This window comes from Athene noctua, chromosome 2 (genome assembly GCF_965140245.1).
Source record: "Athene noctua chromosome 2, bAthNoc1.hap1.1, whole genome shotgun sequence".
Classification (NCBI taxonomy): Eukaryota; Metazoa; Chordata; class Aves; order Strigiformes; family Strigidae; genus Athene; species Athene noctua.
The window spans coordinates 106,821,663-106,965,841 of NC_134038.1; the positions used below are offsets into that span (position 1 = coordinate 106,821,663).

The following is a 144,179-nucleotide window of genomic DNA, read 5'->3' on the forward strand; positions in this document are numbered from 1 at the left end:
CTTTCTCACTGGGGCTGTGACTGGCCCTCCTGCCCATGAAATGCCCCTTGTCTCCCAGCCTACATCCCTCATGATCATCTGGCCCTGGCTGACCCCTGACACATCTCCGACCTCATCTGAAAAGATACATGTCCACTTCCCCATCAAAAGACAAGGCTCCAAATATCTACACTTTGGCTAAAAAATGAGGGAGATGAGCAATTGGAAGATGTAGCCTTTGTGGAGGATTCATAGATCCATGAAGGCCAGACAGACCTATGGTAGTTGAAGCTGAGGAAAAAGATGGGGAAAAATATCACAAATAGGTCATCTACTGTTGAAGCCTCTGTTTCAGTAGGGTGAATGTACCTGATCTTTTGCGAATGAACCTGATAATAGAACTCTTGTGGTTTGCTTTGATTATAAAATAAATGAAGCCTTGAAATATATCAGAGGTTATAAAGACCAACATTTTTCTACTTTTGCCAACTGGCATTGTCTTTAAGGACAACAGAATTTCTATTCTTGTTTAGACCCCTTAGAAATAATATGTAGGCCCCAAAAGACCTCTGGATCAAAGCTCAGAGCCACACATTAGTTGTAATGGAGAGTATGTTGCATTTGTATTGGTAGTATTAGACCACAGTCATCCTTGATACTCATACAGTGTGTTAAACACCTTCCTCATGTAAGTCCACTGACTGATAGTGAAGAAAGAGTGTGCATGGCCCACTAATGGCAAAGACTTCATGCCTGGTTGGTCCAGGACTGACTTCTCCCAGCAGAATTCAGGGATGACTTCCCATGAGGAAGGAAGCTAACCCTTTTAGCCCAAACACCCCTCCATCCTGCTGCTTCAGGAAGAAGTTACCCTGTAACTTCACAGACAAAAAGTTGTCTTTGGTGCAATTTTATATCAGAACAGACTGATACAAAATGATAATACATTTATTGTGTCATCTAGAGCAGTATACATGTTAAAAACAATTTCTCAAAACACAAAAAAGTTTAGAAAGCAGCAATTGATCTGTTTCCACCTCATAACAAAGCTGAATGATGTCAGATCCCATTACCAGTTAAACCAATTTTGACCAAAAAAGGTCAGTATTAGACCCAACAGGCCAGTTAGTTTGCACCTTGACACAGTCAAAAGCCAAAATACAGCTTTCCATCCAATAACTTGTTACTTCTCTTCTCAGAGCTATAGCATGTTACATTGCCACTAAATTGACAAGAAGGGAAAGAGAATGAACACACCAAATATTTGTTTTTACAGATTACACTGGTACACAAAGGCCTCTTGAGACCTCTCTGAAAGCACAAAGTCCATTGGAAAAGGCATATCCAGAAGCCTAAGTCATTTCAGACACTGAAGAGTGTCATATCACACAATGTCATATCACACAGTAATTCTTTGCATGTATGAATTCCCCAAAAGAAAGCCAATGGGAAATTGCAAATTTTAGTCATAAGAAGGTGAAAAACCATGAGGTTCAAAACATTGTTCAAGCTCTGCTGGTGTGTTTTCATACACAAAATACAATGTGTACAGATGTACACACCGCTTAACATCAGAGCATCATTAACTAGTACTGCATACTCTGCATCTTCCTAATGTTACTCTTACATGCAATTCTGAACTGGTTGCATGTGCCTGACTGCTGAAAGCACAAAGTGAAATCCAAACTTTTTTTCAGTGCATGTACACTATATATCATGTTTGTTTCTGGACGTAGAAGTGCTGGGGCTATAGACACAATCTGACAGAGAGAACATGACTTCTTGAAAACTACTCTCGGTGAGAGCTACTAAGTCTTTAATCAGGCATATGCCTCCCACAAATCTGGTTGGGTCAGCTAGACTTCCTGGTGGAAAGAAACAGATACTAGCGAAGTGTGAATCATCTCGCCCTTGATTAGGCATCAAAAATATGGTTGATGCTTGGACTCTAAAATTGCTTATTTCTCTCTTGTGACTACAAAGGCAAAGTGGAGAAACTAGATCAAAGGAAGATATCTTCATTATTGATCAGTAAAGGCAAGTGATGTGGATATCTTCTTAGCTGCCTGCTTCTTGACATGGGATCTTTTCCAGGACTTCATCTATGAGCCAGAATGCCTAATGCTGAAAGTGCCACATGTTGAAAGGGTCACAAATTTAATATAGCCCTTGATATTTAACTCTCTAAGAAAAAAAATCAGTTAAAACCAAATCTTTGGTTATAACTTTGCATTATGTACATTTCTACATTTTAGACTTAGTAGTCCAAAAGACAATGCTATCTGAGTTTGGAGCTGAATCCCACCCAGATTGTTTATCCGTTTCCTAGATAGTCACACAGATCTCATAGATGTGACACAGGAACTATAGGAGATACTAATCTTGTCTGGCAGCTGGAGGTCAAGCAGGATTCCACATGGTGTCCCATATATCCTGCTCTATCTATTCTTACTACCTTGTCTTGCTTCCCTCTAGACCTTCCATGCTATAATAACTCTGCTGTGATCATATTCATTGCTCTGCAGTGTCATGTAGTTTTGAGCATTATACACTTCTCTGGAAGCCTTGCCCACAGGAAAAAATCTCAGAATAGAAAAGAAAGTCTTAATATAATGAAATCACATAATCAAATGAAGGAAGGAAAGCTTATATTTGTTAACTTTATAGGTATATCCACTGAATATGGAAACTATGAGGATTAGCTTTGGTGTTTGGATCATGTGCTTTGTCATGTAAGAAGGCTTCGTAAGACTTCATAGCAGCTGTGAAATCACAGCTTGCATGTTTCTGTTGTGTTGAGCACATAGAGGGGTAAGTACAGTAGCTTCATCAGGGTGCAGCACCTATTCTACCTGTATCTTCTCAAACCAATCACTCACTGTGAAAAGGCTACAAAGGGGCCTGGTTACACTGATCTCCCATCCTGGCCCTTCTGTAATATTGGGATATAGACACTCCTTGTGATTATAGCTGGCTAACAGGAGTCATGTTTTCCTCATCATCTCCTCTCTATCATTATTTGAGAAAGTGGATGTTGGATGGGAGGCATTGAGAGGTTCATCAAAGACTAGATGGCACTATGTACAAAAAGCTGAAAAAACAGTCATGTAGGTTGTCCTGGGAAAATACCTTATAGCTGTTTGTAGCTGTACTTTACTTTTTTTTTTTTTTTTTTTATCTGTGGGAACCTTCATATAATTACAGGTAAGACAAAAAACTTTCAGGAGCATTGCAAACATATATTGCTATATACAATGACTGAACTTATTTTCTTTAAGCATCTTCCATGGACACTTCAGAAATAGTCTGTCGATTCTGAAGTCTCCACAGACCACAGGTTGAAAACCCCTGCCATAAGCAATTTTTTCTGAAACACTATTGAAAAACGTTTTCAAATAGCAAGGCAAATAAAGCCAATTAAATGAATGGCTTCTACATTTATTGCCACTGTTTACTAAAGTCACTCTGAACATATGTTTTTTGCTACACCTTCTGAAATTTTTGTACCTAAGTTCTGTCAGGGCTGGGCTGGAAAGATAATGTGAAGTTAGGTACATGAATGGTTCACAGGCCACATTTAGCAGTGTTTTAGTAGCAGCGTCAGACACACTATCACTAAAACTTCACAATCTGACACAACCACTATATTTTGCCCTTTTGAATGTTGATTTCCTGCAGTATGTTGACTGAATGAGTGTACTATCCCTTTGATTGGAAACAACAGTGATACAGCTTCTCTTGCAAGATTATAACTGAAACCAGAAAAGGAGAAGATTGGGATAATTATGCCCTTAGATCTGACTGAATGAAAGCTTCTCAAACCCCAAATCTCATTTTACACACTTTCAAGAGTCTTTCTCTTAGTTTTTATTGTTACTTTTTTTTTTTTTTTTCCCCCAGGGTGCTTGTCATGCTGCTTCCAGTTAATTGTCCTGCTGTTCTCAATGGATTTGCATATGTCTGTATTTGCTTCTTTGCATTGTTTTGCTGTCCAAATCGAGATTAGAGCTGAAACAAATGCAGCTTAATAGCATGATTATCTTTCAGCTGCATGATCAAAGATAAACCGTAGACTTTATCTGAAATAAAGTTTGTATTTCAGGAAGGGAGAAAGAAACTGGAAGGAAGATTAGTATGACAAGGACCATAAGTAAGCTAGGAGCTATTTTAATCTGGAATTCAGAAAAAAGTTTCTAACTGCCAGAAAAGTGAAGTTTTACAATAACTTTCCAGTAGGAAGAGAAGGTGAGACAAAGAAATGCTTTCTGATTTTTAAAAGGGGAGTTAATCACTTTAGGAGTGGGAGTAATATGCAATGAAAATAATGGTGATTACAGAGTTTCCTTCAGATTAAGTGTCCTTATGGCATTGTGCTGCTCTGGAAAACCTGAGGATCAGAGACCAACAGATCTAAGTCTGCTAAACTCTGTTTTGTTCTCGATCATTTTCACTTTGCATATTTTTAGTTACTGATTTATTTTATCCATGGGATTTATGAAAAAAACCCCCAGTACTAAAAGGGTGGCCACAAAGAGGATGGAAGCTGTCTTTTCACAAGGACCCACATGGAGAAGACAAGGGGAACAGTTACAAGTTGCACAAGGAAAGGTTTCATCTCAAAATAAGAAAGACATTTTTTACAGTGGGAACAATCATTCACTGGAACAACCTCCCCAGGGATGTGGTAGAGTCACCATCACTGGAGATTTTCAAAATGCAATTGGACAGGGTGACAGATATTGTCATATAGGTTCCCTTTCTCATGAAAGATTGGATCAGATGATGGTTTGAGGTCCCTCCCAACCTGGGCAGTTGATTTTACAGTTCTGTGATTCTATGAACTGCTCTGCATTCCCTTCTGGAACATATCTCACACTTGCCATTGACGATGGAGAAAGTCTAGAGAGAGTCATCTTTGCAAAAGTAATCTGAAGTTATCAGCACAGCCAGTTCCTGCCACTTCTGGTTGTTATTTAGCCTTGTAGTTGCAAGACACAGTTCTTCAGCTGCAATGATGGACAGCTGCTGAAAAGAAGTAGCTAGACACCAAATAGTGTGTGAATTTTAGCTCCAAATTGCACCTTTTCTGCATTTCACTCTGGATTCACCTGCCTTCATCTCTCTCCCTTCTCCAACCACCCCATTTTAACACCTGGTTTTCAAATGCAAATACTTAAACAAGGCAGAGGAACTTGAGTATTTTTCCTCTATGAAATAAAAACTCCCACAAGTAAACATTTAAGTTTCATTACCTGGGCTCTGAGTTCCAGATATACTAAATGTAGGTGAAGGTAAAAGGGGGTGAGGTCACCATGCAGCAATGAAATAAGCCTTGTCCTTTGAAATATGTGTTGTAGTTTTCATTTTAGGATGTAAATTGTCCTGTAGTACCAGCACTCCACATCAAAAAGTCAATAATCAAACAGTGGTTAGATACAGTAAATAGTCACAGAAGCTGCAGCACAGAAACTTTTTATACATTTACAAAAACAAACCAACAAATTTTGAACAAGAAATACATTATGGACATGGTAGAAAAAATGGCTCAAGGAGCACTGCACACTTGTTTTAATTATGTATTGTTTTTAATAACATAGCTCCAAAATATATTTCACAGTGAAAATTCAAACAAAGCACTGTTACACTCAATTGATATTTACACACACTTAGAAGCAAACCACCTGTTGGTTCCTCCCATCCTGAAACAAACAGTAATGACAGCCACTGCGAATGGTGGCCATGCATGTCCAGCATATTCAGCTTACATTCAACATAAAGATTTCTTGAGAGCTAATTTGTGCAATGGCATCAGAGTCTGGTTTAGATAACTATATACACCTGAAGTATGATCTTTCCAGTAACACTGAGAAAGTTCGAGTGACAAAGGAAAGCCACATTTACAAGTGCATCAACGTCACCAATAAAAAAATCATAATAGAAGGGGGTTGCTTGTATAATATATTGTATATTAAATATGTTGAGAGATACCATTTCTTCTAGTAAATTCAGTGCTGGTGAAAGGTGCTGAAGACTTCAATTTGTCCACTGAACAAGAAACACAGGGACTGCAACAGCAGAATTTTCCCTCCACTGCCCTTTAGCTTGTCTTGCTCCTGAGTGTTGGCTCTAGGAATTTAAGGGACAAATCCAAATTTTCGTGACTATTCAGTCCTTGGTCTCTCTGTTGAGACCACCAAAAAATAATAGTAATTGTAATGTGTCGAGGCCAAATTCCAAGGCAAAATGAAGTGGCTTTTTTCTAATGATAACAGTAGTTTTCTTTACTGATTTTAATTTAACTGAGGACCTAGTCTCCAGTGTGTGTGACTGGAGGGTGGTTTTGGTGATGTGAACATTTGCCCACGAGGCACTGGACTGAGATCCACCAATTCAAATTGCAGAGCACTGCAGGGCAGCCAGGAAAACAACAGAATCCAGAAGTGAGCTCAAAGTAATTAAGCCTCAATAACGATAACAAAAAAAAAAAAAAAAAAAGAAAAAGAAGATCCAAACACCTTCTTGCTCTGGACTAAAACATGACAAAAAGTCTCCAGCTAGAGGCAGTTATTCAACACCTTTTTTCAAAAGTTCTAGTTTATTAATACTTGAAAATTGGCTATCAGTGATTCATGCAAAACATACACTTTGATTTTTTTTTAAAGTAATGCACTTGTAGTATTGTCAATATAATACCTTGTGAAAACCCATACTACAGAAAATACAAAACTAAATGCTATCTGTTCATCTAACATTTGATAGTTTAATATTAAAAAAATATCTAAGTATGCATTTACCTGATAGATCTGACTTTCCCCACCTCCCATGTCTTTCTTGACGGCAAAGTTCCTTGGGAAACTTTCTAGAATAGGTTTTAACAGCATCTAATGAGAGAAGAATCTCCAATCTATCAGTTAAAAATACTTCAGTGACTTTTGCAGACAGTCTGCTAGAGGGGCACAAATTCTGCTCTTGGAGCAGCAAACCAGTGCTGAAGACTTGAAAAAAAAAGGTGTCTGGATCATTTAACTCCCACTTAAGATATTGGAATATAATATAAGTGATTTAAACCTTTTTGCTGGTCTTCTGTGCCAGGGTAGATTTCACCTGAAAGGGGTGTTAAGCAACTCATAAGAGCATGATCCTGTACAAATATGAAGTCAACATTTTTGTCTGTTTCAAATTATTTTTACATTCATACTGCTACAACTGAGACCAGATTATGTCCCATAAAGCACTATATAAGTGTCAAGTATTATAATTAATATTTCTTTCACAACTTTGAGACTTTTTTTTTTCTCCTTTAAAAATAAGGAAACTAGAATTATTTTTAAAAACCTATGCTTAAAATGACATTAAAATATTTTTTAACCTAAACTAACAAAAACCAGTGAAATTAAAAGCTCATACTCGACTGACACTAAAATTCTGAGTCTTTCACATTTTTTTAGTTTGTGATCATATTAAATAACACCAAGGAATGAGCCTGAATTTTGAATTTCCTTTTTTAACCTAAACTAACAAAACTCAGTGAAATTAAATGCTTATACTCAACTGACAATAATCTTCTGAGTCTTTCACTTTTTTTTAGTTCGTGATCTTGCTAACTAACACCAAAGAATAAGCCTGAATTTTAAATTTCCTGGTTAGTATTAGTTTCAGTTCAAAACTTCACATTTAAAATGTCATCTTAATTTTTGTTTTTTAATATATGCATACACTTACACTCATATATATATATAAATTATATATATATATATATATATATATATAAATATTTCCATTAAATCCAAAGTGAAGTGAGCACTAGGACGGTCCTCAAAGCCTTTATGCACTGTATAAAGACTTCTAAGAATTGACATCATCAACATTTGATTGAAGTAGATACATACCAGTCGTGGCTTTAATTACAAGGCAAAGGTTGAAAGAACATTTTAGTTCCTCTCAAAGAAAAGCAGTAAGACCATTGCTGGTTAAACAAACAGAATATCCAAAGAGAGAGAAAACTGCCAGGTGTGGGAATTCATCAAAAGTTTTTATCTTTTCCTTCCATACCATCTTATTGTTCAATTTAGTTACTCACCAAATGCAAATAACTTTTACCTTCCAAGATAATCATGCCAGATCCTTCTTGTGCCTCTTGCTCTGGCAGGGAAGAGTCAACACACAGAAGTTAACCAAGCTGCAAAAACACCACGCTCTGTTTGACAGCACTACTCAAAACCATGCCACATTTGGGACACAAATGCAGAGGGTTCAAGGTTATCTGGAGGGAAAGGTCATCCTGGAACTAACTTTTGTTCTTAGGGTGTGAGGGAAGGGACAGTTATTTTTATTATTCAAAGAATTCAAACAGTCAATCTACCAATCAATCTGTCAATGCCAAAAATATAAATATATCTCAACTGCATGGCCCTTTTAGAAAATTCACAGTTTAGCTAGAACATAAAGCATTCTCAGAAGTGTCCCTGGGAATGGAAAAAGACAGCTGATCCCATCTCTCTTGCCTGGCATCCCCGCACTGATTGATGATAGTTATGCAGCTTCACATTGGCACAGCAGTTTCTTTAAGTCCACTGGGAACACCTGACTAAATCCAGCCGTGAACGCTTCCTGGAGTTCTTCCTGAATTGGTTGGTTTGATTAACCTTAGCGTATTAGCTCCATCTTAAGACTCAAAAGAGAAATACTGCAGAAATTCACATGCTAAAAGACAGGGACAGGTTAAAATATGTTTGACTAGGAAAAATAAAAGGGAAATCCAAACCAAAAAGGAAACCAATCTGAAAAATAACAATGGTCATCTCCATTCACAGATTAGTATCAGTCTGGCAACCAAGGATCACAACTGCACAGCAATGACTTGTTACTTTTGACTGACAACAGATTACTTGCAGATGCTCTGAAATGTAAATCACTGAGTGAGTGGGCTTGGCCTGTTGTTTGTCTTTTAAACATTTTTCCATTAATGGTCTTGAGTACAGCTGGGTATTTACAATGATTGTTAAAAAGATATATATACAAATTTCCTTTGCTTTTTCATCTCTACAAAAAAGGAAAGGAAAGGAAAGGAAAGGAAAGGAAAGGAAAGGAAAGGAAAGGAAAGGAAAGGAAAGGAAAGGAAAGGAAAGGAAAGGAAAGGAAAGGAAAGGAAAGGAAAGGAAAGGAAAGGAAAGGAAAGGAAAGGAAAGGAAAGGAAAGGAAAGGAAAGGAAAGGAAAGGAAAGGAAAGGAAAGGAAAGGAAAGGAAAGGAAAGGAAAGGAAAGGAAAGGAAAGGACCTACACCACCACCAAAACTATGATTTTATTTTTTTTCTTTTTAAAGGGATGTTTTTTGGTTTGCTTGTTGATTGATTTGTTTTCCTTAGCTGCTCATGTCGCTAGGTTCTCCGCATTTATGCTGGACATCCGAATCTGAGAGCTGCTCTTGCTCAGAATGGAGAGTTGTGTCCCCCCGTTCACTCCGCTGCTCGCTAGAGAAGGATGACGATGTTTGAAATCCACAGCAAAATACCGGTTGACTTTCCAGCTCCTCCATTTTCTCTTTATTTCTGATTGCACCTTTAGGGAGAAACTTCAAAAGGTCATTTTTTATGTACTTAGCTGCTTGAGGACATGCTGATAAATTATCAAGATTAGAAAAAAACCCGATAATTTGACAGAACTATTTTTAAGACTATTATTAAATTCCTTGTTTCAGCAAAATCTGAAGTGACTTCTCCATGACAGAAAGAGGTCCAAGCATGCAGTGGGAACAACAGCTCAGGTTCTGACTTTGGGTTCAGATAATTTGGGTTCAGCCCAGAGGTGCATAGAAGACCTCTTCAAGACCAACTCCAACATGGTTCTCAGCTGGTTTCTTGGAAAAAATATCTTGTTTACATCAATGGCCAGTACCAAATACATAACAAGGAACCAAAGAAACCAGCAATCAAAAGGTACTAGACAGTAATGAAATAACCTGTCCACACAGGCAACTTCTCTCTCACCCACCATTAATGGATGCATGTTTATTGAAAACTTTGCCTCCTGCTTTCAGATCACCTCTAAGCAGACAACAGCTTTTGGTTTAACATACATCTGTGATACCCTCTTTTCCCCTAGATGTTTTCATGGACACTCACAGTAAATCACAAAGAGTAAAACAATCCATGGTCAGAAGTTCAATTGGAAAGTAAGTAAATAGTTCTATAGCTTTTCTGCTTTTCATTCATCACCACTTTCCTGGCAATCTTGCTAGGTGTGCATGTGTGTACATAAATACATAAAATAGTAAGGATTTAATATAAGGAATATCACACTAACTCAGACCAATTTTTACTTGGTCTATTACTCATTACTGACAGTAACTTGTAGGAGATTTCTGAATGAAATAATGTAAGAACAAGGAAATATGTAGATACATTTTCCCAATATATTTTTCCAATCTTCAATGAGCTGCTGTGTCAGAGATGTTCTTCTTAAAAGTTACTGCTAGATTTTCCTAGACGAATCTAGAAAATTCTAGACAAATTCCTTTCCATTTGTCAAAATGGATCAGCATATGCCCAAATGCCAAAGAAGTTATTCAACTGTATGAACATGAACTTCGGGGAGGAAAAATCCAACTGAAAATTTTACATTCTTCTTCTAGTACCTCTACATTTCTATTTTTTGTTAAAGTATAGATAGATAGAATATGGAGATATATTTAATCTGTAAAAGGAAAACAGTGTTTGTATCTGTAATGGTGTAATATATCAAAGGTGAACCCTTTCTCACTCTAAGTAATTTAGTGAAGGCACAAGACATTCTCTAATGTCTTGAGGTAAAATGTTTTTAATTAATCTGGTTGTGTTAGTTTGGTTAGAAACGACCACTCCACTCCCCCAAGGGGTTACAGGAAATCTGACACACTGTGCATGTTAACTTGGAGGGTGTTTATTTCCAGATTAGTTTTTGACAAGACTTTATGGCTATTCTACTAGCATTTATGGAAGATAATAGATGAAACAACAGTTGTAGGTGGGAGAGGCATCTTGTAATGCCAGCTGGAGTAATATGAATGCAGCCACTAATTCCAGCAAGGTATGGTCCAGAAATCACCTTCTGAGCTACTTGGGATGGATCTATGAATACTGTTTTAGCAGATTTGTGGGCCCTTTAACAGTCACCTGGACTAAGCCCATGAGCAACAATGATCTTGTTAAGGTTATCTGAGGAGTCACTTGGATCAAGGAGTTAGAGACCTTTTGTACAAGAGACCAGCTATTGCACACTATATGTGAAAAGGCATAGAAAACCTACTGCACTAAAACTGGTAGAAATAAATAGTCTCAGCCTCCTTGAAAAGAAAAAAAGAAGGTGATATTAGGAGAAGTCTTCTGTTTGACTGCATAATAGATATCTATCAGTGGAGGAAAGAATGGATGGACTGTAGGTAAGGCTTCCTCCTCTTAAGGCAGGCTTGAGGAGGGAGCCTTTTTCCATTAATTCAGAAAACAGTTATCTCAGGTATTCAGTCTGATTAACAAAGACAAGAGAATTTCAATTTGCAGATCAGAACGGGTGAAGTGGGAAAAACCCCAAATGTGGGAAACTGACACTAGCAGCCACAGCAGCAGTTGCCATGTGCTAAGAGGAGTGTGAGGGTTGCAAGCTACCTGGTGGGTATTTGAGGGGGTTTCTGGGCATCCAACACCCTTGGGCTGGGTGTGTGGAGGGACCCACTGGAAGGTGGCAGGTCTCACAAGAGGAGTAGGAAACAGTTGGTTGGTGCCAGCTGTCCCCATGGCAGGTCAAACCGTGGGAAGCTGCATTTAACTGGCTCCTGGGGAGCACCAACAACCAGGAGTGCAAACAGGGTTTGGGGTCTTTCGGGAGTGGCATCAGCAACAGGACATGACACCTGTTAGGAACAGCATCAGCAGTTTGTGTGGCAGTTCATGCAGGAAGGGCTGTGCACTCTGCCAGTTGTTGGGCTGCTGCCTGTTCTGCTCATCTGCAGGCCTAGGCTGTAGTCCCAATGGTCACCCAAGATAGCTGATGGCTCTGCAAGCCCACCAAGAAGCTTGAGGTCTCCAGAGAATTAGAAGGGTTTATCAGGCAGCGCTTTGAGGTTGTCTGAACCATGGTGGTAGAGATCAGGCAAGAGCTACTCTCTGCAGCAGACAGGAATCAGCTACCTGGCCAGGCTAGCCTGGGAAGAGTGGAGGCAGCCATCCAGACAGAGTGGATGGAAAGACTGTAACCCGTGCTCCTGGGTGGCTGCACCCACTCAAGGTGGGCTATGGTGGAATTATTCAGGCAGCAGGTGGAGGAGCTGCAGGAGGAAGTTAGCAGGCTGCCCTATATGAGAGACAGTAAACAAGAAATAGATAATTATCTGAGACTTTGCAAGAAGAGATATTAGGGCCCTGTGGCACTGATCTCCAAGGACTACCAAAAAAGATCTTCAATGATGAACAGACAGCACCTTGGAGAAGGGTGCACCATGGCCTCTGGTGACCCATGGGAGAAGGTTATCACTTCACTCTCCTTCTTATGTACCAACCAGCAATAGATATTAAGCCTTGTCAGTGGTTGAAACCAATGAGCAATATACACAGGGAGAAACTGCACCAGCAGCACATACTAAAAGCTGCAAGAGGGAGCAGCAAGTGCTGAGAGGCACTGGGACAGCCAGCTGCCTGCTTGATATACAGTCAAGTGAACTTTGCTGCTTGTCAGAAGTCAAGATCAGGATGTTACAGAGAGATTGAAAAAACTAGTTAAAATCACAGACTACTATCCTGTACTTCTTTTCCACGTGGGCACCAATGACACAGCAAAACAAAGACTGGGCAAGATTAAGCAGAACTTCAGGGTCCTGGAGGTGCAAGCAAAAGGGACAGATGCCTAAGTGATCTTCTCTGTCTTTCCAGTCAGAGACAGGGGTGCAGGCAGAAGTTGATGCATTGTGCAGATCTATACCTGGCTTCATGGTTGGTGTAATTGCCTGGGTTTTGTTTTCTACAATCACAGGAAATTCTTCAATGAATACAGCCTACTGGGGAGAGATGGGATACACCTACCTAGAAGAGGCAGGAGAATATTCATTAGCATATTGGCTGACTTAGTGAATTGTCCTTTAAACTAATGAATTTGGGGGGCAGTGTCCAAAGTTATAACATCTGCATATTCATAAGCCGCACGTTGGATGAGTTCACCTACCAAAGTAGTGAGGAATTCTCCCCCAACCCTCTCCAAAGGCAAGAATCCTAAGTACAGTCATCTCAAGTTTGTGTATACCCATGGGTGTAGTCTGGGCAGCAAACAGGAGAAACTGGAGCTCCATGCCCAGTCAGAGAGTTATGATATTATAGAAAACACAGAAACTTGGTGGGAAAACTCACATGACTGTAAGACCACAATGGATGGCTACAAACTCTTTTGGGAAGATAGGAAGAGAAGAGGTGTAGTTGCACTTCATATAAAACAGAAATTTGAGTGTATTGAAGTGAGTAATGGAGACCACAACAGATCTATTGAATACCTTGGGATCAAGTTTAGATGAATTGTCATCAAGAAAGATCCTTTGTTAGGTATCTGTTACTGATCTCTCAGTCAGGATGATGAGGCTAACCCCTTACTTCAGGTGCTTAAAGAAGTTTCAGGCCAACAGAACCTGGTTCTCATGGGTGACTTAAATTACCCAGACATCTGTTGGTAAAACAACACAGTGGTATACAAGTCCTCCACCAGGTTCCTGGAGTGTACTGAGGATTGTTTCTGCTACAGATGCTGGACATGCCAACTAGGAACAGCTCATTGCTATTCACTTGGAAGGAGACTGTAGTGAGGTGGGTGTCAGTCTGTTCTCACAAGTAGCAGGTGATAGAACAAGAGGAAATGGCCTCAAGTTTTGCTTGGGGAGGTTTAGATTGGATATTAGGAAAAAAATCTTCACTGAAAGGGTTGTCAAGCATTGGAACAGGCTGTCCAGGGAAGTGGTTGAGTGACCATCCCTGGAAGTGTTTCAAAGAGGTGTTGACATTGTTCTTAGGGACATGGTTTAGCAGTGGACTTGGCAGTGTTCTGTTAACAGTTGGAATTGATGATCTTTAAGGTCTTTATGATTCTATGATTGCTAGATTTACTGCTCACAAACCAAGAAGACTTGCTTGACAACATAACTTATCAATGGTAGTTTTGGATACAGTGATCATAACATTGTGGAGTTTAAGATCCTTCTGAGTACACTGAAAATGAGTAGCAGGACAAAGACTCTGGATTTTAGAAGAGGCAATTTCAATAAGCTCAGAGCCCAACTGTGAAAGATTCCATGGGAAGTCTCCATGAAGGGTAAAGAAGCTTGTGAGTGCTGGGAAGAAGGCTCAAGAAGAACCTCCTGGAAGCACAAGAACAGTCCATCCTCTACAAAGGGAAAGGAAGAAGGCAGAACAAAAGACCAGGTACGAGCTCCTGCTTAAAAGCCAAAAAAGAAGTATACTAGCTATGAAAAGGCAGCCAAATACCCATCAAGGACTACAAGAACCTTGCTAGGGCATGCAGAGATGCAGTCAGGAAGACTAAGGCTCAGCTAGAAATGAAAATGGCCAAAAAAGTCAAGAAGCAGAAAAGGTTCTTCAGATATGTGAACAGTAAGCAGAAACACAAGTAAATTGCTAAACAGAACAGGGAAACTAGTCACTAATAATGCTGACAAAGGCAGAGGTTCTCAATACCTTCTTTGACTCTGTCTTTACTGGTTAAGCTGTACCCCAAGTCAAAGAACCAAGTAGCTACAACACACGTGCCCATCCAACAGTAGTGGAGGAAGGGCTGGTCTGTGGCACCTTGTAGCAGCTCAACCTAAATAAGTTTATGGGCCCAGATGAAATTCACCCCAAGGTGTTAAAAGAAGTGGTTGACATTGTTTCGTGGCCACTGTCTACAATAGTTGAAAAGTCATTGAGATCAGGGGATATCCCTGAAGACTGCAAGAGGGCAAATATCATAGCAACCAACAAGCAGGGCCCAAAAGAGGATCCCTTCCCTTCCCTTCCCTTCCCTTCCCTTCCCTTCCCTTCCCTTCCCTTCCCTTCCCTTCCCTTCCCTTCCCTTCCCTTCCCTTCCCTTCCCTTCCCTTCCCTTCCCTTCCCTTCCCTTCCCTTCCCTTCCCTTCCCTGCCCTGCCCTCCCTCCCCTCCCCTCCCCTCCCCTCCTCTCCTCTCCTCTCCTCTCCTCTCCTCTCCTCTCCTCTCCTCTCCTCTCCTCTCCTCTCCTCTCCTCTCCTCTCCTTTTCCTTTTCCTTTTCCTTTTCCTTTTCCTTTTCCTTTTCCTTTTCCTTTTCCTTTTCCTTTTCCTTTTCCTTTTCCTTTTCCTTTTCCCTTTTCTTCTCTCTTTTCCTCTCTCTTTTCCTTTCTCTTTTCCTCTTTTTCTCTTTTTCTCTTTTCCTTTTCTTCTTTTCTGCTTCGCCTCACCTCACCTTGCCTCTCCCTCCCAGGAAACTACAGGCCTAATAATCTTACTTCAGTCACTGGGAAAATAATGGAATGAGACCCTCTAGAAACTATCACAAACCAAATGAAGCAGTTGATTGGGAAAAGCCAGCAAGAATTTATCAAAGACAAGTCATACCAGACTAATATGATCATATTCTACAACAAAATAATGTTTTCTGTTAACATGATGAAAGCAGTGGATGTTGTTTACTTGGACTCCAGCAAGGCATTTGACACTGTTTCACACAGCTGGCAAGCTTGCAAGCTGGCAAGATAAAGTTTGGGTGGATGGTCTGCTAGATGGTGGGAAATTGGCTAAGAGGCCACACTCAGGGGGTGGTGAACAATGTTTTTCACTCAGGTTGGCAGCCTGTCACTAGTGGAGTCCTCCAGGTACTGAAACAGGACCTCACACTTTTCAACATTTTCATAAATGATCTGGATGATGGGATTGAAAGCACCCTCACCAAACTGACTGATGACACCAATCTGGTTGGTGAGGTGAACATATCAGAAGGGAAAGCCATTTACAGAGATAATTGAACAGGATGGAAGAGTAGGCTAGCAAGAATGGTATGAAGTTTAACAGAGACAAGTGCAAAGTTCTGCACTTGGGATGACATAACTAAAGAAACCAGTACAGTCCCTACCTCTGTTAGGGATCATTAATCTGAGCCATCAGCTCTGGCAAGGCCAATGTTTTGATTTAATAAAGACATTAGACATCTTCTTTCTTTTGCTGAGTCATTGTGAGATTTAGCCTAAGGTATTAGGGAATATGGTAGATGATGAGTTACCGTGAAGGTTTAGAATAGCAGTTACTACCACAAGGAAATGGGATGGAGATGACGGGTGGGGGAGGTTAAATATTAAAAGTCTTACCTCCCCATTCAAGAAACAATAGAGAACAGCAACAACAAAACCCTAGGTAAATGGGAGAGAAAAAAAAAAAGTAATTTGTACCCTTCAGCAAATGCTATAAAATAGCTGGAGTTAGAACAAACAAACAAATCCAAAATCCTAGTATACAAAACTTATACATAAATGAATAAGCACACAGTTTGAGAACTGTGCATGCAAAGTAGTTATAATGAACAGAGATTTCTTTTTAACAAAAGCAGAATTCACAGTATAATCACCTGGAAAGATCCCAGTCCCAATTCAAACACTAGTCTCTCCCGCTTACTGACATTTTCAGGAGAAAAAGCAAACACCGTGTAGTGAATTCCAAACAAGGGGATAAGCAGTAGTGTAGAGCGAGCCAGTCTCCTGTTATAATAGAGTGAAAAAACTTTAATGCAGCCTTGTAATAAACAACTTGTGCTTTAATTAAAGTAGAAAACACAGAAAATATTTTGTTGCCTGCCTTTTGGGAAATACATACACTGGATAATTATACAAACAAATATACAACATTCCCATTTGTTCCCAAACAGTGATTTCACACACACTGTAGTTTGCTCCCACTTTTTCACATTGCTACAATAATAGCACATTAATAATGCTTAATACTCTGTTCTGTTACTTTAATTTGCATTATTATAAGCAGGGATTTTTTTCTACTGTGCCAAACATGAGAAGGGTAATCTTGCTAATGGATTCATACTGCAACCATAACACAATAATAAACCTTTCACCCAATTGCTTAATCCCAGTGGAGTGTTTGAAATCACTTCTTTTTTTGGGGGGGTGGGGTGGGGTGGGGGAGTGAATTTATTTCTTGATAGCAAAAAATTCCAAATCAGCAATACAAATAAAGCCAAAACCACCCTCTGTGTTCTTATACTCCTGACTATTCCTCAAGGTCTTGATTTTGGTCTCATTTGTACTGTTGGAAACCTAAGTGTAATTCTATTGTGTAACTAATTTCCATTGCATCAAAATAAAGAGGTTTTAGAGGAAAATCAAACTCAATACTTATAAACAAAAGGAATGGAAATGAATCTGTGTACCTGTAAGCACTCAACTGAGTAGGGATGAAATTCCCCAAGAGTAGGGGTCCAGCCAAGATTTATGAATGCTTTGGTTAGTGTCATTTGCTGATTGAGCAGCAAAAAAGACCCAAGAGAAAGCAAATGTTGATACGAAAATAAGCCAAGTGCTTTCTTATAAACAAGTGGGCTAAAGTATTCTCCATGACACTCTTAAAGGGGAAGAAATATGATTGATTTCCTTCAAATAATTTAAGTAGGTAGACAGAGGACAAAGGAAGCTAAAAAGTCATAAAGATCTTTGGAAGAGATATATATTTTTAAAAATTCAGGTGTTCACTCTGCTTATATCTATATGGCAGATTGTAGACATGTTTGAATACATGCTCAACAATATGCCAAAAATGTGTTTGTCTTACTGAAAGTGAAGACTTTAATACATCTCCAAGAACTCTGTGAAGATATGCTGTTATATCTAATACTGAACTGGAAATGGGACATCAATTCACTTTCGGTGTCCCTCAGTCATACTTTTTGCACTAATAGTGATAAATACATCACAACCTTTGTTTTAGAGATTTTACTAAATACACATGACTCATTAGTCCGATGCACACCAAATCTCAAGTCTTGGTGAAAGACCCCACAAACTAGAGAACACTGTTCTTGTGAATTATCCAAGTAGACATTAACCAAAAGTTTTTTAGTAAGAGAGGAACTACCTTGGAACAGGTTGATAAAGAACATACAGAGTCTCCAACTTTAGTGATCTCTAGAAAAAGTAAGCTATACAGGAGTGACACAGTGTAATGGACTAAAAGACTTTTCAGGGTCCCTTCTAGTCCCTTTTCTCTATGCGTATGTAATCAGTTTAATGAAAAGGAACATAAACATTGTGGAAAAGGTTATAAAATACTATCTCCATAAACAAAGAAGGTTGTAAAGAACTTGTCTTAAACTATCCACGGAATTAAAAAAAAACCACTAACAAATTAAGGTAGCAAACTGGACAAAGAAGTATCATCTCTCAAAATCCATTACCCTTTACACTCTGAATTAATGACATCTACAACAAAGAAATAAATGTTATTTTGATTTAAAAGTCAGAATAGAATTGTCTATTAGTATGTTGTATCGCACCACAGTCATAGGAGATTAATTTTTAGAAAGGTGTTGAGGAAGACTTTTTCTATTGTCAGTTTTCTGGCATTATTTATATCTGCTTAATCATACAATTAGTTTGTAGTATCTTGAAATATAATGTCATCAACAACTTATTTGAGGTGCTGTCTTCAATATTGTCATAAAAGTCAGGAAGAAAACACATGAAATGTAAGAAATAATATTCTGATGTTTGTAGATTGCTAAGATCTATAAAGAGGAAAAGAAGATTTTAACAATAAAAAAACTTAAGAGATACTAATGACTGCATGGATGATGATGAATTGTGTTTTTTCAAGAACATTAGGAGGAAAGAAGACTTAAAGCAGCACCTGTGAGACATGTAAGTTTATGTGCAATGGTGGAATGAAGATGTTCAAGGATGCAGCAAAATTCTCTTTTCTTCCCACACTCTTTAAGAGAAGCAAGAAACTTGGGGGATGTATTAAAAAGTTTTGAGTACAATAATCACTCAGCCTTAAACTGTCTGTTTAGAAGAGATATGTTCTCCAAAAGGCCTAGCAAATGCCTTGTTTACATTCCAGCAGGTAGAGAAATGCCTTAAGGTTACTTTAAACAAAAAGTAAATGGTATTTAAATTTTTGTTGAGGATGACATTCTACTTTCCAGCTGTTATTTTCCTTAAAATCAGGTTAAACATAAGATTTTCACCAATATGATTAGAAATGTGGCCTTTCTATAAAGTGTTACTACAAAAAGACACAGATAATGGTGTCCTCTATTTTTCCTCACTCCTCTATTGAATTATGGAAAGACATATTTATAGTAAAAGGAACAGAACGTAGAAAGTTGTTTAACTTTTACCAGTATAGGAAGGAACCATGTCTTTATTTTTCCATTGCACATCCACACTTATCAAGGATACTGCTGAAGTGTCTATGGATATTACATAGGACTTAACTGGGCATGAACTGGAAATGAAAATACACACTACATTGCATTACTGAGTAGAATTTCCAGTGGTTTGTACTGAATATTCCAGTGTGTTCCTATTCTGAATTTTAAAACAAGTTTCTAGAAGACAAATTAGTGCTGTGAGCTAAACAAACACAGTAATTATACATTAGGTGAAAAAAAAAAATAAAAATTGAGCAACTGTGCGATAGGGAACAAGGACCAATGGGTTCTAAATGGTCTAAATAGGTTCTTCCAGCTTTTGTGAATGGGATGTAACAAAGAAATACCTCTGTATTCAGAACCTGCAGATGCAACTGTAAGAACTGCTGAGCTGGGTATGTGATGATGTCATTTGGAATGAATGAAAGAGGCCATCAGAAAATATGGGTCTTCTACATCAGGGGACCTGAAGGTCCAGAAGCAATTGTGTAAGGACACTTTGGGTTGTTATTCTTTTTTCTGTTTCTAAGAGAGAGGTGAAAACTGCAGTTCAGGGCTTACTCTTCCATCAATTCCAGTATTGCTACCACACTGGAGTTGTGTCTTGTGTCATTTTTTCTGGGGCTGTAGCTGCTTCTGTTGGCCTAATTGCAGTCATGTAGCTCAAAAAACCCATTGTAACTTACATAAGATTTGACAGATGATACTGTGTGCTATTAAGCTAAGGGTAAAATACAGTATAACTTTTACTCTGGCAAAGAGTTTTTTGTCATGGTCTTAGAGATTTTCACCACCCAACTTTTCTGAGACAATATTGACTGTCAAAAGAAGCAAAAGATCTTCAAAGCATAGCCTTTCAAGAAAGAAGATGTAGCTGTTTTGTTATTTAGGCCTGTCACTTCAAAGTAAGGGAATTGTTCAGTTTAAATACTGAGTCTTAAGTGGAAACAATTTGATCAAATATAAACTTCTACAGTGAAGACATCAAGGTCTGTGGTAGTCATGTAGAACTACATTCATTTCACCAAGGTTTGGACATACATATTTTAGATATCTATACTGAAATTATTAACATTATGTCTCTAAAGTTGATGCAGAGAAAAATGTACTTTTAAGGCTTAGTTCTTGCCTGCTATAGATGCCCCTTTAAGAAGAGGTGATTCCTGTTATAAATCCCACAGGTATGTATTGAATGCATCTATTGATGTATATATTGACTAGCTTAAACTTATGAGATATCTGCAATGATGACATCTATTTTTAGTTAAATTAATTCCACACCTACATCGCCTTTATTGTCAGTGAAGAGTAACAGGCACTTACATGAAAGGACGAATCATCTGTCCCTGAGAAAGGCCTTATCACATCCTAAATCTCTCCATTGACTACAAAGGGAATCTGGACTGGGTTTGTCATATAAATTTCTGCTCTGTAGAGTTTAGATTAGAGGAATCCCATCTCTTTGGTCATAACTCACTGATGAATATGTACAAAAAATAATCATGACAATATTTCAAATAGAAGGATAAGGAGCAAATCATGAAGATACAGGATGTCGTTAGTAATGAAATGATTAATATAGCTCATGTTTAATAAGGCAAAGTATCTATTTTATTACAAAGCTGCTAAACATGTGACTTTCAGAACATCAGTAATCTCCCTGACAGATAAATGGCTTTTCCAAAAGCTTAATTAGGTCTGTAGGATCACTTTCAAAGACCTGAGGTACACCTAAATGCAGTAATTGATTACAGCTTTTTAATTTTCCCATATATAAATCACATCTTCAGACTAAGGGCTTGAAAAGCAGTGGAAGCTTACTGAGACTTTAATATTTTAACACACAAAAAAGGTTTAATTATGTTTATTGGACATGTACAGAGTTTTTCTGGGCTCCTGTTTAGGCTGAACTCTTCTTGTCATTGACTAGGTAGAGGACTTCACCTTAGAGAGTGGTTAGTCTGCCATCTTTCTGAAACAATGCACTTAATGTAAAATTTGTTTCTCTGCAAAGGCTCCATGTGAAGTTTGTGCTGTATTAAGTAGTGAACTTGATATTTCAAACTATCTCCTAAATGTATGTTCTGGTTTTCCCTAACTGTTCTTAGACTTCAAGCTTCTCTCGTTGTAGAATATTGACTTGCTGACTGTTCTTCTATTCTCTATTTCTTCTAACTGCTTTGGCACAATGTCAGTCTGTTGACTGAATCTGTTGAGAATCTTCATTGGTCTATTTCTTAAATACCTTGAGGACATGTAAAATCACATAGAAAATTGATTTTCATGTTTTAAGTGCTTTTTTTCTAACTAAAACCCACAACAAAATAGCAGCTATAAGTTACAAGACAACTTATTCTCCTTAATGGTGTCAAAGATAACTGTTATGGATTCTTCAGCAAAATGCTAGACTGTTGGATCTGTGTGGCAGGACATGCCTTACTCTCCATAGACAAATCTTTGACAATGACTTCTGACTAGACACATAATATTTTGATATTAGGTTAGTCTTAGGAATTCCTCACCTCTGATTGTATACTAACACAAATTCAGTCAGCTCAGTGGATGTAAGACATTACACTAGCTGTGACTCTGATTCATTCAATCTTGCCTGGCCCCTGTTCTAGCAAACTTTCAGGTGAAAAATTTACTCTCAGTACAACCAGCGCTCACCTCTTTGCTGTATGATAAAGAACAACTATTAATTTCTGTACAGACACTACCCAAACCCATAAATAGCATCAGCCATAATTACAAAATTAAAAAAAAAACCCCAAACACCTTAAAATCCTTGACTGTTGTGCATCAGCAAAAGCACAGAACAACAAAAATTCTACATGCAACAAGATCTAAATGAATGCTTACTCTCTGGTTACTACCTCTCTGCTAATATCCATTCATTTACTTGCAACATGCTTCATACAAACACAGTAATGTCACAGGATTGCGTACACTTACAGGGTAATGGTTGATAGTTCTGACATCTTGCAAGAGTGCTGGTTAGCCCTCTTAGGCTTACAGTAGCATTTCTGAACGCAGCTGCTAAATATGACAAAATTAGCATTTTTTTCAGCATATTGTGAACAGGCCAAGGTAGGTCACTTTCAACACATTTCATGAGACACATCACAAAGATGGAAAGCAGACATGACAGAATGAAATTACAGCACAAACCAGCTGCTTGACTGAAGCAAAAATAAACAAAAAAATAAAAGCACTGGCTGTTGCTGGCAATTGTGATGTGTTGATTTACAGAGAAAGCAGATTGAACAACCTGGAGGCAGGTGGGCAGCGTTATGCATCCAAAATACACATGACCTTTGCAGTCTGGTATTGTACAGAGGGTAACAGAACAATATATTAAATGAAAGTAGATTGCACACTTGTGGAGAACAATCAGATAGTAAATTCAGCTTGTAGGATAGAGATTAGTCTAAGATAAATTTGGATCAGATATTCCTCATTTTCACATGTAAGTATCCAAGGAAGTGTGGATCCATTTCTTTTTAATGAAGAGTACTAGTAAGGACCTCAAGCACCTTTTCACCCAGCTTCCTTGATGCCTGGGGAGGGAAGTCCTGTATGGAAACTGCAAGTCTGACTGGTAATTCAGAGGTACTGTTTATTTTTTGTCACACCGTAAGACAGGCGTGGTCATAAAAGCAGCAGGCACATACACTATGGACCATGATCTCTATATGTTGTATTCTAAAAAGAGCTGCTGTGGAGAATGGGATGTTTACATTTACAATGAGCCAGAGAGAAGCTAATTTCAATCAGCTGTCAAGAAGGGTAATCTGAATGAACATGGGATCTTTTAAGAGATTTTGTATCTGTTATGATGGGTTGAAAAACATGAGAATTTAAAATAGTAATTTCTCGTCAACTTTCAAGGGGAGATGTTTTGTTTTGTTTTGTTTTCAGCGCATGGTTGTTTTGGTGGGATTCACCTCAAGGAAGGTTGGATATTTACAGTACAGATGTCTAAGTAAACTGGACATCCTTGGTCCCTTGAGAATCATCAGAGAGACTAATTAGTCAAGACAGAAATACACACTTTTTAGTCAGGGTATGTCTGACCTATTTTAAATGCCCAATTTAGGATGGGATGAACAGCACACCAACCACCACTGACTACCCTGACTAAATCTCTGTTGACTATAAAGGATAATATGGTGATTTTTAAAAGCAGTTGCCTACAAGGCAAACATCTAACTTTATTCAAACAAATCAAACTGTTTCTGTTGTTCTGCTAATATGCATGGTCTAAGATTTGTGTTCACCTACCTGCAGATGAAGATGTAGTTTATAAACTGAACAGTAAAATAAATTGAAAACATATTAAATTTCTCCCTACTTTTAACTCCTTCAAGCCAATTCCATTTACTAGAATTTTGTTTTGTTTCTTTTTGGGTAATCAAAACCTGACAACTGTGTTGTTATTAAAGATAACGGCATAAGAGCTGGAAGGAATACAGTATCGTGGCACGTACACATCCAGCAAATAGAAATAGTGATCGTGTTTCAACTTGCAAAATGAATCTTATTTCTTGGATGATATTAATGAAGTAAACATGAAAATGACTGTTCCTTTTACAGTATCATTTCTGTGATAAAATATTGCACTGCCTCTGTTTTTGACAGAGCTGAGTTGTGCCTTATTTGTCAGATAAGACTGATCAAAAACAAGGAGGAAAGTTTTAGAGATAGTTCATTTTTACTGTGACTGAAACTTTCAGAAATGATTATGGATTTTGAGTATCTCATTTTTTTATCACCTGATCTGAAACACATTTTATCAGACTGGTTTTACCACAGAGGGCTGCTCAGCATGTGTTGAAAAGCAGTGCTTATGAAGGCATTTTAAGGTACATCATAACCTGAATGCGAAACATCTAAAAATCAACAATCACTTTTAATTCTTTTAAACTCTTAGTCATGGGGGGTTGTAGGGGGCTGTGTTCTTCAATGTTGCCATGGTAATCTGGAAACCAAAATCCTCACCCATGTTTCCTTTACTGTTTATGCCCTGTTTTATTTGGCAGGGATCGATTTTCATTATAGATTTTTCTAGTGAGTAGACCTAACATGGCAGCACTTGATATTTACTAAAATTATCAAAAAAGGACAGATTTGATTTTGAAAATAGTATCAAAGCATTAACTGCTGCTTCTCACCCAGTGAGGGATGTTTATGCATGGGCTTGTAATGGAGAAATTTGCTGGCACGTCTTAAGAACACATTAGTATTTTCGTGCTATTAACATTTTTTCTGCCATCCTATCTAATTTAGGTAGAATCATCTCTTTGATGTTAGATATTGTAAAGTGACCCAAAATCTCAAGAGTACAGAACTGACAGAAGTTTTCTTTCCCCCTCCCCCCACTTTTTTAAAAAAAACTTTATGTATTATCAAAGTAGAATCATTGGTGGAAGGAAAGGGAGAAAGAGAGAAGAGACAGAGGAGGCAGGAACCAGAAATAAATGAGAAGGAGGATAAAACAGCCAAATAAGAGAAATTTAATATAAATGAGATTATGGATATCAAAACACTACATGAATTGGGGCAGGATCCTCAGATCTCTGTAGGCACACACAGAATGGAATTGGTCACATCTAGCTATATGTCTCTAAGATGAATTTAAACGGAACTATCACCTTTAACTCACTCAGTCATAGAAAGAAACAGGTACTTCCAGAGGCTGAGCTGACCTGTGTAACAAAGGTGTCTAAGACATATGGGATGCATTGTCTTATGGAGGTGCCCTGGTCTCTGTTCGACCATAGACGATGACTAGACTGCTTAGATTAAATACGAGACTTTAGACAGCTAAAGGCAAACAAGCTGAGTCTCACCGCATGTGTCCTGTGCATGGACTGCAGCTGCATCTGGGAGGAAGAGGGAGGGTGCTAGGGTGGAAGGGGAAAGAAAAGTTAAACATTCCCAGGATTAAATAAATTATGTATGATGTGGCTGAAGACCATCTTGTCAGACTGAACACCTTGCCATCTGGCAAGTTAATGCAAATGAGAGAGTACATAAATTTGATGCAAAGGTAGTTGCAATTCAATTCTAAAAACTGTGAAGGCTTCTCAGAGGTGCTTAAGAGAAGTAAAATGAGCATGCTGATTCAGGGGAATGAAGTTATGCTTTATTACCAAGGCCATGTACTCCATAATGAAAAAGATGAGGATTCTGGGTTTAGGTCACTAATAGCACACAGGGAATGACAGAGTTTGTGGGTTGTCTCTGAATATGCTGAAGGGGAATCCTTTGGGAAAACACAATAAAGGTATAATTTGATTCATACGATTTAAAACTGTGCCTCATTAAGAATCTTTGTGCACCCTGCTCAAGTAATTCTGTGTAACCTCTCTACAAATAGGATTGGCAACCATGTAGCAGTAGAAAAAGGAATGTTGAAACAAATCAAGGCAGTAAAGTACTGAAAATACAGTAAAAAGTAGAAAGATTGTATGGGAGAGAGAGAGAGAAAAAAAAATTAGCCATACCATCTATTATTTATGCTATATGCCTACTTACCTACAGCTGATATTGTTATAGGTGGGGGGACATCTTTTCCTTGCTACTTCATAACTAAGGATTCCCTGAAGCTAGACTTGTTTCCTGGCCAAAACACCAACTACATTTACAAAAACTCTTACGGATTACTATACAGATTTACAGATCAGATGTAGACAGTTTGGAAAACTGAACTTGTTCTGTGAGCAGAAAACAGACCTTATAATTCCATCCTGCCACAGTGACTGTGGGCCTTGTAGACTCATTCACTCCTCCCATCCAGACACAGAATAAGCACAGCTGTTTCTCAGCAAAGTTGTTACTTAGTTCCATCTCATCTAATTTTTGAAGTTATCAGGCTGTATGCCTTTTACCTCGTCGCTCCATGCTAGCTTTGTGAAATGTATCTGACCTATTTTAAACACCTTGGTTAGAAAGAAATAAGTTGTAACAGGGATTTTATTCTCTTGACTGGGTAAATCTCTACTGACTGTGGAAGGAGCCCAGCATGATTATCTTATCAAATCAGGTGGATCCCATGCTGTCTTGATAAAAGTGCAACCATTGCTGTGCTCTTCATAAAAACAGGCAACTTTGTTTCTGTACTCTTCAATTGAAACCAAGCCCAAAAGTTAGTCTAGTCACCTTTTGCCAGAGTCTTAGTCTGGTTACCTATAGCCCTACCTTTTACTAACACCACCAAACCAAAAAACCTTTCCCCTGACTTCTCTAAGGGGTCTGAGGTATTCCAGGATCATTTTCTGACACCTGGGAATAAACTGAAAACAAGTTGGAAAAAAAAAGAGAAAGTGTGAGGTCTCCTTTACAGTCCTCACCCAAAACACATTAAAATCAGTTGACGTTAATGGGTGATAGTAATTTTCTTTCATCTGAGTTTTTGGTCTACTTTTTAGGGCTCTTGCATTGATTTAACAAGTGAGAGGTCATCTTTGTTTCTCTTCACTTTTTTGAGTAAGTGTGTCTTACACAACTGAGTGGATTGCTCTTTGTTCCAGTGATTTGGAAAAACATAAAGAAGATTTGCTTTATTTTTTTTTTTTTTTAATTTTTTATTTTTGGTGTCTATGTACTTGCAAAGTCAATGAACTTTAAGCTAAAAACTAGGACATATGTAAGAACTTCATGAGGGTCTTCTATGGATTACAGAGCTCCCATATCATAGAGAACTTTTAATGTCCTCTACACACTTCACGTGTGTATTTTTTAATTCCACCAAAGTTAATCTACTATAACTGAAAGCTAGCACGGTAATTAAACAATACTTTGACACAGAAACAGTGTGTAAGGAAACCGCTTTCACCTCTCTAAAGGCTGGGTTACTGCTTGCAAGCTATAGCTGTAACTGAAAATGAATGTTTAACATGAATATGAATATGAACTGGAATATTTTGTCAAATAATTCTAACCTTTGTGCAGAACTGAAGCTTGAAGATGAAACAGTATGGTCAAAGAGAGTCAAAAGTCATGTATACACTGTTCATTCTTGGCTTTGTTAACTTCTATAGGGTGGATATAGGATGGAGAAAGTCATCAGAGATCAAATAATGAAGAGATAAAGCTTAATATCTAGCTGTGTTCTAGAGAAGAAAGTTGGTAGTAAAGCACAGAATACTTCCTTCAGAAACAGTCTTTAAATGAACTGTAGCTTCAAGGCTACATATCCTGATCCCCCTCTGTATTAACTCTGGAGTTCCTATTGTAACAAACTAGGTTATTCTCACTCAGTCCAGAGGATAGAATAATGTCATGCATTATGGAATAATTCTGATGGAGGTGCAGTAACATAACTGTAGTGTAGAAACTGTAGTGAGAAAGATGTACCACACAAAATGAGATTCTTAAATGGTTTTGAACATAGGTTTACTGTTTGAAATGAAGAATATGGATGCCCGAATCCAGACATAAAATATCCAAGAATGTGATTAGCTCATTGTACTTAAACAAATGAGCAAAACCCACAGAGTATTTATTGTCACAGTCTGCCACAAGAAGTGGATTTTCAAGCATTGTAGACAGGTCTTAGTCCTGTCAGCTTGCAGAGCTCAGTATCGGTATAGCTACACAGAGTTTATATAATTTGCAGCTCTGAAGCTTCAGTTACACTTTTGCCTCACTTGCCTTACATGTTATGTGATATCCTTGCAGAAAACGATACAAGTTTCAACCCTTTTCTATAACTCTCCTTAATGAAAAAAGACAATGCTGCCTTTGTTGAAAAGGCCTGGGCTTGAAAACATTTAATCAGCTGAAAAACTCCAGTGTTTTCACTGGAAATATATAAGAGAAATTACAGTTTGGAAATCTCTCATTAATAGTACAGGTGCACAGCAAATGGGGTACTATGTGAACCATATGCATAACTTTGGATAGGTCCAGTATTGAGGTAGTAAACATTTTTTTAAACTACCTTCATTGAGACTTAATTCAATATTAAGATACTGTAATCTGGTCGCCTTTGAGTGTGTACTTGTACTCTCCAAGGCAGGAAGAATTTCTTCCTGGGCAACTAACAAATTTGCTAGTTTGCACCACACAGTTCCTTTTTTGGCACAGTCTTAGTTACGAGTCCAATGAGAAGTTCACCTTTCCAGATCAAAAATCCTTCTGTGCTGTGACAACATCATCTTTCTTGTCCCTTCCATACCTCAGGCTCTAAGGACTATGTACTTGCTTGGAGTACTTCCTAATTATTCTTCAGAAAAAAACTAAAACCACTGGATGTGAAGTATGTTAGTTGCTGAAGTGAGACACAAGAAATCAATGGCAAGGAGAGGCAGAGACACTGAGGGGAAATTAAACTCCTTTTGGTCTCATATGGTAGAGGCAAAAATGTGCATGGTAGCAAAAAGTAAATGGAAGATCATGGATGTTGGTATGCATCAAGCTTTGATGTAAATTGGAAGCATGTTCAAGATCAGAGATGTCAGAATTATTCCCCATTGTCTGTAGTCTCACAACACCTGCTGCATGACCAGTTTCTTCAACTCTACGTTTATCTTTACACTAAGTAACCAACTCAAAGAAACAAAGGTGCAAACTGATTTGGGGACAAATAAAATTCCAGATATATTCCTTTCAGCCTAACAATGTATTCAGAGCAACAAACTTAGCTATGAGCAATGCAAGGGAAAACAGCCAGAATTGTTTAATTTGGATGTTCTCAAATTAGCTCTCAGTTTGAGGCTTCTGAAAAATTATCTGAATCTCCAAAACCATTATGTTTCCCAATAAGTGAGCTACCCTGATAAAGGATACAACGCTGCACCCAAATCCATGGGTAAATTGTAAAGATGCATGACCATTTTCTATCCTGGACATGCACTGGACATTTTCTATCCTGCTGATCTCCATGACAACCAAAGTTTATCAATACAGATCATAATTAGGTTATTCACTCCGATGAATTGCAGTGACTTTAGAAACACATTTGAGGTCTGTACCCAATTTTCTTTAGGAAAGCTACCTTACTTTTGCTAATCAATAAACTTAAACGTGTGGCAAAAGTTTTATTACAGAGAATTTAGTTAAGTGTAATCAGTTTCACATTAAAGTAAAAAGCTTTATATTGTGCACATTGCTAAAGTATTTGTGGTCTTTTAAAAAGCAATGCTGGAACAGTTTTAGATATATATATAGCATTTCTGACAGGATGTGTATATTTACATAGGCACACAAGCACAGATGCAAACATTATATATAAATCAAGATGGCTTGAACCTTCTGATGTTCTGACTGCTGTTCCATACCAGTTATGGTAATCAAGCCATGATGTTTTAAGTACTGGCACTGAAAGACATTTGGGTCTGAAATATCCAGATATATGTTACTAACATTTCAATGGGAATTCATAATACACTATTTAGCCTTTCTTTGTGCCTAAACCTCCTCTGAAACAAGGCTGTTAGGGCTCATCCAACCCTTGATAGAAGTGTTGAGAGTGCATCTTTCCATTACTGATTCTTCTTAAAAAAATGGAAGGAACATTTTCATGAAGAGAACCACATTGTTGAATACAACACGGCACTGTTCTCTCTCTCACCAATCTGAACACCTTCTTGATCTTTCTAGAGAAGGAACATCTATTAGTGGCTTCTCTTTTAATGCAAATGTACCTTTTTACAGTTTGTATCTTGATCTTGTAACAGATGGGGAAAAAAGTCTGTGCTTTGCTCATTTAGGACACAATCTGTAGACAAAGAACTCTAAGGCTGCCACAGAACATGGAGTCAAGTGGAAATCTGAAGTCACCATCAGAGAATTGTTAAGCATGAAACATAGGGACATTTCAAAAAAGTCAAGCTTTTTTTGAAATCAGCAACATAAATCAGTGTTGTATCCTTTCCTCTACCCATACATCCATTGAAACCATAAAATTGCCCATAAAAATACCTTTCAGCAACGTGCACAAAATTTTTAAAGACAAAGTCACCCTATTTTTCATTACTACTTCAAAATAGAAAATAACAGGAGTCAGCCTCCATCATAGAGACATCATCTGTGCAGGTCAAGGCACAGTGGACTTGCACTCTAACCACCTTTTACGAATTTCAAAATAACAGAAGCAAAGCACTTTTTAACATTGCATTCATCACAGATGATCTTATAACCACAAGAAATTAGTTTTGTGATCAGTGATTTCAAAATCAGATCCTGTCACAGCTCCAGTAAAGCTCTTGTATATAATTGGGAATGGATGGAATTTCCTTTGAAAATATTGATTTGCTCTTCTGGAATATCCCTCTGGCAAGTGGCCCAAGAAACAGCAAAACCACTTTCAAGGTGGACATAATTTTAGGTCTGATCCCATCATCACTGTAAGAATGTAAAAGATGTGTACTGGATGAAAGGACAGTGTTTAGGTTAGGAAGTTAGATATGACAACCAAAGATGTATGTTTATGTTTTTCTACTTGCCACAGGCACTGGGGGGAATTTTGAGTAACCCCTTTTGTGCATCATACCCTCAGCTGTTCAACAGGAATAACAGCTCACCAGAACATTACAAACACTAAATAGTTGGTGCTATTTGGTTTTACAGTAGTGGAGACCACAGAAAATCTATAGACAGATAATTAAAGCAGAATAAGTTTTTCAATTACTTTGAAAATAAAAGAATCACTGTGTAATTATATTCTTGCTAATTCTTGCTAATTATAGTACATAGCCTACATGATCCTAATGAGTACAGTCAATTTTTTTCCCAATCCCTACCTGAAAAGATCTGATGCAAATTAATACCCCTCTGCCCCCAAAAAATCCAAAACAGAAACCAAAAAACCCTCCATCCAACATCCAAAATAGGAATTTCTCTTGGGAAATGTAAATGAAAAGTATAGTAGTTGTGAATGAGAACCTTTTTTTTTTTTCTAGAGCATTAAATAAATCCATCAGGAATTAATGTCAATCAAAGTAACAAATATCTACTTTCCTAGCATTTCTTAGAAATGAGAACTAGGTTCTTGCTGATCATGTACTGACACCAAGGGTTCAATGTCTATGTTTCCCATTGTATTTTCTTGTGGTAGAAAAGGATTAGCTCCTTTTGTTGCTGGGTTAGTGGACATTCCAACACACAAGTGATAGTACCTGTGGTTAAGAAATTAAAGTGCCATACTAAAGAATATAATGTTCATCAAACATCTGCCATTTTTTTGTAAAAAGTGAGACTTTTGACATGAAGACACTGTCAATAATTATTAATGCTGGCTGTCTGAGCACTTGCAGCAAGACAAAGCAGTAGCAGAATGAATCATTGAGTGTCCAGTGACTTTTTAGGTGAACTGTAGAGGAGTGTTGTTTACCAAAACATTTGTGTTACAACATTTTTTCACCTGCCCTAACCCTCTAGGTTGCACCATATGTTAAATCATACCTACCTATGATATATGCCATGTTTCTCCTTTCTTTCCAGCAAGATGCTGATTGGAGGAATGACATAGACCTGAATTAGCTAGATATATGTGGGTTTTATTTTCTTTTCATTGAGTTTTCAACATGTGATACAAAATTTATGAAGAATCTGTTAAAGGAAAAGCAGAAAGAAGCTTCCCCCTCCCAAATTATACTATTCATGATAAACTGGAAATAAATAAAAAAAAGTTTTTTCAGTTAAACGTGTTTGATCCTTGAAAATGAATGAACAAACAAAGACTTGATGGAAATATGTGGACCTTTTTAATCTTAAGGGTTATTCCAGCATGCTCTCACATCATGCATACCTATTTAAATACCACAGTGGTTTATGGTAGTGATATGTTAGATGATCTGCCTATAATGACTCTTTCAACAATGCAATAATGCTCATGAAAATAACAGCATGGATTTAAGCTTTGTTTAGGCATTTCTATAAGAATATGTCTTTTTTGGGGGGCTGAATGTACTCTCTCTATAACAACCTGACCAAAACCAGGGTGCCTGAAAGCAGATTCTGACACCATGTTACACAGTATTGGCTGGATATCTCATGGGAAAAACAGTGAAGCCTTGCCAGATCAATTTATCATCTGTTTCCTGAAATTCCAGACAAGGGACTGATGTATGAAAATCCATGTAAATAATGTGGGCCTGATGTGACACACTGTGTCCCTAGCCTGCCATTGTAGGGTTGTGAATACGTGAGCGAACTGTGAATGCACATTGGGTTCACGGTCTTCTGATGTAGTGCTACTTGGGTTTCAGCATATAGTGTCAGTGTCCCTAAATAACCTACTACTACTTCAAAATATTTACAAACTATGCAACTGGAGATTGCTAAAAATCAAGCAGTGCTTTCCACTTGAAAGCACATTAAGTAAAATCTAATTGGATGGAATATACAGGTACCAATGCAAGACGCTGTCATTTGTACTATAGGATTAAGTATGTCATGTACATGACCATGGCACATTATGATTTTTTATGCAATTCATTCACCAGATGGGGCAAGAAACCTGTCTGAACTATGCAGACAGTTGTCTTAATTACACTAGGAGTACAATCAATATCAATTTAACTTCCCAGCATAAAGTATCTCAGAACTTCTCACTCAGATGAAAATCTGTTGCATTTGCATTCCTGGTCATCCTTTTTGGTTTGATGCTTAATTTGGTGGAATTAATTTGATGGAATTTATGTTTAATTAGGTGGAATTATTCAGGATTTACACAAGATTAATTGAAACCAGAACATGGTTCAAGAAATAAAGTTATATCCTTTTCATGCCTTTGACAGTTCACTCCTAACACCAAAATATAAATAATGATTATGATGACTATTGGGAGGAAGTATGGAATCTGCTCAAGATTCTCAGGAAAAAGAACCAAAAAGAATCATAAAATTAAAATGAACAAGAAAAAGGGTGGCTTCTATTTCCAGTTAATTTCTACCTCAGCTGCTTAGATATTTTTTATTAACTTAGTCTCCAATCATTTCAGCCATAAGGAGGAGTATGGATAGTTTTACTATCTAAAACATCAGTAAAAGAAAGATGGATTAATTGTTCTCATAATCTGACATGTTTTGAGCTGTTCATTCTGAAATGGGATCAGCAGCATGCAGAGCAGCTTTGAAGGGGAACTAAATGAAGAAAGATTGATTAGGCATGAGACTAGTAATGAATGACTGAACATACAGGTTGGTAAAATGGAAGTTTATAATCACTAATGTATTTGACTGCAGAAAATTGTTAGGAATTAGCTACATGTTTCCAAGTTTTTGTCATCCTAAAGGCGAAGACTAATGCATGTAATGATCATCATGTTATTTTAAGAGAAGGTCTGATTTGTTACGGTAGTAAAGCACACATTATTGTACTATGAATTATACAAATTTTATTTTTTTTTTTTTTTTAAAGCAAATCTTATAATCTCTAGTGGCTACACTATATTAATTAAGCATTAGTTACCTAGCAGTGCACTCTTCTGTTGTGTTCCTGTCATAGCTCGCAGCTAACTTCAGTAGTGGGAGTTTTTCAAAATGAATACACAGTGGTAACAATATGTAATTAATCACATCCCCAAGGCTGCTGAAGTCAAATACAGGCTTAAGTGATTTGCAGAACCATGACCATAGTGTCTGTAAAATAGAACTGGAGGTAGATTTTTCTAAAAAATTAAAAATAATTAAAAGGTCCTGAACATAAACTTACACCATACATATAAGAAGAAAATAAATCCTACCCAAAGTCAATAGCCACGTTTTTGTGGGGTGTTTTATTTTCTCTTTGGATGATGGAAGTCCTGTCTAAAGGGTTATTCCAACAAGTGGAAGACTGATACTAGAATAAATCTCAATTTCTGCTGCAAGATACCACATGATATTACCTTCAGAAACAGGCTGAACATCCTTCCTCAACCACAGCTGATCTGTCACATGTACTAAAAGCAAAGTACTTAAATATGTTGTGGAATATAGATCTGGATGGAGAATTTTGTCTAATGGAATGATGTTTAATAGTTTGAAACAGCAAAATAGAACATGGAAAATGGTTAATATGGACCACGGTCTAAATGCCACAGAGGCTTCAATATGGTGACATAACCATACTATGATCTGTCTTTTTCCTTCATTGCAACAGCTTTATTTCTGCAGGGCATGTGTGCACAAATACTGAGTGGGTGTCTGGTGTATATCTGCATAGACTTATTAATTTAATTTCTTTTTATAATTTCTGTGTGACTTTTCTCTTGTCAAATCTGTTTGGATAAACAACACTCCACTTCATAACACATACATAAATGCAAGATAAATTTATACACGATCATTTATAAAGTTGCAAAAAAATATGAAAAATAATGACAGCGAATGAAACAGAAAATATGATGTTTTCTCTTGGTTTTGGTGGCTAACTATACACATAGGAAAAATATCAATAAAACCCCAGTCACCATATTGATCAAAAATGGCAAGGATGTTTTATAATCTAGTTAAGTCACTTAAGTCTCTGGCATGTTTTGCTTCATATGTGAGATGTGCAGCAGACACCAAACATGCACTTAGTAGGTTGTAATCAGAACTAGCTCTGCACATCTCGGGTGCTAATTACAGTCTAAGATTCAGTGGATGACTTCCCAGCAGCACATACATGGGAAGTCTTCATGCAAGCTCTAGGCAAACCATGCATACAGTTAACCTATTCACTACACTCTCCTGAGTTTTAATTTGGAGAAATATCCACCTGAAGAATGAACTGAAAACATTATTTTTGTCAGTGAAGACACAGTTTAGAGCAAGCTTCAAGGGCAGTACTTAGGAAGTCTGACTTACAGAGATGAAAAATTGATGTATAAAATTTTATCATTTCATGTAAATGTAAACAAGATGACAGGAAAGAAGTAAAGAAAAATAGGCAGCTGGAGAACATATTTTTCTCTGAGAATTGTAATTTAGATGGATGACATCATTATACTATGAGTGTGGTTACTTAGAGTGAAACTGATCACTGCATAATTTTAAAAAAATTATTACAAAATAAGGATCTCCTACTTTACCCTGACATCTTTTATTTTTATTTAAGGTTTACATGACTTGTTTGTTTGTTTGTTTGTTTGTTTTCACCAGGAATCCAGTGCTAAATCAAATAGAGCTCAGAAAAAATTGTAGAGCAAATGTGCATGGTGTTTAGGCTGAAAAGCCAAGAAAACACCAAATGTACTGCCACATATCCTAGTTATAATTTTTATATGGAGAATGATTGCATGCACTCAAAAGGGGAATGATGACCATCTCAAATGGCTAATCCCTGTCCTCTAACGAAGTGGAAACTAACAAAAAAGATGTCAGCTTTAAAAAAAATAACAAAGAAAGTTTTAAAACTTCTAAAGAAAAAAATTTAGGATTTGTTGTGCATTTTTAAGCAACTCTAGGTGTGTGGGACAATTGTTCAGCTTAAGTGGAGTGCATTCAAGGTTACCAGAACATGAATATAAGCAACTTTAGAAGATCTTCCTAAATCAGAATTCAGTCTTTTCACCAAATCTCATTGTTTTCAATGAATTTTGGACCATGTCCTTGGAATGTATGAAGCACAGCAGACTGTCCCATGAGTATAATAATATTTATGCCTGGTCAGTATGTTAATTTTCAGATAACTGACCTTAAAGAAGTTTTGGTTTTGCTTTTTTAAAGCTTGTATTCATGATTTTTCCCCCAGGTCTTTTAAAGAAAGGTGAAAGCTGGCATCAAAATGCGCTTTAGGGGCTTTTTGATTAAAAAAGGAAAATAAAAATCAGCCAAAGCAATTTAATAGATCCTGTGACTCCTTTTAAAAAACAAGTTAATTCAGCTGAGGTATCTTTTTTATTTTGTCTTTTTTCCTATGTGTATATTAGAAATTTAAATTGATTATTGCTTTATCTGTACTTACAAGTAAATGCTGGATTCATTGCCTCCTATATCAGGTGACTGGAGTTTCTGCACAAGTATCACAATTATGCCAATAAAAAGCACAAAGTTTATCTAAGGGAGAAAGAAAGGAAAAAATTATGATAAGGATATATTTTTTCAAGTATGAGAATGAGATATTCAGTGACTTGCTGGCTCCATTGCCTTACTGTTCACCAAACTGCAGTCTAGAATTTTTATAGGGTCAGGAGTAATGGAATATGTTTACAAGGGTCTTATTACCCCCTTTCCAGGCAAAAATAACCCTCTTGCATCAGCTAAAGGCTCTCCTCAGTCCCAAGCACCAGATAAGACAAACATAAGCTAAAAGGTTTCGACGTTTGTCATCATCAAAGAGTGCAAAGAAAAAAAGGAAAGATCTGTGCAGATAAAAGCCATATAGCAAACATCTCAACAGTAAATTAACTTCCATTCTCTGAACTAAGGCACTTCTCAGTTTAACAGCATCCATCAACCTTTCCTTCACTGAGAATTTAGTTTCTCCCCTTTCCTGAAAATCCCAAGTTGTGTCACTTTCCTTCTGCTTGACTGAATCTCTCACAAAATGAGATGTTTTTGGAAGGGGAGGGGTGTGTGTGTGTGTGTGTTTATGGTCATCTTCGTGTCTTTTAGTTTTATATCATCCTGGGCATCTTCTCTTTTGTAGAATCATGTAATTACAGATGTAATTTCAAAAATGTGAACATTAATATAAGAACCAGTTTATTTTGTTGCTTTGGCTTCAGATTTGGCTGTCACCAACTCCATAGCTTCTTAACACAAGAAAAAAACAGTGAGAAATTTAAGTTGATCTCTTATTGCAACCTTTTACTCCTGTAAGGAGACCAAGAACTTAAACTAGATGTGAGCATCTCTTTCAGAAGATTTTTCTATTTGATCTGAGGACTATAAATGAATGGAGAAGTCCAGTTGTCCCTTGCTAGGTTGCTTGAATGTTTAATGCTGTCAACAGAAGCCAGGTACAACTGATTCGCCAAAGCCAGAATGTGATCCTTCATAGAATATGTCTGTGAAGCATAGAAATTCACATGCTTTGATATAACAAAAGCTCCAGAAATTGAACCTGCTTCATCCCATTATCCTTCAGTGTTATTAGCTAAGTTATCTTTAATATGTCTAAAGGTTACTGTACTTTAGAGAGCTGTCCAAATAGTTAAAAGGGCAAGCACCAAACCTGATGAAAAACACCTACATGTAGATAGCTACCTGGGAGTTGGATGTCTAAATTCCCACAACAGTCAGTGCAGACCTGGCCAATGTTGTCATTGGAGTATGGAGAGGAACTTAGCATGTCGAGAATTAGACGCCTACATGTGGTAAGCCAAACAGCTTTTTAGGTGCCACTAACCATATTTTCTAGAAGCTCAATTTAATTTCCTAAATGGAGGAGCCCAACACCATTTTAAAATTGCCATATTCTTTTGAGGCAGCAGCTGGAGGCCAAACAGCATACTTTAGAACATAGGTCTCTAGCATCATTTGAGTCAACCCCAAGACTTCTACCAACTAAAGTGAGCTTAGATACTTTGTTGACATTTGAGCATATTGCACTGTCTGCAATGCTATTATAAAGCTAATATTAGCTAAAAAAAATTAAATAAAATACAGCTGTGAATTTAATTTCATCCAACAGACACAATTTAGTTTCCCAGTGCCTTGCATCCACACTTGGCCTTCAGCTGCCATCCCAAATGGCACATGATTCCCATACATCCTGTATGTATGTATGTATCCATATGCCAGACACAAGCAAATGCTCCATATGCTCTAGGGTCTTACTTTTGGCATTTGGTACCTATGTTTAAGCAAGTGAATAACTCCTTATCTACATAGTCTTTGCTTGCAGGCAGTGCACCATCATTTAACTCGTACAAAACTTCCTTTATAACAATGGAATTACTTAGCATTGTGGATGGCAAATAGTGGACGTTCAGACTGTTCAGTATCCCTGCACAGCTGATGCAGCAGTTTGTAAAGCCATTTGAAGCTATTTACATCAGTTATTTACCCTTGAAAGTGTTGAGGAAGCTCCTCTTCCAAGTAGTACTTACCATGATTGATCCAACCACAGGGCCCTTGATCACCCACCACAAGGCAGTGTTGTCATTCATGTCCCAGCAGCTACAGTCGTTAATGAAAGAATGGGGTGGGGAAAGGGAAGGAAGGAGAAAGGTAAAGATGTAACAAGGAAGTTAAACTTATAACAATTTTTAAGGGAGTGGAGAAAGGGAGATTGGTCTTGTAGTAAAATTATTTTATTTGGATTTAAAGGTACTAGTTCTTTAGTCTGTCCCTGTCATAGCTTTCTTTTACAGCCTTTACCCAACTTATCTGAAAGTAAAGTAAGTATTTTTGTGGCAATTTCAATCGTACCTCCTACTAAACAGTTTAGTCATTTTGGAAAATGCCTTTATGTGTGTTTCTGTGTCTACACACAACTGTAAAATTGTCCCTTTAAGTGAACATCTCAGTAGAAGGGAAAAAAAAGACAGGAATACATTGAAGAGCAAGAGATGGTTATTCCAAAGTTTGATGTCTCAGTTACTTTTCCAGGGTAAACAGATATGAATGTTGGTTCCTGACCCTGACATGAGTATTCTTACACATATCTAGTACATGAGGATGTAGTAGAGACTATTCACATATAGGAATGATTTTCCAGTCATTGAGTTGCAAGTCCTACCAAGGAGCAAGGATTCATCTAAGAAGGTTGAAGTGTTGGACAACAGTTGGGGTCAGCTCCTTTTTTAAACCATTGGGAGTGGGAGATCATAAATAAAATGGCATTTCTAACTCAGCACTTAAAATCTTCCTCCAGATTCACTGACGATTCTGCTAAAGTTTGTTACATATAGACGTATTTGGACATTCATTTGTAGAGGAAGATAGAGGGTCCATATACAAATGGATTTTTAAGTCTAATGTACATTTTTAAAGCTAGAAAAAGAATAATAATCACCCCCCCAATCTTATTTCCCCTGCTACACCACCCCCACTGCACTATTTTAAGTTATTAAGAATTTGATTGTCAGTATAAAAATGTCTTTTATTTGTCTCCTCTTTCTTCTCCTCATGCTTCCCTCTGGAAAACATAAAATCACAGAAAAATGTCTACTTTGTACCTGCAGTTCTGAGAAGGAGGGTTTCCCTCCCACTGGGACAACAGCCAAAAGTCCCAGCAGTGGTTGTCATGGTGCATTTGTCAGATGCCAAGAAACAATTTGAAAGAGCATACAGGAATAAACCACTGTTGATCTTATGAGAGTTTAATGCAACTTCTGTGTCATTTAAATGGTAGTCTGGTAGCATCTGGAGTAAAAGTGAAAATCTTTACTTTAAACAAAACTAAATACATGTGCAAGCATGAGGAAGTAGTGCTAAAATTCCATCATCAAAATGTATGTAAGAGAAATCCCAAGCAGCTGAGTGATGTCTGGTTTAGAAATTTCAGTTGAACTTATATATGCAATATTTTACTGGATTCCCATAAAACAAACAATACAGATGTGTGTGGTAGAAATGGCGAGAAGAGAGGAAATTTAGAGCTGGGATATTACATTTTCCAAAAATTACCTATTTCTGCTTCTATCTACAAAGCCTAGAAACTTAAAATCCCCCCAAATCTATGGGACTGATGACTGAGATTTTCAAAAGCAGAGTAACATTTCCGAGTTACCTCATTTTGGATGCCCAACTTAAAATATTTGAAAGGAGACAAATGTTCAGAGGAAACTTCTCACTCATAGTCTGGAAATCAAGCTTTTTTCAGTTGTCAACAACTGTGTGCCACAAAACAAAAGCACGCAAAATTATATTTTTAATTCTTTGTATGCATTTATAAATCAGGTGACCTCTTCTGGAGATTACCCACTATATGCACAACTCAACCTCTTTAAGATGCACATTAAATTTACCCTGAAAGTCTTTAGTGAGTTGACCAATGTTGGAAGAATCTGGACAAATTCTAATATTAATCTGGCTGTACAAACAGGCATTGGTGTTTGGCAATTTCTCTGTGTGGATAAGAAATGAGAAGGGACAGAATCTACCTGCTATAGTTCCAGCCATCTATATTCAAGAAATCTACAGCCCAGCTAATTGTCCTGGACTGTGATTGGGACAAAGAGACAGCTGGAGGTTGGTTTTTTTTTTGTTTGTTTGTTTGTGGGTTTTTTTTGGTGTGTTTTTTTGTTTGTTTGTTTGTTTGTTTGTTTGTTTTTTTCCCCCACACTGATGTATTTTAAATGTGTACTCTGGGGCAGTACATCACTCCCTACAGTTGCCTGTTCTTCTTAGACCTAGACCTTTCCTTCTACAGGATGTGTCCCCTGCCAGTTCAGTTGTCACCATCTACCTTACCTTGTGGATGTCAAAAAGGAATCAGACCAAGCTTATACAGAGATTTTTTTCAAGGACTTTTTTTGTCCAGTTTCTGTGACATAGGATGGATGTGGTGGAAAAAACACCACCTTCTCAGATGAACATGACCAGAAGGAAAAAAAGCAACGCACAACAGAACAGTCTGTAATATCAGCCAACAATCTATACTACATAAACAGGCTTCCTAGGTTCTTTCAAATGCATTGCTCCAGTGGAGGTCAGACACACAGGACTCTTTTCAGGATGGATGAAGGAAAGGGAGCCACTGGGATGGGGGAAGGATGTGATTTTTATTTGAAAGGCCAGAGTCTGATCTCTGTTACATCTCTGGTGTACATCTGGAATAACTTCATTTAATTCAGTAGCACAGCTCTGGATAAACAGACACTTGCATTTATCTCCACAAAGCTGTCACTTACAGTGATGTGAATCAGGAGCTGAAGTCAAGGGAGCTCTGCCAGTTTTATAATGAGCAAGCAGGAGGAGACTCAGAGTCTGTATTTTAGTCCATGCTTTTGTGACTATGGTTTCCCAGTTCAGTGATTTCTGCAATGTTTTCAGGCTCATGCTGGCTTCTCCCCCACCCCCAGAACAATGCTTGCTGATTTTTAAAAAGTAACCACTGAGACGCTCAGCTAGAATCTGTCTAAATGTGTTGCATGCTAAATAGCTTCTCTAACTAAAAGAAAGGAAAGGGTTTTTTTTGTTATTTTTTGTCCTTCTTTTTCTTTCTGCAAGACATTACCCCTACCCACAAAATGCAAGGACTGTTTAGACTCCTAAGAGAAATTAATGCGTTTAAGACCAGTGTTGTAATGATAATGACACAACAGGGGTTTCTGGCTTGTTTTGCATGGAAAAAAAAACCACATTTAATTTGTCTTAATGTCAAAATAGAACATTGGGTCAAAGCACTGGCATCCCAAGTGGAGGAAGGGCTGTATGTGCTTTCCAAAAGAGCGTGAAAATACAAGGATGAAGAAAACCTGACAGAACAGCGAGTCTTGTTCAAATTCTGGATCCAGGTATCTCTAGTATAAAGCAAAATTAAAACATAAGCCTAAATCTCTCAGAAATGGGGCTCGGGTGCATAATTACACCTTTCACTCAGATCAAGGTTTTCACTGCTGGATATTCCAAATTTTATTCAGTCTCCCTCATTCACATATTTTTCTAACATTTCACCAGCTGTCATGAAAAAACATTGCTAAGTTTATATTTTCCTGGTGTACATACATGTCCATTCCTACCAGCTATGCCTTCTGCTTTATCAGACCACGCAATCTACAGACTACCATCAGTGTAGGACCATCTCAGGAAACAGGCTGTCCTTCTGGACCTTTAGAAAAGGATACAGGATATTTGCAGCATTTTTCCCTACCAAAAGAGACCATTTGGGTGGAATCTACCCTCTTCAATCCTTTCTGAAATTATTCCATTTCCTCATTTTTGTTAACACAGAAGACAGGATGTCTCACCCCTACTTATCTCCTCCACTAGATTTATGGAGAAAACTCTTCAATCTAAACTCCTAATTGTCGCTGTAAATCAAAGCTCATCAATGCCTTGTGCAGATTTGACTCATCGCATCAGAGATATCTGTAATAATTTCTACAGCTGAGCTCATCACCTATGTCTTCCTTCATAATCAGTCAGAAAGGAGCAATCACAGGTGTGATTCACCTAACAGCTCTTTTAAGATGAGATAAACCATATCCTGGACTCCACTAATTTAACCAAACAGGGAACGAAGGGCCACTAGGCCAGCTGCATGTTTACAGGGTAAGATGCCTACATCTTCTTTTATGAATTCACCAGTGCAATAGGAACATGAACATCGAACTATGGCTATTTATGCAGATGAACAGGAAAATAGGTTGAACACTGGACCTAAACTACTTGCATGCATAAATCAACGTCAGAAATCGAAGGACAAACTATATTTCTGTTTCATCCTTGTCATCATACTGAATGCATGTGAAATGATTTCCCATGCAGCAATACCTACCCAGTATCATCAAAGTGAAGTCTCAGCACTGCCCAGACAGTGACACAAATTGTTGGGGTACCTGCAGAGATAAGATGGTGATATTAGCAGTCTAGACACATTTATTACTCAGAGGTGAGCGCTTTTTGCAACGTATTCACTGAGCTTTTATTTCCTAATAGCACTCATGCATGAAACAATGCAAGCCATTACATTAATTCAGAGCTCTAGAAACATCTATCTCAGTCAGAGGATGGGTTAGTTTTGGTGGGATTGAAGAAGCAAAACTGGTAACAGGGATAAATGATGTCATTTCAGGTCATTATTGCTCAAAGTTGTTGTACTGCATCTTATTGCATGAACTGTAAAACATAGTCTGTACAAAATAAAACCAGGAACATCAGCTTCTGTGTCTAGAGCTACTGTAATTATGCAATAATTTCAGAGTGGCAGATGTTGAACTGTAATGACATTATTGTATTCTTTGTATTCTTATGTGGTTTTGTCTTAAATGATTTATGTGCATTCAATTTTCTTTGTTCTTTTATTTACTTATTCAACCAAAACTAATCAGTAGAGGATATTTTTCCTTTATTCAAAGGATAATTTCACTTTTTCGTGAAAAAAAACCAACGCCCTAAAAGAGAATATGGGGAGCAAGGATTTAATTTCTATTTCAGACATTTCTTTACTCTTTAAAAAATGCATGTAATACTATGGAACAGTAAGAATCCACTGAGAAGCCTGGATTTATTTTCCTTTCTGGAAACACCGAAAGTGCAGTTTTTCAGGGAAAATATTTTTATAAAATAATGCATTCTCGCAAGAGAACTTTGTGCAAGTTGGATCTATATTTTATGTCAAATAAAATCTTTGACTAGGAAACTCCTTACATTTATTCAGGCACCACTGGAAAGATAAAGTGCTAAAAAGCAAACAAAACAAGGACCTTGATAACCCCAACTTGCGGCAGTGAAAGAGACTGTCGTAAACTGACAGGAACAATTATGCTTCATACATTTTGCAAGGCTGTGTTGATGTCACATTAATTAGTCATTCGACTGAATCCACTTAAGTGAGTCTCTGTCAAATCTTATATTCCCACTATCAGAAATAAAAATATCCCTGTTAGACTTAGATGACTGATGAAGCCCCTTTAAAAAAGCATACATAGAAATATTTGAAAGGAAAATAATAAAAAGAAATAGAATGACAGGCTTTGGGTAGAAGAAATCATGCATGTTTAATCTAAACTGAAGTCTGCTTTTTGTACATGAGAATACCTAGAAAACATTGAGATCTTTGTGCAATTAACAGATGCTCAATAATAAAAATAATCTTTAAATATCAAACAGTCTCATGTGCTATCTAGTTTGCACTGATTTGCACTATAAAAATTTTGAAGGTATGAATAGTGTTCCAAGTCTGAAACATGGGCAGGAATGCAGAATTACACTAAATGTGTCATAAAAGCATGTTTTGGATCAGCTTGGAGTTTTGAACCATCTGCTATATGAATATACATAGACTCATTTTTCTTTACATCAAAAGATATATATATATCTTCATCACCTTATTTTCAGCTTCTAAGTAACATTATAAAACAGACAAGCCTCAAAGGCTGAGAATAGAGCTAGTGGTGCTGACTGTGTCTCTGCCCTGAGTAAGAAGCAAGGAGTAGGCATTATGAGAGATCTCCGGAAGACAAGAGTCTGTCTGGAGAACTTGTCAGCATATTGCATATTGAAGAGAAAAAAACCTGTCTGGATCGACACAGCCATATGTTGTTCTCATTAATCAAGCGAGGACACTGATGTGCTCAGCACATTTTAAGAAAAAGATAAACATCCAGATGCTACAAAATGCTGAGGTCTTGCTTATTGCTGCTTCACTGCACCTCCCTCCCCACCAGCTCTGAGCTTGCATCCAGAGTCTGGATGTGCTTCTGTTGTTGAAAGTGCCAATTGCTCCTACCAGGTCAGGGAAACTGCTATTCAAGTTGAAATATGCAGGAGTTGAGAAAATACTGTGTTTAAAAAACCCCCAAACTCTCCACATTTGGATATTGTCTTAGTGTTATTAATGAATATTATTGATACTGCTTTGAATACGAACAGTTAGATATTATTTATGGTATTCAATTCAAGAACAAATATTTTGAGGTTGCATTACAGAATGAATCTATCTGCGTAGTTCTTTCATTACAGAGATTGATTTAAAAAAAACCCCCTCAGTTAATATGCTGTGTTGCAATATTCTCATATTTAGACAAACCTATAGACATGAAATCTGTGCAAACTTAATTAAAGCAACCCAATTTCTGATTTATATTCAGAATGCAAAGATTTACACATTGTTTTCTTTCATAATTGTCACATTTTCATGTACATAGCCTTTGAGTTCTCTTTGACAACAGCCCTATATCTCAGCTGTAATGTGTTTATACATCTGTGGATAGTATAAGGGAAACTTTGAACATCCTTTTCCAATAGCCTTTTCCAGTAGCTATCCTTTTCCAACAGCCTTTACATGACATAGGTTTTTTCTGATCACTTGTCCTATCTTCTCTATAACTTTGCTCCTATTGTAGGAAGTCTTTGTTGGGAGATAAGAATTTTTGTCTATGTACAGCTGCCTCAGGAGGGAAAAAGGAAAACCAGCTGTGGATTACTTGAAAGTTCAGGTTACGTGAGGATGGTTTTTTCAAAGGAGAATAGTTTAAGGCATGTGGTTTCTATATAGAATTTACACCTAATTACGCAGGGTTATTTCCAGATTATTTCAGAAGTGTTCTTATTTTAAGTATGAAAATTAAGCTTAACCTTCCTAGGGTACATTTAAAATGAATGTATTCTTCTGCATTCACCATCTGACTTCTGCACAAAAACTTCAGCAAAGAACTGTTTGAATTAACATGTTGCAGCAATCAGTTTACCTCCAGAGGCCAGAATGAAAAATAGTTACACTGGTTATCATTGTACAACTGGCCTTCTGAACCAAATCTTGTTTTTCCCCATCCAGTTAGGATGAGCATATGTGGATACCCCTTGAATACATTTTCAGTTTAGCTATTGTCTGGAAGAAAGACATAAATGAAGGAATAGAAAATGGACTAGACATAGTATTGCAGATTTGATTAGCTGAAGAACTTGGCATTAGGATCATATATTGTAGAAGGCATTTCTCAGTTGTGGACTACATCTCTGCAAGAGATGCAGTGTCCTCCAGATTTCAGTTCAACTCTATTCAGACAAAAAAGCACAACATGGTTCAGTCTGCAGTCGTACTTCTATATAAAGACTAAAACTACACTTTGAAATGTATGTGGAAATATTAGATGGTTTGTGAAGCTGTCTTGCACGCAGACACACTTTAGACAAGAAATGTCACATACCCCAGCCAATAATAGTGTACCAGTAGAAATATCTCCTCTCAGGGAAAAAAGTTTCTACCAATAAAGTGAAAAGGTACAATCCCTCAATGAAAAGCCAGAAGTAGTTGGACATGACACAGTAGTGAAAAAACACCATCACTGCTTTGCATTCCACCTGCAGAGAATCAAGAAAAATAAAGTTATTTCCATGTTGTTTCCACCTAAGAGATAGAGAAAATGCTTTCAACCTCTCCAAATCTCTTAGTGAAAAGAAACACAGCTGGTACTAGTATTATACACTTTTAATAGTAAAGTTTTAAAAGCATGAGAAGAATGTGAGTTGCCACTTCAAGATCAAAGCTTGAAAGGGCAGGTAGCCAATTTTACCAGTAGGAGGCGGTCAACGAGCATCTGCAGACAGCTTGAGAACATCTTGTGTTGGTGGGAGTTCACATCGTCAATGAACGCTAATTGCTAGATTTAAGCCCCCTTCCAAGGATTAAGTGCAGAGAAGAAAAGAATCCAGTTGCGTATTGAGAAACCTAAGGAAGGATGTGAAATAGCAGGACAATTGTGGAAAGCCCCCAGAGTGGGATCAGAAAGGATGCACCCTCCTGTGTGCAGTTGAGAATTGTACTTCCTTGCCATTTGCGGGTGTTGTCACTCAGGGACAGAAAATGAAAGTGTAAAGAAAGCAGAGTGATTTACTGCAAAACATAATGGAAGCTTTCATTCATTTACTGGGGGGGAAAGCAGCAGACAAAAGAAAAAAAAGACAAAAAAGACAGAACTGGGGTTGTTTAGTCTGGAGCAAAGGACACTCAGGGGAGACCTTATTGCTCTCTATAACCACATGAAAGGAGGTTGCAGTGAGGTGGGTGTCAGTCTCTTTTCCCAAGTAACAAGAGATAGGACAAGAAGAAACAGCCTTAAGCTGTGCCAAAGGAGGCTTAGATAGAATATTAGGAAAAATTTATTTACTGAAAGGGTTATGAAACTTTGGAATAGGCTTCCCAGGGAAGTGGTTGAGTCACCATCCCTGAAGGTCTTTAAAAGATATGTAGTGTAGATGTGGCACTTAAGGACATGGTTTGGTTGGACTTGGTAGTGTTAGGTTTACGGTTGGACCTGATGATCTTTAAGGTATTTTCCAACCTAAATGATTCTGTGATTCTATGATTCTATGACAAAAGTGTTAGGTTCAAACCAAGCTCTACCCTCACCCTGTGAGAGTAGAACACACTTGTCTTTATAGAGTTCCACCCCAGAAAGACATCATTAGTCTTACAAAAGTAGGACTTTAAAAAAAAAAAAATAAAATCAGCTCCTCCCTGGGGCAGTGGGATGCTCATAGTTTTGACTGGTTCCCACTTGCACTGGGCCAAATATACAACCAATATGTTTAAACCATCAGATTCAGAGTTTCTTCATGGAAGCTCTACTAGGGCTGAAGATCTGGTCATTAGATGGTTGATTTTAACATATTTTATACTTCAAGTGTTTCAAAACAAAGAGGCAGATGAGTGGTGATATTAGAAGAGTGGTCTGAACAAAGTACAGATCTAACGTGGAGAAGAATTAAAAGCAAAAGCTAGTTTCAATGACAAAGAAAAGGCTGACTAAGAAACTACACAGCTGCACTTTCCTTGTGGAAGTGATTCATAGGGAATTTAGCTCATAACTGGATGGATAAAGGAGATCTCAGTTTGAGAACTCACTGTAATTCCATCATAATTATACTCGGTGAGCTGATATATCAAATCAAATACTAGCCTCAAATGTGAAAGGAATTGGGATTTATATGTAATATATAACTAAGTGGATCTGTTTAAAGAGACTGCTTTCCATGAAAACACACACTTCAGAGACAAACATGTGGCTAATACTAATTTTTTGAGAGTGTGACTGTCAGGGGTATTTTCTATGCCTGAATGGTCACCCTCTCTACACATGACTCTGCCTGACATTCAGACCAAATAAGGCTCTAGAGAAAAAACAGACCTTCAGATAAAGGAAATGGCTTGTGTCTGCTCTCATCCTACCTGTCACTATGCATATCTGTGAAAGGGAGAAACAGCCTGAGTAAAGTCAGAAACTAAAACCTGTATGTTCGTCCTGAGGGACAGACTGCTGGACACTGATTACATATTGAGATGTAACATCCACAGTTTTGCTGTGAACTGGGAGAGAAGTTTACCACCAATTACCTTATCTCCTAGTAGCTTCTCAATCTATGATACTCAACAGATTGCTGCCTCCCTCCCTATTTTTTGTTATGTCTTGCTGAAAAAAATAAAGAAAGGCCTTGGCTTTGGTTTTACTTACCGTTGAGATAAAGCAGTGGTTGCCATCCTGTTCAGCATAAAGAACCCCATCTTTAATGAATACGGATATTGCACGTAGGATGAATGAAACAAAGAGGTTCATGTGGATAAAATTTCGAGTGCAGTGAAGCTTCCTGGAGTAGAAAGAGCAAGGGAGAGGAAAAGAAGAGGGAAAAAAAAGAAAATACTTCTCTTTCGTGGAAATAGTATACTAGATCTATGTGTACCCATGGCCATAGTACCTTGGTGCTAAGAATAGCAAGATCTGAAAGCCATGGGTGTGGATAGTACAGACATAAAACAGGACCAAGAAGAGGGTTTGGAGATTTTCCTGTAAAAGCTTGTAGGGTAGCATAAAATAGATCCAGTCCAATGCAGCTTCTGCAGTTGCATTTACAGCCTACCGAAATGTGACTACTGGAGTGTGTTCAAGCTGGGGGAACAACTCTATTAAAGCATCTCTCTCTTATTCTACATCTGATGAGATAAAAGCTTAAACGTTGTTTTGGGCAGATGAGCTCAAGTTTCTTTTCTCCAGTGACTGAACAGCTCACTGCTTATGTCCTGACTCACCTGAAACGACACAGGATAACCATTGCAGTGGTGAGGGAAACAAGAGAAGTGCTGTATCCCACTGTGTACAGAGCCTTCACAGACAGATAGTAGTAATCCTTGGGAGGCAAACAACACATAGTTAAACAGTTCACCTATGGTCACATCTTCTTTACCTTGTCAATGTGCAGGGGGAATCATAGGCAGCAGTTATTTTTTGAACAGCCTGGTTTTCTCCTCTTGGTTCCCCTGAGAGCTCACTGTATATTAGAGCATTGCTCAATGTCTGGCATACCCTTGGGTCTGCATAGCATGAAGCTTATTTGTCAGGGAGCTAGGAAAGGCTATATATAGCTCTTTGCCCACTGTGCATGTATCTGTAGAATAAAAGTAGTTGGCTAAGGGATTCCTTAGTTAATGGGGGAAGAATTGGGGCTTAACCCATGCTTCTAGAAGCTGTTTCAACAGTAAACACTCATATTCTAGAAATGTTCAGCACAGGGCTAGGAAGGATTTAAATTACACTTCTCACATTTTAATGCCCATAAATACCTGATTGTTTCATGCTAATCACCATCAGATCAGAACATGACCAGAGGCTGGACAAAAAGCAGCTTGCTGCTCCCCCCCTTCATTTGTTTTTAATTAGAAGATTAATTCCCACCTGGTTATCGGACTCTGTTTCATTTTCATCAAAGCCGCAGGCATCATAATAATGAGGAAAAGGTTCAGACCAGCCATCTTCAGTGCAATTTCTGCTGATGTCCCCTATGCCAAGTACAGTTGGGAATGTGATATTGCTGAAGCAAACATACCAGGACATACCCTCCCTCCCCTTGGTACATGACCAAAGAAAACCCCATAGTACTACTGGAGGTACTATTTATCTGGCTATCCATAGAAGACTTTAATGGCATCTTGAAAGTTTAATGACATCTTTAATGACTCAGTTCTACAATAAGCATCTGTGGATGTCTACTACTACGTCTGGTCACCAGAAAGCAAAAGAGATGTAAGTAGTATAGGCAGTGCCTCCAGGCCACCAAAGATCTTATTCTCAAGTCAGGGGTCAGCTAAATGTCCACTTCTCTCCATTGACTCTGAAAGGCATCTAGGGAATACAGCTTCAATGTGCATATCTACACTTGAGATGGCTAAAGGGTAAGTCCAGTGTTTAAATATAGGCACTTTGTGCTATTTAAAATGATCGATGTCTGAGGCATATGCATGGGACTGGCCAGAAAACACAAGGCTAACGTGATTTTTTGGAGTGGCTGCTGGAAGCCTGACAGGATACTGTAGGATATCTAAAATAGCCACTATATGCTTATGGTGAGGCAGCTGGATTGTTCTCCTCTAGTCAGGTAACATGTATCCCACTCATTTATCTTCAAGCCTAGGCTCTGATCGAAGGTGACTGTGATAAGGGTCTGTAGGAAAACAACGGAAAGATGGAGTGGGAATCTTTTCCTTGTCTCTGTCTGTCATAGCAATATGTTCATTTATATCTCTGGATGCCCATTGTGGCTTTAGCTGGCAATTTCAAAGCTGTTTCAGAGCTTTACACATTCCTCTGCCTATTTGTTCCCAACCTGGTTTACAACCTTATTCTGAAGCAAGTGTTTGCAAGGAGGCTCAAAACTGGCACAGAGAAAACCTTGTTGTCTTTGTCTCTCCTTTTACCCTAATTGCTTGGCTAATCTCATAGGAGGACTAACTCCTAAATGGCTTTCATTGACAGTCAAAAGGCTTAAAACTGTATTGGGAAGCAAGAGCTGGGGATAGAAGAGGAAAGTGTCTCTTGACACTCTGTTATTGAGGCTGCCTAAAGTGGGATGGCCCCCACGGTGTTCTTTTTAAGCACCGTTATTCTTGCCAGAGCTCAGTGACCTGGCTGAAAAATTAGAGCTGGGCTGATGGCTGCACTATTCCTCTCCAGCACAATAGAACAGTTTCCATTTATTGAACTATTACAGTTTTTGGAGTTTGAGCTGTACCTTGAGCAAAATTGACGGAAATTTCCAAGGGTAGGTTTTTTTTTTTTAATTATTATTTTATTTATTTATTTATTTATTAAGGTTGTGCTGCTTCACATTCTTAGAGCAATTTAATCAAGTAGCTCATCACACTAGCAGTGACCTTAATTTTAGAGAATCTGTTTGCCATCCATGCAGCAGAATATATCTATTTAATCACAGCATTCATCTAAGAACATTGCATTACTTGGCAAATTTTGGTAAATTACTCTTGCACATTCATCCCTAGTTTTCTGTGGAAAATAACCACTGAATCATGGTGCTGACTTTCTTTAACACCATTTAGTAATTACTGTTAAGCAGGTAGATATAATTTCTAACAACATACTTGCTAGATTGCAAGGCTCAATAGTGGAGGAATAAATTTTCATAATACTGCTAAAAGTAATGTACCAGAAAATGTGTCACCGTAATTAGAACTGATTAGAAAATAATATCTAAATGGCAGGAGAAAAAGGTTGGAGCTTCCTTTTTAACAGATTTAAAATAAAAAGAGAAACATTCCATGGTTCTGTTTCTTACCTAGGGGAGACTGCGCTGTGCCTTCCAGCAGGTCATAATCACCTATAAAAGTCAAAATTTGGTATGAAATTTTTTCGATTGTGTTTTCTGTTAGAACCCAAACTGGTCTCTGCAGAAATCAGTGAATAGAATCTAACTGAATTTTATTTGTTTGGATCAGGCCCAAAGGCAAATAAATAATTGATTTTGTCTTTTCAGGAAGCAAAGAAAGAGTTTTACCTGTGACTTTAACTCAAAGCTGAACTTACAAAATTACAAATTGTTACTGCAAGCAGCAAGCACATAGCTAAAAACACATGCAATCAAACTGGGACTAATTTTATTGTAAAATTATAGAAGTCAAATGTTGTAACTTTAGAAATTTACATTTATAATCCATAGATATCTAAGTATGGTCAGTTTTCACAGAATTCATGAAAGATTGTTTCTATCAAGCAATGACAAAGAGCAATGATTAATTGGTTTTAAGTAAGATAGTTTAATTTTGTAGTATTAAGTTAGATCACATTGATTTCTAGAAACAGATTTTTACTTTCACTTTTTATTAAAGTGTTACAATGAACTACATGTATTTAGTATCATAATGGTTGATGTACAAACAACTTTTCAATAATCTAATATTATCATATACTCTACATACAATTTTTGAGAACAGAGGTACATAGGAGGTAGTCAGCACAAATGGTTCTTACCCGCATGTGTTTGCCCCAAGTTATCTACTTCCCAGCCTGAAATTAGAAGAATAAAAATAATTAGTTTGATCTTGATAGTAGCTTCTTTCCCATTAGAGGAGTGGATGTAGAAGTGCCCAGATCAGAACTGCAAGAAAAATTTGTTTAAATCTTATTTTCCAGATCAATACTGTGTATTTATGGCTGGAAAGTGGTTTTCATAAGATGGTCGATTGCATTGTATTGTTAATTCTCTCTTTATCACGGAGTTTCATCAAACTCTAGGAAGGATATGAAAAAGTGATGAGGAAGGGTTTTTTTGTGGGTTGATTTTTTTTTTCTTTTTTTCTTTTTTTTTAGGGGTGCAGCGTTCTTAAATAAGAAAGACCTACACATTTTCAAAATATTTTGCCAAAATCCATGATGTTTTGTATACCAAAACTATAAAATGTTACAATGGGAAATCATAAAAGTTTGGGTTTGTGTTAGAGATTTTCCTTTTTCTTTCTTTTGTCCTTCCAAAATAAAATGTTGGGATTATGTCAAACCAATTTCCTGAATTGCACTGAAGTCAGACTTTCCTGAATCATCTATATTTTGGCTCAAACTTGGCGTTGGAGGATGCATAAAGAGGAGCTACCTTAAGCCACCGAGTGGTGCTGATGTATCATGCACAGAGGGACACCAAGTAGCCTGACACAGCTGCAAATAGCTCTGCCAGTGGCCCATCGATGAGTGAAATGTTTCCAACATTTCACTGACTGTTAAATGCTTTGATTATCTTAGTTCTGTATCCCCTGGACTAACCAAAGGGCTTCAGGTTGTTCTTCTTTAACCCTGAACATATGGCCAAATCTTAACTAGTGACTGGAAAAGCTATTCACCAATTTGTAAGAGAGGGTTTTTATTAAAAGTGATCTCCAAAGGGCTGGTTTTGATTCTATGTGAAGTTCAGCACATAAGGAAATAAAACAGTAAAGAGAGCCTTTTCAGCACAGTATAAATGTATTTTATATTTTATACTTTTCAAATTCTTTATCATGTAATAATTTTAAATTCAGTGATTCCTCTCCTCTTAAATCAGATGTGCTTTTTGATCTTCTAATGTAGAAAACGGAGGATTTAGTGTGAAGATTATGGTGGGAGTTTAGAAAGCTAAGCTGAAGCATCAGGTAGGCTGTACTGTGTCTTTGAAAGGATGCATTCAACATCAAACCTACACATTCAACCCACCAGTTACTCTGGAGGGTTAAACCTGAAAGCCACTATGAGAACACCCTTGGTCTCCTGGCTTCTTGCCCAAGTCCAGCTGCTTTCAAGATTTAACATATGAGAATTCTTGAATGTTTGCCAATATTGGGAAGGTGTACTAATTCTGAAGATAAGTCACCAATGCTCTGAGCAAGTATTTTCCAGTAAGTATCATTCAACCTGCTGCATCAGACTAAATTACCAGATGTAGCAGGAGTTCTATGGCTGTGCTAGAGATCATTGGCAGAATAACAAGGATGTCTCTGCAGAATATTTTGGAAAGACAGGTTTCCCTCCTGAGCCTACAAAAACTCAGGTTTATTAACAGTGATATAACTCAGATACGGATGCCTATGTTGCTAAAATCTGAGTTCAGAATACCAACTTTAGCATAGCCTGTGGGAATTTTTAGCTGTGGTTTTATTAGGCAGTGAATCAAAAAGCAAGCCATTGTTCCTTTATCATTATCCTTCATAATGTCTTTCATAGACTGTTGACACTTAAATCAGTAGCTCGTAATGGAATTGATTCCTTACATGAGATTATCTTACTCAATAGTCTGACCCACAAAAGCAGGATAATAAGAAGCTGCTAAAAACCTCCAAAAATTTTTTTACTCATAAAAATCCAGTTTTAGTTTACTAGTTGCATAGTGTGGCTTCAATCCTGAAATGTGGTATTACAAAATTGTGGGAAGAAGACCAGGCCAATTTTAAGTAGATTGAAGCCTGATGTTCCTGGCATATTCCACTGATGGCTCAGAAAAATATATTTTTGAAACTTAAATGTTTTAATTTCAGCTAATTTTCCTATAATCTAAAAAAAATGAAAGAAAAATTACCATTATTTCACTCTAAATGTGGGTGGTATGTAGTCACATTGATGTTAAAATATTAGATTTTAGTTTTATTAATGCATTTTATTTGTGTTTGAACATCATGAAAGGATTCACATTTTCAACAATGTTAATTTTCTGATTGCTGTAGGAACAAAATCGCTTTTTCTACATCTGAGTCCTGGCTAATGTACTGAAGAAAGTTCCAGTACAATCTTTTACTATACAGGTTTTTAGGCTTGATCCATCAGCTTAATTTTCTCTAATAAATTAAGCTACTGCAAAGTCAATTAGATTTACAGTGAACATTATACTCTGAATTACAACTAAAAGTCAAACTTCATCTAATGAGTGTTGTGATAACATACGCACAATTCTATGTGTGTATATATGCACATATATAAATACATATATAAGCACACAATGAAGGAACATACAGCCACCATCTGGCTTTAAATTCCTGTGTGCTGCTGCTGCCGCCCTTCTCTCTGACACCATATGTTTATGTATCCTGCACCAGAATATGGATGTTTACATGACAGATAACTGTGCCAATGGCTATGTTTGCTCACACGTATTAGAGAGCAATGGAGTTCATTTGGATTATTTCTGTGTTTAACATTTACCATGTCTACGTATATAGGGGAAAATCTGAGCTTTCATTGGATCTGGGGTTGTAAGAAATCCAGATACAGGGCAGTCCCTCTCATCTTTCAGACTATTAACCTGAACTTGTACTATTGTGTTTGTTTGTTTGTTTGTTTTTTCACCTGAGTGCCTTTCTGACTCTAGAGCAATCTCAGCAAATTTACTCTGGTGTCAGTGACATAATGGGCAAAACTGTAGGGCACCTTGCTGCATGGGCTTTCACACAAGTCCTCTCATTGCCTTTCTCTTAAGACGTAAACAGTGAGAAACTGGTGCATTAAGTTTTTCTGAGGAACCAGAGAAAGCCCATCAAGATTATTCTATGACAGTCTAGATAAAGTATATTAGTCTCTCAGAAATGAAGATTAAATAAAATACACTTTTCATCTGCATTTTGACTGGAACCCCATTTTTCAGGGTTTTAATTCAAGGATCACAGTCATGACCTACATGAATGACACCTGTGCTCCTCACATGTAGTTAAATAACAGTACAGACCAAACTATGGGAAGATGGAGTGAACAGCAGCTATTAAGCAGTGTCTTAGAACACCATCTATTAAATCAATAATTGCTCACATTAGTCAATAAATTCCCGAGGAAGCTAATATTATCCTTGACAAAGGATGGTTTATACAGTATATTGACTGATAGTGTTATTCATTATTTGACCAGACTGAATAGGTAAGTGTCACTCTTTGGGAAGCAAAGCAAATTTTCCATTAGTGCTTTAACTGGCATTATTAATTAGATGTTATTTACAGTACTACTTAGAGACCCTAGAGAAGATCCATCAGGATGTTGAATAGTCAGTTCCAGAGACCAAACAGAGAAATCAGACACATGAAATATTGCTTATTTCTATATTCTACATCAAGAGGTGAAAGAGGGGGGAAAAAAAAGGTCAAAGGACTTGCCAATGGCTTCCCATAGAGTTAGTGGCAGAGACCCAGACCTTTCATGCCCTTTTCTTGCACATCTATCAAACTTTCTCCCTTGGTTTTCATTTGCTGAGTCCCAGAAAGTGTAACTGTCTCCTCACTACCCTTCAGCTGATGATAAATTTGATGCAAGCAATTGTTGCTTCTGGTTTCAAGCGAACTGGACTGATAAAACTAAAGCCAAAAAACAGCCGGTGTACGATGAGCCTCAGAGCTCAGTGCAGCCTTTTAGATCTTCTCTTTAGTGCCAGACTTGTGCTGGCTGCTTTCATGTCAGCTGGCATGGCAACTGCTTTATCTCCCATAGGTTTGTTTATCTGAACACACTTGCATTTAACCCTTTTGTTCCAACATTTGTCCCTTATTAGTGGCAGGGTAGGGAATGAAAGGCTTCCAAAACTATTCTGTCCTGAAATGGCTGGCCCACACTTTTTCCTTATTCCTGTCACTGCCATCTCAGTATTACGAGTTGGAGGACTGGTCCACATAGGTAATCTTTCAAAAGGTTGAATTTCAACAGCATTGAGATCAATGTGCAAAGCTTGCACTGTTTTTACCGCATGTTAATTCTGTACCTTCAGAAAGTGCAGAGTCTGGGGCAGAGAGAGGTTATGGAAAACATTTCCTACAATCACTTGTTATCGTGCTGTCCAGCTATGTGGATAATGAGCTGGTTAGGCATGAATTCAATTTTTTCCTGTTTTATATAGCACTGATTAGAAGCTTAACATTTAATTTATAAATATGAAATAAATCAGCGAGCTCCCCTGCCCGACTCCACAGCATCCACCACACTGTGCCTTTTCGCTCCCTTCCTTATTGCTGCATGCTGCTCTTCTGCACCAGCAATCTGTTCAGCCAGCTGGCAAAGCCACAGACAGGAACAGCAGTCTACTTAGCAGCTTTTCTGGAACTTTCTAAGCTCCCCACACAGATACCACTTGCACACTTTGCCCTCTGCCCAGTCCTCTACCTGGGAACACACGATCACACATGCACACTATCCAACCATCCCAGTTCCTTTATTATGGCTTTTTTTTGGGGGGGGGGGTGAGGGGTGGGGTGGAGGTGGGGAAGAGATCCAGAATCAGGTCTTTATAATCTCATTAACAGGATCTGTGGAAAGTAGCAGACAGGCAAGGTTGCAATGTACATGGTTTTACAGGTTCCCGCACCCTTCCCTATGCTATGTGCTTTCCTCCACTATTTGGTCTTTCCAGCCTTATGCCCCATAGGCAATACTTTGAACTACAGATTGAAAGTCATTAGTCACTTGGCATTTACTGTATATTACTGTTTGCCTTGTCAAAGCAATTTGTGAACATAGAACTCACACAGAGGCAGTACAAAATTAAGTGGCATTGTTCATTGAATTTACAAAACAAGAAAACTGAGGTACAGGAAAATTAGGGGTAAGATTAGGAAACCTGGTTCATATTTGTATGTTTGAATAAGAACTGATGCCTAAGAACATCTGAGGAACTGATTCTGTGGGGCAAGTTAATCCCATCCAATTTACCAACCTGAAGATAAATTAAGGTTTTTAAGTCTCTTCCCATTAAGGGCAAAGAGACTGGCACTTCCAGAGGGTGATTTGTTTTAGACGTCTGCCACAGGATGAGAAGAACTAGCTTCTGCAACTTCTTTGTTACCCAGGTTTTTGTGCAAAACATTACAGCAAAGGCAATGATGGAACCAATATAAAGTCCTTTCTTCCTATATCCCATACTACTTTTAGTGAACATGGTTTCATGACATAGATGCAAGAAGACCCAGTGAATCATACCTGAAGATCATGGGAGAATACCAGTGAGGTCCCATATGGAGAACATAAAGGCCATAGTATATAGGGCTGGGTGAGGAAGGACTGATGTACAGATATGATCAGTAACATGTAAGGGAAATGATGACTTTCTTCCTCTTTCCTATCAAAGACTGTGAAACTAGCAGTGGACTGAGGTCACCATAGCAACTGCTAGGCATCATCTAAACATTATGTGTATTCTTCCTATGAGGCTGCCTGTCACAGGAGTATCCACTGAAGTACAAGATCAATGCAAATACTACTGAAGGGTCTCCTAGCCCCAAATGGGACAGGGGTCGTATGTCAGAGAAAAGCAGATGTTTTTCAAACAAGAAACAGAAAATAGGAAACGTTGTCCAGTGGAGATCACAGAATCACAGAATCATCTAGGTTGGAAAGGACCCTGGAGATCATCTAGTCCAACCTTTCGCCTAGCACAGCTCCCGCCTACAGCATATCCTTAAGCTCTAAATAGACCCTACTCTTGAACACCTCCAGGGATGGGGACTCCACCACCTCCCTGGGCAGCCCATTCCAACACCTAACAACCCCTTGTGGAAAGAAATACTTCCTGACATCTAGTCTAAACCTTCCCTGGTGCAAATTAAGGCCATTATATCTTGTCCTGTCACTTATTACTTGGTTAAAGAGGCTCATCCCCAGCTCTCTGCACCTTCCTTTCAGGGAGCTGTAGAGGGCGATGAGGTCTCCCCTCAGCCTCCTCTTCTCCAGACTAAACACCCCCAGTTCCCTCAGCCGCTCCCCGTACGACCTGTGCTCCAGACCCTGCACCAGCTTCGTTGCCCTTCTCTGGACACGCTCGAGTCATTCAATGTCCTTTTTGTAGTGAGGGGCCCAAAACTGAACACAGGAATCGAGGTGCCGCCTCACCAGTGCCGAGTCCAGGGGTCAGATCCCTTCCCTGTCCCTGCTGGCCACGCTATTGCTGACACAAGCCAGGATGCCATTGGCCTTCTTGGCCCCCTGGGCACACTGCTGGCTCCTGTTCAGCCGGCTGTCAATCAACCCCCCCAGGTCCCTCTCTGACTGGCAGCTCTCCAGCCACTCCTCCCCAAGCCTGTAGCGCTGCTGGGGGTTGTTGTGGCCCAAGGGCAGCCCCCGGCATTTGGCCTTATGGAAACTCCTCCAGCTGGCCTCAGCCCATGGCTCCAGCCTGTCCAGGTCTCTCTGCAGAGCCTCCCTACCCTCGAGCACATCAACACTCCCACCCAACTTGGTGTCATCTGCAAATTGACCGAGGGTGCACTCGATCCCCTCCTCTAGATCATCAATAAAGATGTTAAACAGGAGTGGCCCCAAAACAGAGCCCTGGGGGACACCACTTGTGACCGGCCACCAGCTGGATTTAACTCCGTTTACCACAACTCTCTGGGCCCGGCCATCCAGCCAGTTTTTAACCCAGAGAAGTGTGTGATTGTCCAAACCTCGAGCAGACATTTTTGCCAGGAGAATGCTGTGGGAAACGGTGTCAAAAGCCTTGCTAAAGTCAAAGTAAATTACATCCACAGCCTTTCCCTCATCCAATAAGCAGGTCGCTCTGTCATAGAAGGAGATCAGGTTTGTCAGGCAGGACCTGCCTTTCATAAACCCACGCTGACTGGGCCTGAGCATCTGGTTGTCCCTCATGCGTTGCATGATGGTGTTTAGGATGAGCTGCTCCATCAGCTTCCCGGACACCGAAGTCAAGCTGACAGGCCTGTAATTTCCCGGATCATCCTTCCGACCCTTCTTATATATGGGTGTCACACTGGCCAATTTCCAATCTGTTGGGACCTCCCCGGTCAGCCAGGACTGCTGGTAAATGATGGAAAGCGGCTTGGTGAGCACCCCAGCCAGCTCCTTCAGCACCCTTGGGTGTATCCCATCTGGTCCCATAGACTTGTGTATGTCTGTGTGATGCAGCAGGTCACTGACTGTCTCCTGGATTGCAGGGGGGTCGTTCTCCCAGTCTCTGTCTTCTGGCTGTGGAGGCTGGATTTCATCAATACAACTAACCTTGCTATTAAAGACTGAGGCAAAGAAGGCATTACGCACCTCAGCCTTCTCCTCATCACTTGTTACTGAATTTCCTCCTGCATCTAGCAGGGGATGGAGACTCTCCCTGGACTTTCTTTTGCTACTGACATACTTATAGAAACTTTTCTTGTTATCCTTGACTGCAGAGGCTAAATTAATTTCCAGTTGGGCTTTAGCCCTTCTGATTTCCACCCTGCCTAGCCTCACAGCCTCTCTGTAATCACTGTGTGTGGCTAGCCCCTTCTTCCAAAGGCTGTAAACTCTCCTTTTCTCCCTGAGTTGCAGCCAAAGCTCCCTGTTCAGCCAGGGTGGTCTTCTCTGGCGTCGGCTTCTCTTAGAGCACCTGGGGACCGCCAGCTCCTGAGCCATTAACACTTCCTTCTTAAAGAGCGCCCAGCCTTCCTGGGCCCCTGTACCCTTCAGGACAGTCTCCCAGGGGATCCTTTCAAGCAGGTGCCTAAACAAGACAAAGTCAGCCCTTCTGAAGCCCAGGATGTCAGTCCTGGAGGTCATCAATTATGAAATGTCCCAGAGAAGAAAGCATATTAAATCACTTGCTTGAAGGCAAGAATGAATATGTGCCCACCACACCTAAAATCTTGCAATCAACTGGAACTCCTTTCTCAGTTATTTGATTCAAGAGGAAAAACAAGAATTGAGTGAAGACTGATAGTGGAGTTTGAAGTATCTGTCCATGTTGTGCCTACAGTGATACTTCAGTGTATTACCTTTTGCTGTCCAAGATACTCGGCAGCTTTCAGCATTTTCCACCCTTGCATGCTTTCCAGAGGAGCATGATTTTTTTTATTTTCCAAGGCCAAATTAGCTTTCATATCATATTGACAAAGGTCTTGAGCTGTGTTACAGATTTCCCCTGGCCACTGCAGGATGTCATCTTGCAAAGGACCAAGGACTTGATCTTTAGCTGAAATGCTCTTTGTCACATTATATGTTTGAGTATCAGAGACAGAGTCCTGCGTCCCCATAATTTGATGAGAAAGGACATTAAATGTCCTTTTCTTGTAAAAAGCATCTATGAGGCCTTAGGTACTTGATTGGAAATGTAGTTACAGTTACTGTTCTTTGATGTCAATATTTTCCTCCCATTTCCCTCTGCATTGCAGATAGACTTTGTGATGCTGTGACCGAGGAGGCATGCTTAATTATATCTTGTCCTCCTCACTTTGGAAAAGCTGTAATACTCCCATGACTTTACTGCCTGTGGAAAGCCTAGGAATGAAAACCAGCAGGAAAAGACTTGTTATCTAGTAAGCACTATTATCTTGGTTATTGTCTAGACTTACTATTTTTAACATCAACACTTGGTAGGTCTCTTGTATCTGTTCTTTACATCACAATTCTTTCTAGGACTTGCTGAACACTAAGCAACAATGATCCTTATACAATCTGCAGACAGCTTTGAAAGCTGTCCAAAACCTTTAGCTGGCATTTATATAAAAATCCAGATACCTTTGTACTGAGCTTGCTTCTGAATGCTACATAGGATCTTACATAAAATGAAGGATGAAACTAAGGTATGCATGAAGTCCTAGTTGCATCTAGGCACTCAGATAGCTCATTATTATTCTCATGATGAAAATGCTCTGGGATGGGTCATGTCTGTTTTTCAGAGACTACTCCTTGGTTCCAGTGTTTTTCTTCCCTCTGTTTTCATGCAGGATGTTGAAATGTCCACCAGGGGTGAAATATACTTCAGTGGAAATCTAAACCTTTACACTAATCTTTTGCATTGACTATTTCACATGTAAATGCAATTTCCAATTTCAGTCTGCTGCAATGTTGACCTTAATTTCAGCTACTAGAAAAGAAAATCTGCATCTTCTACTTTAGTAGAAAATAAATGTACAAACTTCTAGATACATTTTGTCACTTAGGAGGCTCCTGATACTTTAACAGTCACCTTTTCTTTCTGTCTATATAATAAAATATCAATACATAACCCAAACTAAAAGAAACTCCAACTTGCAAATATTTTCAACAGCTTTCACCTTGGCAAGACAATGACTTTTATTATCTTTTCACGCAGTTTTGGAGTTATGTACCATTTTCACAGTGGTACGTAGTCAGACTTAAAAACTTTACCAGGTCTATTTCCTCAGAAATGACACAGAAGGGCTTTCCACATATGAACATGTAGTATCACTTCCACTCTTATTAACTCTTCTTTTGTCATCTTCTGTTTGATTAGGGATAATATCTAAACTCAGACAAGAGAAAAAAGCCACAGATAGCTTCTCAAATTCAATTAACCCTGCATTCACAAATCTCATTGTCCACCCATGATATCTCTAGTGCAGAATATATGAGGCTTGATATTCTTACAACAAAGTATTTGAGTGTCTCCCAGTGTTTTTAATGGCATCTGTATTAGACTATTTTCAATTTCTTGTTCTCATGGACAATAAAGCTTGTTGGCCGAGCACTGAAGTCATATAACTTCCAGAGTAGCAGGAAGCCAAACACTTTCACTCAAAAATGTAAGCATGGGATATAATTCCCTCCTAAACTCTAGAATATCTGGATACATTATGTATTTTATTGGATTTTAATTTGGACCCTTTAATCCTGGTATAAACATGGCATGCGTTTTATGTCTTTGGTTAAAACTATGTACATTTCCTGTCTTACATAGTAAACCACAGTAATGCTCTTTTGGGTGTAGCAGGTGGTGTCCTAGACTGAGCACTGGATAAAAATTCTGAACTGCTGAAAGATTCAGTATGAGCTAATCATATTTATTATTTGGATTTGTGAATGAAAGCATTTTCTCAATGTGGAGCATATGGCAATACTCAGAAACTGCCTATTATAATTTGTATTAGTTTTTATTGCAAATCAAAGATCTAAAAATATGCCTATTTCTGATCTGGCTATTGGGTTTCTTTCAATGGTCTGTTTGAGTAATGTGGCTTTATAGGTTCCAGAATATCTCAGCTATGCAGAGAAAAGAAAGAAATCACAGACGTGGCTTCTGTAGATTTCCACTGCTGGCAGTATCACCTCTGTCTGGGAAAAAAAGGGAAAAATAACAACAGAGAAAATTTTACAGCTGGGAGTGCAGATCATTATATTGAGACCATCTCGAGGTCTTGCTATGTAATACTGAAACACAACACCACAGCTTGACACACTTTTCTTTTTACCTTCCTTTGCAATGATAGCTTAGAATGCTTTAAATATACCCTGTTCTAGTGTGGTTGTCACTGGAGTTCATACTGGGAAGGCACTGGAGAAAGCATAATATGCAACAGGGGCATCATGGAAGTTATAGCTCTGGGTGAAAGTAAAATCATGAACTGATGGATACCAATCAAAGAAATGAGTGTTGAAGAGGAAAATAAATTAATATTTAGGAACCCTCTAGAAGGCAAACCACTGTAATTCCTTAACATACTAGATTAGAAAAGATTCAGGAGCTAATACGTTCTTTTCATGTGGAGAGATTTTGAGAATTATCTTTTTGTTCACAGTCTGCATCTGAAAGGAAATGAAAAATTCTGGTGATTTTGGAGGAGCAGAGAGGTGAAATTAAATTTTTCAAGGAAGGGTCACCAACCACACAGCATGGGATTTGACATTAGGCTTTCTGAAAGATGACAACAGATCAAATGTTACTCCTCAGTGCAATTACAGTGAAGGTTAGAGCAGAATATATTTTCAAATTAAAAACAGCAACACTTGGTATTTTTAGATAAATCCATAAATTTTCATCAAAGCAACTCTGCAGATGACAGTTTAATTGGTCAATTTTTATTGTGCAGTCTCTTTTTTTTTTTGCATTTTACTGCATATGGAAATCACAAATCCAAGTCAACATAGCCAAATTCCTTTCCAAAATTTATAAAACAATCAGCCCTCTCCAGTGACTTCATTCATCTCAAGATAAATATTTGAGATAGGTCAGAGGAAGCATCTGCTACAAGTACCCACTGTTTTCCATTTACTGAAGCAGAAATCCATGTGATCAGTTCAGACTTACACGTATAACTTTTAGATAAGCAAAGCCAAGTGAGACAGATAACTCCTACCCTCTCTTTAAGATTAACACAACATATGGTTTGCCTGTGTTATACAAGCAGCTGTACCTAGAGGTGCTTCAGTGCTTCAGAAAACAAACTTTTTAAAAAATAGCATTTAAAGTTATTGTTACTGTTTTAAAAAATGATTTATGGTCAATTAAAAATTTTGCTGGATTAAGAATGAATATGCTATTAATCAATACTAGTGTCAGTGCCTAGCCTAGTTACATATTCTAGAAACATAGCAGCAGCCAGAGGATACTGTAACAATCTATAAAATGTGATTAGCTGTATCTTAGAAACATTCTAGTTATCTGATAACTCTTTATTTAAGGAACCATCATAAAAAGTGACATTTTTCATTGAGTCCTCACTGAAATGGATATACCTGGCTAATTAAAATCAGCAGAGATGATAGTGAAAACTCATGCTGATTCACCCAGGAGAGTGATTATGGATATAGATATTTCCAACCTGGGGTCACAAGTGCAAATCCAGCCAGATCTGCAGAGATTTCAGACTACTCCAGATTAAATGTTTATTTGTTTATCTAATGAATTATGAATCTTGGTTTTGTTCATACCGAACAGATGTCCAAACACCCGTCAAACCCAGGACTACAAGATGTAGCAGCTGTCACTTTTGTTAGCAATCCTGTAAGGAGATATAGAAAGCAAGACATATGTATAGACTGGACTATCTACTCCTCCCTTAGGGTCATACTATCACCCTGCTACAGGTCAGATGTGAAGTATGGTATGTGAACAAGTCTGTAATTTCTAGGCAAATAATATAAAAGTGTTATTTCAGCCCTTTATTTTACATAGCTCAAGTTATGATAGAGCTTTTTATTTTTATGATTTTTTTTCCTAAAAAATATATTACTTTTATTTAAAAAAATATAAAAAATATTTCTCATTAACAAGTAACATGTTAGTTAAGCTCTGAAATACATCGTATGGAGCTAATCTTGTCTTTGAGGAGGGAGATGTGTTAGATCAGGGGTTCTCAACCTTTCCTTCACCGCAGAGCCCCTTTAAATACCTTTTGTGGCTGTGGACCATCAAGATTAATTCAGGATTTAAAGCACTGCATCAAATATTAATTTCAATTTTTTCATGAAGGGTCTTCAAATTTAGAGAGAAGGGGAAATAAGTTTATCTGTTAATGCGCACACTCCTATTATATCTTTACTGCAATGATTCCAAATGAATGTAAAATAATAGCATCAACACTCTTCTTGATCGAATGGTCCATTTTCTGGTATTTTAATGTGCTAATTCTGAATTTGATGCCAATTTTTACATTAAAATTTGATGAAAAGTTTTTATAATTCTTCTCACCTCCCCCCTGTTTGTCTGTGTTCTGCCACCATATATTTTTGTTTACAGGTCCAAGGCCTCCACTTGGAGGAACAGATTTCAGCTCGTCATGGCCTTAAAGAGGGCTGTTGGGTTAAGAAAATGTGTTTAAGAGAAAAACTGCCTAGTTAAAATGGGTCCCACAAACCATACTAGCACCAAATATACTAGCGTGTCAGGGCAGGTATATGTGGGTGTGTGGGGGATGCTTGAGTATGAGAGGAGAGTTGAGGGGAGGGGCCTCTGTGAAAAGGAGGTGCAGTGCTTGCCCTGGGTCAGACCAAATGTTTCCAGGCTGGATGTTCCCCACCCCTGCTTTAAGCCTCTTTGGACCCCCTGTGACAACACTGTGGCCCCCAGGGGGTCTGCTGACCACAGGTTGAGAACGACTGGATTAGATGATGTTGGTGAAGTCAAGATTGGAGGAAGCCTGGGCTCCACCAGTGGAGTTCACAGTCCTGAGGGATATGGGTCAAGCGAATAGTAAAGTCAGGACCCTGAATTTAATGAAAACAAAATTCCAGCTGTTCAGGCAGTTAGTTAATAGGATCCCCTGGGAAACTGCCCTCAGGGGCAAGAGAGCAGAACAGAGTTTGTAGATCTTTAAGTACACTTTCTGTAGGGCTCAAGAGTTCTCTATCCCTAGGTGTGAGAAATCAGGAAAGGATGGCAAGAGATAGTCATGGATGAGTTGAGACCTGCTGGTCAAACTAAAGGGCAAGAAGGAAATGCACAAGCAGTGGCAGCAGGGACAGGTGTCCTGGGAAGAGTACAGGGACACTGCCTGGTTGTATAGAGATGGGGTCAGGAGGGACAAGGCATAGCTGGAGCTGAACTTGTCAAGGGATGCAAAGAACAATAAGAAGGGCTTCTACAGGTCTGTCAACCAGAAGAAGAAAGTCAAAGAAAGCATACCGCACGCTGATGAACAAGACTGGCAAACTGGTAACAACAGACGAAGAAAAGGCAGAGGGACTCAGCAACATTTTTGCCTCAGGTTTTCACTGGCAACCTCTCTTCCCACACTTCTCATGCAGATGGACAGCAAGACAAGGACTGAGGGAGCAAAGTCCCTCCCACTGAAATAGAAGATCAGGTTCGAGACCCATGAGGAACCCAAACATACATATGTCTATGGGACATGATGATATGTATCCCAGAGTCCTGAGGGAATTGGGTGATGTAGTTGCCAAGCCACTCTTCATGATATTTGAAAAGCCATGGCAGTCAGGTGAAGTCCTTGGTAACTGGAAAAAGGGAAATATTGCACCCATTTTTAAAAAGGGTAGAAAGGAGGAACCTGGGAATGGTTGTTCTGTCAACCTCTCCTCTGTGCCTGGGAAGATTATGGAACAGATCCTCCTAGAAGCTACGCTAAGGCTCATGGAGGACAGGGAGGTGATTGAAGACAGCCAGCATGGCTTCACCAAGGGCAAGTCCTGCCTGACCAACTTAGTGGCCTTCTATGATGAGGTGACTACATCAGTGGACAGAGGAAAAGCTACAGATGTCACCTATCTGGACCTCTGTAAGGCTTTTGACATGGTCCCCCACAACATCCTTCTCTCTAAATTGGAGAGAGATGGATCTGATGGGTGGACTGTTCAGTGGATGAGGAATTGTTTGGATGGTCACATCCAGAAGGTAGTGGTCAACAGTTCAATGTCTAGATGGAGGTCAGTGACAAGTGGTGTCCCCCAGAGGTCTGTATTGGGACCAGTACTGTTTAATATCTTCATCAATGACATAGTGGGATCGAGTGTATCCTCAGCAAGTTTGCAGATGATACCAAGTTGAGTGGTGCAGTTGACATGCCTGAGGGATGGAATGCCATCAAGAGGGACCTAGATTAACATGAGAATTGGGCTTGTGTGAACCTCATGAGGTTCAACAAGGCCAGATGCAAGGTCCTGCACCTGGTCAACCCCTGGTATCAATACAGGCTGGGGGATGAAGGGATTGAGAGCAGTCCTGCAGAAAGGGACTACAGGGTACTGGTACATGAAAAGCTGGCCGTGAGCTGCCAATGCGTGCTCACAGCCCAGAAGGCCAACAGTATCCTGGGCTGCATCAAGAGAAATGTGGCCAGCAGATTGAGGGAGGTGCTTCTGCCTGCCTTCTCTGCTCTGGTGAGCCCCAACCTGGAGTACTGTGTCCAGCTCTGGGGTCTCTAACACAGGAAAGACATGGAAATTTTGGAGTGGATTCAGAGGAGGGTCACAAAAATGATCAGAGGGATGGGACATCTCTCCTATAAAGAAAGGCTGAGAAAGTTGGGACTGTTAAGCCTGGAGAAGAGAAGGCTCTGGGAAGACCTTATAGCAGTCTTTCAGTACTTAAAGGGGGATTATAAAAAAGATGCGGAACTTTTTAGCAGGGCCTATTGTGATAGGACAAGGGGTAATGGTTTTAAACTAAAAGAGGGTAGATTCAGACTATATATAAGGAAGAGATTTTTTATGGTAAGGGTGGTGAAACACAGGAACAGGTTGCCCAGAGAGGGTGTAGATGCCCCATCCCTGGAAACATTCAAGGTCAGGTTGGACAGGGCTTCAAGCAACCTGATCTAGTTGAAGATGCTGCTGCTGCCCATGGCAAGGGGGTTGGACTAGATGATCTTTAAAGGTCTTTTCCAACCCAAACTATTCTATGATTCTATGATTTCTCAAGAGCCCTCACAGCCTTAATTGGAGAAATGATAGCACCATGGAAAAGAAATTTCATCAGTAAAAGTGAATACGTAACATATTTGTGTGGGATATAAATAGAAGCATCAGAGACATCAAGGAATAGCTAAAAGATCCATGGCAGAGGTGTGTGGGCAAATTGTCAGTGCGGGAGATTTCCTTGCTGTAGATGTACATGGTGCTATTCTCATAGTATCAAACTGGCAATATGTCTTGAGCATTGCATCCAAAACAGGTAGGGAGAGAGAAAAGTGCTATGTTACGTTACTATGTGTTAGCACACTGTAGCTTGAGGGTATGTAGGGGGTGTAAGTTACAAGCGACTGAAAAGGAGGAGTCCTAATGGAAATTCGGATAGGCGCTGTCTTGAGCAGCAGGCCTCCTGCAGTTATATCAGAAGATAGCAATATATCAGCCATCTGTTGATGTGCAATAAATAACATAAAAGTATTTTGTCTGCAGGCTGCAAGCATCACTGATAACTGATAGCAAAAACTTCTGAGTGTATATCCTGTGCAAAGGATGACCAGACTGGGTCTGACAGTCAGGCTGAATAACAAGTAGTAAAGAAAAACCGATTACGAAGTCAAAGAATTGGAATAAATAAATGAAAACACAAAACTAACTTGAAAGGGGGAAGAATATTTCCTTACCCATGCTAGATACAAACCCTACTGGATGCTGATGCGGTGGTTGTTTTATTATCACTAAACATGGATGGCACAGTAAGTGTCATTGTAGTCAATACTGAACTAATATTACAGCCATAAAGATTGTTTAATTATAGTAGCTATAATTAAAGCACATAGAATTACAGTAGTAATTATATTTTTATAATTACTGATAATTTAAAGAGGGACTTATTTTCCCCCATTCAAAAATTAGGTTTCTAGTTTAAGTGAATTGCCCTTAGTACTTGTTGGATGAAGAGAGGTATCTCCAAAGTATGATTAACCTCATGTCTCTCGGAATAGCATAAATTGCCTTCTGTGGGTCTCTTTCTCTCCACAGACTACAGATAGAATCTAGAGGACTCATATAGAGAAAAACCTGGAGTTTCATATGAGTAAATTTAGAAGAGGTAATGATCACCTTTAAATTCTTTTCCGTTTCACAACAGCATTGGCACTTGCTTCAGTGTCTGGATGAGCTCAAATGGATTTATTTAAATGTGAGGATTTCAGCATTCCTGAAACTGTGTATGAAACATTTCCTGTCTCCCACAAATTGTGCTCAGTGTGTGGCAACACAGAGAAGGTGGATTTTTGACTCAAGACTGTAAATGAATAATTCACTGGTAAAATAATCTTTGGGAAAAAGGATCCTGGGGGACAATGATGAACTTGTTCCTCAGTGGACAGTGCTAATTAAGTGATTTGCAGTAGCTTAGATGGGTATTGGGAGGAGACAGACAAAACTGCTAATTATCATCATAGGCTTGTTATTAGCTAACGTGGATGGGAGGACTTAGCCTCTGTCAGTCATTCAGTTGGGAAGATAATTTAATGGAATCATGAAAAAAATAAAAAAGGAATTTCAAGAGAACATCTAATTAATTTATCTGTCTGTGTGAACAACTTAATAATTATTTCCTCCTGTTCACACACTCATTTTTACCTGGCACATTTTCATATATTTCAAGGTTGAAAAAATCGAGAAAAGACAAGGGGTTTTTGTTATCATTCAAATGGTAGCTTCACAGGGCCTCTTCCCATTAAAAAGTACTAAGGAATATTAATAACTAGGTCAAACAGTATTACCACTACTAAGGTAGATTCTCCTTTTAATAGCAACTCAGTTGGGAGCAGCAGCTGGATTGTATAAGGATTGAAGCTGGGGCCTAATAGGGTTTGCTTACCAAGTATGGTGAGTGTATGGGACTTTTGGTCCAAGCTTAAAATTGTAGCAGAAGGAGAGAAAAGATAAAATGCACCAGTCTAGCTGATCATCTGCAATAGTTTTTACAAGACACAGGACAACTCTGTTAAACAGCAATGCGTGCTGGAAGCAGAAACAGACCAAATTTCTGATCTTTCATTTATTTGCTTGGTTGCTGATGCCAACTGCAGAGGGCAAAAGGATGGTGATGTCTCATTTCTACAGACCATAAAAAGGCATGATGGGGATTCCGCATCTCTCCAGGAATCTTTAATTTCCACTGTCTCTTCCCTGGGCTCCCAAGATGGGAACTCACAGAATCACAGAATCAACTAGTTTGGAAAGGACCTTGAAGATCATCCAGTCCAACCATTAACCTAACACTGACAGTTCCCAACTACACCACATCCCTCAGTGCTGTGTCAACCCGACTCTTGAACACCTCCAGGGATGGGGACTCCACCACCTCCCTGGGCAGCCCATTCCAATGCCTAACAACCCCTTCTGTAAAGAAATACTTCCTGACATCTAGTCTAAACCTTCCCTGGTGCAAACTGAGGCCATTATATCTTGTCCTATCACTTGTTACTTGGTTAAAGAGACTCATCCCCAGCTCTCTGCAACCTCCTTTCAGGTAGCTGTAGAGGGCGATGAGGTCTCCCCTCAGCCTCCTCTTCTCCAGACTAAACACCCCCAGTTCCCTCAGCTGCTCCCCGTACGACCTGTGCTCCAGACCCTGCACCAGCTCTGTTGCCCTTCTCTGGACACGCTCGAGTCATTCAATGTCCTTTTTGTAGTGAGGGGCCCAAAACTGAACACAGGAATCGAGGTGCCGCCTCACCAGTGCCGAGTCCAGGGGTCAGATCCCTTCCCTGTCCCTGCTGGCCACGCTATTGCTGACACAAGCCAGGATGCCATTGGCCTTCTTGGCCCCCTGGGCACACTGCTGGCTCCTGTTCAGCCGGCTGTCAATCAACCCCCCCAGGTCCCTCTCTGACTGGCAGCTCTCCAGCCACTCCTCCCCAAGCCTGTAGCGCTGCTGGGGGTTGTTGTGGCCCAAGGGCAGCCCCCGGCATTTGGCCTTATGGAAACTCCTCCAGCTGGCCTCAGCCCATGGCTCCAGCCTGTCCAGGTCTCTCTGCAGAGCCTCCCTACCCTTGAGCAGATCAACACTCCCACCCAGCTTGGTGTCATCTGCCCAGGCACCGAAGGCAAGCTGACAGGCCTGTAATTTCCCAGATCATCTTTCTGATCCTTCTTATACATGGGAGCCACACTGGCCAATTTCCAATCTGTGGGGACCTTCCCACGGAACTCCTCACACTGGTCATCTCATGCCTATGTTCTCCTTAGTCATAAGCAGAATGTGCTCTGAGTTTTAGCTATTTTCAAAAATAGGTTTGAATTGTGATGATAAGTTGTCCAATACTGAAACACAGTTTCAGGTCTCACTGATTTCTGTGGAGACCCAAAGGCAGAACATTCCCTTTAGCAATTAAAGTTGGTGATATTTTCACTTTGTATAGTCTGTGAAGGCTTTTTTTCACACATTCCCTCCCACTCCCGTGGACACACACAGACATCTCTGCACACAAATATCCTGGTTTTCTACAGTATTTTTTTAAACCGAGGCCCAACTCCAGACCACTGTAGAGTTTTTGATTTCCATTTACACTAAGTGAAGTTTTACACTTATGCTGGCCATGCAGCTTTACAAGACAGAGTCAAAGAACAAAGGGAAAATACCGTCTTCAGAGATGATAAATCTGAACAGTGCAGGACACTTGACAAAGACGATTTCACCCACACTTGCAGGTTTCCAGCATGTAATATTGTCCCACATTCCTGGGCAACCTACAGAAGAGAAGGAGTGATAAAATACATTAGTGGTGGAAATTCATTCCTTTCGTCACACTGTTATTATGCTTTATAGCTGGTTCTTTCTTCTATCCATAAAAATGCGCTTCTTTAGAATAATAAAGAGCATAATTTTCTAATAAGCTTTCCCTAGAATAAAATAATTTTAAATCATGGCAATAACATAAAATATGTAGTTGTATGGCATAATAATGACCAGACTCTACCCTCGCAGAAGACGACATTTCTTAGTCTCAGTTAAATCATTCTAACATATACCAGAAACAAATTTTCCCTTGAGCATGAAATCTGCTGCTATTTAGCTATCTTTCAGTAGTGTTGTGTTAAATCTTTCTTATCTATGGATCATATCTTTGATTTAAATTCTATAAATTTCTGTTGGCTCTAGTTCTTGCAAAGTTACTGGCACATTTTGTAGTTTTACCCAGGGAGATGATCAGAAACTGAAAACGAAATTCTTCTTCATTCTACACCCAATTTTGTGGCTATTTGAGGGAAGCTCACCTCTTTCATGTTGTTTATTTAAAAAAAAATATTGGGAATAGAAATGTGTTTCCTTAGTAAAGAACTGTTTTAATATCATTCACTATCTTTACTGCAGTCTTTGCTCTAGAGAATATAAACTCACAATGTCAAAAGGATGATTTTGACCTCTAATTATTTCTTCCATGAGCTAAAGACAGAATCAGGCCTTTAACAACAGTCCATAGATTAGGCTTCAGATAACAATCTTTGAAATAAAGATCTGAATAGTGAAGAATCACCTCCTGCATGCATGGAGAAAGAAAAGGTGATGAGACTGTGAATGGAGTTGTCTTAGGATATCTCTTAGGATATTAGAAAAATTTATATTCCATGTGCTAGTGTACACCCAGTAAAGGAGCCCAGCTCCTGCTTCTTTTTTGATCACTGTGTCAGAGACATAACAAACTATGACTGGCTTTCAAGAAGCATAAGCCCTCCTGTGATTCTGTAAATGACCATCTTACCAGCTCATAAACCTAGATTTATCCAGTGTACAGAAAAACTCATATCAATCTCTCAAATTTCCTACTAATGTTTAAAAAAAGACTTAGTGAAGCAATCTCAAATGGGAATCATCTACTTTAGCAGAAAAAGAAAGAAAAACTAGATCTAAATATCTGTACTACTTATTTGCATTTGATGTTGAGATTGAGCACATAACCTTATCAACTGTTAAAAGCTGCAAGCTCCATGATTTTCTAAGTGGTTTTCTGTTAATATGCTCTTCTTTGACTATGTGCCAAGGAAAATAAGAGCTTCAGTAAAAGCAGATAATGCTTCAGTGTCATACTTTCAGACTGGCACAAGTACAATACAATGAGGTATGGGTGATCAACTTGTAAAAAACAGTGTGGGCTTTATTGACTTTGGTGATAGTAGCACATTTCCATCAGTGGAGAATGTATGCTCACAAAACTGGAATTGGTGTACTTTTCCCATCAGTTTCAATGGCAGGGAATCAAGCCCTGCGTTTTCTCACAAAAATATAAGCCAGATAATACCATGTGTGGTAGATAGGGCAGTTTTGATGATACAGTGTTTGAAGAATTCAGTCAGTGTCAAACAACACGGTTATGATGTTATGATGGCATATGCTAATATTTAATGTAATAATTCTTTCAAATTAAAGGATACAGCATCAGATTACATAATACAAACTAATAACCATATAAAATCTTGACCCTATTAGCTAAAAATCTCTCAGCTTTGCCAGACACACCAAAATACAATATTACTGCAAAAATGCTCATTAATTCATCACAGGATCTGGAAAATAGTAATCCTTTACATTTCCCCCATCTCCTCTCTTTTTTCCACTCCTACTCCAGGTTGTTTCCTTTGCCAGATGAGGATTTCATTGTATTGGTACTGTGATTCACTAGAACCTCTCCAAAAGGCTCAAAGACTGGGGTTTGAAAAGTTCTGTGATACAGTTAACATATTAAAGGTGGAAGTCAAGATCACATTGAGCACTCCTAGATTTTATTGTCTTTGATAGATAGTGTTTGCCCATGCAGTAGGAACTGTATTTAACATGTAAATCTGAATACATGTAGTCACAGGTTTATAGTTCACTGATGTATGGCGCTGTACAAAAGTAAAGAATATGTAAATATCTGTGGTAATAAGACATTTGCTTACAAGAGGCGTTAGAGGCAATCAAAGTGACTAATGAGATCTGATAACAACCTGCTAGCCTTGCTCACTTAAATTAAATGGGTTTGATAGTAATGGGAAAAGCTTTCTTATTTGATGGTTGGACTCCATGATCCCAAGGGTCTTTTCCAACCTGAATGATTCTATGATTTCTTATTATTACTTCAACATCAGTTGTCTTCTAAACTCTGGGATAGCAAAAGATACTACAAACCAACCTAGAGAAATGCAAGGAAATCCTCATACTGCAGAAAAGGAAGTGTAGACATGGAATAAATATTTCATAGCATTATGTATCAAATTCAGCTATGTCAGGTGGCTGTTTTTGTGGTAATACCATGGAGAGCTAAAAAATAGCCACATTTAAAAAGACATTATGTGTTCATCGTGCTAGAAAGCTTTGACGTGCTGACATTGGAAGAGAGGGAGAGAGAAGCAGAGAGTCAAGTAATTTCCCTTAGTTACTAAAATAGGTGAACAATGGAGATTAGAAAGAATTCATTGTCAATGAGAATGTTGCCTGATTCTGCCTGGAAAAGTGTATTTTAAACAAACAATTTAGAAGACCAAAGAAAAGGATGACAAAAAAATTAAACAGAATAAAGGCCAGCATGCACAATCCCCTTACATTTGTAAACAATGATACAGCCAGCAACTCCTGCTGGGTGAAATCTGCCCACGGAAATCAATGTGACTTGAGTGTGAAACTGCACAGCAGGGTTCTCCTCTGGCACTGATGGTATGTCTCCGTTGCCTTGTGACGTAGGGATGTCCAAACTAGCTTTGAAAAAGTAGCTCAGATACTGCAAGCAGCAAGGTGTAATTTCAAGTGGGCAAAATTCCCTGATTCTTAGCATATTAGAAATCAGTGACATCAAGAAATAATTTTAAAGAAGAAGATTTCATGTGGGACAGCATGAAAAAAATAATTAAAAAATGGTGGTCTTGCTAATGGATGGTCTTAAAAACAAGACAACTTGCAGAAAGCACAAATTCTGCCTTCCTTTCCCAAGTCTGCACTGCAGCCTGAAGACTGAAACTCATGTTTGTTAAACATTGTGGCATTCATTTTAGCTAACGTAAATGGTGTAATTCTTGACACCTGGTCCTGGGTAAGTACTTATGCCCTCTTCACAGACAGGCAGAAGAGTGCTTCATGTTATCCAGCTAGTTATCTTGTCTTTGATGGGGTGGATGATCCTTTGGGAGACCCTATTCCTTGCCACAGACTTTTGAGGAAATGAAAAGTGATCATTCAGCTATAGGATTAGTCAGGATTGGTTTAACTTCAGATGGCTAAGAATAACCCTTTTATCCTATTCAGCTAAGAAAGTTTCCTCTATAGTTTATGGAGAGAGACTTTCCAAATAGGGATAATCTCATTTTAAGGTGTCAGTGGTGGTGAATCATGCTGTAAAGTGTACTACCATCTCTCCACTGACTACACTCAGTAGAATGAGGCTAAGAAATAGCTTAGCCTAGACAGCTGCCTATTAAATGGCTGAAGCTCGTATTCCCCATAAGGTCTATATGGTCTTTTGGAGTAGACACGAATCAACTTTGCCCTCTGGGCAAAGGGCTTATCAGTGGCTGTGCAGCCTCTCTTAACCGCTTTCTGATCCTGAGTGCAGGAGTACAGCTAAGGGCTGGGACATGTTACTGCAGGCTGTGAACAGTGCCAGCATAGCTGTGCAGCTTCTGAGCAATTCAAACTACAGGCTGCTTATTAAAAGCCACATGATCAATCTATACATTTCTGTCTCAAGCTTCTCTTTGTAAAAAGGAGATAAAAATTGTGTTTAGACTGTAAGCTCCCCATGGCTGGATCCACCTTGTACTGTTCTTGTGAAAAATACTTCAAAAAACAGTCCTGATTTCAGGTGAAAAACATGGATTTTATATGAATTTCATATGAAGCCCATGACACCTAAATTTAAATTTGTATTGTTAAAGCTGAGCGTAGTGCCTCATATACCTAAAGATGGATCAGACTCGGCAGCTACAGAAAAAGAACAGCTTTTCCAGAGAAAGGCCAAAGTTCATAACAAGGAGGAAACTACAGGTACTTAGCATTGCACAATCTACTTATTCATTCTCAGAATTATACCTCGTACTAAAACCATTGTAGTCATCCTCCCTCTGTGGAGGTTCACACAAGTCTTGTTCCTGTCCTTTGGTTCAAATTAAGCCTCTCAGAGCAAAACACTTTCTCTCTAACCTGCTACTCCGGGCAACTGAAAGGCTCCCTTCTTACCTGAAATGTCTAGACAAACAACAAGAGAAAAAAAATTCAAAAACACAAATCAAGACATACTGGCAGAATAGCAGTGATGAAGAGTTCTTCTGAAATTGCTTACAGTCCCTTAGCTTCTTTTTCTCTTCTGTGTAGGGCTGTCTTAAGAGTTCCAGTTTTGATAGTGGCTAGATATAAAGCGAGATTTTAGGCCCATAGCTGAAGTTCACCTAGTTCAAGGAATGGACCTCACTTTAAATCCACTGAGAATAGAGCCTGTTATCTTCCACCAACACAGAGTCACTATGCCACCAGGACTACATACAAATTGTTGTTCTCTAATTTGTGTCCTGTTTCTTCACGATGCCTCTACAGCAATACCCTCATTTACATTATATTTAAATCCTCTTAACAGCATCCACAATATCCTCCCATGTCCTTATCCTGTCCCTAGTGCAACATGTCTCCTTCTTGTTGCTGCTAGCTTTTTGGCATGAGAAGGTGCAAAAGCAGAGACATGTTTTCTGAATGACAAGACCCTGTGTACTGAATTACTGGTCACTCAATCACTCCTCTTAATAAAGTGGGTTAAGTCCTACCTGTCCTCCTCTCCATGAAAATAATTGTTTTGACATTTTTCTTGTACTCAGCACACCATTTTCACAAAACGTAGAGGAATTTGCAGCTTGGAGACTAGTACACCTCTGTCAAATGTTGCTGACTTTATTCAGTGAACTCAAAATTATGGGGTGAAAAAAGGAATGACAGGACAATAGACAAAGGGATTTGTGGATTCAGGCACAAACAAAAGAGAAATTACAAGAATTTGCAAAAAAATTGTTTCCTTGGGGAATTAAGAAAAAATACATAATTATTAGACTTCTGTATTTTTCATTTGTGGAAATAAAGGCTTGAGATGAAAATCCATCCTTTTGGCTTACAGCATGCAGTTTGATTTTCAGTTCCTCTCCTCATTTATTAGTTTAAAATATCACCTTCAAGGTCATATTGCCTTCAGGAGAGTAATATCAAAGGAAATGTAATGTTACAAGCCAGCATATTAAACTGAATTATGTGATGCACAATAACTTTTAAAGGGCATACTACATATAAAGCTTTACAGAGAGAGGGTGAATATGAGATAGGTGCTCTCTGTTCTTTCATAAATCTAGGTAAATACTAAAATAAATAAAAGTTTAAGCGAGGCCTGAGTATGGGGCCTAGATTTTCAAAAGTAATTGACATTTCAAAATAATAGTATCTTATAGGAAGTCCTGTTACAGAAATGATGGTTCTGTAAGTGTTTCAAGTTAGGAAGCAAACTCGTAACACTGTCAGATTCACTAGTCTTTTCTGAAAGTCCAGGTCATAAGAGAACAGAAAAGAAAAATCAAATTCTAAAGTTATGAAAGGGGAGAAAAAAACTGAAGGAAGACATTCTGTACTGGAAAAGAGAATACTTGATCATGTATAAGGGTAGAAAGTCACTCCTTCCTTAAAATGTCTTATATACAAAACAGGCATGAAAGACCAAGTACAAGGGGAAGCTGGGTAGAGAAAAAAGAAAGGTTTTTCCTTCCCAGTTCTGCTCTCAATAGATTTTGGAATTATTTGAACAAAGTGTATTTATTCAGCATATGTCCTCTGGACCAGCTATTACACTAAGGATTTCTTCCTTTATGCAAATTTTACTACTGCTGCACTGAGATGCAACTTGCATTGTCTAACATGGTATTTGTTCACCTTAGTAGTGAAACATTATATACGTAAATCTGGGCTTAGTTCTACATTTCATTTACACTACATTCAGAAAAACATACACCTCTGGAGGGTTTCTAAGATAAATTATCCTCTGGAGATGCATTTTTTCTTCCACTGTTTAGAAAAGGAACCAAGAGAAATACTAACTTTAGGCTTAAAACAGCTGAAATTAGAGCAGAGGAATTCTACATGTATGGTCCAAGTGACTTGGCTATGGCTGTGTGAAGAAAAATAAACTGTAGTCAAATTTACCAGCAGTTGGTTCACCTTAATATTTTCTATTATGTTTCTCTAGATAACTGCTGCCTCTGGTATAAAGTTATGCAACACTATACTATGACTATTTAGAATCCATGGTTCATGTCAATGATAATTATATAAACTATGATAGCATTGATAGCATTTTCTGCTGGTATGTCGTTATCAGTAAAGTAAGATTTTTATAGGTTGACATTTTCAGAGATCTAAGATGTACGTAGGGCAACACTTTTTTTAAAAAAAAAAACCTATTAAAAATATCAGCTCAATTTATAAAATAGAACATTGGAGAAAATTATTTGAGTCATTTCACTTATCTACTAAATTAATCCTAGATTATATTAAAAACTAAAAATGAAAGAAACAGAAACAGCAGGGGGTTTTTTGATCGGAATGATGGGGTTTATAGCATAAGAGCAGAAAAAGATGAGCTGAAGGTAGTGGACTTCAGCTCTCAAAAGATTAAGTACGTATGCTTTGTATTTGCCAAACATAAACCGTATATTTTAGAACTGGGAGCTAGTACTTTTTACCAAAGTTTAACAGAGAGGATTTCCCTGTGTTCAGATGTTCTGCATTACTCAAGCACTTTGGTTCACCTTCCAACCACCTTAGGAGTGAGCTACACAAATTATAAATTACAACTCTAACTTTATTCCTACTATTTTGGTGGGGAAAAAATGTAGATACAAATACACATGAATCACTGTTTGACCATGAACTGTCTCAGAGGTGAAAAGGGAATGAAGATCTCATCATTGCAAAATTCAACCATTAGAACTACTCTCAAGAGAGTGAATTGATCTTGTCTATGTCTTACGTGAAACACACCTCAAAAGGAAAGGCTAATACTAAATTACTATTTTTTTCCTTGACCATTTTATAGATAACAAAGATCAGCTTTTAAATGACAGGAGCTGTTATCTATAATTAGAGAGTTTTAAACCTTTTTTCTTCTTTTAAAGCTGCTTTATTCTTTATAATCACAGGATATTTATTCTGAGCTCACACTTATTGCTGTTCTTGCATTATTACCTGCCAAGAAAACCTCATCCAAGAAAATCTCCAGAATCCTTAAAGTGCTGCCACTGCCAACCTTAGGTGATCTTTGGAGAGTTTTAAAGGGAAACTTCAGTTTGGCAAAATATTTGGAACAGTTCTTTTTACAGAGGAGTAATTCTAATTATTCAGAGGAGTAAAAAGTCAATAACCTTTTTTTTAAAAAACCCTTTCTTTAAATATAATAAAAAGTATTGGCTATTCATCTATGAGAGTCACCACTTTGCTGTTCTGGAGGAAGAAACACTCTGTGAAATTACTCAAAAAATAGTGAGATTTTATTCTAACACTTCTGGAAGTAAGAATGACACTTAAAAGCTGCCAGAACCTGAGCCAGTGCCAAGATCACCAGCTGCAGATGATCTGGCATCACTCAGGACATGGGTTATGTGAGATCATGGGCTACTGCTGGAGGCAGCCTTGTCTGGCAGCAGCTGGTACCCCTTCTTTTATTGGTGGTGGCAGCTGAAACAACTGTCATTATCCCATGTCACCACCACAGCATTGTGACTCACTTCCTTCCCTTCTTAGGTGAAGAAGAGATCATGCGCTTTTCTTTATCAACTCTTATCTTCCATGAATTCTCCAAGCTGGGAGACAGGGGAAAAGGAAGGATATTCCACCAGTGCCTAGAAGTCTTTGCAAGCATCACAGCACAACATATCTTAATCTTTAAGTGCCTGGGATCAAAATAATTTCTGGAAAGAGCATAGTAAAAATACTGGCTGAAGTTTGAAGAGGTAAGATGGAGTTTGAAAAGATGGTAATGAAGAACCAGAAAGTTGTGTTCCTCTTCCACAAAGCCTTACCTTCCTCTATCAGATGCTTCCCCTTCACAGGCACAATCTACTCATAAAAAGCACAACGGGGTGTAGTACTATCAGCTGTGTCTTACTTTTTTGAATAGTTTCAATTAACAGTATTAACATCCTACAATTGGTTGTAGTGATGGAGGAGCTGTATAGAAATACATATTATATATTTATAAATATAATATATATAAAATATTATATATAATATCTTTTTTCATCACAAGTATTAATGTTCCTCACAGCAAACCCTGGCTTTCAGCTAAGGCTGTAGATAAGAAATCTGTCCAAGATATATAGCTGAACAGTTCATTGTCACTTTTGCCACCCATGGAGAGTAGTAATATTTGGGATTTATGAGTCTGTGAAGAAGACATCTGTAAAGATCAGTAATATAAATAGTTGCCATGGATACAGAGAAAGTATAAATTTTTTCAACATGTCTTTTTTGTGTTTTGAAGTCTGCATTTTTTTGAGGATGAAGGGAGGATTTAGTTGCATGGAGGAAAATGAGAAGAAGATTTACTAACAGGTCTCTTGAGCATTGAGGTTTCCCAGTAGTAAATTCAGGGCTTCAAATCTGTCATAAAAGAAAAAAATTATAACATATTCCTTTGATTTGTTAGTTTCTAACTAATCTCACAACAACACTGAAGTGGGACTAAAATGGGACACAAACCTTGAAATAGTCTCTGGGTATGGGGTTACACTTCAGTCTTAAGAAATCATAATGTAGTAGAACAGGATTTTCAATGGGACTTATTCAGGCAAAGCCTGAGGTCAGCATTTATCTGGTCAATAATATTTGTCAGGAATTTTGACCTGTTTCTTAAAGGATAAATAGGCCAAAAAAACCAGATAGGCATTAAACAACTGAAAATAGGAACTGACCTCAAGTCTGTATGACTGATAATTTCAAAACTTGTATTAAATTCTGTAACACTAATATTAAGTTTTGTCAAAGGAATTTATGAATTATCATTATTTAGATTTCATGGTAGCTCTGGGGGTAAGAAGACTTTCTGCTCTTTTTACAGCTGGAAAACAAAACAAAACAAAATAAATGGTGATATTGAAAGCTAAACGCTCTCCAGAACAAAAGTTGTAACAGAGCTCAGAGGCAATCTGTCCTTTCTCATTCAGGCTCCTGTCCTCCCCACTTTCTTGCTTTTCTATTTTTTATAAATAGAGTTATCTCAGTGGAAAAGTCATGTCTGTAGTAGAAGATAACTTATAATAGAACTTGGGCCAAGTTCATTCCTGATGTAACCACAGTGACGCCAATGTGGATACTCTTGAGATGCATTTATTCCTTGTTTATGCCTTCAAATCTTCTGAGGATGAGAAATGACTGAATTAAATAATTTAATTTCTTCCAGTGTGCAAATTCCATAATCTCTCCTGGAAATTGTTCTAGTGGTGAGTCAAGCAATTCGTTATTAGAGCCCATGGAACCTTATGATCTAGTGAAGGAAACAAAGGAAATAAATACATTTATAAATACATTATAAAAAGCCAGTTTGTATTCTGTTAAGAGGCATGTTAACACATTACATTTCATACTCCTGAACAGCAAGACAGAAGATGTATTTTGTTCAAGCTTTTGAAGAAACTGAAAAAGATATCTTGAAGGAAAGGTGTGATTCAATAATAATGTCAAGTTTAACAAAGCCTGTCTCCTGTTTCATATTGAACTTCTCTGACTACCTGCAATGTATTCAGAGTAGAAAAATAACACTGAAAATTATATGCAATCCAGCCTCACAAAGATTTGCATAAACCTGGGAAATTTTGGTCAGTATGAAATAGTCTAAAGGAAATTATATTACTATTCAGTAAGTTCCCAGCTACTAAATGCCTTCCTGTCAAAAGTAAAGATATATAAAGATACAGGCCTTGACCTGGGCAGATTACAATCTGAAGTCAGTGAAAAGGCAGTGCGAAGGGTATCAATAGATGAAAAGGGAGGTTGAGGGCATGATGAAGAAGGGTAAAGGAGATGCTAGTGAAACAGAGAACGATCATGATCATTCCTCTGGTAATGAACAGTGGATGCTTTCCTTTTTTTCTCTCTCTTTTTTTTTTTTTTTTTTTTTCCCCCCCTGGAAAGATTATTTTCCTGCAGAGAGAGAAGGGGAAGAAAAAGAATGGAATGTAGACTGGGAAGGAACCATCATTGCCATCACATCCAGACCAACACTATCATCAGCAAGCAGAGGCCTTATAAATTTAATCCTGAAAAAGTAAATGTGTACACACTGCTCACAACTCTATATTGTGTAAACTACAAAATACAAAATCTTTCAACAGTAAAGTCCAAAAAACCAAAACCCATAAATACCATAATGACACATAGAAAGAGGATCAGAAATATTTCTGGTGTTTAGATACATGAAACATTAGGTGAAAAAGCCAAGAGAACTATAGGAAGTGGTTTCAGGAAGGTGCAAAATGACAGTGGTGGTAAAGCAAAGTCTGAACTGCTAGAGACAAGATACTTCTCCTTTGCTTGCCTTTAGATCAGAACAAGTGTGGTGGATCTGTCTTTATCTAAAGGCTGGAAAGATACAGGAAGGAATGGGAAGGAGTCATAGAGTGCTGAGGCTGCCATCACTACTTGACGATTTATGGTAGAGGACCAGTAAAATCAGTAACATACAGAGATATGCATCAGTCCTCCAACATTGCTGGTTTAGTCACTACTTCCATAAAAGTCATTACAGTAGTCATTGCAGAAAGCAGTATTTTGGGAAGAATGTGGATTTTTACCATATTTGGGAAATAAATGTCTTCAGATCCCCTAATTGGGAAATAAATGTCTTCAGATCCTAATTTTCCTTTTGCTTACTCCTGTAAATAAGGATTTAATTCCAACAAAGTCAGTGAGTTTCTCCATGTATAAAGCTGCTATAAATCAGAGACTAGTAGAGAATTTAGAGGTGGGTTAAAAAAGAAATATGAAAATGAATTAAGTATATTGTTCCTTCTTCCTCTCTTCTTACTAGAAAATGTTAAAGATGTAGTAGGAAGATAAATTGTTCTGGGGTGTTGCTCACAAATATGTGTGGGCAGGTAACCGCACTCCCATCTGAAGTAATAAATAACTATGAAAATTTGCATACATACAGTCAATATTCTTTTACTGGTGGTATTTATTAGAATGTGGAATAACTACGGAAAAACAGAAAATAAGTCTAAAGGGACCTGTGGAGGTCATAGAGTTTATTCCCTGTATCCAGGCAAAATAAAGCATAACTAAAACATCTAAAAGGAAGTTTGAGAGTTTTCATCGTCTGTGACGTTCTTAGTAGCTGGACAGAGGATGAGAAAAGTACTTTACAAGACACAATTCTGCACACTCAAGTTATAGAGTACAGATCCAGAAAGTCCTTTAAATCATTTGATAATTTTTGACTTGCAGGGACTGCGATAGCATTGGTGTCATATATAAAGATGGTAAAAAACTTCTTCATGATACTCTGAAAGTGAATAGATGTTGTACTACTTACCAGATATAAAATTAAGCCCTACTGTAAAGCCCAGTTGGATGTAGAAGTTATTTATAGGTATAAGTATGTATTTATACAGGTATAGAGTATAAGAATTTATTTACATATGTCGTCAGATAGACTACTCTGTCCATAGACTGTGTTTAGGGTATGTGTAGAAGAAAAATTCAAAAACACACAAAAAAACGCTCCATTTGTTACACAAGTGAGAAATCTTATTCATGTGAACAGTTGTGATCATAACATTTGAACTTTTCTGTATCAGTTCTCAATCCAGAAGAATAATGGGAAACAAACCAGTGATTCTGGTATATCCTGTATGAAGACAATTATGAAATAGTTCTACTGACTGGGAGACTGTATTTAATGTTGTTCTACTTTATTCAATTATGATAACAGTGGGTTCTGTTTTAAGTAGTTTGCAGGTTAGCAGAGGTGGAATTATATTAGTCATTTGGCTGTATGACCAAATACCTGGAGCAGATTCAAGCACTTTCATGTCTTGGGAGCAAAGACAAGGCATGTTATCAAAACGTATACAACAGTCTTTCCGTACATTTTAATTAATTGTTTGTGGTCATTATTTCAGTTTGGCTTTGCTCTTTTCACATGGTTTGGGCATACTCTTGATACACACTCTCATAGTTGTTTTTCTCTTCTAAAGCATTTCATTGTGCATTGACTTCTATTTCCAGGTCCTGGTTAGTCACTAAATTATGGATTATTCTGGCCTTGCCTTTTGCATTTGTCATGATTTCTAGTTGTGCTGTTTCACTGTGCTTACTTCCTTTTTTTTTTTTTTTTTTTTTTTTTTTTTTATGTAAAGGAAACAAACCAACCAATTCTAGCAACTGTGTGAGCATGAAATGTATAGGTTGAGTATTAAATGTGAAAGCTGCTATGTAAAGGCATTCAGAAAAACTGAAATGGCTTTTAGGGTTATCAGAAAGGCAAGAAAAAGGATCAATAAGAAGAACACCTCCATGTGCTTGTCCACACGACTCAACTATCTGCTCTTGAAGGATGAAAACTGCACCATTTAACTATACATGTATATATGTGCCTTACCTGTCAAAGGGTAGGGTTCTCACTTGGTTTACTCAAAAAAAAAAAAAAAAAAAAAAAAAAAGGCAGAAAATAAATAGTATATGTGAATTATGGAGAAAGAGGAAACCCAGGACTGGGAAGTGAAATAGGCAGCTAAACTCTTTGAGATTATGGATATACCTTGAGTGGGACTCAGTTTGCATATTAAGACATGTTTATTTAGATGTTTTAATATGTAAACTGAATGTAAATCTCAGTATCTATCCACTGTACAAGGAGTCTTGGGAGACTAGCCAGATAATTAGCCAATAAATTAGATGTCTAACATCCAGTGATACAACTGTTCCCCCAGGAGGCCATTTTTCCTTAAATACAAAGCCCAGTACAGTTCTCTCTTTACTGAAACATGCATTGAAAATGCCTGTTGAATTCAGTGGGAGCTGAGGTTGCAGATTGAGAGCAGCAGAATTACACCTGAAGAAGAGCAAAAGCTGTTCCTGTCGCTGGCAGCAGGATCCTCCCACCACCAGTTGGTATTTCCTGCTCTTATTTTGCTAAAAGGTGTGTTTAGTTTAAAGATTATCAAAAGTGTGATTTGTTAGTGATCTTTTCAAAAAACAAGCTGGTGGTAGATATAAATACATTGTTAGCTGGGAGGTGAGTCTGGGTGTTTCTGTATAGCTTGAGGCTCAGAAGTACTCATGATAAAACCAAAAGTGACTCTAAACTACATGTTTACAGTACAGTGCAAGAGACAGGTAATTACTTTTATTCATCTGTAAATAATATATAAGACACTATGTATTCATCAAGCTGCCAAAATCATGAGGCTTCATGGCATCCAGGAACAAAATTCAGAAATGAAAAGAAGAAAGAACATTTAATTTAACTGAGATCAACCTGAAGTCTAGATGGCAAGTTTTCTAAATTCTATTAATTTCTAACCATTTTGGAGGAATAATGCATATATTTGAAAAAATAAACAAAACCAAAATCTGGCTTAAAATTGGACTCTGACATTGAATGTTCCTGTGGATATGAAATAAGGAAAAAATCAGATCACATGTCAGGAGGAGAGAAGATTCTAACTTACTTCCAAAGTTTCTGAAATTAACAAATTATTTTAAAATAGATATCAAAGATAGGCTAGTCGAATCAACTTTTTACTGCTGGGTTTTTGTTTTTTTTTTTCATAGGTATGGAGGAGCCTAAATGTCCACTTTAAGCAAGCATTCTAATTTCAGCCAGATAATGTGAGATTAATTTCATTTTTAGGCTTCAGTGTGGTATTGTAAGTATTCCTGCACCACAGAATAGACTATTTCTATGGTGGAATTCATATTAGAACATGAAATCTCAAGCTGGGAATAATAACAGCAAAGGCCAAGTTAATTTTTTTCTAGTATATGTGCAAAATTCTTTCGAGAATGAAATATTTCAACACATTAAGTTTTATGACCCCCAAAAGCAAATATAAGAAGAGTTCTTCTTTGCTTCATTTCTTTTACAAAAGGCTGGAAAACTGCATGAAATTGAGAGATCTTTACTTTTCTGTTTCCCGTCCCTTCTATTTCATGGGAGGAATTTGGGGAAGGAATTGCACATTTTCTTTTCCTCCCTTTTTCTGGGAGCAAATTACTATGCACATTCTGAGTCAGCAGTGCTGGCTAACAGCTCATGGGCAAGGCCAAGGATCTCCCTTTTCCCACCCCCATCCTCCCTTGCCCAGAAAAAAAAAAAAAAAAAAAAAAAAAAAAAATTGACATGCAGTTCCTGCTGCCTTGTTCTTTCAGTGATGGAAGAGGCCATGAGGTTCAGAGATACTGCAGGGGCTGCTCCACTTTCTAAATCTCTTCAGCATCCTGCAGAGATTGTAATTTCCAACATTAGACTTAAGTGTCTAATGAAGTAGAAATATGAAGAACAGTGGAAAAAACAGGGCTTAGTAAGGACTCAGGGAGTTGCTACTTAAGGTGTTATAATGCACATAAGTTACTTTGCAGTTCTGCTTTTGAAGGTAAGTAAAACTGATTTATCTCATTTTTGTCACAGTGAGAGAAGTACATACAGGTATTTTTCTACCACTTAGCAGATGGAGTAGTTAATAACTTATTATAATAATGTAACTTGCTTATCTGTCTGAAGATGATTTAACTTACTGTTCTTCAGTTTTATTTTGCTGAGGAAAAATCAATATGCAAAACCTGTCAGGAGTCCAAATTATTACACTTATTCAATTGCATGTATTATTGAGTAGGCAGTTTCCTGTAATGAAGTTCTTGGCTTAAATTTATAAGGTATATTAAGAAGTAGTGGATGTAGCTCAGAATAAAACAAGAAATGAAATTGTATGGTTGGACAATTTTAGTCATTGGCCACCTATGTGAGAATATCAGTGCTTGGTGAAGTCTCATAAGAAAAAGCATTTCATGGTAAAGGACAGGCTAAGGAGAATCTCTCGAGTCTTTGGTCTAACAACCCTTGACCCATGACTAGAGCTTTCCAAGTGATCCTACAATATACACAGACACCAAAAGCAGAAATTCCAGGTATACAAAATGTGGTATGTCAGAATGTTCCTCCAGAAGTCCACACATTGGTGGAAAGTAAGTGATTCTTAAGAGTGTACAGAAAATCTTCCAGTTGAAGTTATTAATGGAATTGTTCTAATCCCTTCTTGTTCCCACCACATTTACCATTCTCCCACTAATGGTCTAAGGACAGGCAACCATTCCCATTAACAAAGCAAGCAGTAATTGGCAAATGTGCTTTCCAGAGTGGGATTCAATGGACCAGTTGCCAATATCTACATTTGAATACACCTCAAAATTTTTGTAGGAATAGATAGAAATAGGCCATTCCAGAGAACAATGTCTCTCATCTGAAAGCAGACATTTGAAATAGGTCTGATGTATCATTTCCTCAAAAAATCAACTTTTGTCCATTGACTGTGAAGGCAGCTTTGTGACAATAGCCAAGATAAAAATACTTATGGCACGGAAATCTCAAGTTCCACGAGAAAAACTCCATGCTGTCTCACTACTAAAACCCCCCCTGGTATTGTTCTGATCTTCATATGAAGGTACAGAAGAATAACCAAGGAAGTTCAGACAATACCACCTTCATAGAAGGCTCACAAAAGTCTCATTATCCCAGAAAATAAGGTCCAACCAGCTTAATTCCTTGTCTGTGCCACTGCTAAGCCTGTTAAATCTACCTCTGAGAGAGACTGAATAGAAACAAGGCAGAAATGGAAGGACACTGCATGATGCTTGATGACTGTCATTGTATTTTCATGTGAATGATGGACTGGGTGACTACAGTCTCCCCACGTAAGTAAAAGAAGGAGTCTGGTCATGCTTCTCTGCAGCAGGTCCCAGGCTAGAGCACTGCTTCCCATACATGCTTCTCTTGAAAAACTTTGTGTGTTCTACAAGTTCATAGCCTTGTGAGCTGATGAAAAACCAGTGTCACACACTGTGTCTCTATTTCCTTTTGTGCTTCTTCCCAGCACAGAGCCAGAAGAAGGAACAAGGATCTTGATTGTCATTACCAAAACAGGAAACATCATTACATATGGGCAGCTACTGTGGGGTGAAATGAGAATCGACAGGTATGTTACAGATCCTTCATCTTACCAGGGCGATAAAACATAACCTAAACACAGCCAGAAATCCCACTTTCAGTCTGTATTGGTACATCATATTATATTCACTGGCCACACTTTATGAATTCATTAGCAATAGAGCTAGGAAACCTGAGGAATTATAGAATTATAGAAAGTAACAACATCTGTATTTTGTCTTTATTAATTATTAGCATATGTAGCAGTACCTTTTACATCCTTCTAGGCTTTTATAAGCTCAATCAGAGATCATAATTATTTCGTATTGTCTTTCCATGCCTTTGGGTAATTTGACTAATACAATAAAACTCTGTGGATGCATGTGTACAGCAATCCTGTACGTGCTCTGTTAAAAACAATCAAACATGTCTCTGTTAGCCCGTGGTCAGAACACTTCAGTAAATATTTTTTTTTCTTTGACTCTACAATCAGTGCAAAAGATAGGTATTTTTTCGTAGGTGTCATGGCTTGAGCTCAGAGGGCAACTGAGCGCCATGCAGCCACTCACTCCCCCTTTCCCCCCAGTGTTGGGAAGGAGTAAAGCAAAAAGCCTAGGAAATTGAGATAAGGACAGGGACAGATGAACTAATCCATTATTGGCATAGACAAAACACAGGCTTGTTAGGGGAAGAAAAAAAGAACATAATATTTAATACAGACACCAATAACAACACGTAACAGACAGAGTAGAACCGTGAGAAGCATTACCACATCCTGAGAACACCTTCCGCAACCTCTCCCTTCTTCCCAGGCTCAGCTTTGCTCCTGATATCTCTGCCTCCTCCCCCACAGAGGTGCAGGGGACAGGGAATGGGGGTGCGGTTGGACCTGATGCTTCTTTCAGTGCAGGGGGGTTGGGGGGAACTTCTGGCATTCCTCCACTCTTCCAGAGTGGTCCCCCTCTCACAGGAGACAGTCCTACACAAACCAACTCCAACATCAGTCACTCCCATGAGTGTGTAGGTCACCCCATGTGTTGCAATCCTCCCAGTGCCGAACTATGTCAGTGGGGCCTTCTTTCCACAGAACCCTGGTCTTCTTCAGGCACAGTCACCTGGGTCAGCGTGGGGCCCCCCATAGGCCACAGATCAGTATCTGCTCTACTGGTGACCTCCATGGGTGGCAGGGGTGCGGACCTCCCATCTCACCAGAGGATACAGAGGAGTCTCTGCTCTGGCATACCTCCCCCCTTCTCCTTTCTTCCACTGACCTCAGTGTTTGCACAGATATTCTCCTCACATCTCTTCACAACTCCTTCCAGGTTCCCCTTAAATACATTATCGCAGAGGCACAGCCTTGGTGCAAAGGCGGGTCCAACATGGAGCTGGGGGAGCTCCGAGAAGTTTCTCACAGGGGGCCACCACTGTAGCCTCCTCCATGCTACCAAAAAAACCCCACCACTCACTCAAACCAAGACAATAGGTTGATTAACATCCTTCATCAAACAAACCTTCCTTCATTTTTTGAGAGAACTCTTTTAGGAAACATGACTGGATCTCTGGAGATGCCTATCTTTTTCCATCACGATTCATTAATCAGAATGGTTGGAGTTAGAAGGGACCATTAAAGGTCATCTAGTCCAACCCCTCTGCAATAAGCAGGGACATCTTCAACCAGATCATGTTGCTCAGAGCCCTGCACAATCTGACCTTGAATGTTTCCAGGGATGCAGCACCTACCATCTCTCTGGGCAACTGATTCCAGTGTTTCACCACCCTGATTCAGTGAGGACTATGGATCTTTAGATTCAGACTAAGTCTAAATATAGTTGTCTGTATGCAAACTGAGGTGGGCTTCAGCTGCCTCAGTGAATATCACCAGGGGTCACCTGAGCTATTAGTTGACCTCCTGCTTCTATTCGAATTTTGTTACTTCAGTAAGCCTGTGCCACTCCCTCCAGTGTTGTGTGTGTGTCTCAGACACCCAAGGCATCTCAAATGGCACTGAATATCTGTCTCTATACAATAAAACTCTCTCTCCAGTGTCTCGGCTTCCACTATAGTCCACGAAGTCAATGCATTCACTGAAGCCCTGAAAGTAATTCCAGGGATAAAATGAAGGCATCTATGTGTAGTGATCTGCATTTAGAAGTCTTCTCTTTTTCATCACTGATTATTGAGGAAGCCTAGGTGAGAAACTTAGACTGAACATGAAATTTTTAGGTAGCTATATCAGGTATTTCCACTGTAAGGATTTAATTTATTTTCACAAAGATATGTTTTTAGTGCAATTTTAGATGCTGCTTCGGGGGATTGAGTTGCCAGTCCAGATAGACACAGATCTTCTGTAGGCCCCATGTCAGAATGTTTTGGTACCCTAAGAAATCTAAAGACACTTGTTGTTTATTTGCACCTGAATCTGGTCCTAAAAATCTCCAAAGTGATTCCCTAATTCTCTTGCTTCAGGAACTCATTGGACACTAGAATGTAATTTACAGGCAAAGTCTAGGGTTCATTTAGAATTTCTCTGAAATGTAGTCAGTGCCAGTGCAGAGAAATTCAAAGTCAATCAGTGCTGTCTTAATCCATGTTCCATCACTAGAAATAAAGATCCTAGAAACCAGTCAGCTGTGCCATTGATTCCAGCAAGAATTGAATTCACTCTCTTACTGCTGTGTTTTTGTCAGCAAGACTAGCAATCTAAAGAAGCAATAAAGACTCACTTTTGTCAGAAAATACAGCAGATGGCCACAGAATATGCCATGGGAGTAGGAACAAAAGGGCGTTTTCATAGAATTACTTTTTAAAAGAATAGCCAGTCGTCTGACACCTGGCTCACTCGTTTTTACAGAAATATAACATGTTTGTAGGATATTCATGAAAACACAGTTTGCATGCAAGGAAACACTTTAATTCATCACTGAACTGTATCCGCTTCTGCAGAAAACTGCAGCAGCTGCCTGATGGGCTACAGTACAAGCACATAGTTTAAAAGGAGCTAAGAAGATCTGATGAAAACCATACTAAAATCACATATGGTCACTCAGTTATAATTCAGATAGCATGTTAATAGTCTTGGGGGGATTGTTTTCTGCCATGGTACTATAGACATTAAAAAGTTAAATGATTGTAACTTGTCACATATTCCAGATGCCCATGGCTCTGAAGATCACAGATCACAGCAGCACACGAAGATCACAGATCACAGCAGCACAAGAAAGACCATCACTCATTTCATTGCATAAATTTTACTGTTATTAATTGCTAATTTTTTAAACTGCAGTGATCTGCTACATCATGATTGCAATTACATGTAATGATCACAATTGCAGCTTGGGGAATTAAAACAATCCCCTGCCCCACAGGGATCTACAGGTATATATCTACTAAACTTTGTGTTTGAAAATAGTCATCTAAAAACCAAAACCAAACCAAAACCCAAAACTGAGTAAGTAAGTATATGGGGCAAACCCTCAGTTCCTGATAGTGTCTACATATACTGTAAAGAAGCTGCCCCTGTTTACTCTAGGTCAGCTTCTTATCGCAAATCATGTATGCCATGTAGAAGAAGGTAAGACTGGGCTTCTTGATACTATTTAACTTCAGATAAAAAAAGAGAGGTGGTGTGATTTAATGAAGTATCTGTCACCATAGAAACAAGGAACTCACAAGGAACTGTGTAAATAATTGATATTTTGTTTCAATGGTTAAACAAAAATAAAACAAAAACCCCTATTCTGCCCAATTAAGTGAGATATTCTCCTTTTTGGCTGACATAAAATACAGAGAGTTGAACAGGCAGATAGGAAATTTTATTTTTAGCTTTTCATTTTTAATTTTAACATTTTTTATTTTTTAGCCCTAATTAAATTTAAGTAGCAATACTTCTGAAACAATGTTCTGTCATGAAACAGAAATACATTTTTATTTTTCAAATTTGTTAATGGTTATTGTTTTTTGGCCTAAATTATTTTAAAATTTAACCTGAACCTGCATTCTTCAATTACTAAGCTGCTAGCAGGAAAATACTTTTATTCAATCCTGCTCCCAAAACCTAATCTTATCTGAGTCAATATCTTACACAATTGCCTGGGAAAATTCCATTCTACCTTTTATTTTAACTTATGTTCCCCAGTTATTAAAGAAGGACTTCCTGGCAATTCTAGAGATTACAAAAGTAATATATTTGAAAGAACCAGGTAAGAATTATTACAATGAATATACTATGGGATGGGAATAGTAGCTCATACACATGCTTTGCAGTTAATGGTGTTTTCAGAGCTGTAGGCGTTAAATTCCAGTGCTTTTCCTTCACAGCATTTCCTATCTGAATGGAAGTTCAGCAAATGCTGAGAAGATGACTAAACTTATATTTATTAGCAGGGCTTGAAAAGGAGGCAGTCCTCTTTTAAACCACCAAAATGGTGCTGAATGTGTCGGCAGAATGTGTTCATGCTGGCCAAGCAAATAATAGAAATTTCTGTTCCATTACAGCAATTTTTGCATCTTTTCTCTGAGTCATCTTAACTGACCGTTCCCAGGCTGATGATCACCTCACCAAATTTTTCACTGTCTTAGAGAGTCCATATAGTTTAACTTGTCCTCTGGTTTTCCTCTTGAGAGAGCAGAGAGAGAAAGGCCATTCCAGAGAACAATTTATCCCACAAAAGTTAGGAACCCACAGCAGTTTGAAAGGACTGGCTCTAAGGAAGGACCCACAGTTTTTCAGTGGCTACTTAGACTTAGTTTAGATTAGACAATTGAGGTGTTAGTTACTAAAATTAAGAGAGACAAACTGCATTCCTGGAGAGAAAACAGTGAATAAGAACCGGTAGGATTTGGGTTAAGACTCTTAGGACAGAGACTAAAGTATCCATATCTATCATATGTGCTGTAGAAAATCCATGGCAGAATACTTCTCTGGTACTGTGATGAACATGACTCTACACACCCCACTGATTTGCCATGGCTTAGCACTGTGGGTAGCACGTGGAACTGAAGAGAAAGAGTATATTAAGGAAAGATTTTCCCGACACTGAGACAGTATTACCAAGGACACTGTGATCCTCAATGAAGAATGGTACAGAGATTCCCAGTCTAATGGTAACCCAGCTAGATCTGGAAGCAAAAGTTGTAGGATTGCAGAGGCACAGCACTGCCCTACAACAAATTATTGTCTGCTTCCAGGACTACAATCTCAGTTGAGAGCTACAATGTCAAATGAATATCCCAGCTCAACTGATATTAATATGTGCCTCTTCATATTATGTCTAGGGTACAACATGGATGGGTTTTTAATCCTTGTTACCAGGAATCCTTCACCAGTAAAATTGTTGTTATACTATTTGTCTTTTCAGGCAGACCATATATATAACTTGGCTGTATATCATAGAGGGATGAGAAAGAAATATGCCAGAGGCTGTTCCAAGAAATAAGAATATAACAGTCATTCACCCATTGGAGGTTTGTCTCATCTCCAGCCATGACTAGCAAGAAACTTTTCCATAGATCATTCCAAAGCAGTTTGTCTGTGACACAGAATCCTTTCTTTCTCCCACCAGAGCTGATCCTGAACTTTTTCAACGACAATGCACTTCCAGGCTTTCAGCTTCACCAATGTGACTGAATTCACAGTAGGTTAACAACTTTCCTTGTAGCCTCCACTTGAGAACAAGATTCTTCATTGAGCCTGTAGCTTGGTTTATGCCTGGATTGTGAAGATTTTATTCATTCCAGTACTGCTATATTATTATCAACAGGATTGATATTATCTAACTTCAGACCTCCATAATGACAGAACAGGCAATGGAGAGAAATGGGCACTTGTCATACAGTCTTCTCGGCGTAAGATGGATGTCTAAAATAGGGAAGGTTTAGGTCCTGTAAGTACTTGTAAGTGTAAGTGACTTCTAAGTACTTATTTTGATCTGTTGACTATAAACACGGTTTAAATACCTAGCATTGATAAAGGCCTTTCTACTTTGTAAGCCCATAATTAGGTGACATGAATCCATCCATTGTATCTGATGAACAGACTTCTAAAAAACAAAAAACGTGTTGATAAAGTCAGAGACATTTAACAAAGAGCTAAAGAATGAGTTAATACTTGAAAAACAGAGATCAGTGAAGCTCTTTTTCTTGTGTTTGCCTGAGAAAGAGTAAAGCTTGATCACAGCTCGGGTACTGAGAATTGCACAGGTGTCTTGTTCAAATAGAGGCCTGAAATGAGCATGGATCCTAACTCTGGTATCACATGGTCTCTAACTTCTACCTTGAAATTCTTACTTGTTTCTACCATCTCTAACAAGACTTTCGTAGAAGACAGTTTATGCGGTGTCACATGGATAAATCCGGTAGTGTAAAAAAGCATCTTTGACCAAAGATGAATGCAGGCAGATCAAAGCTATCTAGGTCAGTATCCTGGCTCAAATAGGAGCCAAGTAAAAACCACACAGGTGTAAACACATATTCTTAGCTATACCTTCCCAACTCGAAGATTTCAATAGCTTTTAAAAGCTGAGTGTGAGAATAACAGTCCTAGTTCTATTGTTCTTGTGCACAGCTGCATCAATAAAGGAGACATATGCACACATACACAGGCACACAATGAAGTAATGTCTTCCCAGTGGTGCCAAGGGAAGTAAGAGCAGATAATTAAAAGACTCTGAAAGAACAGGAGGCTGTTCTTTCTTTCTTGAAATCCAAAACTAAGAAAAACTGCCCCACCATCATATGAAGATGGAAATTCTTTTCAAAATCTACTTTCACCTTGCATTACCACCATTACCTTCTAATTACCACCTCCTACCCCCTTGGCACCCTTACCAGTTTATTTACTGTTGATTTACATAGTAACCTGCTGATAGGATTACTCTTAAAGATTATTGTAGGCATTGCATCCCTGCAAATACTTATTTCATTTGTCTTTCTTAACTTGCCTGGCAAAGTTACTGCACTTTCATTGGAGGACAGGAGGCCTAGCAATCCAGGACTACAAGTTAAAGATTAATTTGACAGTGAATTATGAACCACATAATCACCAATGAGTCCTCATCACTTCAATTTCTATTCAAATTCTTGCACTGTGTTTACTATTATGGTACCTTGGCTTATGCCTGGTTAGGGCATTTTAGGCACAACAAGGATTAAATCAGAGGCCCAAATCTGCAGATCCTCAAGGCACTCCCCCACCATTTGAGAGAGCCACGAGCCACATTCAGAGGACAAATCCAGAATATCAAGTTCCAGCAGTGGAAAGCAAGACAGGTAACAGACTATGAGAACTCTGTCATGCCAATCTACAGCTGGAGAAACGTTCTACACTACATTATCAGGGCTCTTTCCGATTTCTCTGTGGTGCATTTCCTGTTTGTGATCCTGTGCCTCCATACACAATATCAGATACAATTGGTCAGTAGAGCCCAGATCAAGCCAGACAAATGTGTAAGGCCCTTAGAGTTACAACTAAGTGAGATACAAGCACACTAGGAAGCAGAAGACAGCTGGCAGATTCTCTTTGTCAGTGCATGTATGTGGCAAGTGTGAATGTGCCAGCTGCCGAGCACCTGCCTGTTTTTTGAGGTCACCACTCAAGGAAGTATTGATTGCAAAACTTGCTCACACAAGTCTAAGTAGATCCAGTACAGTTAAGTATATGGACTGCACGAAGAAGACACCTATATATCTAAACATTCCACGGTAAAAATCAGGCTCCAAATTTTTTCAGGTAATCCAGACCTCTAGCATGACTTAGTCAATATAACAGTGACAGATGCTAAAGGTAGGATTTCTCTGATAAAACATATTCATCTACAGTGTAAATATTTATAGCTGAGATGGTCACTCTTACTTCCACATATGTCTGTAGAGAAAAAAAAGGCATCATCTAATACGCTTTGAGGATTAAATGAATTATGTCTCAGTCTCTACTTAGATATCCAGAGCTACAAAATGAGCAAGGTGACTTGCTCATTTGTAGAGCAGATGCATTTGCAGTTATCAACATTTAATTAGATGAATCCCATGCTAAGTGTACATGACCAAGAAAACTGTCATTAAGTATCTGAGTAACTCCTGTGCCATTCTCTCTTAGCCCAAGGGTTGGGAACAGGTCAGAAGAGTCTGGATGGGAAAAAATAAAAATGAAAAAGAGTGTATATCGATCAGCAGTGAGCTTTATAAATTCTTATCTGGCGGAAAGTCCCTTGAGGACTGATGACAGCTAGAAAAGGGTCCAGCGGGTATTAGGGCAGCCCTACACTAAAATAAGGACAAAACCTCAAACTAGGGAGGTTGGAAACACTGATGTAAGAAATAGCCTGGAGAAGCTGAGTATGAAGCAATCATCCTCCTCCTTCCTTTTCTGCCTTTGGCTTTCATAATTTCCCTTTATTGCTGTAATTCCCTCTCCAGAGTGAAGGAGTCAGATTTCAGGTCCTGCTGAGATTTCATTTTCTTCAAATTCTCTTTTTCATTCAGGCTATAGATGATGGCTGAATGGGGATGGACACACAGGGTCAGCACATACCCCTCAATTCTTTTCATATAAAGGCTCTTAAAGAATTTAAAGCATTTAAGGGGAAGAAGCTATCATAAAACTCATGAAAAAAAAACCAAACAGAAAATCTCAAGGCAATCGTTGTCTCTGAAGAATTATAGGCATTACACAGCAGCAGAAGGAGGTAAAACAGTGCTGTGAAGAATAAAATAGTAATGAGCATAACATCTGGGCATAGGAGGTAGAGGGGGAGGGAAAGGCGAAAACATTGGAGCCCTGAAAAGTCTGGGCTGGATGCTTTACATAATATAGTGCCAGCCTTGCTCTTCAAGACCTGTGGTTGCAGTTGCAGTATCAACATCGTGTTTGTGTTGGACCTCACCCAGAAGAGCTCTGGGGAACTATTTAGTTTATGTCTGTGTTCACAAATGCTAAACACAGCAAGGGGGCAAAGCAAAGGCGGGAGAGCTGAATTATTGCAAAATGTAGGAACCCATAATATGTTCTTCTTCTTTTGACTTCAGAGTGCATTGCTTTCCATGCAGTACTTTTAGGCAGAAGAAATATCAGTGCAGACGACAAAGTCTCTAAACAGGAGCAGAGAACCTACTATTCTTGTTAGTATTTTTTTGAACCGTGCGGGTACCTTGGAGTAGGATTAATGACCTGTAACATTATTGTTCTAAATACTGTAGAAATACAGATCGTAAGGACTGTGCATGTCCCAGTTTCAAGTTTTATACATGATCATTTGACTTTGTGTCACCTGCAGCAGAAGAATGTGAAGCTATCTTGCTTACAGAGATTACTGTAGTTCAGCTGATTTGGTGAATTTTTTTTAAGCCACAGTAACTTGAACATGTGCCTGAGTCTCTACAGGGTCCCTAAAATCTCACAATCCCATTTTATACCCTGCCGCCTGTCTGAGGTGAAATAAATCCTCAGAAAATATACATATTGAATCATTCTGTGGAAATTTACATGCAGAAGTAGTCAAAGAGGGGAAAAGGTTGTTTTGTGTTTCTCCTTGCTTTTGAATAAAAAGAAGTTTACTCACCAGCCAGGAGGGATTTCTTTCTTCTTTCATCTGTTTCTGACAAGCAAGGGAGTTGATTTCTATGTTTCTCTTTCTTTGAAGGAAACAAGCTAATAACATATTTCTGCACTGCCTGCCATCATTAGTAAGTCTTACTTCTATAGATGACTAACAAAAAACAAATGTTGGGCTTCTCTTTTTTTTTTTTTTTTTTTTTCTCTGTTTCACTTCTCACCAGTGAAAAACAGTTTGCAGCAGGTGAAAATTGAGGGGAATCAACACACTGCATGTATGAATGTTGAATTTATGAGCAATTATTACCTTTTCAGGGAGTTTCATAGTGAAACTTCTCCAAACAATGCCTGATAACTTATTCTAAATGCCAGGTTCGGCTGTGGTGAATAGTGCTCCATTCCAGTAATAGACTAGGAGCAAAATTGCTTTTGAAGTAAACAGTTACCTGTGGTATTTTCACAAATACTGTGGAGTGTGAATCCATCATGTGTGGAGTATCCCATGTTGATACACTTTTTGTTAGTGGGCAGCAGCAAGGAGTCATTTGAAGCAAAGTAAGTAGCATTTCGATGATGCTGAACAAACAGTAAGAAGGTGGTAGAGTTCTGTTGATGTCCCACCATTTTAACTATGGAGATAAAGCTTTGTTGGGAATGAGGGTGTCAGGATCTAGCTTGAAATAAGTGTCATGTAACAGAAGGTGATTCTGGAAGGTCAGGTCTTAAAAGGGATAGAGTGAAATGCTATAGTCACAGAGGTAAAATTAAATATATGTAAAATATGTCTACAACAATTGAAAAAAAAAGGTAGAGAAAAAGTGCAATGGAACAAAATGGTTTTCAAACAAGAAATATGTCAGAATTCTTCACTGGAAAATAAATGTCTTTGAGGGGATGTGGCTTCTTTACCCAAAGCCACGTAAACTGTGGAACTTGTTGCCACAGGATGTGATGAACAACCGAAAGGTGCACAATGAGCCTGGGAAAATCTTCTTCTCAGCGATTCAGTTCAAAAATACTGGGAGAACAGAATAAAGAGCAGCTGGGTTCTGCTGCTGAGCTGTGCTTGAAAGGATTCAGTCCCTTCCTGCCTGAGTGGGTGATACATTTTAATCACATTGAGATGCAAAAGCCTTTCCAATGGCTCTGGACCTCCTCTATCTCAGCTGTGATCTGAATTTGGAACAGGCAGAGGGGAGGAGTTCAGTCTGAATAGTCCCTCAACCACCAGGGTTATTTTGGATTTGAGTGATAAAGAACAAACTAGCTGATGAAATGGTCTTTTTTGACCTGGGAAAACCTATGAATTCTTGAATCCAAGTGTCATTGCATAATCATAAGAAGTAGTGCTCATGGTCAGCTTCTGACATAATTCTGGGGGTAGGGAAGGAGAAACAGTTTTTTTCCCTTTTGTCCTTGCTTATGCCACTTCTGGACCAGCGAAGAATTGGGAAGCTCCTCTGTAATGCACAAAGAGTGTCTCAAAAACACATCCCTGGGACTGAAATGAATTGCCTGAAGTACATGCTTTCTTCAATTCCACCAGACCACAGCGTTCATTTACCCAAAGCTGGGAAGCAGAACAAAAATGAGCTTATGTATGAGATGAATGGCAGGACCCTGATGGAAATAATCCTAGCAGCTGAAATGCAGGAATGGCTGGTTTCAGAGGATGCTCTGGTAACACAGATATATACATCCTGCCCTCCCTTGCTTCTGGACTAAAATATGTGGCTAGGAAAAAGGGAGACAAATCTCCTCTCTTTTATCACACACACAATGTTCCTTGTCCTTCTCTGCAGTTTTATCCATTCTAGTCACAGGAGAAGCAGTTTGGACAGAACTCAGAAAATAGACCCTGATTTTCAATTAGTTCCTTTGTCATTCTTTGCCCTTCTTTCATTGGTGCTGGCCATAGGCAGCTACTGCTGCAGTCAGTGGGAAATGAGACAGGATATTAAACTATTAATTTATTCTTTGATTTCTGCCTCAGTTTCTTATCTCAGCAATAGCACAACTATTCTTCATCAAGATTATGGTCATCACAATGTTAATTCCTGTAAAGGTCTTCAGATCATGTGAGAGAAAGGCACAAGTTATAATATGACTGAGCTGATGAGGGAGAATGAGCTGTTACAGAACAGACCAATGATGCACTTAGTCTTATGTCCAGTCTCCAACAGCTGTTGCCACCTGCATCAGCAAATGACATTAACACTGTCAAGGCCCTTCTAGGCATACTGTGGTGTTTTTTGGTTTTTTTTTTTTAATTATTATTAATTTTGTAGATACATGTCACTGCATCACCTGAAGTACAGAAGCAAATTCATAACCTCTGATAATAACCAGCATTTGTTTTGGTACATCCCCAGTGATTGATTTTTTCTCCTTATAATGTTTCTCTAAGCTCATTCAGCTACAGTGACTGCACCTTTTACCGTAAGATGTTTGCACTGACATTGCTGAAAAACCCTGCAGACATGATGGGAAATGTTAGAAACCATCAGTTCAATGTACAGGGTCTATCCCAAGCTGAAACTCACCTGGAGAAGAGTCATTGAGAGGGTTCAGGGCAGCTGCTCTCCGTATCTTCTCCAGACAAGTCTCTTGCTCCTTTTTAATGATGCAGTTGGAATGGGTTGCTGTAACCTGAAATGTGGGAGAAAAATGTGGAGAAAGAACAATTACAAACTTAAAATAGCTAGTGAATTCATGATGAAACATTAGTAAGTTCTGAGGTGTCATTCCAAAAAGAAAAATAAATAAAAACTTCTTCAGAAGATGAGAGAAAGCTGCAACAAACTTTTTTTCCTTTTTTCTTTTATCTTTTTTTTTTTTTTTTTTCTAGTATGCTTGCTTTATTTTATTGTATTTCTTCATCATATAAGGTTGAAGCAAAGGTACCTCTAAATGAAGTAATAATCTAAAGAATCAGAAATCAGTTGAGGCTCAGTTTGATCTTCCACTAGTTTCTTATGAGTCTTGCACAATCCATTAACCTCACTCAGGACTCAGAACTAAATTAAAAGCTCTTTCTCTCAGCCTTTCACCCCTATCCATTCCTTAATGTTGCCTTCTTTCTTCATTCCCAATGAATAAAAGGCAACTTTCTTGCCAAAAGAGAATGTAATGCTAATTAAACTGAGACAACTTGATCAAAATATTTTCTTTTTCTTTTCTTCCTGTGCCGCCCCCTCCCCCCCCATCTTTAAGGCTCTAAGGCAGCACAGTACAAGAAAAAAATGAGGGAGGGTGGAGAAGAAAAAAAAAAGGTGTTAGTTTATAAAAGGAACATTTCAGCCAACAGAATGTAGGCAATCCCAAAGCAGCAACAAAGTAAGAATGTGACCCATTCCCAGAAATCAATACAAGATTTCATTCCTACTGCAGGCAGTGGCCAGGGGATATTAATTCAAGGGCAACACAATCTCAGGTTTCATTAGATCAATTTATAGGGACACTGCTAAGGTTCAAATCACACTCTGTGGAAAGCACCATGAAAATCAGTGCACTGATTGAAGATGGGACATGTCACCCTGGTTCACTAAAGCAATTTTGCTGTTTCATATTTCCTGTCCCATTACCTTCACTCTTGACGATGGAGAACTACAGAGGAATTTGGGTGTACCTGTCAAATGATCTGTTTTCCCTTATTTGCTAAGTAGGAACAAGCAAAGATGGAAAGCAATACCTGAATTCAATCTACTTAAGTTTATTTTGGAGTCCCATCTGCACAGTTCAACTTTATTTCCCTCACATCCTAATAGGGGAATGGAGTGAACAGTTTGGGTCACTAATGCGTTGAACTGCCACCACACACTCAATACACAATTACAGTAAATTCCAGGGCACGTGTAATCTTAGTTTGGTGGTGTTTGTGTTGTGCTTTTGAGTGTGCTAGGAGGCATAGAGCCATTTGTACACTTTTGACCTTGTAACAGTTACAAGTCACCACCCCTATTTCAAAGACAGAGGGTTTCCTAATGAATGTCTACTGGAAAGCTTTACTCCCCTTTTGTAGAAACTGATAATGCTACACAGTTTCATCTCCAAGATCCCGGGAATAAATTTCAGCTATTTTCCTTGTGGGATACACCAGGCATAAACATACTAGATTTGTTTATCTTCAAAACAAACACTGTTCTTTTCTAAGGACTCCCAAGGGCCTGGAAAATACATTTTGTCACAGATCTCTAGGATCTCCCAAGAACATAATGGCTTTTGCTACATCATCCTATAAACCTCTCCAAGGATTGGGAAAATTGCATTGGCTGGCATTCAAGTTCTTAAGATGATAAAAGAGAAATAACAAGTAAATCAGGGTTCTGCTACTAGTAGTGATTCACTTTCAACAGTTGCACAGGTCTGAAAGGAATGTCCAGGGGTTGTCTCAGTCCATCAGTGTACCAGTTTTTATACAGTTCAGCATGTGCAGATTAGAAAAGCTATAATTTAGTAATAATAATAACTATATACAACAATATATAATAATAACTATATAACAACAATAATAATTACAATATAAATTGTCTATGCAAGCAGGCCTGCAGAACTCTTTTCAGCTTGATGTTGTGGATGTTAAATGTTACAGGAGATCAAAATATGTACATATATATGTATATTTATTTATGCAAAGTCCATCAAAGCATACTAAACACTAAGAAACTCACCATGTCTAGATATTTATGTCCTATGAGGTAATCATAGACATTTGTGAAGAAGGTTTAGATTCAATCTATAGTAAAAGCATGAAAGAGTGTGGTGTTTTTTTTTTTTGTTTTTTTTTTTTTGGTGTCTTCTTTAGTAGAGGTGAATCAAAGCCAGGACTTGATTGTTTATAAAGAAAGCCTAAGGTTAAAAGCTCAGATTTTATTGTTTTCCTTGCAGACGGGCATATTTAGTCAGATGTATCTGACTAAACTGGCTAAATTTAGTCAACTGTATCTGAGTAAGTCTGGCTCAGGAGGTACTTGAAATGCAGACTGCTGGGCACAGAGAGAGCACTAGAGCAATGTGCTTCACCCATCCCTGTAAGCCTTCCTTAAGCTTTCACTACTGGCAGAATACTTTGATGTGACTTCCCATAACAATCTTTATGTCATTTTGTAGCACTCTTTATCAACAGATTTTAGAAATATAATATTGAGGAACACAGAAACTGAGACAGAAAGCAAAGAAAGGGAGGAAATGTTAACCTCAGAGCCAGAGGAGAGAATAGAAGCTGCCTGTCATCTCTGCTAATAATCAATCTCGTATCTGAGAAAATAAAGCAGGTTTGGATTGTTAATAACAAAAGGTTTCTCTGTTGAATGCAGACATGCTTTAATGTTATAATGTTTTCCTGAAAGGATCCATGTTTCATGTTTCTCCATTAACTGTGTAGTGGTAGAGCCTTTAATCTGTCTAGTCAGTCTTCCACAGCTGAACAGCAGAGCACAATTCAAATGGAAGTGTAAGCTTGAACTTCATGGCCTCCTGATTTCATTTCTTTTGCCTTAAGGACATTTGCAATTTCCTGAGTTCAGTACAGGCAGTCTGGTTAGCCTTTCCCAGAAGATATTAGTGATATGTGCAGCTAAAGAATATTTTGACACATACTAGAAAAATCAAGAAACCAAGTTGATAGTGCATGAATTTCACTCTTAAAAAAAATTATTACTCTCAGTGGAGTGAAGGAGTTTGACTCACACCAGTTTTGAAAAGGCATATAGATACAAATACCATAAATGCAATCAATATTTGTTTAGTTCTGAGAGAACACAAAAAGACCAAAGCAGGTACCCAGGACATTATAAATGTACAACTAAGAGCTTTTATTTTTCTTAATTTATTTTTATTAAGGTGGACACTACAAAAATAAACTGGCATGTGCTGTATGGAACTTTTAGTACTTAACTCTTTATTGTTCCTTTGACATTATGGTAATATTAATAACAATCATGTCATTATGTTACATAAGTTCTCGCACATACTCTCAGGTGTTGTTTCATTGTGAACTCTTCCATTAAGAAAGCCATTGTTAGTACATAAACCTGAGCTGAGAACTAGGTGAACACATCTGTACTGCTTTCAGACTTCCCCTAACTATATGTATAAATCAGATCAGTAAATTTTAGTTTTATGGTAAGGCATTGTTCAAACATACAAATGCTCCAGGAAAGGGATCAGGTGGGAGGAATTGTGCAGATCAGAAGAGTACCATACACTTCCCTGCTCACAGAAATAAATAGGTGTTGCTGTCTTATTCCAGCAGGAAATTTAAATGAGATTTCTTTCTTCTTCTTTTGGTTCAGGTATCTCAAATACTGGTAGCAAGGCAGGTAAAGGTAACTTTGAGAGCAACTTCTTCCTTTCCCCAAGATTTCTATACTGGAAAGACAAGTCAAGCTGTCTGATTTGGTGCATAAAGATCTACAGAGCACAGCAAGAGCTCTGCACCTCTTCCCAGCATGTAGCACAGACTGTGCCTCACATCAGGCATGACGTGGTACAAGCTGTTGACATTGTGCCTTGGACCCTTGTGTCCAGTTAACCTGCAAAGAGGGAGAGGACAGTCCCGATAATACTTCCAAGGAGCACAAAACAAGGCTGTGAGTACACAGCAAAGAGAGCAGGACTGCACTGCATTAGGAAGATGCCTCCTAAACACTTGTATGGGAACAAAGGATATGAAATTAAACTAAACATCATGCTGAGGTAGCTGTCCTGACTTATGCACTGTGTGTATATGACACTAATATACAGATATACCCAAAGTGAGCAGGTCAGAAATCTAAGCATAGATGTCTAGACAATTTGATGTGCCTTGCTTGCATGATGCATGCACAGGCCTTTATGTTTGTCCTTTGTCAGGATATTTTGGACACTGTAGGGTATTTTTAATGGCAAAAGACATTTATGTTTCACCACTTGAATAATTTCATCAGTTATATCAAGTATATACAGATCTTCTTAGAGGAAAAACAGGACATTCTCTATGAACGGGACATTATCTTTGTGCCACATTCATAGTCACTGATAAAGAGTTGTGCATAGAAGAGGTGGTTGGGTGGCTGGAAGTATTTGGAAATTTTTAAACACATCAAAGCTGGGCAGTGAAAGAGATCTCAGTGTTATCCAAACAAATCATTCTGTGGGACAACAGTGCAGAACAGTCTAGACAAAAAACCTGAACTTTCTTGAATACATTCAGTTATTCAAAAAATACTGTTCTGCTCATTTTATTTTCTGTAAGAATATTCAGAACTGCTTTCAAATATGATTTCAGTACACAAGTTAACTCAGTGGATCTACAGAAGTAAGAAAAGTCACCAGTATTCTTGAGAAACTGCAGGATCACAAAATATGCTTTGAAGTCATAGTAACAATGGTAATGTGATGGTAAACTGTGCAATTTTCTTGGCATTTTCATTTCTACAAAGACAAATGGATTGAGAACAGCCCTGAGGAGAAGAGCTTGGGGGTGTTGGTTGACAAGGAGCTCAACATGAGCTGGCACTGTGTGTTTGCAGCCCAGAAAGCCAACAGTATCCTGGGCTGCATCAAATGTGTGAGACCACGTGGTTGAGGGAGGTGATTCTCCCCCTCTATTCCACTCTCATGAGACCCCATCTGGAGTCCTCGGTTCAGCTCTGGGGCCCCCAGCATAAGAAGGACCTGCTCAAGGAGGTCCAGAGGAGGGCCACGAGGATGATCCAAAGGATGGAGCACCTCCCCTATGAGGACAGGCTGAGAGAGTTGGGGATGTTCAGCCTGGAGAAGAGAAAGCTCCAGGGACACCTTATAGTGGCCTTCCAGTACTTAAAGTGGGCCTACAGAAGAGATACGAGGGACTCTTTATAAGTGAGTTTAGCGGTAGGACGAGGGGTAATGATAAACTGAAAGAAGGTAGATTTAGATTAGATATAAGGAAGAAGTTCTTCACTGTGAGAGTGGTGAGACACTGGAACAAGTTGCCCAGAGAGGCTGTGGCTGCCCCCTCCCTGGCAGTGTTCAGGCCAGGTTGGACGGGGCTTTGAGCAACCTGGTCTAGTGGAAGGTGTCCCTGACCATGGCAGGGGGTTTGGAACTAGTGATCTTTAAGGTCCCTTCCAACCCAAACCGTTCTATGATTCTATGAAATATGGCAGTTCGGTACCATTAGCTGTTCTTTCCTCTTCTGCATTTCTGTATTATGATTGTAAAGTTCTGATTTTTTTTTTTTGTAAAGTGAATGAGAACACATTTTCCCCCCATTCAGCATATGTCATATCAGGCACCATGACAGTAAGGAGGGGGGTAAAGAAATACAGATAAGAAAAAACAAAGAAACAACAACAAAAAACCCCTCATGAACAGTGTTTTATATCAACATAGAGATGAAATAGAGTCTGATTCACCTTTTGTTTAAATGTTTTCTCTGAAGTAAATCAAGAGAAGGGTTTAATCCACCAGGATTAGATCACTCACTTCATACCAAATTACACTTTTTACTAATTCTGTTATGACTTTCAGTTTTAAAAAGTTAGCTTAAAAAATGATACATTATTACGTGAGCATGACCAAAAGGAGCTCACTTTGTCATGGAAACATTACTAGATTTAATCGCTGTTCTTATCAAGCAATGATTTAACTGGTCAAACAAGGGCTAAGGCTTGCAAAACATTGTGTTAAAAATAGAGGTGTTTGGGAAGGACCTCTGATTATCTGGATTTTTTCAGAACTGATTTACATCACTACTGGTACCCACAACACTGGCTTGGCAGTCAACTAACTGTTGTCTCCAGGAAAGCCTTACATTGTTTGTTGATTGTGTTTTTGTCTGCCTGTGTAAATGTCACCCAAACTACTGTAATTTCAAAACACCAGACGAAGTGAATGGGTAAGGTGATGAAAAACTTATTCAAACCAAGACACAACTGTACAATCTGCAGCACAGTTTTGACACCATGCTTTAAGCAAATTGTTCAGAAAAAAACTCTACAGAGAACACTACCAAAAAACCCCATTGATCTCTTTCAAACTGTCTTACATGAATTTAAGGTATGGTAAACTTCTAACACTAATGGCTCCTGGAGAGATGCATGTCTCACTGCAGATTAGAAAATAGCAGCAGCATAATCAACAGTTCCCTTCACTCAGTGGATACCTTCTGAAGTGGTAACTCTGGACAAAAGATGTGTTATGCAACATGGGTTAAACTTATTTCTGAGTTTGCCTTAACTGACTTTTTATCTTGGAGATCAGTTTAAAAAACCTCTCTTTGAGCACAGTGAAGCATTCTCAGTATAGTTGATGACTTCTACAGGAACTGACATCTTAAGTTAAAACTACATATACTGTTATCCTATCTCTAACAGCAGGCAACACCAAGCAAAGTTTCTTGAAATCTTGTACTGGCAGGATGCAACCACTGACTAAAAAAACGTTTCAGAATCTTGCTAGACATAATGTGCTTGAGATGAAACTAAAGGTTCAACAGCCCTTTCTGACTGCTGATAATATTACGCAAAATGGCTGTGTCCTATTGCTCCTGAGACTCCTCCAAAGATAAAACTCTAGATGTACAGTTCCCAATAACACATGCTAGATATCTTCCTCCTTTATTCCTCAGAGGTCTACCTAGGCCTGAAAAGCTGACAGTCTCCTGCCAACACTGCAATTCCCACTTAGTTTCAAAAGTATTCAGGATTTAATTCTCCAAAGCAAGGTCTACCCCTTTACAAAACAGACCAAAAATTAATGGGAAAAATCTCACCCCTCCGAGAGCTTTTAGTATGGAGCAAAAATGGGTTGCGTTGCTTCACTCTAGGACATCAGTGGTGCAGTGCTTGCAAAGATCGCTGACAATTGTTTCTAAGATATTCACCAATTTTTGGCACAGGTTGTGGCATGGCAGTCCTTGAACATGACAGAGCCATTGGCAATAGAGCAACCCAGTGTAGATCCAAGCTTCAGCCAAACCTCCGTAAGTGACTGCTTTGGCAAGCACAAATTACTGAATTGGGGTTGCAGGCAAGTAAAGCATATGTAAATTTGTGGAATCTGTGATTGGCAAAGGAAGCTAAATAATGAAGTTGTTTTTTTTTTTTTTTTTTTTTTTTTTCTCTGGTCTCTGTGGTTAGATTGCTCAAGCCTCTGGTAACTATTTTGTGCAGATTCAGCACAACAGTTCAGATTGATTAATAACTAGAAATGACTGGAGTGGAAGTTGGAGGGTAGGATCTATCTTTTTTAACACATTGTGTCTCACTGAGAAATGAATATTTATATTTACAGAAATCTGGGATATGATGTTCAGATTCAGCTGAACACCTGCAATGAAGGAACTGAAAGAGGAACTCTGTAATTTCTGACCAATCTGGAACACACTGTTCATCTAATCTGAGGAGCTACTGATGCAGGGGGGTAAATTTATAGTTGACAATGATTTCACTTGTCCAGCTCCCAGATTTGCTCTGTTAAATCAGGCCCCTGTCTTGACAAAAAGACTGGTCTACTCTGAAGTTTGGGTTCCCACCTAAACTCTGAATAGGTGGTTACGTTGCTTCCAAATGATCTCTAAGTAAATCCCTGACCCTTTTCCTTAGAGTTGGCTTTTCTGAGAGTAATAGAAACAGACTGAAAGGCTTGTTCCTCTTTCCTGTTGTTTCCAGAGGATTTCTGGGAAAGGCACACTTTTTCACTCCTCAGGCAGCAGTGGCAATGCAGAAATGTCCCCTGTTTAAAGTACCCCTGGAAGGCTATATCAGGTGTCAGACCAATCCAAGATGAATAGGATATAAAATATAGCCTAAAACTCTCTTAACCTTCTTTTCCTGTTCTACAAATTTTATGTCTAAAGCTTCAGTCCCTCATACACCTTTGTCTTCATCCAGACATCCTCGTCTCTGGTGGCTATGAGATCATGACAATTATCTGTGACTTGTCTTTCAGACAAAATCATGGAATCACAGGATAAATCAGGTTGGAAAGGACCTCCAGAAGACTTTAGGTTAACCTCCTACTCAAAGAAGGGTCAGTAATGGGATCAGATTAGGTTTCTCAGGGTTTTTTCCATCCGGGTTTTGGAAAACTCCAAGAATGGAGACTGAACAACCTCTGTGCAACTTACTGCAGTGCTCACCTACCCTCAGCACAAAAAGGCTTCTCTTTATTATGAACATCCCTTGTTTCAACTTATGCCCATAGTCCATTTTTCTCCTGCCATACACCATGAAAAAAAGCCTGGCACTTTCTTCTTGATGATTTCCTCATAGATACTGTAAGGTTGCTCTTAGGTTACCCCAAAAGTTTCTCTCCTTGCAGCAGCTAAACAAGACCATTTTCCTCACCATCTCCTCACAAGCCATCTTGATGTCCCTCCTCTGAACTTGTTACAGCTGACTGACATCTTTAATATATTGAGAGCTTAAAACTGGATATAATATTCTAGAAGTGGTCCAGCAAGTGTTGAGCAGAGGGGGATAATAATTTCCCTGTATCTACTGGCTATCACCTTGTTAATACGGTCCAGAACATTTGGCCCTAAACTGTTTCCATCAGGACCTCTGTAAAGAGTACAGAGTCAAGGCTACCAAATAGCCGTGAATGGCTTATGACGCTGAAAAAAACCTCTTGATGAGTTTCATTGAGTGAAGGCTGAGGGAATCTGTGCTAACGTAGAAGAGTTCTCTCACTGTGAGGACACTGAGAAACTGGGAAGTTTTAGGAGTTCTGCATTTGTCGTGCTGTCGGATGCCACATTCATTTGTAAGGCAAGTTCTTGTTATTACTTGTTATTATTTGCCCATTTATACTTCATTACATCTAAACAAAACCCTGAAGAGAAAAGATCTTAGACAGGAAATTTGTTTTGTGCAGGCTCCCAGCAAGTTCAATAGAAACCCCATCTGAGTCACACTTGGAACAGAAATGCATGAACAGCTACAGGAGGCTGCAGAAACACTTTCTCCACACACACATATAGCCTACCCAAGGGAGAAAGCTTTAATTAATCTACTAATTAAATTAAAGCTATTTGCCCTCAACTATCACACACATTCCTTCCTTTCACTCTTCCCCAAAGGCGGCTCTAGCAAGTGCATCGTGCTACAGCTCTCGCTCCCATATTCCCCAAAGGGGCTTCGGGACTGGGAAGAATACTGAAGAACGGAGGCAAAGAGCTCATTACAACAGTGCTAATGGGAAGTGCTCAAGCTCATTCTCAATTTCCCTCCTTTTCCTTTCAGTGCTAAGAGGCATTGGCTTAGATATTGTGCCAAAGTGGAGGGGGAAAAAGAAAACACAACCGAAAAACTCCACTCAAATCCCAGAAGGAATCAAATCTTTGCACAAAAGAGTGTGCCTAGAGTAGCTTTCTCAACAAACCCTTCTTTCTCCTTCTCATCTCTGGAGGGTTTCACCACTATTTTACTATAAAAACTCAAGGAGGGGAATAAAGTACATATTCATGAAGGAAAGAAGGAAGCAGACTGAATGGTGTGTCAAAGCACCAGCACAGTGAGACAAGCCAGTGTGGAGCTCAGCAGAGGGAATTAGAAAGGAAGAGAGGCAATGCAGGAAAACTTCCTAATGATGATCAATGAAGCCATACACAGAAAAACCACCACCACCAAATTAGCAGAGAAAGAGTCATATTAAGAGGCAGTTTTAAATGTACTTGGGCTATAGACACTGCCTGGGAGGAAAGTACAGCAGTGGCTGTAAGGAGATTGCTGGCAGAGCCATGGTGCGTGAGCTGCCTTGTTCCTCTGACATCCCAACTCATAACTCTGAAGAGTATGATGTAGCTGTGGTTTCCCATGTGTTGACCATGTTCACAGCCATTTAACATTGCTACAAGTAGAAAATATGATATAAAATGTTGCACTGATCAGTTGAAAAACTGCGGTGTCATTCAAGTAATCCAGTTCAGGGGTAAGGAAGGTTTTTACTCTGCTTAAAGATGTCACTGTGAAATATTTCATTATTTTGGAATCAAAATTTTAAAAGTTGATACAATCTACTTTGTGAGAAAAAAAAAGAAAAAGAAAAAGGAAAAAAAGTCTCTATATATGAACATGGTCCTGCAGGATGAAAAAAGATATTGAAACAACTGAGTTTTCCACACAATACAAAATTCCAAAGTTTCCCTGTATTAAATTATTAACCACTGTAATTGTTCAGTCTGTGTTTATACCACAGAGGATGATACTAATGCTACTTTTATTAGGCGATCTAATAAAATAGGAATCCTACTCCTCTAATTCTTATTCTCTAATAAATAATTCTTATTCTCTAATGATGGTTACCTTATCTTTCTGTATTTAGGACTGCATCAATGTCATGCTTCTCAGACGCATCAGCAGACACTCCTCTCACAGCCAGTTAATGTTTTAGACATTCAGTGTTGGTCAATATTTATGGTCTAAATTATCTGGATGATAAACATGATATGGAGCGAGATGCAGTGTCAGTTTTCATTTCTTGCTAGTAACAAAAATGAGCGCCCAAGGTGACTTGTGCAGCTCTAGATATTGTAATCCTGAATCCCATCCCCACCTTACTTCTTGGAAATTGTTATCTGTGCATTATCTTTTCACCTTAAGCACCCCAGATTTTATAGGCCAGAAGAAGTATTGCAGCACTGTCATTGGGCACATGATTTAATCCTGGCTGAATATCTAGCAAGAACCAGTAACAGTTAAATATCATTCTCAGAAAACATAATCTCTGGTGATATGTAGCTGTATCGTGACAGTGAATAGCTAAGTCCTCAGTAAACAAATCACTGCCAAAGGGGTGATCAGTTACCAGTACAATTCCCTCCACTGATACAGCAGACAATATCGGCAGGTTTGTGATTCATAGTAACTTAGTCACATTGCAACATTTCTGTCTTGCATTTGTAAGCTTAAAAATGATACCTGTTTAAAGATAACCTAGACATCACTGAATGTAAGAAGCCATGATACGTGTTGTATAGTACTTGTTTCATTAAAGGAGTCAACTTTTCAACTAATGTATATTGACAAATAATGACTTAAAACGGGAGATTTGGCTTTTTTCTGTAACCCTGCAACCTAAAATTTCAGAACCTGAGAACATGCAGCTCTGAACTAGGGTCACGCCTTGTGATTTAAATGCAGTTCAAATGTGCCTCTCTCAAGAACATGCAGTGAACAGATGATGGAGTACAATCTTGGACTTCAATTTCCCATTCCTGGTATTTCAAAGGAATAATAAAACCATATTAATTTCATATATGTCATAGAAGAGAAGCACATACCCAGACACACTATCAGCAGGTACCCATGTACTAACCACAATAAAAACACAATAGGCAGACAGAAATAACTGGCATTTTCACAGGAGCTTGAGAGATACAGAAGAACAGTCACACCCAATTCCTTTCTTTAATCACAAAATTTGAACTCTAGAATATGTTAGATGAGGTCTGACATGTAGTGGGATTTTCTTTTTAGACACTATAAAAAATCCAAACCCATCAACCTAAATCCATTTTCTGAGGAGTTGAGAGCAGCAGCTATATGAAAAGAGAGCAGAGATAAGAATCTGCAATATGTGATGAAAACTCTGGTCCTCATGATTCATTTGGCAAAATATTCAGCAATCTTACTATGTACTAACAGTGGGCCAGCTATAGCCTTCTTACACTCCAGTAAGTCTTCCCTGTTAGAAACCAACCCTGAACCCTCCTGCATTTTAATTTTTTTTTTTTTTTTTTTTAAATGTTGCTGTAGGATAGGATGTCCAGAAGTAGAAATGGTGTTTTGGAAGAGAAAAATACTGTGTAAAATGTTTGGGCTGTTGTGGAAAAATGTATTTGAGACCAGTTCTAGCAGCAGGTCTGTTACCCATACAGCTCCCCCTCTTTCTCCTTCCTAAAATTTCCGTTTGGTTTTTTTTTTTTTTTACTTTCCTAACATTTTATGTGCTAATAATATTATTTCCTAGTTGCTGTATCAAGAATACTCTGCCATTATAAATTCTAACTCAAAGTTCTTATGAACCATGATGTAAGAATGCTAACATCTCCTGCAAAAAAGTGGGATTCCTATCCCTGCATGACTCATTATCTGAATGCTTTGCTTCACATAACATGTGCATAGATAAGCTGCACAGAGACAGCCCATGAGACTATCATGTGGGTAGGAGATAGGTGGGACTCAGCCCCTGCTCTGCTAACTACTCTGTTAGCAGCACAAAATGCATGCACCTATGAATTTATATTACATATGCACTGCTCATGAGGCATTCTTAAAAATCCTATCAGTGACTACATTATATTTTATGAGTGGAAGTTCAAGCAGATTTCAAGAAGTTCAGAAATAAAACATGTCATAAAATAACATTGCAAAATTACTAGAAAACAAAACTAAGCAAAAAAACACAGTGCCAGATTGCATACCCTATCTTAAATTCCTATTTTACGTTTATATCACTGCAGGGTATAATTTGATTTAAGGAGGGACAACATGCAGAGATAGAGATGGTCTTCATCTAAGAACAGATCTCCCCCTTAAAGCGTGACTTAATTCCAAATAAACCAGCAGGACTTGGATGCATTTCAGACCCTGACAGATAAGCCACAGGTCTCACTTTTGAAGTCTTCTCATGACCCAGATTCTGCTCCAGCATCTTCTGCTCTGCTGCTATACAGAAATTTGTTCAGATAAGGGATATCTTACTAAATAAGGACAGGTTTGGGGTGCATTTTATTATCCTCATGGTACATCAGTTGTTCTCAGCTCCAACAAAATGAAGCAAGCATCTAAAGTGTTAAGCCAGTCACCTCCACTGGCAGGTACAAGGGCATTCTTGATGCAGAACTCAGTGGCACAGGGGCTCTCTCCAAGGTAACAGATGCTTCAGCTGTGGTGTTTGCAGCTGACTGCAATGCGCAGACATTTAGGACTCGGAATCTTTTTCATATTTAAACAAGAGACAATTTTTCAATGTCGAAAAAAAAGAAAAAGAAAAAAAAGGCTTTAAAGCCCAAGCATACATGCTTACTACTCTACATTGAGGCTAGTAAGTGCTGACTGATGCTTTCAAGTCTTTTTTGCTGATTAATTTGCTAAATGGGTGGAACCATCAATAAATTTGCATCCTGGAGAAAGAGGTAAGGTTTCTGCCAGGGTATTTATGCATGTCATATTTATTAGGATCCTTGTATGATGACTAAGAGAACCTAACGTTATTTTCATGTGAAAATACTGGATCCTCTCAATCTGTGACAATGACCACATTATAGCCTCACTGATTCCTGATTCTGAAATCTTCAGCCATCCTAAATTCCCACATATCTTGATGTGTCTTGACATAGTATGCATCCCATCAGCACAAGCCAAATTTTGCCTCTGTAGTTAACAGTGGTGGCTGGTGAGAGCCACGCAGAATTGCAGAATCACAGAATCACCTAGGTTGGAAAGGACCTTGAAGATCATCCAGTCCAACCATTAACCTAACACTGATAGTTCCCAACTACACCATATCTCTCAGCGCTATGTCAACCCGACTCTTAAACACCTCCAGGGATGGGGACTCCACCACCTCCCCGGGAGGCCCATTCCAACGCCTAACAACCCCTTCTGGAAAGAAATACTTCCTGACATCTAGTCTAAACCTTCCCTGGTGCAACTTGAGGCCATTCCCTCTTGTCCTGTCGCTTATTACATGGTTAAAGAGACTCATCCCCAGCTCCCTGCACCCTCCTTTCAGGGAGCTGTAGAGGGCGATGAGGTCTCCCCTCAGCCTCCTCTTCTCCAGACTAAACACCCCCAGTTCCCTCAGCCGCTCCCCGTACGACCTGTGCTCCAGACCCTGCACCAGCTTCGTTGCCCTTCTCTGGACACGCTCGAGTCATTCAATGTCCTTTTTGTAGTGAGGGGCCCAAAACTGAACACAGGAATCGAGGGGCGGCCTCCCCAGTGCCGAGTACAGGGGTGAGATCCCTTCCCTGTCCCTGCTGGCCACGCTATTGCTGACACAAGCCAGGATGCCATTGGCCTTCTTGGCCCCCTGGGCACACTGCTGGCTCCTGTTCAGCCAGCTGTCAATCAACACCCCCAGGTCCCTCTCTGACTGGCAGCTTTCCAGCCACTCCTCCCCAAGCCTGTAGCCCTGCTGGGAGTTGTTTCATAACATGCCAATCATAAACCCATGCTGACTGGGCCTGATCATCTGGTTGTCCCTCATGTGTTGTGTGATGGTACTCAGGATGAGCTGCTCCATCAGCTTCCCAGACACCGAAATCAAGCTGACAGGCTTGTAATTTTCCAGATCATCTTCTGTCCCTTTTTATATATGGGCATCACGTTGGCCAATTCCCAATCTGTTGGGACCTCCCCAGTCAGCCAGGACTGCTGGTAAATGATGGAAAGCGGCTTGGCGAGCACCCCAGCCAGCTCCTTCAGCACCCTCGGGTGTATCCCATCTGGTCCCATAGACTTGTGTATGTCTGTGTGATGCAGCAGGTCACTGACTGTCTCCTCCTGGAATGGGGTGTGTGTGTTCTCCCAGTCTCTCTCTTCTGGCTGAGGAGGCTGGATTCCCTCAGTACAACTAGTCTTGTTATCAAAGACTGAGGCAAAGGCGGCATTAAGCACCTCAGCCTTCTCCTCATCACTTGTTACCATGTCTCCTGCATCTAGCAGGGGATGGAGACTCTCCCTGGTCTTTCTTTTGCTGCTCACATATTTATAGAAACATTTCTTGTTGTCCTTGATTGCTGAAGCCAGATTAATTTTCAGCTGGGCTTTAGACCTCCTGATTTCCACCCTGCCTAGCCTCCCAGCCTCTCTGTAATCACTGTGAGTGACTAACCCCTTCTTCCAAAGGCTGTAAACTCTCCTTTTCTCCCTGAGTTGCAGCCAAAGCTCCCTGTTCAGCCAGGGTGGTCTTCTCTGGCGTCGGCTTCTCTTAGAGCACCTGGGGACCGCCAGCTCCTGAGCCATTAACACTTCCTTCTTAAAGAGCGCCCAGCCTTCCTGGGCCCCTGTACCCTTCAGGACAGTCTCCCAGGGGATCCTTTCAAGCAGGTGCCTAAACAAGACAAAGTCATCTCTTTTGAAGTCCAGGATGTCAGTTCTGCTTAGCCCTCACACAATACCTGCAACATGACCTCAGAAACCAGGCCTTGCTTTGCATGATAGCCATGAGTTCATGCCTGTGTACTTCCCTCAATTATTGTTTTTAACAAGCTAAAAGGTTAGAAAATAATGAATTTCAGATTAATTTCCTCACCCAAATGCCTGTCCAGGACCTGAAGAGGCCAGAATTTATCAGCTATTAATCTTAACAGCTTCATTTTCAGCTCCAAACTTATATCCAGAATTTAATTTCTCTTCTGCTAATGTATTTCCAGTTACAGAAAGGAAAGTCAATTCCACCATGTATACTATTTTTACTTCTTAGGGAGTTCAGGCCATTATTACCCATCCTACAGCCATATATGTGCAATGAAATAAAGATGTGCAAAGCATTTTCTTCTCCACTTATTTCTTAATTGTAGTATGAGAAAAAAAGAAGAAATATAGCTCTGAAACCCTTGAAAAGGTAATGTTAAATTGCCGTAATCTTTTAATTTTGTTCAGATTGAAGTTAACAGAAAGAAGAAGGTTTCGTCTTCTGTGAAGAAAGGTAGGGTCAGAAATAGAGGCAGCTATTTTGAACTGCTTTGTTTATCCTGCTATCAGAAGAAAACATTAACACATGTAAATACTGTATGTCTAATACATACTGAAGAGAGAGAAAGAGATTCTTCCATGAGACCAAATTGCTGTCATACTTAAGGTATGAAAACAAAAGATTTTGAAAACAAAATTAATAAAACCTATTTTATATTGTCCCTCGTGGTTTCTTCTGGGTGACTCCAATATATGTTAACTGTAATTTATTTGATCCTCAAGATTATTGTGTTCAGAATTTCTACATTACACCTTTGACAACAGATATATATTTCACATTTTCACACATGAAAAAAAGACCTGAATAAAAACCACTGCCCCAAAACGCAATTAGTACTTAAATCAGATTTTTCTCTAGATTAATATTATTCATACACGTGCCTGTCACTTTCCCTTTGTTTTTTGTTACATTACATTAAACAGGATTTCATTCTTCCATGGTTTTAATGGTGTTATTTTACAATGGCTTCTGCCAGCTTCTGTGGCTCTTTGGTGTTTTTTTCCCAAAGCCATGAACACAGCTGGAAGATTTCCACTTCACATTGCTCAACATCCAAAAGCTTCTCCCTTTATAAGCAGTGCTATGTAGTGGGAGCTGACCACAGTGCAAGATGATCTGCCCCTCACATATTAATTATCATCCACAAGGTGTTATTTTGGATTTCATTAACAGAGATATAGGAAAAAATCCATGGACATAAAAGGGAAAATGAGTTGAATTTTCATCATTGTGCCGCATAATTAAATATCTGCAGAATTAGTGTTGTAACCGATAGGTTACAATGTGAAAACCACAGCAAAATAAACCTTATAATTTCTAGTCCCCATCCACTCCTTTAATTCATAGAAAAATCCCTAAAAGGTTAAAATACAGCTAGTAAAAAGTTAGATAAATAGATTTCGCTTGTGGTTTGAGCTGCAAAATGGATAGAATACAGAACCTAACTTTTTTTTCAGGTTAGCTGAAGATACATACGTCAGACTGTCTGAAAGCCACGTGTCTCTCAGAGCTTCTTAACCCTGGGCAGATCTCTAGGTAGCTCACCAGAATATGCTTCTCCATAGTGCAGCACTAAGATTAACCAAGCTTCTCATATCTTATACACTGGCCTTTGGCACCATCGCACTTGAATATACCTTAGCATTAAGTGGATTTATCTTTGCCACACCTTTTGGAGATGGTGGTGCAGCTGGTCTCACTTGACACAGAGAACTGAGAAACAAGAAGGGGCAGCACTGATCAAATTGCGCATTAGCCTGGGCCAATAAAAACATTTACTCTTCAAGCTCGAATGCCTTAGGTTACTGCTCTATTTGCCAGTGATCTGAAATTGTCAGATACCTGAATTAGCTGTTAGATTTTTTTTTAAAAGAAGTTCATGAGCTTTGTGAGCAGTAGCACAAAGCTTTAACCATTGATCGCATGGAGTGGTGTTCTCCTAGATGAGCTCCTCTTTGGATACTCTGTTGTCTAATGAGGCTTGAGATTATGTTGAAGTTCATTTTTTTGTAAGGAATTACCAAGATCTCTGTTTTTGCCTAAACATTCATATGAAACTTTTAGAAAATTAATTTGTCTGAGAATGTGGTCCTTCTGTCAAATCTAGTTGAAATCACCCATAGCATTCAGGATTGGGGGGGGGGGATAAATGACCTGGAGGAATGGAAAAATAAATACATATGTGTAGATGTGATCACATTAGTCTAATTTCCTTCAGGTATCAAAGGACCTTCAACATCTTACAGCCCATTTCCACTGATGTTGCCTGCCTATAAAAAATTCCTGACTCTCCCACAGCTGCTCTGCAAATGGAGTGTGCAAAGGAACGTCTAAAGCTACAGGATGAATAGGAAGTTCATCCCTTTCTATGTCAAAACTTTTCGATTGAAAATATGCAGTGAGATTCAATAGTTATTTTAAATTAATATGGAGTTTGTTTGCCTGGTGTTTCTGCATTAGTTCAGACATTATAGACAACACATGATAGCCAAAAAGGTTTAGATTTTGCCCATCTACATTGCTGAAAGAGGTAATAAAATGGACTAGCTTAACCTGAAATTGCATGGGAATTTAGTTGCTATTGCAATGCAAGCACATCATGTATTTTGTTATGTTTTTTAAGTAATGGAGGAAATTGTCATAAAACTGGCTAACAGAGATCTACTAACTAAAAACAGCTCAGCCAGAGGGCAGCAAGAAAAAATAAAATTTTAATATTTGTGAGGAAGTAAACGCAAATTTATACTCATATCTTTAGTCTGCATTTTGTATTATCAATTATCTGGCAAGCCCATAGCAAACAAGAAAGACAAAATAAAGGTCCAAAACAGTTTTATGCTGAAATATGCATCATGCTCAGATGTCACTATCAGGTAAGAATAAATAATTAAAAAAAAAAATCTCTGTACTTTACCTTCCAAATCTGCAAATACCAGTAATTAAAATCATTAACAAACTGCCTTAGGAGTCTTCAAACAACCAAATCAACAGCCTGTACTTAGCCTAAATAACCCCTGAATAACACATTTTGGCCACACATACCAAGTCAGAGAGAGATTGTGGGACTGAAAACATTTGAAAAGAGCACACAGAAACTAAAGTATTTTATTTTTCTGACTAAAGCTCTTAGCGAATTAATAAGAACTTTGCATTCCAAAAAAAGTCTACTGATCAACATTTGACAGAAAAGGACATTGCATAAATACATTACCAGGGAGGCCAGGAACAGTAAAAAACTTCATCACTTTGCAACCCTCAACAGAATTTTTCAGCATAAATGTACATATCCACACTATATTGGAACAATGAGTACAGCCACAGAGAATGTGCAAATGTCGGGAAACCATTAAACCCATCAACTGACACAAACGAAATCTGGCTGAAAGACGTTCATTGAGATTATTTTCCCTCAGGATACCACATGTTGATTGAGTTTACAGTCTAAACTGTATTGATAGCAAAAAAAAAAGAGCTGTCATTTGTTCCTTTTTAAAAAGAAGGAGGAGAGTTATAAAGTGCTCCCTTTCCATATGGTAAGTCTTGTTTAAGGACAGTATTTATTTAGAAATTTTATTTTGTGCTAAAAAAAGGAAAAAAGTGATTGAAATTAAGATTAAGTTACTTAAATTTTACCAGTAAAAAAAAAAGGTCTATCAATGTGCTAGAATATCTTTTTTAAAGGTTAAAATATAGGGGAAATATTTCACCTGTTCCCTCTAAAATGGATCTTTTATTTTTTTAAAGATGCTGAAATATTTAATGGCATGATCCATTGGCATCTGCCTTCACACATACGGGAGATACAGGAGCACACATTCAATACTCAACGTTAAAAACATATTCCAGCAAAGGTAATAAACAGCATTTGTGATAATGTTACAAACCACCCTATGAAGATGAGTCCCAAGATATTGATAATATGCATGACAATCAGTTGGGCAAGTGACTTACTGTCACCTATTTATCATCCACATGATATTAATAAAATGTAACATACTGTTCAATGAATACAAGGTTTCTAAAAAATAAAGAAATTAAAGTTTAGTCTAAGCTAATTTTTAATAATCCTGCAGTAAGGAAAGTACTAGTGGGGTTTAGGGTGGTTTACATGACTATCTAGAGGTATCTGTCCCTTTCCACTGACTGTAGAAAGATCAGTTGTATATATTAATATAGGAAAATATCTTAATCTAGACATCCAACATCTAGGTGGTTAAATATTGGCCTAAATACATTTTCTGACATCAGTTAGGTACACAAGTCATCTCTGACATACACAGGAACGTACAGAGACAGGTCCCATTCATCAGGAAGATGATCTCCATTTTGCGCACAACTAACATTACATGGCATGGAATAAATATATCACAGAAATCACCATGCTTTAGTATAGAAGGGGACCCGTATCTCCAAAATCCTTACTTGCAAGTGGTCTCCATGTGGGAAAAAAAATCTGACAGAAACCCAATTTTCTTTTCAGAAAAGGGAGCACAAGCTAGCCTGGAGTGAGCTATTCACCCCTTGCCCAGAGAAACAAAGGGGGTTTTGTTGAGTTGGGTTCTGTGCCCTTGGGGACTGCAATGATGGCAACACTTAGGCTTTACGGTTGGCAGTGGTTTTTAATGGGCCTCATAGATTTTAATTAAATAGTCATGTCTCTATTGCTTTGAAAATGAAGCCCTGGAAGCAGCCTTAAACACTGTGGGCTCTGCCTTGCATCTACTTCCTAACCCTATAGCTTTTGCACAGGCAACCTCTGGACAGTTCATCTGGAGGGCCCTGTGGTATGTATCACTGGGGCAAGCACTGATCCCGTGTGCTCCCCCAGGCAGGCTTACAGCATAGCTACTTGATTCTCAGGAAGGCCCCAGTTCTTGCTGTAGGACATACATTCACTCTGAGAAGCAGAGGAGTTTATTTCACAGATTGGGAACAAACTATTTATTACAAGCCATGGTGAGAGAGCCCAAATCTCTAAACAGTGCAGTGATGCAAACGTAGGTTTTGTTCATATTCTTTTCCTCTCTTCCTGCTCTTTTCCTTCCATTTCCCCCTTCTTTTTAAAGTAGCTTTGGTTCTGCATCGCTGTTATCTCAAGCTGACTCCACAGTAAATCTTCTTAGGCTGCTGACTCAGCAACCCAGGCAAGAGCAGGCCAGCAACACACTTGCTAGAGACTCGAATAATATCCCTCCAGGTGCTGGGTATTAATAGCTGAGCAACATGAAAAATCACTGATTCTGATTTTGTTTTTTCTTACAGGCTCCTTTTCTAAGGAATCTTTTTTTATTTCCCAAGTTGTTATTTGACTGTTCATTCAATGCTCCTCCAAGCTCATGAATACAAAACCAGCAGGGAAAAGAATCATATTAACGTCCTTAAATCAGTGTTGTCATCATATTATTTGCTTGTCACAGAAATCTCTACTACTACCAGAGGGCTAAAAAGTGAAGACATTAATGTAGGGCAAACATTTTCTGCTTTGTAACGTGCTGCCATGCATTTTCCAAGACCTAGATATTTTGTCTGCCAAAGTAAGGAAAATTATATGTAGATACCTGTGTTTGTGCACAGAGTTGTGAAACACACATTGGTAGAATATGTGTATTCCCAGATTATTATTATTTTTTTAATCTTTTGTATTTTGTGCAAATAAGCTTAATATGCTTAAAAACATTTTAAGCAATTGTGTCTTTCTGCAGCTTCTGCAATAACCATAACTGACACCTGATGTGCCCACTGTGAGATTACAAGTGGCAATGTACTTGACAGAGCAGCAACACAACATCAAGGTCTCCCACCAGCTACAGGCAACTTAGACAGAGTGTCAACATGTCAGGCTTTCTCAGAAAAACCCAGAGACTTACAGATATCTTAAGGCGGAGATATTACCCTGAGATATCTATCACTCTGTCACCTCTATAAGTGTCTATCCCACCTAGCTCACAGGCTAATTTTTGTGCCTCTGAAACATGCTTGAATTTGGTTGGTACCAAGGGTACTGTCATTGTTTTGCAACACTGATTTTTCTCATATGTGATACACCTTACCAGAAATTCTGAACCTTCTCTTTGAAACTACCTTACCCAATATTACACATCCTGAGATTTTTATTTCTTTTTTAAATGAGGCATAAGCTTTTAAGATGTTGTTATATTCTGCTGATTGCCTGCAGCACCATTGCCTTATATTAAAATGGAAAAAATAGCAGCAGTAACGTCGGGCTAGCTGATTTTTTTCTCCTCTGGAGAACCTTCCCAGCAGTTCCCTAGTTATATTTGTACATGTATTTGCATTACATAAACAACAGGGAAGTCCCATGTAACCATTCCTTCTGTTAGAGATGGTTGCTACAGAGAACTTGACTTCTCTAATAGGGTTATGAGATGTTACAAATCATAAGGCAGATAGATAAACTTACTGAAAGCTGTCTCATTAAGTTCTGCATGGAAAAAATAGTTTCCTTAAAGAGCAGGGATCAACACAACCATCTATGTGTTTGAAGAACCCCACATTTGAGCTGCAACAGAAAATGGATGCTCTAACAAACAGAAGGGTTGGAGAGAAACTAGTAGAATAGTGTGTCTGAATATACTGTCTCTGATCTTAAAAAAATGACAGAGACTGAAATGTAGATGATCCTATTTGAATGTAGTCTGGCACTGGAAGTGACGGCTACCAATGAATAATAGAGGATACAGACAGCTCTCTACTCCATAGACTATACATACCCTTAAAAGACTGAGAAATATTACGCCCTTCAGTAAACAGATCTAGTTTCTCTCTTCACCTCTTCATAAATTGTTTAAACATAATCAGATCAAGTTTTATTCTCTGATCTGTGAGATGCTGTCTGTACATACAAATCTGTATTTGTCCATCTGACCCTAATATAGGAACCACATTTCAATGCTAGTATAGAAGAGGCATCATCTACACTTTCTTTTTTCATCTCTCTTTTTTTTTTTTTTTTTTTTTAAGGAAGTCAGTGAACATATGTTTGCCAACTAATGAAACACTATGAAGAATATCTTATCATTTGAAATATTTAAGCTTAACAATACTAAAAATGCATCTACAAGAAATTCTAAGTATTAGCTAAAGAAATAAATCTGATTGAATTATTACAGACAGTTAGAACACCTGCATTGCAGTTACATTTAAAATTCAGTTCATATACTAAGCCAACTTTGTGAGTCATGAATTTCATTGTTTCTCAAGTACATTTGGAACCAGACAAACGATGGTTTAGGATCCTATCTCCTCAATAATTTTATGATGACTTTTGTTAATATTGCCAATAAAAACCCAAGCCCACTGTTATCACAGAAGAATGGAATGAGAAATCAATCAAAATGGCAGTGAAAGTGAATTCAGAAGCAAAAAATAGGTAGGATGAAGAAAACTGATGTGCAAATGAAAAGATGTTCAGACAAAACAGAGGAAACAATAAGAGTGAGTGAAAAGAAGTAGACTAGCTAAAAAAAAAAGAAAAATAGCAAAAATAGCTACATACACATTTAAGGCTAGGAAAGCATTTAAAATGGAGGAAAGAAAAAAGCTCAGGAATTCCTCTAAAAGGCCTAGCAGGTATCATGCTTCAAGATACTGTCTTCAGTCCCAAGTGATTAATAAGAAAGTGGAATACCTTTGTGATAAAAATCCAACTACCCTAGTCTCTGATGATTAGAATTGGCTTAATGTGCCCATTTTTAAATATATCTTAGCATATTATTTTCTTCTTGTCTGGTCTGAGAAGCCACTCGCATTAGTTCACTTTGTCCTCCTTTTGCCTTTTCTTGATCTGTTTATGAATGTGGACATTAGTCTGGGCACTTTGGTTTTCTGAGGGTAAAATGGGTCTGTCTATTGTTGAAGTCAAAAACTGCACCTCCAAGCAGGTGTACAGATTCAGGAGCTAATGCAGTCACACCAACAGTGAGGTATGGATACGTGCCACAAAATGGGGATCAATCCCAACTGCTGGGAACAGGAGCTCTCCTTGAGAGTAATTGGAGATTTCTTGAATAGTATCAGATGTGTTTAGAGGACAGCAAAGTAAAAGAAGATTTTTTCTGGAACTTGGAGGTTAAGATTACATTAAAATTTACTATAAATTTTTTAAAAGTTACATCCACTCCCTCTGTAGAGAACCTGAAAAACTGCATGACAAAGTACCAATTTGAGGACTCGGAACAGCATGTTAGAGGTGGTTTGAAGAGAAAGTGTGTGTCCCAATGGAGAGAAAATGTGTTACCACAAGCATTACAAAAGAGTCCCAGTAAGGGAAGAACCATAAATAACATTGTATTATTCCTGAACTTCAGTCTGTGAAATAAATTTAGGGATGTGATAAGGAATGAATTTTACAGACAAATTATAGTACAATGTCTGTCATAGTAAGTCTCTTCACTGACCAGAGAAGTGTGTGCAAACACACAAGTTGATGAGTGCAAAACTGTTAACTTTAGTATCTGGGTTCCTGCAAGAGACTATAATAAAACTTTGCACTCATAAACATTGCAGAAACAGCATATATAAAAGCATATTTGTTCCTATTAGCTCTGGTTTACTTCACAGTATTTCATTGGAGAGTTGTTCTTTCCAAAAGCTGGACCTGATCACTAATTACCCAGCTCAGTGATCATGGTTATCTGCTGAAAAGCTAGGAATTGGAAACTTGCTGTCCTTCTGCATTTGCCAGGAAGGTCATCCATCTGAAAGCTCAAGAGATATGTTCAGTCACATTTATTTCCCTTAATTAAAAATTGTTCACCTTCAAATAAGAAGACACCTTTCGGCTGTCTCAAGCTGAACACCAAAAATCTTAAAACATTGAAGATTACTGGTCATTAAAAAAAAAGTCTTTTACCTTTCCATTCATGTGACCTTTTCACTAATTTTCTTTCAGTCTGAAAAATATACTTGCATACCCAAGAATACAGCAGCATTACCAATCTGCTTTCTAGTTTCACCTGGTGTAAGATCTATCTCACAAACACTTATAGACGAGGAAACATCGAGGCTGTCCTAGCCTTAGCTGTAAGATGGGAGCTCCTAAATGACAGACATGACACATAGCATTTCTGGGTCTCAAACCAGAAGCAACAAGGTGCGTTTATGTAATTTAACATATGTCATAAAAAACCAGCATCTGACTTTGAGCTAATCTTTTATAGTCAAGAGGACAGGAATCTTATGCGAACATCTAAAACAGGATAAATGTAGGGTTTTTTCACCCTCCCCATTAGCTTAGAGGAAGTCTAGTGTAACAGTTTCAGAGATACAGTACAAAAATGAAATACACTCACTTTATTAATAAGTAAATCTTTCTGCCTGACCAGGAAAGCTAGGCAATAGTCAGAGGACTCATGCACTAGTTCTGTGGTTTAAGCTCAGAGGACAATGGAGCACCACACAGAGCTCCCTCACTCCTCCCCCCAGGGATGGGGAGGAGAAAATACAATAAAAGGCTCAAGAATTGAGATAAGGACAGGAAGGCATGAGTCACCCATTACAGTCATGAGCAAAAAAGAGACTCAACTGGGTAAGAAATAACATCAATTTAATTTGAATATCACCAGCAACAGTAATTTTTCAATCAAACAGAATAGGGCAGTGAGAAATCCAACCACATCTTCCAAAAACATTCGTCCCACCCCTCCCTTCTTCCCAGGCTCAGCTCTGCTCCCAATTTCTCTACCTCCTCCCTGCCAGTGGTGTGAGGGATGGGGAATAGGGGCTGCAGTCAGTTCATCACATGTTGTCTCTACTGCTCCTTCCTCTTCAGAGGGAGGACTCCTTGCACTCTTTGCCTGTTCCAGTGTGGGGTCCTTATGGCAGACAGTCCTCCATGAACTTTCTCTGACATGAGGCCTTCTCATGGGCTACAGCTCTTCCCAAACTGCTCCAGAATGGGTTCTTTCCATGGGCTGCAATCCTCCCAGCAACAGACTGCTCCAGTGTTGACTTCCCTCAGAGTCCTGGCCTTCTTCGGGCACAGCCACTCACTCTGGCATGGGGTCCTCCATAGGCTGCAGGTTGTCATTTGCTCCATCAGTCACTTCCATGGGCTGCAGGGAAGTTTTTGCTCTGATGCACCTCCTTCCCCCCTCCTTTCTTCCATAGACATCAGTGTTTGCAGTAGTATTTCCCTCAGAACTCCTCCTCCTCTCCAGGTTCCCCTTCTTAAATATTATCACAGAGGTGCAGCTACTATCACGAACTGGCTCGGCCTTGGCCAGAAGTGGATCCAACCTGGAGCCGGGGGAGCTTTAAGAAGCTTCTCACAGGAGCTACCTCTGTAGCCCCTCCCCTACTACCAAAACCCCTGCACACACAAACCCAACACAACTAGAAAGAAATTAGAAGACCAGATATTTGTATAGTAAGGGACTATATTATTTGGATGAACAGAAGTATACGACCAGTTCCACAGAATTTAGCTTAATAATGCTACATTTCAGATATGTAGTTAATTAAAGTGGTCTCTGAATAAGACCTAAGAGGAAAGAATGTGTATATAATTGTGTGCCAAAATAAAGATGAGCCTTGAATGCTGACCACTATGCATTGTAAAAGACAATTCACATATTCTATACACATGAGCAAGAAACTGTAAATACTGCTAAAAGATACTCTGGTCACATCACCATTATATTAAATATTACTTATTTCAAAATTAAAACAAAATATATGTCAAGAATGGCTATTGAAGAGCAGTAACATGAGAGTATTTGTATATTAAGAAATTGTAAAGCATTTGCATGGAAGATACAGAAGGCTATTAACGACCATGAGATAGAGGATTTAAATATTACTGCTATCTGTCACTGTATCCCTCTGTGTAATGCCTCTTGAGAAATGATGAAAATCACTGTTATAATCAAAGGTCTAGCAAAGAACCGAACTCAAACAGAAGATGAGTTTATTATAGGGATTGTATACTGTTCCTCACAGTTACAAAGTGAAAAATAATGCTTTATTCATCAGTCTTATGACTGTTATGTGAAGCTAGATACAGCCACAATGCGTAGGGGTCAATTGTCACGAGTAGAGTTACAACCCCCAGATTTGTTAATACTGAGTGATCCATGGAGTAGCATGTTACTTAGCAAGTAAAGACATTTAGTGAAAATAAATCCCTGTAATCTTCATAAATGAAGATCTTTAGGAAAGTGATGAAAGAGTTTGAGTGTCTGTACCTTTAGAGGTCCACCTGCATGTTTTCTTAAAATTGGCCCTCTGAAAATGGAGGGATCCAAAAGTACTGGCTAAAATATAACGAGGCTTAGGCTTCACAGGACTGATGGAAATCCTTAATTTTTATCTCCTCTTCATGGAAAAAATAATCTTAAATCAATGAATTTGAAACAGGAGTCACACTATTTTTTTTTTTTCTTAAATTTTTCCTTTATGTTATTTTCTGTGTAATCTTGGAGAGAAACAGTGAACAAATTCGCTCAAGGAATTGACTTGCCCTTCTACAGGATGATCAGTGATCACAGTTCTACTACATCCACAAAGGAGGTTGGAAAAATCTTAACATAACCAATGGGGTCACACAGTAAAAGCCAGAATCATTGTTAGTAACAGATCCTTCGCTCTTAGCAAGTGCTGACCATGAGAACATGCATTTATATTGGTATAATGTAAATAAAAACAAGTTTCCTTACCATGGGAAGCAATATCAGAGTGAAGAAGCAGATCTTCCAGTTCATGGCCATCTTCTTTTAATTTTGAACTTTAGTCAAGCTTTGCTTGTTAACACTGCTTGTACTGACTGAGTACAAGCTCTTTGCAGATCTTTTGCTTAAGGTCTTCACGTCAAGGCTCAGATCTCTGCAGTGAAAAAGGAAAATTATTATAAATATGGAAACACAAAGAGGATGAAAAAGAAATGGACAGTAAACAGAAAACCCAGCATTTGAAGTGTGAGTTGTATATATTAGAGATCAACCACAGAGATCTGCATTGCAGCTATTATAGATGGTCTTGGATATTTAATCTGAAGCCAAAGGACTCATCTGCATGATCAGTAACTTGTATCATAGAAACTACTGAAACAGGTTCTGTAGCTGCAAAGACCTAAATTGAACCCAAAGAAAAAGGTTGGATGGTTTATTTTGAACCAGAAAAAGGACCTAACTGTGCCAATTTCTGAAGTCCTGATTTGATCCTCATGATTTTCAGTAGTGTCTCAAAAGCACAACTGCCTGGGGGCTTTTTAGAAGACTGTATGACATGATGGTTTACTCCCAGATATCACTTGTCTAGGTAACAAAATCTGTGACCAGAGTTGTTAATAATCTGATAGTTTTTTGAGAACTCAGCAATACAAGTGCAAAGGAATGAACTGTACTCAGGCTAAAGATTCACCCATGACATAAGACAGGATTGACTTATATGGTTGGCAGTGTCATGCATATCTCTGACTTCTATTGCTTGGTCTCTGCCAAGGAGCTAGACAGGTGATCAGAACACTGACAGAATTGCATAACTGACATTAGCTCCCTCCTAGCACCTCCTGCCATAAGCCAGTGTTTAAAAATTCCCACTTGCTCCAAATCATGATGATTCTTCAAACAGTTTTTCATTTAAGAGAACCTCTCTATCTCAATTTCTAGCTGGACCCAATCTTCATTACATTTTAAAACACAATCCTGCCTCAGATCTTGATACCTTGGTGAAACAGAGGTGTCATTTGATGCCCTACCTACAGTCATATTTTTATCATGGAGATATACATTTATATGCGTTAGTTTTCTTTCCCCAGTTGTCCCTCACCTAAGATGGATCCCCTTGTATTGGATTTGTGTGGCAAGGTTTTGGTAGCAGGGGGACTACAGGGGTGGCTTCTTTCTGCTAGAAGCTTCCTCTATATCTGATAAAGCCAGTGCCACCCAGCTCCAAGATGAACTCACCCCTGGCCAAAGCCAAGCCCATCAGCAACAGTGGTAGTGCCTCTGTGATAACATATTTAAGAAGCAGGAAAAACTGTTGCACAATAGCAGCCAGAAGAGAGGAGTGAGAATATGTGAGAGAAACAACTCTGCAGACACCAAGGTCAGTGAAGAAGGAGGGAAGGAGATGCTCAAAGCACTGGAGCAGAGATTCTCCTGCAGCCTGTGGTGAAGACTGTCGTGAGACAGGCTCTGACCCTGCACCCCTGAAGGTTCATGGTGGAACAGATATCCACCTGCAGCCCATGGAGGACCTCACGCCAGAGCAGGTGGATGCCCAAAGGAGGCTGTGTGCCCGTGGGAAGCCCATGCCAGAGCAGGTTGGCTGGCAGGACTTGTGATCCTGTGGGGGACCCACACTGGAGCAGTCTTCCTGAAGGACTGTACCCCATGGAAGGCACCCATGCTGGAGTAGTTTGTGAAGAACTATAGCCCGTGTGAAGGACTCACATTGGATAATTTTGTGGAGGACTGTCTCCCATGGGAGAAGGGTAAGAGTGTGAGGAGTCCTCACCCTGAGGAGGAAGGAGCATCAGAGACAATGGGTGATGAACTGACCACGATCCCCATTCCCCATCCCCCTGCACCATTGGTGGGGAGAAGGTAAGTAAAATTGGGAATAAAGTTAAGCCCAGGAAAGAGGGAGGGGTGGGGGGAAGGTGTTTTAAGATTTGCTTTTATTTCTCATTATCCTACTCTGATTCGAGCGGTAATAAATTAAATTAATTTCCCCAAGTCAAATCTGGTTTGTCTGTGATGGTAATTGTTAAGTGATCTCTCCCTATCCTTGTCTCAACCCACAAGTCTTTCTCTCCCCTGTCCGGTTGAGGAGGGTGGGGTCAGTGTGGCTTGATGGGTGACTGGTGACTAAGGGACCACACCCACTCACCGTATTTTTAGCCTATTGATCTAATTCCTCCAAGATAAACTCAGCCAGAAGCCCTTTGGCAATGTCTATAGTAGTTTAGGTGCAACCTCTTTGCTTTGGAAGGTAGAGAGTTTAGTCCCATGGGTATGAGCTGTGCCACAGCAGTTCATTACAGAGCCAGAGAATTATCTCTGCTCCCTGGGGAGTTCCTGCCATATTTTGGGTCCACAGTTTCACTTTCAGCATCCAAACCCTCACTTTTAGGGCAGAAAGCATCAGTTTAGGGCCCAAAGTTTATTTACAAGTGTAAATGAAGACTTTGAACGCTGAGGCCCTTTTTAAAATCTTATTGTCTGATGCAGGTTTCCTACCTGCACTACCTATCACATCCATAGGCATAAACACAACTGATATACATCTTCACAACAAGAGAAATGTTTAAACACATAAGTAAATGTTCGAGAGAAGAGAAGAAAGGGATTATAGTTAATAACAAATCAGGAATACATGACTCACAACCAGTTAAAGAAAGAATAAAATGAGGGTATATTGGAAAAATATTTAAAATATCAGAAGGAATGTGAGGAAACATAACAACAGAGAAGAGACTGAAAGGAAAACATACCAAAGACAGAACGTAAATAAAAGAATGACAAGGAGAAATGTAAAAGAACTTTTACGATCAGAGCTCACTTCATTTTTATACTGATTGCAACATGCTGCTAAGACATCAGCATTTAGAAAGGAGTCTTTCAAGTAAAAAATAAAAAAGGAAAATTAAGGTCTCTCTAAATTTTTGTCTTCTCTATCCAGATCCTCACTAAATGGAGAACAACAATTCATAAAATTCCCTCTAAACTGATCTGCTTTCTTCCATCCTCACTCGATCAGTCACTCTCACTCTGCTCTGGTACTGAATTTAATTACTTAACTGTATTTCTGATGGTTTATCAAATAATGAGAGACTGATAAGATCTCAGCTGGGGAGGAGAGCAAACATCCGTGGTGACATTCAGCAGTGAGGAGTTGGAAAAACAAAGTCACTCCATTAACAGAAGCAACAGAAAACCAGACAGATGCATTAGCAGACATTGGATTTGAAATTATTTTGTGATCATTTGCACTCTTGTGTGCAGGCCAGTCCAGAAAGACCAGAGAGTGGTGTGGAGATTGAATTATATCCTTGGACTCTGCCACTGTAATGCATCAGAAACACTATTTAAATACAATGGAAAGGTGGGAGATGTCTGAATAAACAGTTGGATGGATACCCTGTGGGAAAGTGGTAACCTTTAGAATATACTCTTTTCAATATTTGAAGATCCAGTTTTACTTTAACCTGTCATTCACTAGGTTTGAAAAGTGGAGAGTGGATATTTTCTGTTTTATCTTAGTTTCAGAGGAACTTCTGAAGAGACAAGAACATCTGCAAGCCATTTCACTGCTTCACATTTTGCAGAGAAAGTAAAAGAATTGACTTAATTTTTGGCTTCAAGGTAGTCATGGAAACCTGCATCAAAAACTGGACTGAGGCCTTCATATTGTCCACAGAGACTGAAGTGTTTATTAGGTTATACCAACTACCAGTTCCTTGAACTTATGCCCTGCACCTGCAGCAGAACCTGTATATATTGTTTAGCAGCTCCTATCATATATGATATACACAGGTGCAAAGTCCATCTATTACCAATAAAAGTCTAGTTATGTCAAAAACAGCTACTATAATCAGGTACGTTTTACTAGAAAAATGAACTTTTTAAAAATACAGGCAATGTCTATGAAGCATTTCCATTCAATACTGGGTGTATTGGGTCTGGCTGAGCTGGAATTGTTTTTCTCCTATAGCAGCCTCACGGTGCTGTGTTTGATGCTGGGAGCTGGCAGGGTGTTGATAGCACCCTGGTGTTGTGGCTGCTGCTGAGCAGTGCTTACACAGCACCAAGGCTCTTTCTGATATTTCCCCCAGTGGGACGGGGTGGGCAAGATCTTGGGAGGGGACACAGCCAGGACAGCTGACCCCAACTGGCCAAAGGGATATTCCAGACCATAGGACGTCTGCTCAGTATAAAGCTGGGAGAAAGGAGGAAGGGGGTGGGGGCACCCTTGGTCCTCTGAGGCAACCCCTGCGCGTATCGGAGCCCTGATTCCTGAGAAGGCCCCACGTCGCCTCTTCATGGGAAGGAGAGAATAAATCTGTTTGCTTTTTGCTTCTGTGCACGGACTTTTGCTTCGCTTCGCTTATATTAAAACTGCTTTTGTTTTACCCACAAGGGTTGGTCTATCTTATTTTCTTTCCCCTCTTTGCCCTGTTGAGAAAACAAGGGGAAAGGGGGGGAAGTGATAGAGCAACTTGGTGGGTACCTGGCATTTAGCCAAGGTCAAACCACCACACCAGGGAAAGAAATAAATGTATGAATATAGGATTTGGGAGGGAAGCTTGAGTTATCATATTGTCTTCTGATGTCACTGGTAGCCAAATCTTGTAATTTTATTAGTAAATTAGAGATACTGATGCTTCATGTTGTTGTTTTATCTGCCTTTGCTACCGTAATTAAAATTAGTGGTCAGAATAGCCAATAGCATGGGAGTTGCACCTTTCAGTTATGTATATACAGTTCCCCAACACACAAACACCCCCCCACCCCCCCCACCCCCCCCACTTCAGTTATCTTTGGTGAAACAGAAGGGCTGTTGAAGTGTCTGACAATCTGAAAATCAGTTGATTGTTACTAAAATGGAATGGGCTTCAGAGGATTATTATAAGCATGGATGAAATATAGGAAGAAAAAAAAAAAAAAAGACTTGTTCTGGTCAGCTAATGACTTACAAAAGTTATTCATCATCTTTGAAGGTGGATTAATTTGTCCACTGTAGGCACTTTCAGCGCCACAGCAGCTTCTTTTTGTTACTTAGTGGCAAATCATAGCTACTTCAAGGGCAGGCTGGAAAATCTCTGGCAAACGTGTTCTGCTGCAAGTGCCCATTTCTTTACCCTTTCTAAAAAGGGACTCTGGAGTGCTTTGCTCATATGTCCACTATATTACAGAAGCCTAAAGGCTGTTGAGGAGAATTGCACTGTGAGAAGTTCCCAAATGCCAAGTGAACAATATGATGTCAGTAACCAACAAAAATGGACAGTGAGCCTTTTCCACGTAGGATGTGATTACTCCCAAGGAGGCATAAAAGAATCACTCCTTAAAATAATCAAACCTTACCATATCAAGTAACTGGTGGAATTGTTATACAGCATCTCAGACAGACTGTAACCCTGCAGGATGAATGAAAGAGTATTTTTTAATTACTTTATAAGGAAGTTATGAGCTGTTATTGAGATCTCACCCAAAAGAAAGAAACAACTTGATCTTCTAGGTTCCTTGTTATGGTCCTCTAGGACATGTGCCAGTGGTTTAAAAGGAAAGCAATAAATTTCGAAGCTGACCCACAAAGTCTTAGACCAGTGGTGCTTAAATGTGGGTTCATTACTTAATGAATCTTAATTCAGTGTCTATTCAGGGCTGTCCACCACATCCTTCTCCTACACCATGACTGAGCTACTACACAAGTGTAGAAATTGGAAAGCTTCTGACAACATGCAGGATCAATTGAGCTTTTGCAGGCTGAATACTCTACATTGCAGCAATGTCAACTACTCCATGCAGTTATTCCCCAGTACTTCCTAGTGACATGAAGAATATTTCCCTATGCAGAATAAACATGAATGAAGAATGATAGAGTGCCAAAGAAAGAAGGTGCTGAGAAAAATATTCCAGTCACCATTCTGGCTCACAGACCACTCCTCTGGCATTTCAAAGGTTTCCCCAGGGAAGGGAACTCCACAGCTCTTTATGGCACAAATCTTTATGACACGGACATCTTTGTCTTATACATATGAAGAGGTAATTATGTAATTGATTATCCATCTTTTTTAGGCTCTCAATACAAGGTATGAAAACCAATGCATTTTATGATTTCCCTCCTAAAACTTCCCAAATGTAGTACGTCAGCTTCCTAATTTATATTAAAGGGCATGGTGAATTTTTCTCGTGTCAACTGATACACTCACTAACAAGAAATAAGTAGAGTTGGGGAAGCAACCGTTCAGTGACCTAGGACCTGTCACCTAATTTTAGAAACTTGGAAGACACATACTCACATATGAGCTCATTGTGAAATCTCTTTTTATATAGTCAACAGAGAGAGGTAGACATATGAGGAAATAAATTTGTCTGACCTATTTTGTCTACTTTAAACTTTCTACTTCTGTCCCATGAGTGCAAAGGAATTCTTAACAGCTAGCTCATATGTTGACATCTGCATTGTAGATATCTAAATTTGGACAGAATAACCCCACCTCCAGTCTCTTCTGAAGTATATGAATCAGCAATATGAAACACAAAATAGCAAAGTCTGACCTACCACAAAGTCTTGAGAAAGGATTAGACTGTTTAGGATGTCAATAGGTTGATGCTGAAATATTTAAGGTAACAGAAAAACTAAAAGAAAACTGAGTATCAGACAACAAGAACTCTAAAGTTTCCCACAGAAAGTAGCCTGTAGAGACCATTCTTATTAAGGCAAACAAAAATAACAATGTCATGGCCTTTCTACTATATTTAATACACCCCTTATTATTTCTTGGAGTTTAAATATTTTGGGTTGTTTTAATTTACTTGCATTAATCTTTGGAAATTCACTGAAATTAAAGTATCTGCATGGGTCACAGCAGCTTAGAAACTGGCTCTATCTTTCTTTTAGAAACCACAAAGACATTTATTCACTTTTCTTCCTTTGCGTGCTTAACTGGAAAAGTCCCTAGTGTCCTTGTTTCTACTCACCCTGTCTGTTGTCAGTGACAAAACAGGATTTGAAGAGTAATTATATCAGGAGGCCTAAGAGGTGGATTTTCAGAAAGCATTTACTGCTACAAGGGACAAGTCAGCCCTTTTCAGCTATACACAAAGTATTGAGGGCCTCAGGCAGGAATGCCATGCCTTTGCCCAAAAGAATTGGCAACCAGCGACCTGGACTTTGTCATAGGATTGTCCACAAGGAATGATGCAGTCTGTAGGACATCCAGCCATTGTTCATGAACTGATGTGGGGATCATGTGCTGCAAAATATCCATTAATGACAGCTGCAATCAGGTAGACTCTTCTAATATTCAGTGGGTTTATTGTTCAGGAAAATTGTTGCTTTTGACTTCAGGAAACAAAATTTTAAAAAGGAGATGATAAAATGCTAACAGTAATTTTGCATGGAAATAGTTGAAAGAAATATATTCAACTTCTTCCCTGGCTTAGGCATTTTGGTGTTAAAGAATAATCAAGCCTATCAGCAATACTCAGCAACAATCCTTTTTCTACCTGGAGGAATATTTTTTTGATTTTTTTTTTTCCCCTTGCATAGCATGCAGAAAGCACCTATGAATTTTACTAGAACTACCTTTTTAAAAATGAAGATAAATGTGTGATTACGAAAATAGGAAATGATAAATTGCAGATGCTGTGACTTCTATATGCAAATGAGAGTCCAGGTGCACAAATATTTCTACATGAAGTAGGATTATCAATTTCATTGGCTTCCACAATGACTTGCATAGGAAAAAAAATCAGAGTGATATGGTTTTGCAAGAAGAATAACTAATAAGGGGGATTCACTGAACTGGAGGCTGGCAAGGTCCTCTGGAGATTGTCTAGTCCAACTCCCCTGCTCAAAGGAGGGTCAGCTAGAGCAGGTAGCGGGTTATTCAAAACCCATTTCCAACCAGATTCTGAATATCTCCAAATGTTGAAACTCCACAACTTCCCTGTGTAACATTTACTTGACCATTCTAACAATAAAAAAGTGTTTTCTTAGCTTAAAATTGAATTTCCTATATATCCATCTGTGCTTGTTGCTTCTTGTCCTGTTGCTGGTCACCACTGACTCCATCAGCCTGGCTCCATCTCCTTTATACCCTCCCATCAGATATTTCTACACATTGATAACATTCTCCTGTATCTTCTCTTCTCTAGGCTGAACAGTCTTAACCCTCTGTTTCTCCTTGTAATTCTTTAATCATCTTTGTGGTTCTTCACAGGATTCAGTGCAGTGTGTTCATGTCTCTCTTGTACTCAGCAATCCATCACTGGACCCAGCACTCCAGATACATCTCACCAGGTCTGAGAGAGAGGAATTCACACCTCCCTTGACAGGCTGTCAATGCTTTTCCACTGCAGCTGATTACATTGTTGGCCTTCTTTGCCACATGGGCACATTGCTGGCTCAGGATCCACGTCATGTCCACTAGAAGCCTTAGGTCCTTCTCTGTAAATCTTCTTGCCAGCCAGCCTTTCCTTGTACATAGGATTATTCCTCATCAGATGCAGGACTGACTTTGCATTTCTCTTTCTTGAACTTGATAAGGTTCCTCTCTGCCTGTTCTTCCAGCCTGTCCAATTCCCTCTGAGTGACAGCACAACCAAACACTTGGTTGATCAACTGCTCCTCCCAAATTTGTATAATCTCCAAACTTTCTGAAGGTGCACTCTGCCCCATCATCCTGGTCATTAATGAAAACATTAAACAGCATTGGTCTCTCTTTACAGTCAATGGAGAAGAGGTAAGTATCCTCAGGGAGCAATTTAATGCTAGATACCTCACTTTGTCCAAAATTAGGCACTGCTTTCAAGAAGTCTATTTTTTTTTTTTTTCTTCTGCTTACTCAGTCTGATGAGGGCAAACAAAGAAAATTCCACCTCCAAAGTTTAAGACACTAAAGCACTAATGGTAAGCAAAGAGAGCACTGACTTCCATCTATGTCATGGCTTTTTCTTACTTTCAGTACTATCTTTATTCTTTTTATTAACACAGCCTAATAACTTCCATGTATGTTTTACTTCAGCTGTCCCTGATTATAATTTTGGTAGAGTGTTTTTTTTTTCCTTTCCTTTGAGTGGTTTCAATTAAATTGAAATTCCCTGAAGATGTAGGAGTACTATAATTTGTCCTTACAAAGTACACTCCTTATCATTTCTGTATAACCTGACAGCTCTTGCAGTTCCTAGTCCTCTAGCTTTATAGACTTTTCCTAACATTTGGAAAAAACCTCTCAAAACTATTCTAGAACAGATTTTAATGTGTCATTCAGCAAATTCAAGAAAGATATCTCAATTTACACTTTTTGAAGATCTGATTTATTTCTTGATCATCTGCAAATTTTGCTAACATATTCTTCACTTTCATACTTTACATGAGATTAGGTTAGCATAGCTACTGGTGGCACTCATTATTTTTGAGAAAGAATTTTGTACTCCTGCTGCTTTGTCTTCTCTTTGTTTAGGGGTTAGGCACACAATAAAATTTTTACAGCTTACAAACTTACTATGTTGCAGCTGATACACAGTAAGTATACATGTCCCCCTTGGTTCACTCAAATTCAGGGCAGTAGAATTTAGTTTTGTCTGAAGGTTAAGTTTCATTGTGTTGCATTAACCATAGGCAAAGAGCACACAGAAGAACTTACCATAAAATGGCATAGGTGTAGAAACCTGTTAAATTAAGGTAAATCAGTCATGTTTGAGCATGTCAGCTCTTCTGATCTCAGCTGATGTCTGCTTTACTTCAAGGTTTCTTCAGTAAAGACATTATCAAAAACTTTTCGAAAATCCAGATTCCCTGTACGCCATCCATTTGTATATGTGTGATCATAAAGACCAATCTTTCTTGAGCTTTGAAAGTTTATGCCCTTCCAGAACATAGAACAACACTTGATTTTTTAAACAAACTCTACTTACAATTAATGGCTTTTATAAGTAAAAAAAAAATTTCTTGATATAACAATCCTTCTCCATCATATCATGCTGCTTCACCCATACAGGTATGATAAAACACTGAAGGCTACTTACATAAAAAGGATTATTCTGGATATCTGAATATTCTGACATTATAATGATTTTGGAAGTCTATTTGTTGGGATGTTGCTTCAGGCTCCCTGAAAATTCAGATGCACATGTGTGGATCATTCATCTACAGGTCAAGATTTTCTAGCTTACCTTTGCAACTACAGCACCTATAGACTTATGAAAGCAGAGACCATGGAATACAGTTCATAACTCCCTGTGCGCAGGACTGCTATTCTTGGCAGATTTCCCATATAACATCACCCATAAAATTCATCCAGCAATTCTTGCCTTAATTGGCACTATTTTCCCTACTGCATTATGTATCAGATTTATTGTGCTCTTACGTTGTTGATGTCCCCAGAGACCTGGTGAAATGGCATGACTTCTTTAACTAAAGACCATGGATACTCAGTTGCAGGGAAATATTTATTAACTGCTGTGTATTTAAGAAATATTAGTAGGCAAAGTAAAAAATTCTATGAGAAGTTTTCATCTTCACAGACAAGTCAATTACTCTTTTGAAGCATCTATAATATATGTGGTACTTCATGGATAATATGCAACTAATACAGGATCATAAAGGTAACTATGTGCTGCTCCATTCCAGCAAAGATTTAAGTGCTGCTTGGCAAGGTCCTTCAAAAATCATTACTCCACAACTCGTTAAATGTGTTCTCTGCCTAGCACTACAAAGTTTTGCAAGAGCCACTTGATAGTTTGCTTTTCTTGACTGGTGGTCTGCATTTCCTGCCCTGGCTATAGGTATGACTACTGTTTTTCAGTATCACATAGGAACTTGTAAGGACTCTGTTACCTATTCATCAACATTGCAATCAGTCTCTGCTTTGAACCTATCTGGCTTGATATATGTCTTTTCAACAGCATCGTTGTTGAGCAGACATCTATCACATCCAGAGGAAAGAGTAAGAGCAGAAAAATGTAAGGCTGGACCAGAGCTCTTTATTCCCAACAGCAGCCCTTGTATAGTACCTACAAATTAACTCCTTAACTAACTCCTTAATGCAAAATAATATATTTACTGTAGTATGATGCCACTCTAACCACCATCTGTTGATGTGCTGAACTGATTGAGATAAAGCTGTCATTATGAAGCTACTGTTGCTTCCCATACCCAAGCTAGTCTCTGTGTAGGGTGCTGCATGCTCCCAGCTGTAAGGAAATACTAGGGGTATCTTTAACAAGACACTTCACTATTTAGTACCAGCAGACTCCAGAGGAATGGCTCTGCCACCGGTGATGGACCCATGGGCAAGACAGTCTCTGAGCTCCACCAACAGCACATCAACCTTGTATTGTCTCTGGGAAACAAGTCTACCCTTCTCATCTGAAAGTAGAACCAAAGGAATAAAATAAGCAATGAAAGGGAGTTACCTGTTGCTTTGGAAGGTGGTAAATACAATGAGCAATTGCCTGATGCCAAAGGAATAAATATATGGCAGTGGCAGGAAAGTCTGATACAACATTGGCATTAACAGAAGGATGCTTTGAAAAGTGTAGTAATTGCCAGGATAGGATGACCAATTATCTTTCTTTGCCTTATACATATAATTCCTTGTCATTTTCCAATGCAAATGACAGAGCCATTTTGAATATAACAGCTTGTACTTCATTGAGCATTTTGACTTGTCAATCTGTGGTTATGACCCAGATGAATATCCAGTGGTGGCCTCTACACTTCTAAAACAATACAGAAAGCTTTCATGGGCCAAAGTTCGGCTCATCTTGATGAAAAAACCCAGATATAATATTTCTCCTGATTCCTCACTAGGTAAAGAAAATGAACCCACTACTATTATAATTCCTCAAGCATATATTGACCCTGACAATATATATTTCCTGAGAATATTACGTATTCTCAGGAAAATATATCCCAGAACAGGCCTGGGACTACAACCCTGGCTCTCCTGTCCTTATGGAGATAAAAATCCCTTTTTTTCTTTTGAGCAGTTTCACTTCTACACTGAAAGATAAGGTTAAGTCACTGCATAAGCACTAGCAAGTTGTGCAATTCCTTTTTTTTCCACCCACAATTCCTATTGTCCTCGTTTACTATTGCACCTCAAACAGCCTAAGTTCACCCAGCTGTATTCCATCTTGTGGTTATTGAACTCGTTACATTTGGACAGTATTAGGATCTTCCAAAGCACGTGTTCTTGCAACACTAGGGATGGAATTCATTCAAATAAATTTTGCCATCTAAAAGTGAAACATCTATATCCAAGCTAGTTTCTTTCAGCTCCCTCCAAAGTGAACAGAAGATGAGCAATCCACCTCAGCAACACATGGGTTTGCTTTGCTCTGGGACAACATGCTACTCTTCTTGGCAAACAAAGAACTAATAAAGCAGAAAAACAGTTTGATTAGCTCAGAAGAGACTGTGTTGAGTAGGGACAGCCATGATCAGGGCAGAAGTATAAACAAAGGAGGAAGAAAAGCAATTGAAATTAAAGTCAGTGTTGGGATAAGAAGATGTTAAACTGGGGATCAGAAGAAAGGTTTGGACCATCAGCAAAAAGACACCCTGAAAGTGTCTTCTAGAAAGAGGAGCATAGTCACAAAAGGTTGGAATTTTGAGAGTACTCTATATAATGTGAATATTTTGTAAACCCATTTCTCTGACACATGGATTACTGCAGTGTTAATAGATGTAGGCTCCCAATCACTTGACTGACTCAGAGCTGGATCCCATTCAGCCACCTTAAAGCATGGAGTGAACTTGTGTCTCTTCTGTAGAACTTCAAATTACTACAACAGAATTCTTCTTAAATACAGAAGCTGGTGTGACCAGGAGTCAATGTGATCTATAAAAAAGTGGGTTATTTTGCTATATTGAATGTGCATGTTGAGGTGAAAACTGAAAAGCCTAATTATGGATATTAAGATGTGAGATGATTAAGTTTATAAATTGGCAGGATGGTCATCATATCAGATGCAACTGAACTTGGTATGATTTGTATTTTCCTTTAGAAATCATGTGGATTAGAATATCCCATGTGACCCAGAAGAAAATCAAAACGTTATTTTTTTTCCATTGGATAGTTTTGGTGTTTTATTGTCATGCATACTAGTAAAACCTAGCATATAATGATGCAGATTCAATCAGACTGAAATCGCCCTCTTCTTCACAGTGTCCACTGCTCAGTTTTAAATAGGTTGACTAATATTTCAAAGACACAGTGAAAAGGCGTCTTCCCCAGGAGTGGTCTTCCAGGGTCTTGGGTGAGAGTAATTTCATTAAAATGTATACTTCTAAAACTGAGCCAATTTCCACAGATTCCCTGTATAGTCACTGAGACACAGCCAGCACAGCCAGTAGAGTTCAGAACACAAGTTAGATAATCCTAAATTATGTATCTCAAAGCATCAGATGAATTGTGCCCTGTTTCTCTATATTTTCTATCAGGAAGGGAGGAAGCAAGGGAAATGAAGAGTGAGATTTGAGACAGACAGCATAAAAAATTTCAGCCCAAACAGTAAAAGTCTGCCAAAGCTACATTCAGCTGATTAGGAACATCTTATATTGGGAAGCAAATTAAAGTCAAATAACATGAAGTGTCCAATAACGTAAGTTTATTCTTGTTCCAACCTCCTCCCTTTATTTTCCTCACATTAGATCAAGTATAAATTCTGTGGAGGTCTTCATTTGCACCCACTCTAAGTTTAATACGTAATTTAAGATCAGCAGAAATGACATCAAAGAAACAGTGTCTTGAAAAGCAGGTGGGGCAGTCATGCAAAACATATTATTTAGGTTAGTTGTTAAAAAACCAAACTAACTAAAATATGTGGCCTTAAAGGGTTCATATGGTTCTACCATGTTGATCATCACAATGTGCCTTTCAAGCACTTTGGGGATGAAACTTTGACCATTTGGAAACTCATTGGGTCAAAGGATTTTGGCCAAAGATTTCACAGTTTCAATGTAATATAATACAGCAGTTCTCCATTATTCCCTTATTCCCCTATTTCCTGTGAAGAGGATTTCTTCTAATCTCTTCAAATAGCTACCATAACATTGTTGTAGGCAGACACAGCTTCACAGATTGGTTTCTCACAGAAACGCAGTACCTGCCCATCCTAGTCAGTATTTGACAAAAACCTTTTAAAAAGAAAAGCAACCTAAGAAAGAGAAAGCATTATTGATCCAGCACTGGGAGATCCATTTCAGCAGCTTCCGAAGGATGCAATTTATTAAGATGAGAAATAAAGATGTCCCAAAGCCCTCGTTTCTCTGGGCTGCATTATTAATGACCTTCATGCCTGCCTATGGCAGACAGCTAAGTGCAGGTAGCCTTCTTCTGTTTTTTCATCCCCAGTAAGGTAGAGAATTAAAGGTGGATGAGGACAACAAAGTAAAGGAGAAACCACCACTGGCACATGAGAGTCAGCTAGCAAACCAAAGGCCAAAGTTTAATGGTTTATCTGTGCATTAGCTAATAGCCTGATAACCCCTGAGACACCCATGCTTTTAAACATGAAAACAATCTTAAGAACTAGGTAGTGGTAGCACAGAATAACTCAGAGTCACCTTTACATTAGTTTTCTGGCTCAGCCCAGTATGGTGAACTTTGGGTCTGTTGTCACTGTCCCTTGGGAGTGATTGTGTGGCAAAGACCAAGATTTCATTTGAGGCACCAGGCAAAAACCAACACCAAATAAAAAAATCTTCCACATGCACTAGAAAAGTTGAGTTCATATATTATGGTATTATTATGGTATTTTTTCCAACACATCCCAGAGTTCACTTCTGTCCCTAGAGTTTGTTGCCAGCTGGAGTAAATGAAGCATGAGATGAGTTTGTTTGTTCTGAAATGTGTAACTCACTGGGGAGACCAGGGTAGGGACACATAGGGGAAAGGAAGAGAATGATCCTTTCTCAGCAAATAAAACAAAACTTGAAGTCATCACAGTGTGAGGTTGTTTTGGACAAGCAGACTAAATTTTGTGATAGAGTCTGGCCAGGATGGTACACAGTTGCTGTGCAATGAACTAGAGGACTCTCCAGGGAACAGCTTGACTGCCATTAGACATGCCCAAAGAACTGGATATTTTATTGAGGACTGCTTTATTCAGAAACAGCCATGAAATGAAAACACTGTGTGAGGCAGAGAGTAGTTTTTCCAATAATATTTTGCACATCTTGAGTGTGTGTATATCTCCCACTTAGATGAAACCAAAAATTTAAATGTTTTCTGGATTGTTTAATTTCATCCAGCATTGCTTGGCTCTAATTGACCACAAAATCTTCCTTAATGGGCAATGAGCACAAGTTTTACAGAAATAATTCTGGCTCATGTTCTGTAAAGGTGTGGTGGTATTCTGCCTGACCTTCAATCCAGTAATGCAAATAATCATAAATTTAAAACAAAATAATGTCAGATTACATTAAAACAACTGTGCCAAAAGACCCCAAACCAAACCAGGACACTAGGATTTACAGCTCATAAATATGTAGGTGAACAAACCCTAAGTACAGTAATACCTTAGTCAGTGTCAGTCATTTAGCTCCAATCCAAAAAGACTAATGTCCTCCTTGTCTTCTAAACCAGACCAGCATATCACTAAAATGGAAATGAATGGGTTTTTTTCCTCTGCCTTTTTAATCTGTTTTCCAAAGCAATTCAAGTGCCCCAGTTCGCTCCCACATTTAAAAATATCCCAAAGCAACCTTAGAATTTTAGGATTGTTTTTACCTACAAGGAAATGTATACTGTTGTTGAAGATATAATGCATATTCATGCTAGGGTTACCACTCCCACTTTGCACATCAATGAAGCCATAAAGCAAATAAAAGGTCCACATTTGTGAAGACAATAGTAGCCATTTTTTCTCTGAGTGACATGAGTGAGAAATGAGGGCATTCAGTACTTCATATCTAGATAGCGCCAGTATTGCAGATATACATACAGGACTAATTTAGCTCTGAGTACCAGCTGTATCTCCTCTGATCACCAGTACAGGGAATAACACAAATTTATCTTTATTATTCTTTCACAGTGTTTTACTTTTTAACTATTTTCCAGCAAGTTAACAGAACTTGTTTGCAACAGGCAAAAGGTAGTTGAGATTTCTTCATGAAAACATGTGAATTCTTTCCTTCTGCTGGCCCTCTGTAGAAGTGAGATGCCCACCATATATATATATATATGGTGTATATATCCCATAGGAGTGCTTCCAACAGCTGCCAGCTCTGGACACCTGCATTAGGCTGTGGACATCTCTCTCTCCAGCTATAGTCATGCTGAAAAAAAGGTTACTCCCAGTCATTTTAGAGACCCCCAATCCATGTTGCACTGCCTCCAATCTGAGCTGATCATATGAGCATTTTCTAACTCAATTTACTCAAAAAAAAAAAGCACGTTATTTTAAATAATAAGGCTTTGCTAATCAAGGTCAATGTGATACAATCAGGTTAGAGGACGCTCTTGCAAGCAGCTCAGCTGGCAGGTTCAAGAGGTGGTGACAAGTCGGTGAAGTTGGATGGAGGTGGTTGTGTCTTCAGAGAGCTACAGGACTTCACAACTGTTGCATAGCCTTCAGACTACAGAACTCATAAACCCAAGGTCTTCCTATGACACAACTGTTTGTGGTTTTGTTGGGGTTTTTTTTGTTTGTTTGTTTGGTTTGGTTTTGTTTTTCTTGTATGTACTCTTCCTCACTCTTGATGCTCATAATTTTAACTATCAACTGATTGATTTACTCTGCCACTCTTGACAAAGCAGGTGAAAATTTTCTTACCAATGCATATATTCTAATTTTGCGGTGAGAAACATTTTTCAGTATGAAAACATCCA

General features: G+C 38.7%; 1 protein-coding gene across 3 annotated transcripts; it reads right to left on the reverse strand.

Annotated features, from left to right (window-relative positions):
• Positions 1-7,764: 7,764 nt before the first annotated feature.
• ADCYAP1R1 (ADCYAP receptor type I) lies at positions 7,765-109,423 on the reverse strand. 3 transcript variants are annotated; one of them, XM_074897929.1, is made up of 17 exons: positions 109,389-109,423; positions 102,534-102,546; positions 100,024-100,129; positions 71,381-71,488; positions 52,175-52,210; positions 51,483-51,524; positions 49,589-49,692; positions 48,946-49,043; positions 48,374-48,506; positions 46,070-46,223; positions 42,697-42,757; positions 38,360-38,429; positions 36,271-36,362; positions 22,345-22,428; positions 16,579-16,708; positions 16,322-16,363; positions 7,765-9,537 (listed from the first exon to the last, which is right to left on the reverse strand). In XM_074897929.1, the coding sequence occupies exons 1-17, from the start codon at positions 109,421-109,423 to the stop codon at positions 9,349-9,351; spliced, it is 1,497 nt and encodes a 498-aa protein (XP_074754030.1). In that variant the 3' UTR covers positions 7,765-9,348. The 3 variants fall into 3 exon arrangements, with proteins under 3 accessions (XP_074754030.1, XP_074754033.1, XP_074754032.1); XM_074897932.1 differs by lacking the exon at positions 22,345-22,428; XM_074897931.1 differs by lacking the exon at positions 22,345-22,428 and having other exon boundaries at positions 7,765-9,550.
• Between the last annotated feature and the right edge of the window lie 34,756 nt (positions 109,424-144,179).

Excerpts from the sequence above, each read along its gene's own strand:
- ADCYAP1R1 (XM_074897929.1), bottom strand. The coding sequence starts at position 109,423 with ATGTGTGTGTGGAGAAAGTGTTTCTGCAGCCTCCT. Across the intron at positions 52,211-71,380 it reads ATTTATCATCTCTGAAGACG|GCTGGGAAGTAGATAACTTG; the intron begins GTATTTTCCCTT and ends TTCTAATTTCAG. Across the intron at positions 49,044-49,588 it reads AAACAGAGTCCGATAACCAG|GATTACTACTATCTGTCTGT; the intron begins GTGGGAATTAAT and ends TTGCCTCCCAAG.